At 42.7% G+C, this 123580-nt stretch overlaps 5 protein-coding genes across 14 annotated transcripts in view; 4 read left to right on the plus strand and 1 right to left on the minus strand.

The window, feature by feature from the left end:
* tasora (transcription activation suppressor a) overlaps positions 1–8136 on the plus strand; it is a 20239-nt gene extending 12103 nt beyond the window's left edge. The window contains 8 exon segments of the mRNA XM_031568591.2: positions 36–159; positions 473–1728; positions 2658–2780; positions 4417–4576; positions 4848–4956; positions 5137–5315; positions 6206–6367; positions 6458–8136. Of these exon segments, the coding sequence (XP_031424451.2) occupies positions 36–159; positions 473–1728; positions 2658–2780; positions 4417–4576; positions 4848–4956; positions 5137–5315; positions 6206–6367; positions 6458–7848 (3504 nt within the window). The 3' untranslated portion in view covers positions 7849–8136.
* Positions 8137–9717: 1581 nt separating this feature from the next.
* ccdc66 (coiled-coil domain containing 66) lies at positions 9718–37972 on the minus strand. 3 transcript variants are annotated; one of them, XM_031568520.2, is made up of 19 exons: positions 37613–37972; positions 36988–37046; positions 30003–30037; positions 29533–29902; positions 29272–29389; positions 29058–29164; positions 28805–28914; positions 27650–27757; positions 25667–25798; positions 25177–25412; positions 23441–23525; positions 22564–22725; positions 20632–20800; positions 19698–19802; positions 18952–19421; positions 12786–12838; positions 12107–12297; positions 11805–11926; positions 9718–10132 (listed from the first exon to the last, which is right to left on the minus strand). In XM_031568520.2, exons 1-19 carry the CDS (start codon positions 37621–37623, stop codon positions 10046–10048), a joined length of 2730 nt encoding a protein of 909 aa, XP_031424380.1. In that variant the 5' UTR covers positions 37624–37972; the 3' UTR covers positions 9718–10045. The 3 variants fall into 3 exon arrangements, 2 of the variants coding, with proteins under 2 accessions (XP_031424380.1, XP_031424379.1); XM_031568519.2 differs by having other exon boundaries at positions 12107–12300; positions 37613–37971; XR_004163774.2 differs by lacking the exons at positions 9718–10132; positions 11805–11926; positions 12107–12297; positions 12786–12838 and adding exons at positions 14484–14870; positions 15128–15251.
* An 8503-nt stretch (positions 37973–46475) lies between these two features.
* Positions 46476–86526, plus strand: ip6k1 (inositol hexakisphosphate kinase 1). 8 transcript variants are annotated; one of them, XM_031568524.2, is made up of 7 exons: positions 46476–47923; positions 49462–49606; positions 65885–66398; positions 75623–75848; positions 78187–78368; positions 80982–81157; positions 83461–86526. In XM_031568524.2, exons 3-7 carry the CDS (start codon positions 66086–66088, stop codon positions 84091–84093), a joined length of 1530 nt encoding a protein of 509 aa, XP_031424384.1. In that variant the 5' UTR covers positions 46476–47923; positions 49462–49606; positions 65885–66085; the 3' UTR covers positions 84094–86526. The 8 variants fall into 8 exon arrangements, with proteins under 8 accessions (XP_031424384.1, XP_031424385.1, XP_031424382.1 ...); XM_031568525.2 differs by having other exon boundaries at positions 65888–66398; XM_031568522.2 differs by lacking the exon at positions 49462–49606.
* A 2806-nt stretch (positions 86527–89332) lies between these two features.
* gmppb (GDP-mannose pyrophosphorylase B) lies at positions 89333–95915 on the plus strand. The gene is made up of 10 exons (XM_031568531.2): positions 89333–89544; positions 90201–90407; positions 90955–91035; positions 91300–91348; positions 91872–92014; positions 92594–92752; positions 92932–93010; positions 93427–93554; positions 93796–93978; positions 94855–95915. The coding sequence occupies exons 2-10, from the start codon at positions 90279–90281 to the stop codon at positions 94984–94986; spliced, it is 1083 nt and encodes a 360-aa protein (XP_031424391.1). The 5' UTR covers positions 89333–89544; positions 90201–90278; the 3' UTR covers positions 94987–95915.
* A 17-nt stretch (positions 95916–95932) lies between these two features.
* Positions 95933–119198, plus strand: lmcd1 (LIM and cysteine-rich domains 1). The gene is made up of 6 exons (XM_012830720.3): positions 95933–97277; positions 104829–104917; positions 108498–108753; positions 115469–115792; positions 117451–117666; positions 118169–119198. The coding sequence occupies exons 1-6, from the start codon at positions 97251–97253 to the stop codon at positions 118301–118303; spliced, it is 1047 nt and encodes a 348-aa protein (XP_012686174.2). The 5' UTR covers positions 95933–97250; the 3' UTR covers positions 118304–119198.
* The last annotated feature ends 4382 nt before the right edge of the window (positions 119199–123580 follow it).

Genomic DNA, 123580 nt, shown 5'->3' on the forward strand with positions numbered 1-123580 from the left:
AGAAGCTAACTCTTCTGTGTATCTGATGTGTATAGGAGGAGTCTGTTGGAAGCATGAGCAGCCTGGAGGCCTTCAGCCCTTGTTCAGACCACGGCCATCAGCGAGGGACCAACATCCTTGGGGAGAAGTCAATCCCGTGGGTTCTCATACCCATCACAGGTATTCAGATTATTAAGAGCACCGCTCAGTACCATCCAAAAGAACTATATAAGATAGTGAATTTAAATGTAATTTGCTCTCATCTAATAACTGAAAGTGGATTCTTGGGAACGTAGTCACAATTTGTCCAACTGTTGGTGAAATAAGTGAGACTGGTACTTGTGTCATACCAAGGGTGTAACCTATAGGTCAGTCTAATATTAATTAATTCTTTCATTAATCCTAAACTGCAACTGAAAATCTTTGCATTCATATTAAGCTTTGCTATTGCCATTTTAATATTTTTTTATAACCCCCCTCCACCCATATTCAGGTATTAAATCTGGAGGATACAGCCAGAGACACTGGGACAATCCACAGGACCCACGCTTACTACACTCTACGGCCGATTCACAGGAACCCTCTCGTGACACAGAACCCGTCACCACATCTGAACCAGTTGCCAGTTACCAAGAGCCTCCTCAGTCAGAGTTGGAGGAAACTCTGAACGAACCTGTTAAAGAACCTGTGAAGGAGGACAGGAATGGGAAGAGCGACCCTCAGCCTCCAGTGGAAGAGGGGGTCTCGGAGGAGAAGAACTTGACGGATGAATTGAAGTCATCGCACTGTCAGGAACAACGTATTCAACAGCAGCAGAGTGTTGTCGACAGCATTGTGAGCGAGCAGCTCAGTGACTTCTCCGCGGGGGTGACGAGCCTCCTGAAGCGGAAGCAGGTGTCCTACAGGGCTCCTCCTCCTGGCCCGCTCTCTCCTCCTCCTCCTCCCGCGGCACAGCTCAGCACACCCATGAGGCCCTTCTCTGATTACGTGGCCCTCCACCATGCTCCGGTGCCCCTGTATGGCTTCGTCAGAACCCTGCGCAATAGCCTGACTTCTTACATAGACTCCCATCTCAGCCCGTCAGTGCCTGAGATGCCGGCTCAGGCCTCCTCTGCTCTGGATACCTCGTCGCCTCCCTCTCCTCCTGCCTCCACTCCTGCTGCAGGTGTTCCAGCGCCGCCCGTCTCCTCCGCCTCACTCTGTAACTCCTCCGCCTCTGTTGTGACGACCACACCCGGCGTGAGCTCTCTCCCCATCTCACACGTCTCACCGTCCTCTCCCAGTCCCTCGCACACTAACTACCCCTCTTCCAGCCAGCCCTGTCAGCAGTCACACAAAAGTCTACCTCGCCTCGGTACCTGCAAAGAGGCCCATCTGCTACCCCAGGATCACAACCTTTGGTTGCCACGGAAATCCGAACCCAAGCCAGAGGAGCAAGGTGCTGCTGAGCTGCTGCACGCTGGCTCTGGCTCCTCTGGCTCAAGAGCTGCACGCAGTCCTCTCCCTGATAACAGTGCTCAACGTGTCCATGCAGAAGCGCCCCCTGCTGGAGGCGGGGCCACGGGGGCCACAGGGGGGGCCACAGAAGGAGAGCCCTCACCCTCTTCACTGACCAACCTGATCAACCAGCTGAATCCTGAGATGTTCAGCAACCTGGTGGAGATCATCAAGGGCGTGCGGAGGAACTCTGTTCAGTTCTACATCCACTCCAAGGAGGGCGAGGACTGTGACGTCTGCACTGACATCAAAGTAAGTATTTGGTTTTGGGTACCGCCGCCATCATACTTGTGTTTCTTATCACCCCCCCTTCCTTTTGTAATTTGGAATAATTTTTTGTTAAACCTGTTTTCTAGGACTATGCTTTGTCCTGTCTGAGATGGAATTTATATATTCATAGAGCATAAAAGAGTACTCTGTGTGTTTCTCTCCGTCATCAATAGGGGTGCAACGTGTCTGAACATTTCAGATAAAATTTTCCGGAAGGTTTTTCCATGGGATTTTGGGAATTGGAGTTTTCTTTATCCGTCGCTCTCTTTCATTCCTTTTTACTTTTTTGGGGAATGTTCAATTCTGACATGAACTTGGTATCAAGAAGTCTTGAGTCACAAGATACTGCTGCGTCTTGCGAATCCATTACGGTGGAGGAGTCTGATTTTAAGGCTCCTCTTGTCTGTCCTCTGCCATCTGATAAATATTACATTTCCCCATCACATTCCTCTCCAAACATGGACCAGATAATCTCACATAAACACATGCAACAGACTCGCCAAGATTGGTTAAATGTGGAGTGCTTAAGCAGTGGAAAATGACTGTAAACGGACCATGCGCGCACACTGAGGAAGCCGGGTGGTTTGAAATCAGAAACACATTTCTTGGACACACTACTCTACACATTTTTAAGTGTATATATACAGATTTAATTGTTGACCAATCATCATTGCTGGCCTGGTGTTTGTTTATTGCACAATATGTTTTGTACTGGTATTAAAAAAAAAACCTTAATAATGTGTATGTGTAAATGTGGCATTTTTCGTGGGATTTTTTCAATGAACAGTATAAGAATTGAACAGAAATTGGAATTTTTGCCACATGAAGAAGAATAATAATAATAATAATAATAAGACAACTTTATTTATATAGCATGAAGGCAACTGTAACTCCAATCTGTGCCGCCACAGGAGTATCTGCTGCGTCTGGGAAATGCAGAGTGTAACCCACAGCTGTTTTTGGAGGAAAATAACGATGCAGACAAACTTCTGATCATCATTCGAAATGAAGACATCGCTTCTGAAGTTCATAAGGTATGATTTCATCTAGGACCAACATTAAGGTATGCACTTCATAAGAGCATGGACTTGAGTGTGAGGTTCATTTTATACATATGCAGTTATGCTGCGTTACTGCCTCACTCTTGTTAGAAACCTCATTTCTAGGCAAAGCTAGCACTTTGGTTTGTGCTGTAAGAAACGGCATTCTTAATTTACTACTGCATATGTTGATGTGATTCTCTAAATGGTCTTAATTACTTTACTCTCTACAAATCTAATGTTAAAATGATAAACGGTGACACTTTAGTTTAGGGAACATATGTTCGCCATTAACACATAACTAATATGTGTCTGTATAAGTGCCCAACAAGGTCTGCATTGAGCATCTTTAATCATGTATTAGGCCTGTATTCACCAGTTTCTTATTCTCATTGAATAGGTAATTTATTCTTGGTAAATCCTTAATCGACTAGATGGTCACACCCGAATCTGACTGATATACAATAGGGATCAAAATAGCAAGTACTAATCCACTCTCTGAATGTTTACTCATAGTGACAGAGGATTTGGAGAACAGGTATTCCTACTGACAAACACTGTTTCATTGCTCAATGCAATGGCACAACAGGTCCAAGTAATGGTAATGGTATTCACCCAGGCTGCTAGTGGTGATTGGGAGGCAGTAGTGGTATTCACCCAGGCTGCTAGTGGTGACTGGGGGGGGGGGGGGCGCAGTAATGGTACTCACACAGGCTGCTAGTGGTGACTGAGGCAGTAATGGTACTCACACAGGCTGCTAGTGGTGACTGAGGCAGTAATGGTACTCACACAGGCTGCTAGTGGTGACTGAGGCAGTAATGGTACTCACACAGGCTGCTAGTGGTGATTGTGAGGCAGTAGTGGTATTCACCCAGGATGCTAGTGGTGAGTGGAAGGCAGGTTTCTCAAGACATACATGCATCCAAAGTACCATACCACACCCCTCCAAAGTACCATACCACACCCCTCCAAAGTACGATGCCACACCCCTCCAAAGTATCCATCCTATGTTTCCATAAGACGGAGACCGTTTCCAAAGCCTTGTTGGTTAAGTTTGTTTGTTGGTAAAGTGAGGTTTGCAGGTAGGAATACCTATTCTTTCTACAACTATTCTGCCATGATAAGTGACACATTCAGACAGTATATTAGAAGGCTATAAACTCTCTATTTTGATCCATATGTCAGTGACTTTAGGTTAATACCAACTTGTTGGTTATTAAGGATGTACTAGGAATAAATGACCTATTCAATGATAATAAGAAATTGGTGAATACAGGCCTAATAAATGATTAAAGATGCTCAATGCAGACCTTATTGGGCACTTATACAGACACATATTAGTTATGTGTTAATGGCTAGCATATGTTCCCTAAACTAAAGTTTGACCTAATGAAGCTTTACCTACTTTTTGAGAACTGTCAGAAAAGATATGGCTTAGGAGCATCTCCCTAGTACTTCAGCCCACTCTCAATTTGATTTGAAAACAATCACACACAGCTTCATTTTCGCTCCAGATGTTTTTATGAAGCTAGGGTTAGTTTAACATAGCCGTCCAGAAGAATATAAATATTACCTCCACTTTTGCTGAGGAGCTCATCACGGCCTTGGGTACTGTGTTTTAATGTATCAGATTCCTGCGCTGGTGAACATGAAGAAGTTGCCATTTGTGAGTTTTGCTGGCGTGGACAGCCTAGATGACATCAAGAATCACACTTACAACGAGCTGTTTGTGTCCGGTGGCTTTGTGGTCGCGGATGAGTTTGTGCTCGACCCAGACTTCATCACAAAAGGTGAGTGTGCATTATGTGCCTAATCATGCATCACTGACCTTTAAAAGACTGCTGACAAAAGGATGTCTCGTCCAGGTGGACTTCCTCATATCCACATCTCCCATAACTACATTCCCAGTGGGGTTAAATGATACACCACATCTCCCATATTATAACTAAGTTCCCAGTGAGGTTTGCTGTAGACCCGTTAGAATATGTTCTCATTCAAATAAAGACTGGTATTATACAAAGCAGTGTTTTGGTGACTCTGATTGATTGTGCCCCTATATAGAGAAACTGCAGAAGCTTCTGGAACACCTCCAGCAGGTGAACACCCCAGAGAGCCCATGGAGGTTGAAAGTGCACTGCAAAACTCAGAAGAGACTTCGGGAACAAAGCAGGCAGGATTTCTTACTTTTGTACTTGTGTTTCTTGATCGTTGTCTTGATTCCTAACTAAAGTTTACTGAAGGCAAACCGCTCTAGTCCTCTGAATTGTACACTACAAAGTATACTAGCTGTCCTTACAGTGATTTTAATATTTTCAAAGATGATGAGGGTTTGTGGTCTGTTTGTGGTCAGGGTGAAAGGCGAGGCTTTAGGCTTGTTAAACCTGCTGACGGCCTACCAGAAGAGGCATGTGGTGGAGTTTCTGCCCTACCACGAGTGCGACGCCCCGACTAACGCTTCAACTGACCTGGCCTGCCTGGTGAAGCTGCAAGCACAACACACCCAGCATCGACATGTCATTTTCCTCACCGGTAAGATTCCAGACGAGAAGGGTGTTGAGTACACTCATTTGATCATGAGGGGCGACAGTGGTACAGGAGGTAGAGAAGTCGTTTAGTAATCAGAAGGTTGCTAGTTCGATTCCCTGTCGAAGCGTCCTTGAACAAGACACTGAACCCCTAATTGCTCCTGATGTGCAGTGTGCCATCAGTGTAAATGTAAAATGTGTATACATTGTAAGTCGCACATATGTAAGTCGCTTTGGATAAAAGCGTCTGCTAAATGACTAAGTGTAAATGTAAATCATGTTCATCATGGGGTAAAGTATGCCACCAATAGTTGGGTCACAGTACTGCCGACTACAGAAGAAGGCACACAAAAGAAGACCCTTTTCATATAGCACACGTTACACTCCCTTTAAACACCCAATTAACATGTTTTCCTTTTTTTAGTGGTATATGATCAACTAAGAAAATGTCCCAATGTATGCACCCTCTGTGGTTTACCAGAGCGTCACTTTGGAACGCTCCAGCACTATAATGCAGGGGTTTTCAACCAGGGGTCCGTGGCCCCCTAGTGGTCCGCGACGGCATTGCAGGGGGTCCGCGACATGAGCCTATGTTGATCAGTTCACCATTGACTTTATAAAAAAAAAATATATATACCTGGGCCCGTCGACATATTTATGTCTGAATAGCCAAGTCGCATTGCCCAAAATACTGATGTAGACCCATATTCAGCAAAGAAATTACACTGACAAGTATCATAGGCAGAATATGTGTGCGGGGGGAGGGGGCGTGGCGGCGGTGGCGGTTACAAACATGAAAAAGAAGGGTACGGGACTGTAAAATGTTTTGGGAATCACTGGCACATCAGTGGGCCGCGGATTACTATAATGTATGCACTCTCATTGGTTTACCAGAGCGTCACTTTGAAACACTGCAGCACTATGCCAGTAGTGGGATCGTGATTGCCGCTATCGATGATCTCATGAACAACTTCAACAAGCTCATCGGGTTCCATGATGGCCAGCCAAAAGTACAAGTTCTGGAAAATCAGTCGCCTTGTGGAACACCATCATCAGGTAAGACCATGGCATGTTTACATAATGTCAATTTTAAAGAAGTATGTAAGGACATTATTCACTATTTATTACTTTTTGTGTGTCTGCCAGTAACGTTACCACAGCACAAGGAGAGAAGTTTGGCTCTGGCCTCTGAGGAAGAAGAGCCCGAGGTCTGGACCAACGCCGCTCCCTATGAAACCGTCCATCATTTTGCACCTCCAGACTCCAGTCAACCAACTCCAGATCAGCTCGTTCCAGAGGGTGGCAACTCCTCATCTATCAGAGCAGGATCTCAAGAACTGGACTTTGATGCCCTTCGGGCGGCCATTTCCCAGTTCAAAGCTGCCAAAGCAAGTAAAGACTGGACCACTCAAGGTCCTTTTAATCTTAATACCCACCAAAGCTTCCTCGGTGTGGGTTTGCCACCTGCACCTTGCATCAATGCTTTGGAGGGTGCCGATTCTCCAACTTCATCCTCCTTGGCTTTACATGCTAGACAGCCTTCAGAGAGTCAAGTTGGTTCCCCGCTCAAGCTCCATCATCCTACACATCGCAGAGGATCCCAGGAGGATCTCAGACTTTCTCAGCAGGTACAGGAGACTACAGTAACGACCTCCTCTTTGGATTCTAGCAGCCCTACCTCACTCGGTGGCCACACGGACACGAACTGCAGGGATTCTTCATCTGGAGTGGAGAGTGCCATGTTCTCACATTTGTTGTCTTGTGATGATAATGTGGAGCGCTTTGGCACCAGAGGCCAGAAGGACAGAACAAAAATGCCCATTTTCTCCCAAAGTGAAACGGTGTCTGGTGTGCCGCCACAGGAACACGAATCTGCGCTCCCCTCAGGGACCAGTGCCACGACCTTTGAGGGCTTAATTCAAACATCAGAAGCAAACTCCAGTAGGGCTAACCATCTGAATAGTAGCAGTGGAACAGTCTCTCACACCACAGGTGTAGAGGATGCTGAGACGGCCCCTACCCCTCTCCCTACTCCTGTGTCCAAGACCGCTTCTAATCACCAGTTGGTAAAGCCTCCTGTTCCTTCGCTCCACAGCAAGCAGCCCGAGACGCCCACATTCCTCCCTGGCCTTCTGCAACTTCCGACCGCAGCAAGCTTCAACAGAGAGAGCGCGGGGATGTGGTCGTGTCCTCAGGGACCATTAGCCATGAGCAACCGTGGGCATGACCTCAACGCTACCGCCACTGACCCCAGGGCTGCCATGATGCTCCGGCATGTGATGGGCAACACCTTTGGCAATCGTCTGGGAGGTGTGGGCCCTCACGGGGGTCTCCTGCCCATGCCCGGCGTGCCCATGGCCTGGAATGGGTATCCAAGAGGGGGTGGCTCTGTAGGCATGTGGGGAATGCAGCAAGGCCTGCAGCTGAGACAGATGCAGCAGCAAACACAGTACCTCCAGGGCCTCACCTGGAGGGGGGATTTCCCAGGGCAGGGCCGTGGCTACCGGCCATTCGGGGGGGACTATAACAGCTTTTGAGCTGTGCCACAGTGTGTGTGTGTATATAGTTATTTGTAAGTGCTTTGCAAACAAGACTTTTTTTTAATTCAGTGAAGGAAATAATAAGTAATTGCCCACTACATTTATAAGCTTCGTAAAACAATTTTTGTACAGCTTTTTGAATTGTTTGTTTCTGTGTTTTGTGTTAGGTTATCTTTGTTTGGTTATTCTGTCTAGTTTGACATATTTGTTTCAGGAACAACCATGACCCCAGTTTTTAAGACTAGGCTGTAAAAGTAATGTCATTAAAAAAAAGAAACAAAGGTTCTCCGTTTTGGATTTGTTTTGGATTTTGGATCCCTCAAACGTGCCTTCCAAGCATCACTGAGCGCGTGCCGGGAGGGGACCATACACCAACTTGGCCTGGATTCAATAAGCCTGTAATGAGCCACAGGCTCTAGCGACACATTTTAGGTAAAGAGACTTGTCTAAAACTGCTTCGTTTTGCTAATATGTTTACTTGTCTATAAAAATGATAATATGAAATATCTAAAGTTATCCAAAGCGGTTACAAACATGAAAAAGAAGGGTAGGGGACTGTAAAATGTTTTGGGAATCAGTGGGCCGCGGATTACTTTCTGGTCAGAATGGTGGTCCCTGGGACAAACCCAGTTGAAAACCCCTGCTGTAGATGGATCTCTGCACTTGTGTACTGTACATACTGCTGTAGTCGACTACGGTCTGACGATTCACGTTTTCTTGTAAGTCACGTGTGGTGGAGCACCCGTGCACTATTAACCTGGGGGGGTGGGGGAGGTGATGGCATTTAGATGCACTGGAAGAGGAAAAGCCCATGAAGGGAGCGTGATGCTAACATTTGGGAGTGTCATTCTGTGGACAATTGGGGATTCTTTTTGGATATCGAAAGTCAGCCACCATAGTGGTTATTCATGAGCATGTCAATGTGCCACTGAACGGAACGTTGCTACAGGTATTCCTCATTGGCACCGGCCTCTTTCAGCAGAATACTGCATGCATTGTTTGGGAATGGTTTGTGGAACATGAGTAAAAGGTGTTTCCAGGATGGCCTCAACATTTCCTAGAAATCAATCTGTAAGCCTCGGGTTCCATTGCAGTGCAGGAACTATGGACCTTCAACTGACTCAATATTTAGACAAAATGAGAGATTTTTCCTGGCATCACCAATATTGGACTGTAAAGCCAGAGATTTTCTAGACAATATTAGGATTACCTCAAGGTCGAGTCGATAGTTGAATTTTGCTAATAAGTTGTTATCACTTGATTATCGGTAACTTTGGAAACAAATCTTCGTTTCCTCACCAACACGCCATACTAAGGTGACCAGATTTCTGAGACAAAATCCGGGGACAATTTCAGTTCAGATGCGTTAACACCTCCAAAACATGTAATGTTTTTGTCTTTGTAAACTAAAAACGGGGACACTGACTGGGCCCTTATTCATAAAGCAGTTTATCTTACCCTTGTTCTTGTAAATCGCAAGGGAAGTGTCAAACAAAGAGTTTTATCTAATCCCCTATTATAATTAAGGTAACCAGGTTTCTCGTTTATCACTACATTATTAAATCTGATGTCTTAAATGCATGTAAACGCACTCATTTAGAACATGTGACAAGAGCGAGCTTCACCAAACGGTCACAAATGCCCTACGTGCCTATATACATGCAAATCATTCTGATCAAAATATTATGTTCACTGTATACATGGGTTCTAACCTGATCCAGTGGGCCATTTAGAGGTTTCAAAGGTATGGACAGAATAGTTACTTGACACCCCCCAAAACTGGCTAATTGACATGCACAAGTGGGGAAAGCTTATTTAAAAAAAAAAAAAATACCATATCCCATTCAAGTAACCAAGCAAAACAAGTACTGTTAAAATACTTTATTTCACATCAAAACTTCAAGTTCAAGTCTAATCAGACAACACATTTCTGGTTGGAAGTCCAAATATTCTGTTCAACAGAAAAATCGTAGACAATGCGAGATGATCCCAGATGAGTACCACAAGAACATTTCATCCAAATATATAGAAAAGACACATTCAGTAGCAATTACAGCAGCCTTATGACCACAGGTTGAGAGCAAAAGTGCAAATGCATTTTTGTTAGTACTGATCAATATAGTAAATTCTTCAATTTGTTGGTTTGTCCTGTTTAAAGTGCTTGTTGATCCCCTGAAGAGCAGAGGAGTCTGTGCTAAAAGGGGGCGGCCATGTTTGGGCCTTGACCCGGCAGCAAAGGATTCAGACCCGTCTCCAATTCCCTCTGCTTCTGCAGGAGACCCTGTGGAAGGACAGACCAGGGAACATGCATGTCATATGTGAGGCAGCTTCCAGGCAGCTTACCCCTTCAGTATCCATCCAACCTTTAGATACAGTTTAAAGCCAACACGGGCCATTTACATTTAGTCATTTAGCAGACGCTTTTATCCAAAGCGACTTACATATGTGCGACTTACAATGTATACACATTTTACATTTACACTGATGGCACATCAGGAGCAATTAGAGATTCAGTGTCTTGCTCAAGGACACTTCGACAGGGAATCGAACTAGCAACCTTCTGATTACTAACCGACTTCTCTACCTCCTGTACCACTGTGGGCCACAATGGGAAGGATTTAATAGTATCCCAGTATGTCCTCATTATGCCTGCCTGAAATGTTGGCACATGAATGTCTGGGCCAGAGAGACATGAGGCTAACTCAGGGGGTCTTCATAAGGAACCACTGGTTGGACTAATAAAGATGATGCTTTTGCAGGCGAGGACCCATTTCCTGTCTATCTTAACAAGGCGCTAGCTCAGTGTACACTCAGTCAACATAGTTGCAGCCTGACATATTCAGTTCATCTACTATCTGTGCCATTAATACATCCCGTCTGAGGCACCCACATTAATACATCACGTCTGAGACACCCACATTAATACATCACGTCTGAGACACCCACATTAATACATCCCGTCTGAGACACCCACATTAATACATCACGTCTGAGACACCCACATTAATACATCACGTCTGAGACACCCACATTAATACATCACGTCTGAGACACCCACATTAATACATCACGTCTGAGACACCCACATTAATACATCACGTCTGAGACACCCACATTAATACATCCCGTCTGAGACGCCCACATTAATACATCACGTCTGAGACACCCACATTAATACATCACGTCTGAGACACCCACATTAATACATCACGTCTGAGGCACCTAATGACTCTACACTAAGTTAGCCTCAGCGATATTGATGGTCACATTCGTATGGCAACATTTCGGGGAGGTGTAATGACAATGCACTAAGATCATTAAAGGCGAAACCCACATTAATACATTACGAGCACACTGTATACCCACTAAGCTGTAATAGTAACCTTACGAGCACACTGTATACCCACTAAGCTGTAATAGTAACCTAATGAGCACACTGTATACCCACTAAGCTGTAATAGTAACCTTATGAGCACACTGTATACCCACTAAGCTGTAATAGTAACCTTATGAGCACACTGTATACCCACTAAGCTGTAATAGTAACCTTACGAGCACACTGTATACCCACTAGGCTGTAATAGTAACCTTACAAGCACACTGTATACCCACTAAGCTGTAATAGTAACCTTACAAGCACACTGTATACCCACTTAGCTGTACTATCTCTTCCTCTTTAGGCTCATTTGAAGAATGGCCTGCTGCCTGCCTACCTGTCTGAGCTCCGAGAGGCCCTTGAGGATGGCCTGCTGCCTGCCTACCTGTCTGAGCTCCGAGAGGCCCTTGAGGATGGCCTGCTGCCTGCCTACCTGTCTGAGCTCCGAGAGGCCCTTGAGGATGGCCTGCTGCCTGCCTACCTGTCTGAGCTCCGAGAGGCCCTTGAGGATGGCCTGCTGCCTGCCTACCTGTCTGAGCTCTGAGAGGCCCTTGAGGATGGCCTGCTGCCTGCCTACCTGTCTGAGCTCCGAGAGGCCCTTGAGGATGGCCTGCTGCCGGTCCCGGTTCTTCAGCAGCTCTGGGTGCAGCAGGGGGTCTCGCCCGGCCGCAGGGGCGCTCTGTCTGCTGCCACCCACACCTGTCCACAAACAAAAAACACCACGAAATACTCAGAGCTTTGTTTCAAAGCAGAGGATAGTGGCTTTACAGTGTCCTGATGCATAGTTGTAGGTGACTTTTGAATAAATAAACTGTATGTTTATATGCGTGTTAACTTGAATGTGCCGAGCTGCGTGCGTCTGCTTCCGTGTACACGAACCTGTTTGCGGCTTCTTCTGAGGCTCCTGTGTCTGTGGCATAGCCAGGGGGTCCAGGTGGTAGACCTCGTCTGTGCGCACATAGGGCACATAGTCTGAAGGGAGGCCATCAGAAGAGCCTTCTGATCGCTCTTTGGGCTGCTGCTGCTGCTGTTGGTTGAGTTCAAGGCTTGGAATGGGGGGAGAGCACACCCTACTGGAGATAATGAGAAATGTCTCCTTTTCAAATCTGCATGACATATTCCATCTGTCTGAATGTACACCTCTACAGAATAAGTCTACAACATAAGTCACTAGGTGACATTCATATGCAAAAAAAAGTGATCCCACTCACATTGACCACCTCCTATTACTGTAACACAGAAGACTAAACAGAGGATGAACTTAGAACAGATATAACTGGTGCATGTCAACTGTGAAGTTTTGAAACAGGAAGGTAATCTCTTGCCAAAGACTTGCATAACTATTTTTAATTTTATAAATGCATTCGTTTTGTTCTTTCTTTTAATACTTTTATTCTCTCTGAATTATTTGTGTTTGTTGCGTGATTACCAATAAGATTGATCGGTTATAAAAGCGCCAAAAACAACACAGAATCTTGGAAAAAAATTGAAATGGAACTTGGGGGGGAAATAAAAAAGTGATTTCATAGGGCCCTATCTTAGGAGCTGGATCACTCACCTATCAGCGTGTGCCCCCGTGGAGTAGAATTTGGGCTGATCAGAGGTTTCATCCTGCAGGGAGAAGAAATCATTATTTGGATTGTTCTGGTGAGCAAACACTGGACTTGAAGAAAACTATATTCCATTTCTGCTAACAGGTCCCCCTAGATCCTACAGACTGTACCTGTATCAAACACACTCAACATACATAGTGGGCCTTATCTAATTACTTCCATGTTATTTGACACGTAAAGAAACCTTTTTGATATGCATTTTATATGTAGAATGCTACAGCATGTGGGACTATTTATTTTGGTCGTAGGGTGTAACACTAGCAAATCCCAACAGTACAGCTGCTGGGCCTCACTGGTAGTTCCTGTGGATGGGTTTCACATTGGCGGGGTTTGTGATTAGAAGCACTTGCATTCTGATAGTTTCACTGAAAGGCAATGCTGCATTTACCCCCAAAAAAAGAAGAGTTGAAACTCCTGACTGATCAAAATAATGCCTGTTCCACAATCTACAGGCCAATATCCCAACTACCACCCAGATTTGTCTCAACCAACCATGGTGTGTGCCGTAGGTTAGGCGGCCATAAGTTGGCCATTTATGTAAGACTACCATAGAGATAGGCAGGCACAATGAGTAAAGATGCAGACACTGCAGCAGTAAATACGTCACACAAACATTCAAACTCAAATTCAGAGTCAAATTCAAAATATTTACACCAGCTAATCCAGGCCTGACCCTGATGTGCGATGCTGCAGGTGTCTCAAACGCATACGACCTATTTATCCTCCAGTTTTAGATCCAAAGCTGTGTCTAGGCTGAAATAGAAGGCATCTTCCACAGCTCATGGTCAAACTGAGCAGCATCCAGCATCTGTAGTGAAATCCACTGCAGGACACAGAGGGCCGTTTCAGGGCGGCCCACGTCTTTGTGTTCCCACTGCAGGAGCCACCACTGCAGGACCCCATGAGGCCCTTTAAGCCAGTGTTAGCAACTTTATAGCTACATTCAACTGCCAACTCAACCTTGGGGTAATTCTAGAATTTCTCTGGTTTAATGTTTGTGCTGCCGCTGGAGAAATATGTCATTATTTTGTCGTGCTCGGAATTAAAAATCGGAAAATCTGTTAGCTCCTCAGCCGCGGTAGAAATACAAAAGGCGAAACAGGACAGGACAAAGCTTTGGGTTGTCCCTGTAAACATTCGGGCCACTTGAAAGTTGCAAAATGGAAAGATGCCATAAATAATTAGTAAAAAGATTTGCTCGGGTAATTAAAAACAAAACAAAAAACTTTTCATCAATGAAAAGGGGGGGGGGGGGAGGGGGTATTGCATATAGTCCATATTGTTTACAGACAAGTGAATGCCATCTATTTGGTGTTGTTTACAAACCAGTTGCATTATTTGTGTGTGATTGTAAATATATAGTTCTAATTTGAGTTTATTTCATTTTTGTATTTAGACCAAAAACATCATTGTGTATCAGTCATATACTGTATGTACACACATACATTGTAAAATGAGACATTGCCTACACTGTTTTGCCTCTATTTTACTCATGGAAACCCCCTGTCCTGCTCCAGCACACTTGATTCAAATGAATACACAGGGCAGGGGTCACCAGGGGGTCACCGGGGGGTCACCAGGACCAGGATTGTCAAACACTGAGCCAGGACACCATTCAATAGAAAAGGGTCAGCAACAGCAAATAGTGGACTTTATAAGGAACTTTATTTCAAAATCAGACTGTGCTTTTTTGCCTTTTATCCATCGTGTGCTATCATCTGTCTGGGGAGCAGGAAAGACCTCAGATGCTGCTGCCGACCTCCCACAGGGCGGACACAATTGTCGAAAAAGTTCTCTTTGTTGATCTCGAAGACATTGTGCAGTCTGCAACAAGGAACAAAAAGGTCCAACGATTCTTCAAATGTCCAAATGCATTGTTGACCACCATCTGAGGAGAGCTTAAATGGTAGTGGAAGGTGCTGGGTTTGGTAGTCAGGTGATGGTGATGGTGATGGCCACTTCTTCAGAGGGGAAGCTGCATTTCCCATGAGATGGATGGGTACCTCCACACCGTCTACACTCGTGGATTTCTGTGCAGAACAGATAGATTGGTTCTAGGTTAGGTTGTACCAACTATATTGAGGTACAGGTGGAAAAACAGACACACGTGTGGTTATTCCGCACGCACGCACACACACACACTTATGTGTTTGAACAGGTTATCCCACGTATATATCTGTGAGGCTGAACACAATAAACCACCATGAGCAAAACTTGCTAATATTTACCCACAATTATAACATCGTTAATATTTAATACATATTAAACCGATAATAATTATTCTTACCAGAAAATGTAGTCTACAACGCCTTGCAGTACAATGGAATCCCATCCGGTCCAATTGTAATAAGAATCTGGATCATCCCTTGGAGCAAATGACGGGATAACTGAAGTTATCTGAAGTTATTCCCCTTTGGGCAGGAAAATGAAATGCTTGAGTAGGTTGTCCTTTAGAGCAGACATAACTTCTTAAGCTTCTTGTTTTATACTTGCTTGGTGTGGTATACCACCAAAGAACAATGGCCAGTTACAGACGCGAAGTCATGGTGCTGGTTTCACAAGACGCATCACATAAACTAAAACACACACAGAGACATGCGAAAATGACATCTCCACTGCACATCGTCAAAGTCCTGCGAAACATCTGCCCAGAATATTTCCCCAAGTCTGCCTCTTGCGCTTCCATATGGAGTTCCCACGCTGCTGCTGGGCACAGATCCAAAACACCGCAGCTGTCTTTCTCTGGTGGGATTGTCGTGCACGAAGTGTAGCCGCTTTGTAGTTTTTTCTGCTTGCACGTATATTGCGTTCCACTCTGTTGTTGATATTGCGGATACATCCAAATACATGTAGTGTTGATGAAACGCAAAATAGTCATTTCGTTGGTAACCTCATCCACCATCTTCGATGATTTCGCTGAAAACGAAACACTGTGATTTCTGCAGCGTACTTTTTGTGCTGCCTCCCACACACTATACCCAGGTGCCACCCATTGCCTTAACCAGAGTATTTCCAGTAGGTGAGAATATGTGTGAAGGGACGCTTGCTTCGCCCAATTCGCTCGTCTACGTCACAATCGCTTGCCTCAAACAGAAATGAATAGGATATAGAATTTGGCTTCCGTTGCGTTACTGGCATGTACACGGGGTGTAAGGGGTAGAAATCCAAACATGACATCGGGTATACTGAAGATTGTTATAACGGGCGCAGTGTTTCCCCTAGGTTTACAGCTTTGGGGGGGGGGGCTGCGGCACGGTGCACGCGGCGCGGCGTGGCCACCGACACAAACGCTTAAAGGAATCATGGTGTTCATGTGTTTCTTTTAATGACAGCAGTCAATATAACAACTAAACATCGGAACATGTCTTTTTATGACAATTATCCACAAAGTGTGCAGCTTTTGTCGCTGCAGTGGTGTATCTTTCTGGGCTTCTGGAAGAACATTTTTTTAAGATATTTGCGGCCTAAAATTCCTGATTTCGCAGGAGCTTTTCCAAAAAGTTGCGATGAAAGTTTTTATTTTTAGGTTTTTGTTGCAATGAAATTGGCGAAACAAGTGAAAGTTGCGATAAAAAGTTATGAATTGTCCTCTTTGTAATTATAATTGAGTTATTTGTTGAAAAATAATTGATTATTAAACAAACATTAATTCATCAAGAACAAAACGATTGAGAAATGGTCCTCTTAATAACCTCACCAATATGCCAAACAAAAGATTACCAGGACTACAAAAATGTAGCAAAATAGGCTTTACTTATCCACAACGAAGTGCACATGTTGGCAATACAAAAGGACCAGTACGACTGAATAAGATGTTATGAATGTCTCAGCCTTCATATGACGAAAAAAATTAAAAAAAAACAGCCTGTCACTATGATCTGTCTCGTCATCTGACGTCCTGCCTGTGTTTCTGCCGTTCTCATTGCTTATCAATCTGTTTTGCTATCCTTGTTTATTTATTTTATCCGTATAGGTGTTGATGTTCAATTTCATATATTAATTTAAAGTCGTCCAATTTCAAGTCATCCATTCTTCAACACTAGCTGCTACCTTGTCTTCAAACAGAAAGTAACGTTAAATCTCCATGGCAACAGGTCTTGAGGGTTTGGCAAATAATCGGATTTATTGCTTCCTTCATTATTCACAGCAAAATAAATAATTTTCGTTACATTTCATAGATTTATTAGCAGACTCTATGTAAAAAGGGCCACGCACAACTCACGGAAAAAGATAAAAAATGGAAGCCAGATCTATTTCTGAATTTTCGGTGCGGACATTCTGTACGTACGTTCTGTTTCCACGTCTGTTGTAGCCATTCTCATTGGGCCTCATTGTCGACCCTACCGAGGAAAAGATCTCTGCCGGATTCATGAACGCCTGGATATTAGTTTTTTAAAGCTTAAAAGTGTCCGTAGCTGTGCACTGGTTCTTAAGCCCAATTCTGTCCGCTGGTGGGAGCGTGCTCACCTGTGTGTACGCGCACGTGTCTGTGTGTTTGTGCGCATCGCGGCGGAACTCTGCCATGCGCGATACAGAGAGCAGAGAATTGTAAACGCGCGACCATGTAGAGACAGAAATTACATGCCGTCGTGTAAATAAGATAAATAACATAAGGCTATTTATTTTGTTTAATAAAAGAACAAGCTATAGACCTGTTCTATAGGAAAAGTAACCTTAAATTACTTCCGTTGTGATTTGGCGCTTTATAGAAAATAAAATTGAACAAAATTAACTTGACCTTCCAGGGGGGGCGGGGGGTGCCGTTGGGGGGGCGGGGCGCCCCCCTAATATAACGGTAGGGGAAACACTGGGGCGTGTTTTAACGCAAAACGACTCAGGCTCAGCAAAACAGTGCGTGAAATACAGTGAGTGAAATACAGATTATTATTATACGGCTCCTCAGAATGTTCCAAAAGGTTCCGTTGATTTTAATGGTTCGCAGGTCTGATATTTCTTTATATTGACTGCTGCGAAAAATGCTGTCCATGGCAACGGGTTTTGTGCTTCTAATTCACATCTTTCATATCGCTCTGCAAGTAGTCTGGTCATTTAACGTAATGGAAAGTCATTGTAACTTGAAGTCAGCCAGAAATGGGTTGCTAGGCAATACCTGAAACTTTAAAGTTATATTTGCGTGAAGAACAATTTTTTCTCAGCGGAAACCACGAAACGGCAACCAAATCGCTAAAAAGAGGTATTTTGGAGGAATGTCTTCTAACGTTTTGGCAAGTAACTGTATAATAAGCGGGATAATGTATAGTCCAGCTGTCATCATCGTAAAATAAATCCCTTCAGGACGAAACAAGACCTAGGGTTCTGTTAGTCCTGTCGAGATTTATTTTTCGATAACGACCACCGTACACCTTGGTCTTAATAGTTAACTAGACAGATTTGTAAATGAGGGTGAAATGACGGTTATAGAATGGCTTGTTTTAAAGCACACTAAAATCTTTGGTCTAACTGGCTCTGATCTACAGCTGGCAGAATGAGTAAGGTCACATTAGGCGAGCGCTCGATCATGCATTTCAATGGGAAAAATAGGAATGAAACAACTATTAAAAAAACAAGGTGCAGTACAGCCATTTGCACACCAGTTCGACATGGGATCAGGACCGACATGTCAGAGTTGGAGCGGTGTCGATATCTCAAAAGTTATGTATTTTGCATTTTCCTGAGCTTTATACCTTTTAAGATATTACATTTCAAAATGTGACATCATAATAGGGTAATTACACTGGCTTGCACCTGTGTTTCACTGACACTTGCGCCAACATGAAGGCTCCCTTTCTCTCGCAAATATAGGCCTAACTGTATAACTAGGAGATAAGAGGCACCATCTAATCATCTCCTCCCTCCCCCCATCCTCTCTCTCTCTCTCTCCTACTTTTGCTCATTCTCTCTCTCCCCAGAATCTCCCGCCACCTACCAACTCCTCTTTTTCACCCTCTCCATCTGTCAACATCACTCCATGTTCTCTCCTCCTTGCCAACTTTGCTCTCTTCACTCTTGTATCCCTCTACGCTGGCTGCATCATCCCCCTCTACACGGTCTTCAACTGCAGTGGCTCACAAATAGAGATGCAGCTCATATTAACTGGTCTAATCTCCATACCTTCATGTGTAGAGAGGTGCCGGGTGCAGGTTCCTGTGGACATGGAGCTGGGGTTCTGGAGCACGCGTTCCTCTCCACTAAGGTCAGCAGCTCCATCTGCCTGCGCAGGCGGCTCTCCTGCCGGTGCAGACGCAGGCCCGCTGGGTACCGCTCCGAGGCGGGCACAAATGGCCTGTTGGGCTGGCGCATGTTCCAGTCCGGGCGCTTCCCACTGACGGCGGGCACAGCCCTGTGGTTGGTGCGTCTGAACTGCTCGTACAGGTGGCTCTCTCTAGCTTCCTCTGGAGGCTCCACCGCTGCTGCGGCATTCCACATGTTCTCCTTCCCTGAGCTCTGCTGCTGCAGCTGGGTCTCCTGTCGAGACCTTCTGGGCTGGGATGGAAGAGTAGGATAGTGCTCCACGGCCACGCCCAGCATAGGGACAGGGTAGTCACAGTGGGGTATTGCATCGGATATTCCACCATCCATGTCTACAGGGGTCATGAAAATACAAAAATATGGTAGGCCAAGATGTTAAGCTGTTTGCTGAACACGCATTGGTCATTAATAGTGACATTTCCCACACTCTTACCTCTCATTTCGCATTCTCTTATTGCCTCACCATCTCACAATTCATTTTCAGATTGAAAAATTCACTACAACTAAATACATTTTCATTTTATTTCTATTTCTCTATGCAGACTTCCTTGATATGGTTGAAATAAGGAAACCATGGGAAACACGGGGAGCTCGAGCTAAGGGCTTACCTGTCTGCACACCTGTTTCTCGTCTGGGAGAGGCTGGGCTGAGTTCCTCAACTCTCAGAGCAAGAGACAGGCTACCAGTTGGACTTCGAGACTCTAAGCCGAGAGCTATAGGTCAGAAAGAACCACAGAGCAACAACCTCAGTTTACTTTTTATCAGACACTACAAAACCAGAATAAAGAGCCTTTTTTTGGAAGATAGAATATAAGATAAGACACTTCCTTCTAGCCTCTTACAGTAAGGTCAGTAAATACATTCTAGCAACATATGCACTCCATGCAGGCGTTAGAGTACCGTAATTTCCGGACTATAAGCCGCTACTTTTTTCCCTCGCTTTGAACCTCGCGGCTTAAACAATGACACGGCTAATTTATGGATTATGATACCTGTGACTGTATACGGTGGCTTTGTGTTTACGGTGGCTTTGTGGAGCTAGGATGCTAGCATGGATGCTTAGCGCCACGCGATTTCTCAGAATCTCTTAATAACTTAACTAATGTCAAAATAACCACAGTCTACCGGCGTAGACAGAACACAACTCAAAACATTTACAACAAAAAATGTCTTTTCAAGTTCTTTAGCTCACTGGTTTCAAACTAGCGTCTTTCTTCTATCTCGCTGTCTTCAATCTAACGTTCTAGCTTCTGATTGACTCTTGCATATGCATCACTATTGTATTACTTTTGATATTCATTTTAGCCTGTGTAAAGTTCATTTGTTTCAATGTACCGGTAGGCACCTGCGGCTTATACACATGTGCGGCTTATTTATGTTACAAATAATTATTTTTAAAAAATTCAGTGGGTGAGGCTTATATTTCAGGTGCGCTCAATAGTCCGGAAATGACGGTACTACCCAGGGACGAGTGCAAACAGTGGTGGGCTTGCAGGCGTTAGAGTACTACCCAGGGACGAGTGCAAACAGTGGTGGGCTTGCCTCGCACAGAGTCAGTGGACCTTCTCTCCAGACTCCCCAGCAGCTTGGACACATCGTGGCCTTTCCTTGCCAAATCGCGGATACGTTGGAGCTGCTTGTCCTTCTGGGCTTCCTCCTGTGCACGCTGCACACTTAGTAACATCTCCTCTGCCCTACGGCTGAGCAGCTCCTGTACACATAAGACAACCAGAATCAGAATCAGCGTTTTTGGCCAAGTATGTTGATACACACAAAGGGATTTTGCAGAAAATGTCAGTCTGAAGTTGCTTTCGCATTGCCTGTGGAGTGTGCACACATTGCAATTACATGGCCTTATAAGGAGCTGGCGGGGCGTTTCTGTATGCAAGTTCAGGTGCATGAGAAAGCGCGTTCAATTAAAGAATCAGTGCACGGCTAAGAAAACATTGGCGGTTTAAGAACACATTTCCAGGCGTTCATGAATCCGGTGGAGATCTTTTCTTAGGTTGGTCTTTCAAAGTTGGTAAGAAGATATTTAAGAAGACACTTTGGAAAATGTTCGAGAATGAGGTCCATTGTTTCCTCACAACGCGGTGTTTTCAATTATTGAACTGCATCGAATCGCATTGAATCAAATCGCATCGAACTGAATCGTTTTTTTTATCAAAATGCATCTTTTCTTGTATCGTATCGTGCCCATGTATCGAGATACGAATCGGATCGTCTTTTTCATGAGAGATTCACACCCCTAATAGATATATAGAGATATATAGATAGATAGAGATAAAGACAGACAGATAGATATATTAATACAGACCAGAATTATCTCCTCTCGTATATGCTAGTTGGTCGTTGGCTGTAGTCTTTGCAGTGCCACAGTCAGCCTTTGTTGCTGCTAGTTCTTTGATGTTGGTTTGAATCATCTTTTAATAATAAATGTTTTTGATTATATATGCTAGTCTATTCAAATGTTGCACAAGAATGAATGCTGCCAATATCTACTATTCAGAATTCCAAGGAGTTTCAGCGTTTATTGCTTTGGTCATTTTAGTAGTAGTTATTCATTTCGTCAGAGTTCCAGAATAATAGTTTAGTATAGTTTATGACTGATAAGACTCATTTGGGACTGATCCGTTATCTTGACCACTATGGTAGACAATACACTTTGTGTGGTGCCTCCCTCTCTCCCTTGTTGTGTTTGAAAAAGGTTGACGCCGATCAAATCGGGTGGGATCAGCGTTCTACTGGTGCTGATGTCAAGACAGTACAAACACCATTGTTGGTGGCCCTCGTGGAGTAAGTATTAGCATTTATGCACAACTTCACCCACATTATGTGGCGCCCGTCCATAGTGCTATTGCGCTTGCTTTTGCGTTCAATCCGTGTGAGGATTGTCCCTATACTGCTACTACTAGATTGTAATAGAAAGTGTTGTGAAACACATTTTGTTGTACTATGCATGATGACTGTTGGGGTAATATTATATGTTTTATGTTTTTCAGTTACTTTGGAGAAAAGCCACTGTAAGGACAATAAGTGAATACGCTTGAAAAGATGATTACAGTGATTACAGTGAGCACTGTTACGGTGCAAACCCATGACAGCGACGCGATACGCTTCCATCGCTTTGAGTGGGCGTGTTGCAGCGTGTGGAAATATCATTTTCAAACCGTCAGAGACGACACCAAACAATCTGATTGGCCGCTGCGGGAAGAATCGCTCCTCATTTGCATAGGATTCAACATTTTCCAACTTTTATCGGTCGCGTCGCCCAAAACGGTGGTCTACGTCACAATGGATTGGCTCCCGTTGAAATGCATGGGATATAGAATATCGCGTCGCTCGTAACGGTGTCATGGGTTTGTACCGTAAGGCAAAAAGGTCCAAATATTTCAACAAAAGCATAACACCATGGTCACATTGAATGATTGAAAAGTGTGATTGTCATGAAATCAACGCCCGACTACCTCTTACCTCTTTGTCTTTCCCTCTCTGGGTATCACGTAGGTACTGCTGTTGAAGATGTTCTCTCTCTTTCGCCACTCTCTTCTCTTCCTCCTGTTCCTGTCGTTTTAGTTCTAATTGCTCCTTCTCCCTCTGCCTCCTCCTCTCCTCCACCTGAGTGTTGATGGCTCGCTGCATCAAAAACCACACACACACACACACATATGAGGCACTACATTCAAACCACACACACACACACACGAGGCACTACATTCAAACCACACACACATGAGGCACTACATTCAAACCACACACACACACACACTTGAGGCACTACATTCAAACCACACACACACACACATATGAGGCACTACATTCAAACCACACACACACACACACACACACACACACACACGAGGCACTACATTCAAACCACACATACACACACACACGAGGCCACACACACACGAGGCACTACATTCAAACCACACACACACACACACACAGCCACGAGGCACTACATTCAAACCACACACACACACACACACACACACACACACACACACACACACACACACACACACACGAGGCACTACATTCAAACCACACACACACACACACACACACACGAGGCACTACATTCAAACCACACACACACACACACACACACACACACACACACACACACACACACACACGAGGCACTACATTCAAACCACACACACACACACGAGGCACTACATTCTTTGGACTTCTGCTTCTTTACATTTTTTTTCTGTGTAGAGCTTTGAGATTTTTCTTTGCTTTATTAATAACATTCATTGTTATTAATACATCAAACTAATATAGGTATGTTGCTTGAACAGACTTAATAATGTAAGGGTTGGCGTTGGGTTGGCGTGTCTACCTGGTGCTCTAACTGTTTGAGGCGCGTCCGTTCTCTGTCGTCTATCTGCGCAGGGTCCAAAAGAGCAGTCATAGTGCGCAGGTGGCTGAAACGTACAGGACATCTAATCAGTATCATTCAAACACATACATCACATATGCATATAATAATAATTATTTTTATTATCATTCAAACACATACATCACATATGCATTATATCAGGGCCCCGTCCTAGTATGGACGTCTCCTTTGTAAATCTTCAATGAAAGCATGAGCTTGGCTACAATGGTTGCATTGGGATGTCTGGGACATCCCTAAAAGACACTCGCGAACAGACATTCCTTACAGACGTCTTGGCTATACTTTCGAGGAAAATTAACTTACTAACAATCTCTAACCTTAGATAAAACATAAAGCTTAACATTTGGAATGCCGCTTCTAGTATTAGTGTTACACTTGACAGCACAACTCTCTGCTATAACCGTTACTGGAGATCCACTGATATGTGGCTAAACTGCCACCCAGCTGCTAACGGTAGGTAATGTCACTAGGCTACTGTTTCCCGGAATCGGACACATTACCTGTATAATTTCTCCTTAATTGGTAGGGGCACAGAATCATTACTGTAAACAGTTATTATTTAATATACATATGACAAATACCTGGTGTTTTTGACTGAGAAAATGGCAGTGTAAACTTTGTCCTTTTGGAAACAGTGACGTAGGTCGACATCCTCAATAACAACCATTTATAACATGAAAAGCTCTCTTTGCTAATGGGTGAGTCATGCCAAGCTCACATCGTTATGTTGGAATGCGTTGATCCGTTATCTTTGACGAGCTGTTTACCTTGTGGGTAGTAGCATGCTAACATTAGATAGCTGGCTCAGACACCTCCCAAATCCCCTCAGACGTATTTTTCAGTTACAATAACTGGGCTTTTATATGGTACAGTGTCTATTTCTCTGTAACTTTAAAAAAAAATCTAAGCAAAAAAAGAGTCAAACAAACAACTTTTAGGTACAAACTTTTAGGCATAAACGCAATCTGATTGGCTAGCGCCTGTGCTGTCGTATTTGCATGAAAGGCGATTTGATTGGCTGACACACCTCTCGAAAAGCTGAACATTTTTCAACTTTCGCCGCATGCAACGCCAGCAACGCAACGCCAGCAACGCAACGGAATCCAACGCATCCCAACGCAACAATGTGAGTGAGCTGTTATTGAGAGCTGATTTTTGACTCAGAGACTGATATGTGCATGCTGTTTATTTTATTCTCCACTCAAAGTTCTAAAAATATATTTAGTTTATATCTACATATATTTGAACTAGACATGCAAGGTTTTTGGAGAAAAAAAATTTTGCTACAAAATTCTGATAATACGTATGATCCTCCATTTGCCAGAATTTGGGCTCTCAAACTTCACAACACAAAATGGTTATTCAGCACCAGCAAATTGGGCTTTGTGGAAGAGGTTCCGGTCCCTATGTAGATAGCTAAGCTAACGAAAATATGATTCGTAGCTACAGGTGATTATCCACTAATGAAACATAATTATGACTACTATATTCCATTTTTTGGTAATATATCCTCCTAAATCTTACACACTAGTTCTTAAAAGTAAAAAAAAACAGTCTTCACATAAACATTTTATCTGTCTGTTGCCAGTTTCACACCACACAGCCAGACATGCTATTTGCTTCACTTGCAAATATATTCAGCATGATGATAGTTGGCTAAAGAGGCAGACAAAAACCTGGCTTTCGGGGGGTTGCTTCCAGTGGTTGTGTCCGCACTGGCCCTGCTTTGGCTGTCTCTTCCAGACACGCTTATGGCCTCCCAGCCACTGGACATGGTTCCCGACGGAGAATGGTGGCGTGAGCGGGAGCTGCAAAGATCTGCCTCTCCCTTGTTACAAGGCAGAACTGGGGGCTGGGGCAGGAGACTCTTATGTGAGTCAAAGTGCATCGCCCAGCGATCATGGTCCTCTGCCTAAAAAATGGCAAAAGTTAGTGAGAATGCTTACAAGCATTCTGGAACTACAATGTTTGGTGGATTAACAGCCACAAACCAGCCAGAGCAGAGGCATCACTTAAAATGGTAAACTTTCCTGGAAAAATGTACAGCAAAGAAGCTTAAAAAGCTTTAAAATATTTAGCCTAAAATGTACTAATGTTCACCATGGTAAGTTTAGTTGACCTTAGTGTAAGCTTTTGAGTTGTAGTTTAAGAGGTCCTATGCAGTACCTGGTTATGGTGTAGTTTCTCCTGCTTGCGTCTCCGCTGGTCGTCCTGCCTCTGCTGATCCAGCTCCTGCAGCCAGAGCCTCTGCTGTTCCTTATTGTCTGCTCTGAAGGCCTCGTCTGAAGGAGCCGCCTCCTGGCCAGCCAAATCAGAGGTACACACTTGTCTTTACAGATTACAGACACAAGCATGTCTACCATTATAGTAGGGGTGGGAATCTCTTGGCACCTCACGATTCGATTCGATTCCGATTCAGAGGTCAACGATTCGATTCTAAACCGATTCTCAATTCTAAACCGATTATCGATTATCAATTCTAAACCGATAAAACGATTATCGATGCATCTCGATTTTTAAAACATTTGAGTTTGCTACTCAGAGTCTCAAATCACTTCCTACTTTGTGTTTGATAATTAAAGAAAATCAACAGATCAATTTTTTTATTAGAGAAAAAGTGTGTCCTTGTCACAATTATGACTTTCTATGAACAATGCAATAATCGATGCAGCTTGCATTTCAACACAAAATGAATGTGTAAAAAAAAAAAAAAAAAAAAAAAAAAAAAAAAAAATTTATTTTATTTTTTCTATTAAAAAATCGATTATGAACTTTTCTGAATCGAGACAGAATCGTTCTAGAGAGAATCGAGAGAAATCGAAAAATCGATTTTTTCCCCCACCCCTACATTATAGCCATCTGTTCTTCAGTAACAAACAACATTCTACAGGAGTGCTACTGTACTGTCTTCATGTGCTCGAAGATATAGTACCCCTTGACTTAGTTTGTACTTTATCTGTGAGCAGTGCAAAGTATTTCTGCAAAATGACAAACTTCACCCTACTCTGATAATCTCACAGTCTCACCAGATTCTTGCGACAGTTTGTTATGATACTTGCAGCCAAAAATTACTTTGCTACAGGAAATGTCAAAAATTGCAGTTAAAATTATGGTCATTTTAACTTTTTTAATTTGTGATTTTCAGTGGAAAATCTTTAAAAAAATGGACTCAATTTGCAATGATTAGTTGAAATTTCTGATCATTGGTGACAGTAACCTGTAAAACGTTTTCCGGCTATTAAGAAAGGCAATAGATTACTTATGTACTTTAATATCACATTAAAAATACAATACGTCTAGGTTAGTCTGACAACAATTTAGAAAAAAGCATCTTCTCTAATACACCACAAAGCAGCATGGGTAATGAAGTCAACAAGATCATCATAATGAAATACATTAACTGAAAATGATCCAAGGGTTGAGTAGGCTATACTGGGATTCCCCTCTGCTATCAGATTCTTGAACTCCCAAAGCTGACCTGGACTTTTTCTATTTTTATTTTTCTCTCTCTATCTCCCCCCTCCTTACTGGATTGAGCTACCTATGTCAAAAGAATACCACCAACCAATAGCCAGGGATCTTTTTAAATAGGCTTACACTTCCAGAAAGAAAACAGGCACACACACACACACCGGAAAAGACAAAAACACACACGAAAACACAAATTGCCTTCACTATTGTAGAATTTGATGGTTCTGTTTTGCCTTTTTGTCTTACTAAATGAGCTGCAGTACACGTAGTGTGGAGTGTTGATGATGACTGGTATGGCTGGACCTTGATGCTGTTGCAGATTTGATTCTGGGTTTAAGTGTTCAGAAGCACTGAAACAGTGCTAAAGCCATCACAAACAGCGCCTCAAAGACTTCAATACTCTTCGGCCCATATTGCATTTTTGACAAATGTTGTTGGAAATTCTTAAATTTGCATGAATTATCAAAATCCCATGATCACAACTTCCTGGAGGGACTGACAATAGGCCCTATACTGAGCATAATTAAACACCTTTAGACAGGGCTTCCTACCGCACAAAATGATCAAGACAAAAGTCAGTACCATAAATGCATACAGTTCAATGCTCATGCTACTGGCATTTGACAAACTAGGGCTGTCTGACGATGAACTCAATGTCATGATAAAGTCAAATCCTACCCCCAGGACAAATGCGGAACGAATGGCAGACGGTAGGTCCCTTTGGCTGCTGAAGGCTGATCCCCGGCTGAGTGGATCTCCCATACCCGAGGGTACACGCAACTTCTCCTGCAACACACAAGCCCCATTTATTTTCAACTAGAGGGTTCACTTCAGTTAACCTTAAAAGGTACAGTGTGTAGTATTTTGTGGCATCATGGTGGCACGGTGGCTCAGTTGCTTGCACTGCCGCCTCACAGCAAGAAGGTCATGGCTTCGATTCCCACATGGGGCGCTGTTGGCTCTGGGGGGCAGGTCCTCCGCAGAGTGCACAGTGCTCAAGTGGGCTATCTCCCGGGCCTTTCTGTGTGGAGTTTGCATGTTCTCCCCGTGTTCACAAGGGGTTTCCTCCACTAAGGACCCCAACAGAAAAAACATGCAAAATAACAGAACACATGTCCATCCCTGACCAAAGATGGACAGTTCACTTCACTTGGTCCCCGGGCGCTACAAGCCGCCCACTGCTCCTGGGGGGTCCTTGAGGAAGGACAGTCCAGGATGGGAAAAAGCAGAAAATAAATTCACCGCGACCTCGGGCTTACCTGCGTGTGTGTGTGTGTGTGTCCTGTGTCGCCTCCATATATGCACGTGTGTGTTCCAGTGTGTCGTGTGTGCCATTAAAAACCTGACAAAGGTCTTAATTTTTAGTAGAAATGGAATACAGTATTCATTATTATGTTTTCATTAGTGTAACTACGAATTGTTGTGTTTCCGTTAAGCTTAGAATGAGCCCTTCGTATATCTACATAGGGAGCCTCTTCCACGGAGACCGCCATGTTGTGCCGCCCTGTTTCTGCAGTAGCCCAGAACAGGCAAACCACAACACTGGCTTAAGATAGTGCTTTTCTCATTTTCATGGCATGTGACGGCCACCGTAGGCACTCGCACACGCTTGTAATGGGAAGGGTTTGTCAGCTGGTTGAAATCTCACCACAAGATGCCACTAAAAACTACACTCTCTTTAAATATTGGACAGTCTTCTACGGATCTTTAACACAAGAAATGGCAACAGAAAACAGAAGACGACTTGAATTTGAGGCCTAAAAATGAAAAATTGGTGAAAGTGGTGCATTTAGGAGCTGCATCATTGTGCACTAGGAGCTGAGATGAACCTACCCTGAGCTGTGCATCCCTGGAGCTGGATTTAGCGGCCATTTGCCATGGTCCTCCAGGTAGTGTAGCCTCGGCACTCGCTTGCTCCTGCTGTTTTTCAACACACTGCTCATCTGGAAATGAATGAGTTGTTTTTTTTTGTTCACTTATCTACAATAATTACTTGTATTTAATCTTACTGCATAACATCAAGACTTCTCTATTTATTGGTCACATTCACAACGATAAAGAAATAAACCCATCACAATGAACACACCTAACGCTCTGCGCCACTGTGCTCTCCTGGCCTCCAGAGCTTCTCTCTCCCGCTCCCTCTCTCCCAGGCCACTGAAGAGGCCAGCACCTCCACCATTGAAGAGGGCTCTGGCACAAATGAGAGGGAGAAAAAAAATCAGGAAGTCGATTGAACATTGAAATTCTCTCATGACCTTCTTGTTAACCCTGGGCTCAAGGGGGTAGGGGACTCTTACCTATTGTCCTTCTGTTTTTGCTGTCCACTCCCGTTCTTACGAATGTTTCCGTCTGAAATGAGTGCCTCATGAGTTTCTCTTGAAATAGCTACTCCATCCTCTCTGGGGTCTTCTGTTACTGTAAGAAACACATGTACATTACATACCTATAATACACTTATGATATATAACTTTAGGTTTGTGAATCAATATCAATTGCAATTGCAATTATTAGTTTGATTTATGTAGTGATTTGATATTTTGTCATCATATTGATCTTACCTCTCTGTGTTTTTGAGTGAGCCTCATCTTGTTCTCCTGGACAGGGGGTTTTGGTTATGCTGCTAATGATCTGCTCTAGCTGATCTTGGGTCAGACACACCAGGCTCTCCTGGGGATTCTTCTTTGGGGCTCTGATGATTTCATGTGCAGTTTTGGTCTTGTGAGAAACAGACCTCTTAGCTGATAGCACTCTCTCCACCCTTTTGGCTTTAGTTTTCCCGGGGCCATTAAGCACTGCAAGGGTGTCCAGACTAGCAGTGGTGGTATCAGAGGTGGTCTTCCATGTGCCCGGGCCCTTTGCTTGAGTCTTCTGGGGCCGCTCATGTGGAGGCTCTTTAGGGACTTTCGGAGGTCTGTTTCTTGGGGGATTCTGTTGATACGAGTTATTTTGTTATTGTTTACATTTTTGTTTGCATGAAATATTTCAAAGGAAATGGATTTAGCCAAAAATGTAATTCAGTAGAACTTGCCTTGCTTATTCTATTTGATGTCTTTGATTCAAACCCTGCAAAAAAATCATATAAAGTTTATAAACCATACATCCCAGTGACTATCAGGGATAGGCAAAAATAAATCAACATGTATTATACCGCAACCACATCGTGAATCAAAACCGGACACATAGGAGTGCATAATATATGGTCACTTTATTTGGATAGTCCTCTGTAAACAAACTATTTGTTGAAACCCTGTTACCTAAAACCTATTTTATTGATAACAATTGTAAAATGTAATTGAATATGACTGCAGCATAAAGTTAGAGAATGATCAAGGATTGAGTGAAATAACAAGATTTTCTGTTCCAAGAAAAGTGTATTAGGCCTACATTGACTACGTCAACAATGGATTAAAAAAGTTTGTTGTACATCTTATTCTGAGTGAAAATGTAAGGAACTATAGGATGTAGATGTGGCGGCTGTACACTGATAGGGTGTGAGGCAGTACTTGAGGCTGTACACTGATAGGGTGTGAGGCAGTACTTGGGAGTTATGTTCTGTGGTGTTGCAGGCTCATGAATATGAGGATGAGTGTGACTTTATAAAACATACATTCCAGTGCTAAATTTGAGCATTTTGTGAAATGTACTTGGCATTTATTACAAAGTTTTTGAAAAATATGCAAGTAAATATGAAATGTAGGATTATTAGTTTGCAATGTTTTAAATGTTTGAAAACGATATTAAATGTAGAGTAAGGCCAACAAGTACTGACATGTATAACAGGACAGGGGTATACACTATCATAATAATACATTTAAATATAGCCGTGAGCAGCGAAATCATCTGGGTCCATGCCGAATATGCAAACTGCCCCGAGTAGTGAAAGGTTGAATGATTTAATAATAATAATTTATTTTATTTGTAATGCACTCTTCATTCAAAAGAATCTCAGAGTGCCAACATATTAAAAACTAACTATAATAATAAAATAAAAATGAATTAACATAATTTGATTTGACCGCTTCAACATTTTTTTAATGTTACCATAAGGATTTAAAGACAAAATTTATTTTGAAGATAAACCAAACCATGTCAGAAGAACAGAGGAAAACATCTTGTAGCTGTAGTGACATCTTATGGCTTATTTGTTTGAAATTGGGTAAATAGCTATATGCCATTATGAGCCTGATTGACAGAGGCATGTATTGGCTGCTGAACTTTGATTGGCCGTTGGGGACTATACTCTTGAGCGAGCCAAATGGAATTTTAGGAGATGCCGTGCTGGCATTTGGGTGCACCATCATGACAACACGCACAGTCAGCGAGTGGATAACACATGAGAGCTTTCATCACGATTGTCACTAGCCACCACCGCTACTTGCCAGATTTGGCTTCTACCTTCAAGTTCAAGCTGAAGGGTCGCCGTTGTGACACAGCGGAGATCTAGCGTGCATCTCAGATGGTGCTGGATACGCTTAAAGAACTGGACTTCCAGGGAGCGTTTCCAAGTGTGTCGGAGCACTGTTGAACACTGCTGTACTACTGCACATAGTGACCAGCAGACACATTTTGCTTCCACAGGCGCAGTCTCTGAACATTTTGTTCGCACCTCGTACATTCTAGTCCAAAATAAATTCTCCAGAATGTGAGCCGACACAAGATAGGCTATAACAATCTCAATAAAAATAACGTTATATTGTCATGGAATCTAAGTGAGCAAAACGCTTTCTTTTTCTACAGGCTCAATTGACTGTAACAGACAGATGGTTTCGAAAATCTTAAATGTATCTAATAACTTTTATGATGCTTGGTCTGAAGATCACTAGCAAATTTGGTGGATAATGGACTAAATTAGTGGCCTGTGAATAATTGTTTTTTAAACCTGATGGCTGCATCAATTAGGTAGCCATGACAAGATGCCATGTCTCAGCCTTGTGCTTGGCCCCCCAACTACATGTAAAGCACAGACCTGGATGCTCAAGCTGTCGTCCCATCTTGTTTTTTAGCAGTCCATAATTGTCCCGGTGCCCAAGAAAAGTACCAAACCATCGTGTTTGAGCGATCACCGTCCAGTGGCCCTTACATCAGAAGTGATGAAGTGCTTTGAAAGGCTGGTGACAAATGATATCTGCACCTCCTGGCCCAGCTCGTTCGACCCCCTCCAGTTTGCATATAAAGCAAACAGAAGCAGAGACGATGCCATCTCCAACCTTCTACACACCACTCTAACCCACCTGGATGGGGGGGGGGGGGGGGGGGGGCTATGTGAGGATGCTGTTCATTGATTACAGTTCAGCATTCAATACCATAGTCCCCCTCCGCCTGGTCGTCAAGATGAGGTCGCTGAGGATCAACACCCAAATGTGCAACTGGGTGCTCAGCTTCCTCACTGACCGCCCCCAGGTGGAAGAGAGTAGAGGGTGGTGTAACCTCTGGGCCGCTGACCTTCAACATAGGTTCCCCCCAGGGGTGCGTTCTGATCCCTCTGCTCTACAATATTTATACGTATGACTTAGGGCCAATGATTTTCCGCGATAACGGAAAACGGACGGAATTCGTGGAATGAACACTTTGAAACGGAATTGCAACTTTGAAACGGAAATATCATTTTGTGCATACAAATCGCCCAAATTCCCCTGTATTTTGGGCTGCAAGGCTTTATTTCTTTCAAATAAACACAACAACGATTGCAACGATGAACAAACATTAATTAAAGAACAAAACCACTGAGAAAATGTCACGTCTGCGCTGAACTCTGCTCGGGCCACGCCCCCCTTTTCAACAGTTGACCCACAGATCTCCGCTAAAGCCACATTCATTCACATTCACGCGCTCGTCTTCCCAATCGCATTTAAAACAAAAAATGTTTAGTCTTCTGTTCTGTTGATGGCTGGCAAACAACAATCTAAGAAGGGCACATATTATTCACTCATTTTAAGCCATCAATCTACCTCAGGGTGAACAAAATGAGCTGAAACGGAAAAAAAACGGAGTTCACCAAATGTGAAACGGAAAATGCATTTTTTTTAAACGGAAAATCATTGGCCCTAATGACTGCACAGCCTTCGGAAGCTCTACCTCCATCATCAAATTTGCAACGACACCGTGGTGCTGGGTCTAATCTCTGAAAACAACGAGCAGCCCTACCAGAACCAAGTGGCAGACCTGGCACTGTTGTGTCAGTCCAACAATCTGGCCCTAAATGTCAACAAGACAAAGGAAATGGTGGTGGACTTCCGAGGCGGAAGCAGGACATTGTGTACACCCTCCTCACCATCAGAGGGGAGCCTGTGGAGAGGGTCCCCAGTTTTAAGTATCTGGGGGTGCACCTCACTGAGGACCTTACCTGGACCCTCCACACACACACAACACCTGACAGTCATCTAGGCAGGCAGTTGTACTTCCTCCGGAGGCTGAGGAAGTTCAAGGTCTCCCCTCCCCTCCTGAGGACCTTCTACTCCTCAGCTGTGGAGAGCGTCCTCACAGGAGGCATCTCCGTCTGGTATGGAAGCTGTACCGCCCAAGACCAGGCCAACCTACAGAGGGTGGTGCACTCAGCCGAGCGGACTATCAGAGCGCCCCTACCCATAATGCATTATATTTACAACAAGAGGGTGGAGTCGGGGGCAAGAAATATCATGAGGGATGACTCACACCCCAAAGCCAGTCTCTTCACCCTGTTGCCGTCGGGTAGACGCCTCTGCAGTCTCAATTCAAGGACTGAGAGACTTAGGAGGAGTTTTTACCAACAAGCAGTGAGACTATTGACCTCAAATTTAGTTACTCACTAAGTACTCACTCACTAGTCACTACTCACTTTCCTTTCACTGGGTGCTCAGCTTCCTCACTGACCGCCCCCAGGTGGAAGAGAGTAGAGGGTGGTGTAACCTCTGGGCCGCTGACCTTCAACATAGGTTCCCCCCAGGGGTGCGTTCTGATCCCTCTGCTCTACAATATTTATACGTATGACTTAGGGCCAATGATTTTCCGCGATAACGGAAAACGGACGGAATTCGTGGAATGAACACTTTGAAACGGAATTGCAACTTTGAAACGGAAATATCATTTTGTGCATACAAATCGCCCAAATTCCCCTGTATTTTGGGCTGCAAGGCTTTATTTCTTTCAAATAAACACAACAACGATTGCAACGATGAACAAACATTAATTAAAGAACAAAACCACTGAGAAAATGTCACGTCTGCGCTGAACTCTGCTCGGGCCACGCCCCCCTTTTCAACAGTTGACCCACAGATCTCCGCTAAAGCCACATTCATTCACATTCACGCGCTCGTCTTCCCAATCGCATTTAAAACAAAAAATGTTTAGTCTTCTGTTCTGTTGATGGCTGGCAAACAACAATCTAAGAAGGGCACATATTATTCACTCATTTTAAGCCATCAATCTACCTCAGGGTGAACAAAATGAGCTGAAACGGAAAAAAAACGGAGTTCACCAAATGTGAAACGGAAATGCATTTTTTTTAAACGGAAAATCATTGGCCCTAATGACTGCACAGCCTTCGGAAGCTCTACCTCCATCATCAAATTTGCAACGACACCGTGGTGCTGGGTCTAATCTCTGAAAACAACGAGCAGCCCTACCAGAACCAAGTGGCAGACCTGGCACTGTTGTGTCAGTCCAACAATCTGGCCCTAAATGTCAACAAGACAAAGGAAATGGTGGTGGACTTCCGAGGCGGAAGCAGGACATTGTGTACACCCTCCTCACCATCAGAGGGGAGCCTGTGGAGAGGGTCCCCAGTTTTAAGTATCTGGGGGTGCACCTCACTGAGGACCTTACCTGGACCCTCCACACACACACAACACCTGACAGTCATCTAGGCAGGCAGTTGTACTTCCTCCGGAGGCTGAGGAAGTTCAAGGTCTCCCCTCCCCTCCTGAGGACCTTCTACTCCTCAGCTGTGGAGAGCGTCCTCACAGGAGGCATCTCCGTCTGGTATGGAAGCTGTACCGCCCAAGACCAGGCCAACCTACAGAGGGTGGTGCACTCAGCCGAGCGGACTATCAGAGCGCCCCTACCCATAATGCATTATATTTACAACAAGAGGGTGGAGTCGGGGGCAAGAAATATCATGAGGGATGACTCACACCCCAAAGCCAGTCTCTTCACCCTGTTGCCGTCGGGTAGACGCCTCTGCAGTCTCAATTCAAGGACTGAGAGACTTAGGAGGAGTTTTTACCAACAAGCAGTGAGACTATTGACCTCAAATTTAGTTACTCACTAAGTACTCACTCACTAGTCACTACTCACTTTCCTTTCACTGGGTGCTCAGCTTCCTCACTGACCGCCCCCAGGTGGAAGAGAGTAGAGGGTGGTGTAACCTCTGGGCCGCTGACCTTCAACATAGGTTCCCCCCAGGGGTGCGTTCTGATCCCTCTGCTCTACAATATTTATACGTATGACTTAGGGCCAATGATTTTCCGCGATAACGGAAAACGGACGGAATTCGTGGAATGAACACTTTGAAACGGAATTGCAACTTTGAAACGGAAATATCATTTTGTGCATACAAATCGCCCAAATTCCCCTGTATTTTGGGCTGCAAGGCTTTATTTCTTTCAAATAAACACAACAACGATTGCAACGATGAACAAACATTAATTAAAGAACAAAACCACTGAGAAAATGTCACGTCTGCGCTGAACTCTGCTCGGGCCACGCCCCCCTTTTCAACAGTTGACCCACAGATCTCCGCTAAAGCCACATTCATTCACATTCACGCGCTCGTCTTCCCAATCGCATTTAAAACAAAAAATGTTTAGTCTTCTGTTCTGTTGATGGCTGGCAAACAACAATCTAAGAAGGGCACATATTATTCACTCATTTTAAGCCATCAATCTACCTCAGGGTGAACAAAATGAGCTGAAACGGAAAAAAAAACGGAGTTCACCAAATGTGAAACGGAAAATGCATTTTTTTTAAACGGAAAATCATTGGCCCTAATGACTGCACAGCCTTCGGAAGCTCTACCTCCATCATCAAATTTGCAACGACACCGTGGTGCTGGGTCTAATCTCTGAAAACAACGAGCAGCCCTACCAGAACCAAGTGGCAGACCTGGCACTGTTGTGTCAGTCCAACAATCTGGCCCTAAATGTCAACAAGACAAAGGAAATGGTGGTGGACTTCCGAGGCGGAAGCAGGACATTGTGTACACCCTCCTCACCATCAGAGGGGAGCCTGTGGAGAGGGTCCCCAGTTTTAAGTATCTGGGGGTGCACCTCACTGAGGACCTTACCTGGACCCTCCACACACACACAACACCTGACAGTCATCTAGGCAGGCAGTTGTACTTCCTCCGGAGGCTGAGGAAGTTCAAGGTCTCCCCTCCCCTCCTGAGGACCTTCTACTCCTCAGCTGTGGAGAGCGTCCTCACAGGAGGCATCTCCGTCTGGTATGGAAGCTGTACCGCCCAAGACCAGGCCAACCTACAGAGGGTGGTGCACTCAGCCGAGCGGACTATCAGAGCGCCCCTACCCATAATGCATTATATTTACAACAAGAGGGTGGAGTCGGGGGCAAGAAATATCATGAGGGATGACTCACACCCCAAAGCCAGTCTCTTCACCCTGTTGCCGTCGGGTAGACGCCTCTGCAGTCTCAATTCAAGGACTGAGAGACTTAGGAGGAGTTTTTACCAACAAGCAGTGAGACTATTGACCTCAAATTTAGTTACTCACTAAGTTTTTAAATTCAGCACTTTTTCCTTATTTCATTTTTGCACAGTGTGGAGCGTAGACCCTTTTTTACATTTCACTACATGTTCGTGTATGTGACAAATAAAGCACTTGAACTTGAACTGCAACTTGCTGAAAATGTCAGCATTTTGCTTTTAGTTGTGGCATAATGATTGCGTGATTACGAGGCGCAACAAATCCATGCCAGCATTGTAAGTACATCCATTGGTTGAGTTTGATTGGATTTCTTTTAAGCATTCCTGCCGTTCTAAATGACAAATAGGCAAACCAAATCATTGTCGGTACTATTCTTACCGTGGCTGGTAAAAATCAGCTTGGGCTTTCCATTTTCGAACTCAAACAGCAGGCCATCTCTGTGGATTGCACGTAACAATACATACAGTTATCCATCCATATACACTCACTTCACCATCACGGTTCAAGCATTTCCACACCTAGCTAACGAGGCATTTGTTAGCCAACGTACTTTATTTTTTTAGCTCATTGCGTATCAATGTTTTACAGCAGGTAACGTTAGCTAGTTAGGCTAATAGTTAGACAACTTTAACGAACTCTTCGATGGCGTTACTAGTCCTTGGCTGGAAGTAAAGCCGACAGTATTAAGAGGTTAAATAAGCAAATGGTAACGTGAACGTTAGCAAGACAATGTCATTAGCCTGGTCAAACGTAAACCTCATAGTGCCATAATGCTAAATGTTAGCCTACGTATTTCTTTTAGGACAGTAACAAAACTGTCGACCTAACGTTAACGCAAATCAGTTTGCAAAAGCCTTGCTTTGTAACATTAGTTAACAGGCGCACATCAGAGCTTGCTAAAATGAAAGGAGTAACGTTAGCAACAGAGCAAGGTAGCAAACAATATCACAAGACAGGTGGTAACAGACCTCAACCTCAAAATTACAGAAAACTAAGCACTTACCCCAGATTCATAATTAACGTGTCTGATCATCTATATTTGTGTTTTGTCGTAGTAAATGGTGCATATATCTCTTGAAACAGCGTGTGGCACTTTTCAAAGCCATAAACACAACAACGGATCATACAGCAGAAGATCTATCATTGCCTGGACAGTCGGTTGTGTAGCTAGTTACCATAGAGTATGAAAAGCGACCGGAAGCTTGTCGTTTTTAATGCTAATTTTACGAGACAGCGTAACCGTCTAAAAGTCTGTCTGATAACTACATTTGTGTTTCGTAAAAATGTTGCTACCAATATGCCACAGCAGGAAAAACTGATGCTTGTCTCAAGCAGCACGTGATAGTGGTATCCATGGTTACAAAAAACTCTAGGCCCGTTGGCCTGTAGCACACTGCTTACGTTGCGTGTGCCAGGCGGCCGCGTTGCGGTACTGCAGCGTCTAGGTTGCGTGTGTTCATTCACACCGCCGACGTTTCTGCTGCGGTGCAGCAGTTCTATCTTTCTGCACAGAGTTTGCCATCGGTCGTTCAGAGCGAGAGCGAGTGAGAGCAACGGGAAACAACTAACTTATCGATATATTGTACTTATAGCCTACTTTGGATTTCTGTATAGTAGGCGACACACGTAGCCTCCACTTTCCACGTTCATAACATGCAATTGCTCAAATGGTTAAAAAATATATTTTTATTTTGTTAAGTGTCTGTGGCATATGCCGTCCCACTAATGAACAGTTGACTACAAATTATTATATTATATTTATTTATTGTATTCTTAACTGTTGTCTGTGTAAGTACTTTGAGAGCCACTAAACCAGAATCAGAAATATGGTAAATAAATTCATGTTACAAAGTATACCATGCATACAAATATAAAAATGGTATAATACACACATATGATGCGCACACAATTAATAATGGATAGAATTAGAATTACGGGTAAATAGGCTAGAACAGAGTGTCTAGATGTATCATGAGTGGGGGAGAATGAATGCATGACAGTGTGGTGGGGATGGGTAGGTGTAGGCAGAGGGTTTCTGCAAGTAGATAAGGTGTAGAGGCTACAGCAGCATTCCACAGTGGAGACAGTCTAGATTAGGAGGGAAAGAAAAGAAACAAAGTGAATGGGCAGAGCTTGGTTGCTTGGTTGCTTAAAACTATGCCTTCTCCCATACTCCCCGGCCAACTGGTCGTGGAGGTGGGACGGGGCTGCTGATTTCAGACAACTGGAAATTCACTCCACTGCTGCCTTCAAACAGGTATGCCTCCTTTGAATATCATGCAATTATGGTAACTGCTCCTGTTAAAACTTATGTGATTGTTATCTACCGTCCACCAGGACAACAGGGTGATTTCGTCCATGAGCTGGACACCCTGCTGTCATCCATCCCTGACCAGGAGTGTCCAACACTCATCCTTGGCGACATGAACATCCACCTAGACAATCCCAACTCAGCTGACTTTCGGACCCTGGTTCACTCGTTCGACCTACAACAGGTCCCCACTCCTCCAACTCACAAAGCAGGAAAAGAGCTTGACCTCATCCTTGCTCGGAACTGCACCACGGACAACCTAACGGTAACCCCTCTGCATCGCTCGGACCACTTCTTCATTCGCTTCGATGTTCGGCTCATTGAGCAACCCTCTGTCCCCCCTCCGATGGTCTCGTTCCGGCGCAACCTCCGCAACCTCTCTCCCACCCACTTTTCCTCTCTGGTTTCTTCTGCTCTTCCACCTTTATCCACTTTCTCCTCACTAGGTGTCGATGATGCCACAGAATCACTCTGCTCCACTCTGAGCTCATGCTTGGATACTTTGTGTCCACTTTCCACCAGACCTGCTCGTTCTACCCAGTCTCATTCGTGGCTGAGTGATACCCTCCGAACGCAGCGCTCCAATCTCAGAGCGGCTGAGAGAAAGTGGCACAAATCTGCAGCACTGGACGATCTTGCAAGCTACCAGACACTGCTGGCCTCCTTCTCATCCAGCATCACTGCTGCTAAGAAGACTTTTTTCAACGACAAGATCAACGGTGCAACTGACGCTCGGAAACTATTCTCCACCTTCAAAACTCTGCTCTACCCTCCTCCTCCTCCCCCAGCTACTAACCTCACTGCTGATAACTTTGCTTCCTTTTTCACAGAGAAAGTGGCAGCCATCGGGAAACAGTTCGACCAACTGTCTCCCCCCCCTAAGGGCGCAACCGTCAATGGCTCATCATTTCCTTCTTTCACCCCTCTCAGCGAGAGTGAGGTCTCCAAAATCCTAACAGGTAGCCGTCCAACTACATGCCCGCTGGACCCCATCCCATCCAATATCCTTCAAGCCATATCGCCTGCCGTCTTACCGGCAATAACACAGGTGATTAATGCTTCATTTAATTCTGGAACATTCCCCTCTTCATTTAAAGTGGCTCGGGTAACACCGCTGCTCAAGAAGCCGTCTCTCGATCCCACTCAGGTGGGAAACTATCGACCGGTCTCACTTCTCACGCTCCTATCAAAAACCATTGAGAGGGCAGCTTCCAAACAGGTCACAGAGTTCCTAGCAAGGAACAATCTCCTCGATCCAAACCAGTCTGGATTCAAAAGTGGTCACTCCACCGAAACAGCCCTTTTGTCTGTGACAGAGGCCTTGAAAACAGCTAGAGCAGCAGCTCAATCCTCAGCTCTCGTCCTGCTTGATTTATCAGCTGCGTTTGATACAGTCAACCACCGCATCCTTCTGTCCATACTGTCAAGTATGGGCATTTCTGGCAAGGCTCACTCCTGGTTTGAATCGTACCTCACTGGGCGCTCGTTCAATGTGTCATGGCAAGGTCAGCTGTCTGTACCTCACCACCTTACCACAGGGGTGCCCCAAGGCTCGGTGATGGGACCACTTCTCTTTGCCATTTACACCACTTCGCTGGGCCCTATCATCCGCTCGCATGGTTTTTCCTATCATTGCTATGCCGATGATACTCAACTGTTTCTGTCTTTCCCTCCTGAGGACACCACTGTCTCGGCGCGGATCTCGGACTGTCTTGCTGATATATCCACATGGATGAAAAACCACCACCTTCAGCTGAACCTGGCCAAAACGGAACTGATGGTCTTTCCAGCCAAACAGGCCATCCACCACAACATCAGCATCAATATTGACTCCTTGTCTCTTGTTCCATCCAAAACAGCAAGAAACCTCGGGGTCATTATTGATGACCAACTGACTTTCACGGACCACATTGCCTCTGTCTCTAGGTCCTGCCGCTTTGCGCTATTCAACATCCGCAAAATCAGGCCGTACCTAACCCAGTATGCCACCCAGCTGCTGGTGCAAACCTTGGTGAATTCACGCCTTGATTACTGCAACGCCCTCCTAACGGGCCTGCCGGCTTGCGTGGTGAAACCACTACAAATGATCCAGAACGCGGCGGCGCGTCTGGTGTTCAACCAACCGAAGAGGGCACACGTCACCCCGCTACTCATTGACCTCCACTGGCTGCCTGTAGCTGCTCGCATTAAGTTCAAGTCACTTATGCTTGCCTACAGAGTGCTTGATGGTTCTGCTCCTATCTACCTAAATGCTCTTGTAAGGGCAAATGTTACACCCAGGATGCTGCGCTCTTCTAGTGAGCGTCGTTTGGCACTGCCGTCTGTGCAAGCACGGCAGTCCAGACTATTCTCATTTGTAGTTCCACGTTGGTGGAATGAGCTGCCCAGCACTACCAGAGCAGGGGCGTCCCTCTCTACCTTTAAGAAGCTTTTGAAGACCCAACTCTTCAGAGAGCACTTCCCGTCCTAACTGGCACTTCGACTAGTGCGTAACTTGCAATTACAGCAGTTACACTTCTGCACTCTTTCTTTCTTTTTATTTCATTTTGTTATATTTCTAATGTAAAGTAGTATTTATTTATTGTTACACCAGGTTCTATTGCTCGTAGCTTGAATATTCTCTCCCTTGTACGTCGCTTTGGACAAAAGCGTCTGCTAAATGACTAAATGTAATGTAAATGTAAATATGCTTATATGTACTTAATGGTTATGGTGACGAGGAACAATGTTTTCACAGCCATCGGCATTAGCGGGCAAAGGTCACGAAATAAGAGAGAAAAATCTGGTTAGTAAACATCAATTTGATAGACGGATAGAGAGATCACCCCTCTGGCACAAGCCAACTTAACACAACAACAGCTAGCTGACCAAAATAATTGATTGACCATTCATTCTCAGACTCTCCAGTCTTCTGTAGTCCAGACAGCAAGCGTTTGAAATCGGTACGGCATTCCAAATTCAAAATATTGGAGAGCGTTGTCTCTCCCCTTCCCTTCCTCCCCAGACTCAACGCTCAGGCGGGTTGCCAGGTTCTTTCAACAGAGGTCCCGCCAATTGGTGCTAGTAGTCTCAGAATGAGTGAAATGGGGATCACCTGGGTGCAGTGAATGTGTCTCAAGTGATTGTAATATAACGACAACATGTGTCTGGAAGGTCCATTCACTGGTTAATCAGTATTCCTGGCTACCATTACACCATGAAGACAAAAGAACACTCCAAGCAACTCAGAGAAAAGGTTATTGAATAGTACAAGTCAGGGGATGGATACCAAGACATTTCACTAAAGGCACTAAAGCTCCCCTAGAGTTCTGTTAAATCCATCGTCAAGAAATGGAAGGAATATGGCACATGTGTAAATCTGCCTAGAGCAGGCCGTCCTCACAAATTGAGTGACCGTGCAAGAAGGAGACTAGTGAGAGAGGCCACCAAGACACCTATGACTACTCTGAAGGAGTTACAAGCTTCAGCAGCTGAGATGGAAGAGACTCTGCATACAACAACTGTTGCCCGGGTACTTCACCAGTCAAAGCTTTATGGGAGAGTGGCAAAGAGAAAGCCACTGTTGAAGAAAACTCATATTAAATCTCGACTACAGTTCACCAAAAGGCATGGTCAAGTGGAAGAAAGTTCTGTGGTCTGATGAGACCAAAGTGGAGCTTTTCGGCCATCAGACAAGACGTGGTTGGGAAACATGGTTAAAACCTTCTTTAGATTTTGTAATTCATGGATATGAGTATGTAAGGTTAGATCAGCAAGACAAGCCTGGTGGGGGATGTGCCATAATTTATTAAAGTAGATTTAAAATGTAGACGAATTGAGGTGAAGACATAGGCAGCAGTCCGTCCTCTCCTAACCTCTTTTCCTTCTTGACCTTGATGGAAAACGTCCAAAGGTCAAGGAAAGGCGTGAAGTAGAATTCATAAGGGAAAGACAACCTCTGAGAATCCGACTCCACTTTACTAGGGCCCCACTGGCATAATCTTGATAAGAGCTGGTTGAATACTCTAAATGCTTAGGAAATGTGCTTCAGTGCTTCCTTTTGTATCTCCTTTCGCATCAGGAGCATCCTTTACGAAAGGAAAGGAAATATACCACCCCACAATTCCTTGTGGCAGCCTTCGCACAGTTACAGTAGCATAACGGATCAATTGCTAATCACTAACGATATGCTAGCGGCTAAAACTAACGAAATCTCTTGAAATGTGCTGACTTATTATCTTAGATTTTCCATTGATAGGCTGCTAATTATCAAAAGTATTCAGCGTAACGTTTTCAGTGCTCATACCACCTCACCGGTTTTTCGATGTGTCTCTCAGCCAAACATTACACGTCTATTAGTCGTTCGGCATGGCTTATTCTGGTAGCATATCCACCGTGGGTAAAAGCGGCTGGAAAATGACTTGTATACTTTTCATATTTCAGTTCATGAATAGACACTCAGTATTCTCAATCTGTATGAAAAACAACTAGAATTTCAGTCCCTGAATACGTTATTTAGGGCTACAACAGCTAAAATGAACCTTGAAATGAATTGTCCAAACATGATTCATTTGATATGATTATTTTATATGCTATTCATGTGGTAGTTTTTTGTGCAAAGTTTCATAACAATTGAATGGCATGAAGTAGGCCTGTGGGTTGCTATGCATTCATTTGACCTCTGACATGACCTCTGTGGTAATGAAGACCCAAGGTCTGTAGATGACGCAGTCAACATGGGACTCCTCTTCATCCTCCAGCACCTTGACTCCCCCGGCACCTACGCCAGGATCCTGTTTGTGGACTTCAGCTCCGCATTCAACACTATCGCCTCAGCTCTCCTCCAAGACAAGCTAACACAGCTGAGCGTGTCTGAGCCCACCTGTAGGTGGATCACTGACTTCCTATCAGACAGGAAGCAGCGCGTGAGGCTGGGCAAGCTTGTCTCGGAGCCCCGGACCATCAGCACTGGAGCCCCACAAGGTTGTGTGCTCTCCCCTCTACTCTTCTCCCTCTACACAAACAACTGCACCTCCAGCCACCTCTCTGTCGAACTCTGAAATTTGCGGATGACACTACCCTCATTGGACTAATTAAATGAAATCTCCAATGGGAACGAGGCCACCTACAGAAAGGAAGTTGACAGCCTGGCTTTCTGGTGCAGCCAGAACTACCTGGAGCTGAATGCCCTGAAAACAGTAGAGATGGTAGCAGACTTCAGGAGGAACCCAGCCCCAACTGTCCCCCTCATCATGTGTGACTCCCCAGTTAACACTGTGGAGTCTTTCAGATTCCTGGGGATAATAATTGCACAGGACCTAAGGTGGGCGGAGAACATCACCTCCACAATCAAGAAGGCCCAGCAGAGGATGTTCTTCCTGCGGCAGCTGAAGAAATTCAATATGCCACAGAAAGTGATGGTTGAGTTCTACACAGCGATTATTGAGTCCATCCTCACCTCATTAATCACCATTTGGTTCGCTGCCTCCACTGCCAAGGACAAAGGCAGACTGCAGCGGATCATTCGGTCACCTGAGAAGGTCATCGGCTGCGACCTGCCGTCTCTCCTAGACCTGATCCACTCCAGGACCAGCAAGAGAGCAGGCAAGATCATCGCTGCTCCTTCCCATCCCGGTCATCATCTTTTCCAGAGACTCCCGTCCGGCAAAAGGTTCTGGGCTATTAAGACCAAAACCTCGCGCCACCTGAAGATTTTTTCCCCCATGGCAGTGAGGCTCACAAACAACCCCCCTGCATCACACTGACCCTGGGTCAGCATCAAGACTGATGACATATAGTCCTATAGCATTAACAACTGTCATATACAAGATTATGGAGAGAATGGTTACACACTGTTTGGTGTATTTTTTAGAAAATAAAGGGTTATTGTTCCTTATCAGAGTGGGTTTAGATTGGGTCGACCGAGTATGGACTCTATGTTAATGTTGGATTTAAAAGGCTTGGTCAATAAAGAGGCAGTGGCTCCAGTATAACTAGATATTGAAAAAGCCTATGACACATTGTGGAGAAAAGGGTTATTGTTTAAATTATATAATTCTGGGGTAAGAGGTAGAATGTTAAGTTGGATTTCAGATTTTCGTGGGGGCCGTACTTTTCAGGTAAGGGTTGGTCAAGTCTTGTCTGAGGTAAAAAGTATTGAAAATGGAACCCCACAGGGGAGCGTTATTAGTCCAGTGCTATTTAAAATTATGAACAATGACATATTTGAATGTGTGGGGAAAAGCTATGGTTTGTCATTGTTTGTGGACGATGGAGACATTTGGAAGAGAGGGTATAATGTAACTAATAAAGCAGATTCAGGTAGCCTTAAAGTGGGGTTGTGGGCTAATACAGCTGAAAAAGCTAAATATATGGTATTTGGGCAAAAGAGGAAAAAGGAGAGAAAATCAGGCGTTGCAATTATACTCAAGTTATAGTCAAGAAAGTGCCCTTTTTCAAATATTTTAGTGTGGTTTGATGAAAGACACATTGAAACCCCAGATTGAGAAGATTATAGTAAAGTGTGATAAAGGTATTCATGTGTGTAGTGTGTCCTGGTCGCCTCCATATATATATAACACGTGTGTGTTGCTGTGAGTTGTTCGTGCAATAAAAAACTGACTGCAGTCAGCCTTGTTTGTTTGTTTGTTTGTTTGATTTGATGCAATGTATCTCAGGATGCTCTTGGGGTGCCGATAGGGAGACCTTGTATCGCCATTCTTAGATCTGTTTTTGATTATGGAGGAGGAGCTCCAACCAAGATGTGGTAGAGGCAAAGGCGATCAGGTTGTGTTGTGGGGCATTTTGTATGGCACTAATTCCAGCTAGTTGAAATGGGGGGAGACACCACAGAAACAATGAATAATAGATCTAAATTGAGAGAACATAGCCCATACCTTCCTACCAAATACATACTAAAAGGAGCATTGGGAATTTGATGGGGTTCCGGATAGAAAGGGGGAGTCCACATTTGTTGATACCATACCAAAATATGAGAGGGAGATAGGAATGAATTATGTGTCTGTGGGAGCTCCTGTGTGCTGGATGGTGGTGCCTCCCTGGCTTTTGCCAGGGGATGAGGAAGATTTGAGGGCTATTGGGAAATGAACAGACTGTGTGAGTCCTAAAAGAGTCATGGAAAGGCATTTGCAGCAATATTGGAGCTCCCACGTACAAATGGGATGGGGGGTAAAGGGAGACCTCTTTTTAGTATTCAACCAGATAGATGTTAGGTAGGCATGAAAGAAGGGCTAGCTGACTAGGTTGAGGCTGGGGCATTTGTGGGCTAGGGAGAAGTTGAATGTTATTTGGGGAAGCATGATGGGAAGAGTGTATAGATTATGAGGACACCGAAACGATCAAACATGTACAACCTCAGTGCAGGCAATTGTTTGCAAATCTGTCTGAGCTCGGTGTAACCACGTACTCAATGGAAACAATTCAAGAAGAAGAACCTGCAGGACAAAGGCAAGTCATGTAAGATCTATGGGATTTTGTATTTATATCTGAGTAATTATAATTAGGCTACTAGTTCCATCAACCGACAGTGAGAGGCAGCAATGCGCTGCAAAAGTGCCCAGTCTGCCGTAAACGGAAAAAGAAGAAGACGACAAAGAGATGTCCTTGAATATACTCTGATAACGGCCACTACATCATTGAGCGTATATGTTCTACACGGGTTGGATCTGTCTTTCCCCCATCTCAACCATTCTCCATTGGGGTTATGCAGAGGCTTCACTTTGTCAATAATTGTTACGACTTAGCCTAAGCAAACCGACGAGAACCTGGTGGAAACCGGGACCCTGGGATCCCTCTTGCAGTTGCTCTCATTCTCAAGCGAAAGCCTAGAGGGAGGGAGAGGGACCGGACAGATAGTGCTGTTTTTTTTACGGTGTGGCGCCACAACCAAGTGGCTACAGTCAGTGCTGTTTAGACGGGCGTTACAGTAACGACGTCAGTAGGTAACGCTAACAAGCAAGCAAGGCTATCTCATCAAAAGTTATCGTTAGTTGGTCACCATCTGTTTTGCTGCAATTAACCTACGTTACATTGAAGGTATTATCAACAGTTCATATTAGCTAGCTAGTTAGTTAACTTAACTAACTTAACGTTATCCATCACCATGTTCTGAAAATGCCTTATCTCGCAGGCAGACATCGCTGTGGCCGTCAAAACTTTGTGCATTCACAATGTAATGTTAAATCGATAACCCATTCATAAATTAACGTTATATTTGAAGTTGGGAAACTGTCAATGTTTTGCTGGTGTAATTGCGTGCTATCCAAACATCAGACTGTGGATAACTACCTATGATCGCTAACGTCATTGAGCCAGAGCGTTAGCTAGTTAGCCGAGGTTACGCGTTTATGGTTGTGTGGGCTAGCTAAGGTTACTTTGAATTATGGTCGTAAAGCTTCAGAAAGAACTGTGGTGCTTAAATGAAGACACCATATAATGTTATGTTCGGCACTTGTCTTTGACGTTGGCACGGCTTTGACGTGTACGCAAGCCAACCCTAGATAGTGTAACGTTAACGTCCCAAGGACTTGAGACTTGAGTTCGCTAGCTGGCTGAGTTAGTTAGCCTTGTCCAGGCTATCGAGTGGCTCACCGAAGCATAGCAAGCTGCCTAGCCGTGGTTGACATTTGATAATGTCTGAAATACTTTTAACGTTACAAGTCAGTAATATTGTCTCTATTCAACAGTTTAAACATTGTTTAGCGCTTTAACTGTAGCCGCCAATCATCAAGCAAGTATCACCTAGTGAATGTTATATATTTATATATAGCTAACGTTATACATTTTTCGTAGCCTTTCTGGCTTCCGGCTAGCCTGTGTACTCATATTAGCGACCGTCATTAGCCAGACAACTACATCTGGCTCCGTCGCAGCAAGGTTGTTTTTCCTTATTCGATTTTTGTGAGACAGTGGGAAGATTTCATCAGCCACACGTTCGGTGTCTAGCTGGAAAACCTTGCAAATTAATCATCAGAACAAAGTCCGAGTTGAAGGATTACAAACGCGGTAAGTATACAATCACAATGTTAGCTAATTAACATTAGCTGCTTGGATTGTGGTGGCTAGCTATTGCCACTTGTTTTTGTAAGGTTACTTTAAGAGCTGTGCTCTTAATTTAACGAGTCTAATTTTTAACTTAATTCTTAAGTGAAATCCTTACTCGATGTCACATGTTTGTCCTCAAAATTAGGAAATATTGTACGTTCCATCAGGCACGTTTACTTCGCCACCTTGACGTTAGCGGGCTAAAATGTAGCTAGAATTAGCTAGAGTGAAGACTGCTAGCGTACAGGGTAGCTAGGTCATGACGAGCGTTGTATGTAACTGTCAAGTTACTATCTCAATAGTGTTATTGACTGGTTAATGGTACCCTGTTTTTTATAGTGCTGTTCATATTTGCCCCTTAAGTATGAAAGTCGTGTGGATGTCACTGATTTGTGTGGGTTTTCAAGTTTGTCAGAACAGAGGGATAGCCGTAGCGTTACCCTATTTGACATCGAAACACCTGGTCATCATCATCGTTTGTGATGGAGCCTTCGTTAAATCATAGTTAGTCTGTATAGCTAGTTATTTACAAACTGACGTGACGAATGTTACCCCGTACTGCACCTTCGTGTGTGATCTGTTCAAATATTAACGTTAGTGTTGACCTGGCGTGTGTGTGGTTTACTGCATGTGTGTTTAATGTTGCATCCCATCTAAGGCGTTCTCATAGACCGTGATCAACACTGTATTTATAGGTCCTAGCATTACATTCTTTCATTGTTACTAATTAGCTACAGTGTATATTTGGTTTTGCCATTTACAAACGTAAGTCAATTGACGTTGTGCATGTTTTTGCATAAACTCAACTGTACGCAAACCTCACACTCCTCGTCCAAGTACAAGCATCCGACCATAGAGGTCATTACGTAAGCATGTTGTAGTGATGTTAAGTTGGCAAACGATCCGACTCTTTTCAACGGCTCTTAGGTACGAACGAAAGGAACCGAGTCATACTTGAGAGCCGTTCTTTTTATCGTTGTGCTCAAATGTCACTGCATGCCCTTAGGTGAACAGTGGAAACTAGCCTGTCACACGATGTAGAAGTTGTAGCGTTAGGTTTCTTAAAGGCAGAATGAGCGGGATTTGTAATGGTGTTTGTAAACACAGCATTCACAGTTGGCCCCTCCTTCCTAGCTCCAGCGAAAGAGAGGGCAGCAGTGGTGGAGGGAATTCGAGAATGAATCAAAAGTGGGAGGGGAGGTAGCAAGAACAAAGCAGTGAATCAGAGTAATTCAACTTTTTTTCTGATCGTTTCTTGAGGGTTACGTTCTAAAGCACAACATATACATGGCCACACCTCGGCACCACCCTGCTGGAAGGATTTGGTGTGAAGGCAGATAAAGCGCACACTTCATTTACTGTCTGCTACACCTAGTCCACACGTGCAAAATGTCATTATATTGGTGGGATGTCTACGTTTGAATCAATAGCTGACACCCACTGAGCACTGTTTGATTGTAAAGCTTTGACACATTTGGATTATTGTGTGCATGTTGCAGGGTTGGAAATTAGAATCCGCTACCCGACAAATGCGTGTGAATTTGTGAAGTGGTGGGTGAATTTGATCAACCTACCTGCTACAGCTGATGTCACTAGGCCTATGCAAGAGGAGACAACTCGAGTTAAAGAACCAAAAGTTAAAAGGTGATTATTTTTTTTTGTGTTCTTTTCTTTTTTTTTTATGTATAATTTTTTAAGCAAGGCAAACATTATTGAAAATTTAGTTACACACAAAAGTGCGATTACAAAATGGTGGCTGCTGAAAATGGCCAGTAGATAAAGAAAAAGAAAATGTTTATTTCCACTCCTGTTATGTTGTGTGCATTTAATTGTTAGTATTATGGCCAGTCACTGTGAGCAAGTATATTCAGCTGAAATACACCGTTAAATATTTCATGCTGTGTTTTAGGAGCAGTGTACTGTTTGGAAAGAAAAAAAAAGATTTTCGTCCATTTGACGCAAATGAACAAGCAAATTGTTCAGCTTAATATTTTCCAGCTTAATCCTGTGACGCTGTATGGTATAGCATGCCCTAAATAAATCTTTGGCTAAGCTCTCGGCCTCTCACGCCTGTCTCTCCTCAAAAGGCTCTCTCTCATGAACATGAGGCACCCTTTACGTAGGGTAGCCCATTGGGCTTAATTAGTCCACTTAGGTCTCTTGGAGCCAACCACAGTCGTGGGGGAAGCCCGGACCCAACCATTGTGGTGGGGGAGTCAGTCTTAAAGGGCAACAGCCCTTTTCTTGCCACAGTGAGAAGGGAGGAAATTCACCTTCTCACACATGGCTATACTCTTCCGTTAAAGCAGCACAATGGAGGAATTGCTAATCGCTAACAAGATGCTAGCGGCTAAACCTAGCGAAACCTGTTGAAATTTGCACAGTACAATTGCTACATACTGTTATTTTAACATCTTTACTTTCGTAGCCTACTTTCACACACACAAGCTTTTTGTCCGCATAGCGCGACCAGTTTGTTGTAGTAAAATACTGTTGAGTGGTATCGGTTCTTGGTATCGGCAATTCAAATACGAGTATGAGTATTTTAACGAAGTATCGGCCCGATACTGGTATCGGTATCGGTGCATCCCTAACTGGTTTGTTGAGTTTCACGGTCTTAGTCGAAACTATTACACTCCTACACAAAATGCACACAACTGTGCTCTGATCTTGTCAAACTTTATAAACTGCCATACTGGAGAGCTAACGTGTAGATTTTTTTTTTTGTGTGGAACTGACTAGTCCCCCTGAAGTTGTTCACTGTCCTGTATTCCTGCTGGTCAGTGCACAGATTATGTATGAGCAGTGCAGTATAATGTGCTCTCTGTTGTGTTCTTTCCAGGAAGTAGCTCTGAGTAGGAGTGTTTTCTACAGTATGGCCCCCTGCTCCTAAAGTGGAAACTAAAGACATGTGCACTGTTGCCCATAAATGTGATGCTTCAGTGAGGTGGTCAAAGGCACCAAGTGGGCAGAGCCAAGCTGAAGTGAAGTAATAATAATAACTGTATTTATATAGCACCTTTCATGCAAAAGAATGCAGCTCAAAGTGCTTTAGTAGACAAAGGTTTGGTTAGATCCGACCGGTAGCATTAGCAAGCAACTCCTTTAAACTAAATATGTCAGACTACATGACATTCTAAAACGATGGCAACATCGCTGCGTGTTATGGACAGTATTTGCCATGTGCGCTCTCTAAGGAATAAACTATAGTGCTTTTTCTGTTCAAAACAGTTGAATTAGTTGATGTGGGACTGGATTTTGTCAGACATTTTAAAATGCCCCCTAAACATCCATTTGTACAGGCTGTTAGCTTTACTCTTAGATTTCATGACTTCTGGGTAATCTTTTTATCATCCTTTTATGTGATGGGGCTTATTTTATTAATTGTCTGGGATCATTTTCTTTTTCACCTTAAATGAGACCCAAGCCTTTTACTTTATGGGTCAAATTTCCCAGTAAATAAAGGTCCTATGCAAGTAACATATCTGCTAATGGACATCTACAGAGGTGCTAGAACGTTTGTGAACCTCTTAATGTTCTGAAAATGTATTTGAGGTGTAAATCATCGACACCATTCAATTCTAATTTAACTAGGATCGATTTCAACTAGGTTCTCCCCATTTTATTAAAGGTCTGTTCTGCTCTAAAAAATCGGACTGAGTCACATAAAAAGCCAATAAAAAGATTACCCGGAAGTAATGTGATTATTTAATATCTAGCAACTATTTCTGTGTTTGTTAAATTAGTATCGATTTACACACAGGTACATTCATTTTCAATCATTTTTCTGTTGAAAACAGTTGAATTAGTTGATGTGGGACTGGATTTTGTCATGGAGTAAGGTATTCTTCAAGGAATATAGGGAGCTATACCACCCAGCTCTAACATGAAAACTGTACATTTCTTCAACATTTGTTGGCCTGGTGTGTCCTGCCTGCATCTGTCCCCTATACTCTTAGCAGTGTCATGAGAATGTATAGTTCACTTGAGGCGTTCTCAGTTTATACATTTTCCATCCACGGGGCGGGGCACGCTTAGATGGGTCTTTGAGTAATGGAAAAATGGCATCACAAAAAGAGGTCTAATACATGGGTGGAATTTGCAGATTGTGCATTCATAATTATTTCAGCAAATTGATGTTTGTAATTATTTGCAAAATGGCGATGGAGTGAATAAAGAATAACTCCCTCAGATCTTGAAACGTTCTCATTGCCATTCAAGTGGGCACAGGTCGAGAGCCAGTCTTGATTCCTAATCTGAATCTAGTCTTCACTAGCCAACTGACTAAATGTACCCATGAAATACTTCATGACACTGAGGTTGCTGAGCTGCAGTCAGTGCAAGGCAGAAAGCTAATCTACTTCCCTCTCTCTGTTTGCTTGTAAACAATACTCAGTTTATAATAGTCATTCTTGGAAAGAGGCTTAACAGGGTCAACCCTCTCACCTTGTCTATGACCTAGCCATTAAATCATGCACGCACTGGTGATGCCATCCCCTTTCTACATTCTCTTCCTGTCCGGTGCTCTCTGGTTGACCCCTCTCTCATGTTGTACTGGCTGGCTTACGCATCATGTTACTCCTCCTACTATATGTACATGTTCTCTCTCTCTCCGTGAGTCGTGCAGTGCCACCAGCTCTTCCAACAAACACTGTGTCTGACGCTGGAGGTATTAGGCTAAATGTAGTGATTGGGCCAGCACTCAAGCAGACCTCCTCACACTCCTACTCTTAATCCCCTGATCCGCTGGGCTTGAAGCAACGGCCTCTGTTAGCCTGACTGTGTGTGTGTGTGTGTGTGTGTGTGTGTGTGTGTGTGTGTGTGTGGGATGCATCAGTGTGGTCAGCCTCTGACCAAACCCCCACTTTGAAGTGGGATCGGAGCGCTGAAAAACACTGGCTGTGCTGGATACCTTTTCTTACCTTTTGTAAGTATTGAACAACCATTGCAATTGGTTCTGAAATGAAGCAGATTTCTCCAAGCTAGCAACTGTCGTGGCCCTCACTGTCTGCTTGTATTTTCCGTGCCTCCTTGGATGCATGGTGCATAGTCTATCAAGTTCTCTTGACTTTATATCTCCACTTGGCCCTTGGTGATCTTTTACCGTTTTAGTTGAGTTCATTTTTGAGTTTGAGAAATCCAGTGCTTAGCAAAATCAGGTTTGCGATGTATTTCTGCAGCCATCTGAAAGGCAGAAGCTGTTTATAGCTTCCTCAAGACAATCATCATCCTCCTCTGCCTAGTTTGAATTCCAGAGCTTGTTTTCTCTGAACATGTTCTCATATGTGACTTCATGGTTTGTAAAATCTAGCAGGTCATGTCCTTGACTAAGCACTGATTTCAAGATCTAAGGATGCCCATTTTGCAGTTGCTTCCTCAGTGTTTGGTTGTTGTTATTCCTAAGCATGGTCATACAGGTCCGATAGCTAACTAGAGCTTTTGCATTGTAGTCCGTGTCATTCAGCTGTCATTGTCTGTTTGTGTCATTCAAGACAGCTTGATGATGTTGGATTCTCCATTAGTTCTGTTCAGCCAGGTTACTAGAACTATGTCCACCAGCTGCTTTTTTTAACAACTTTAAACCTTCTACACGTGCCTAGTGTCGTCTGTGGTATGAATGCCACATACTTTCCTAGACCTGTCTCTGACAAGTCTATGGCAACCTGACAAGTTTTCTGTATGGGCCGTAACTCAAGCGATCAGCTGTCTGAATAGTTCATCAGCTGTCAATGGCTTTTCTTACTAGAGCAGTTGGCATTCATGCTGCTTCTTAAACACTGTACTCTCTTTCTGTCGGCCCCCTAATATGAAAGTGCAAGGTGCACACACACACGCAACAGTAGATGTGCGCTGGCTGCACGGAGGCAGAAAGAGGGATTGAGTGGAGCTGCTGTTTGCATGAATGTACTCAGAGAATGGTAGAGTAGTGCAAAGGCTGTTTGGGATGAGGAAGTCAGCACACGAATTTGAGCGATTTGTTGTTGTTGAACTTGTGCCATCTGAGCCGATGGATGTGTGCGTGCTATGGAAATGTTTTGATTGGATTGCCAAAAGCACAACAGCGGTAACGCATACGATGGAGTTCAACTGTGTTGTTGTGGAAGCAGTAAGGATACAGCAGCATTTAGGGAACTTGTGAATGGTCAATTTCACAACAGTCAACAAATATGTGTTGGCACTGATCCTTTTAACAGTCAAATTACCTCTCCTTCTCAGTGAATTATTTCTTAATTTCTTTTATTGCCACTATATTTTAAAGCAGAGAAATGTAGTGTTCAACAGTAAAATACGAAACAATATCTTACCTTTTGTGTCTAATTTTTTGTTGTGCATTGTGCCTCCATGAGTTTTTGTTTGTTTGTTGATACACTGTGTGTCGATATAGTGGCTTAAATCCGATCTTATATATGAAGTTTTCTTCTGTAAAATATTGAACAGTGAAATATTGAATAAGATGTCAATTCGATCTGCTTCCACTGTTATTAACTTTTATTTATTATATTATAATGAACTTAAAGCTTCTGCACATCTAGGACACTGCCATTAGCCAGTAAGATTAATAGTAGGAAGGGAACCTACAATGAAACTATTAAGAGAGTATTTGTTTGTTTTCATTTTTTGGTCAGGCCTGTGTTTGTTTTCAAAGCCATTCTCTGAAGGATCTTTCACTACTGTAAACACAGCAGTGTTGTTGGTGGTTGCCCCAGATAGAAATAAGCACTAATCTTATCTGATGGCGGTGCACTGCCACTAGGAGAGATGGCTGTGATGTAAGGGTCAGAGCTTCTCAAATCCTATTTGCCTCCAGTGCGCAACACACACACACATTTGAGCACACTGGAAAATCTAGAAAGATGACGGTGGTGATTAGTGTTGTACAAGACACAGCATTCCACCTGCCTGACATTTTGGAATAGACTGACGGCGTCTGTGAGACTGCTGGGGCTGGAGAAGGGCATGGGGCAAGGGTCGACAGTGGTACAGTGGTAGATTATTAAAGGACTGGATGACTGGATGGCCATACCATTCTGATTATTCAGGGCGACAGTGGTACAGTAGGTAGAGAAGTCGTTTAGTAATCAGAAGGTTGCTACTTCGATTCCCTGTCGACGCGTCCTTGAGCAAGACACTGAACCTCTAATTGCTCCTGATGTGCAGTGTGCCATCAGTGTAAATGTAAAATGTGTATACATTGTAAGTCGCACATATGTAAGTCGCTTTGGATAAAAGCGTCTGCTAAATGACTAAATGTAAATGTAAATGTTTTCTGAGAAGGGTACTGGGAGTGTTGGGCAGGGGAGCTGGCACAGGGGAGAGAGTGAAAGTGAAGGGTAGATATTGTGAGGAAGTTAAGAGTCATGTTATTAAAGGATTAACAGAACTGAGTGTAGGTAAACAATCTGTTGTCTGCAGCAGAGGTAGGTGTTGCTGCATAGTCATAGGGGAATGATAAAAGTTGGCCATGCTGGCTATTGGCACATGTGCCCTGTTTTGATTTGATTTATGATTCACAAGGTTTCGATTCAATCCAATTTGGTTCAATACTGATTAGATATCGATAGGAATAGGATATGGAATATTATTTCCATATTTGGAGAGATATTTAAAATGCAAAACAGATTTACAATGTCACTGTAAACCCTGCGGACAGCACTAAAGAAAAAGACCAAAGGATTGCCTTCGATGTGATAGTCAGACGGTGTTTAACCATTGTTGAAATGAACCTAGAGAGGTAGAAAAAATGCATGTTAGCCTTAAAGTTTGATCCATAAATCGTCATCGAGTCGGCATTTAAAAAAAAACAATTCATTGAAAAAGCCATAATTTTGCATACCCCTATTCGTGGCTACCATGGTAACATAACTAATCTAAGATTGCAAATGTCTTCAATGATGATTTATTTTAGGCCTTTTGACTCTGTGGAAATGTGTGAGAGCCTATGATGTCTGCATGGAACTTGTCTGTCTTTGTTTGTGTGTGCGTGCCCGTGTTGACGACTCTTACAAAGGATTTATTACAAAGATTATTCTTCATAAAGCATGTGGGCTCAGAGTTTTAGGTCCCGCTACATAAGAACAAATACCAGAGATACTGTTTCTAACGCTTCCAATTTCCAAACGGATAGAGTGAAGGTTGTTGAAGGATTTGACATTGTCAGAGCAAGCTTAGTGCAGGTAGGTGAGGCCTATATTTAGCGATTCTTATTAGGATAAGACTCATGTCTGAGACATGTTGTGGTTGCCTTGTTCCGCCCTGCTGGCGTGTGAGGCTAGTGTAAGCTGGATGTCCTTCTGAAGTGTTTCCCACGCACATAGTACAGTTTGTACTGTAAGGCAGTGGGACTGATGGGGACACAAGCTGGGGTAGACCCGTGTGTGTGTGTGTGTGTGTGTGTGTGTGTGTGAATGCAGATGTTCCTGTGTGAATGCAGATGTTCCTGCCTGACCAAACCCTGATGGGCCAATGCTTCCCCACATGATTTGCTGCCTCTTGTTGATAAAGTAGCTTATAGTCCTTGATAGCTTTCCACATGTTTGAGTTGTTTGAGGGTTTTGTGACCAGTATTTTTCGTGTATCTGCCATGGTATGTATTACCACGTATCACCACGTATCAAGTTTTACTTGAAAACTATACTTGGACCTTGACCTGGAGTTTTGTTTGCCATAGATGTTACTCATAACCTCTTGTCAGATAATTGTGAAGGGCCCATGATGGAAGGCTGTTTGTGTGAATGACGTTACATGTGGACCGGACTGGGACTGGTTCTTGACAGTCACAGTTATGGTAAACTAATCAGTTACAGTAATCTCAGATTGTTTTCATACTGAAAGCCAGTATGTTGCCATGGAGCATTTCAAATTTAGGGAAATTCCATTTTTTGATAACTTTGAAGTGGCATTTGTGTGCGGGAGCCACATGAAAATATGAGGCCTCAAAGGAGGTTAACATATTTCATTTACAGTAACTCTCTGTACAGTACACCAAGTGCTTTTTTGGTCCATATACACCTATTGATGGTTTTGCCCTTGTATAATTTGTTAAGTATTAGTGAAGCATTTGTGATTTTATCTAGCAGCTCATCTCAGACCTGCAAGATGAAGCTTTACTTGACTGGTCAAGCACGGTCTGGTTTCTGTTGAAAAATATCTGTTCAAATCTTTGTGTCTCTTTCTTTTCATTACCATATAACAAAATATCAAATGTGCTGAATTGCAAGACATTTAGTGTGTGTGTGTGTGTGTGTGTGTGTGTGTGTGTGTACACATGTGTATAGTGACATCCGGTTCTCCTAATGCAGGGCACATTAACATGTGTGCCTGTTTCCTGCTCAGCGCTCTTGGCAGGGTTCTGTCTAGCAGCATTAGGGATGACTCACTCCTTGCAGAACACTTGGCACAGGAACATTTGAACATTTGTCTTACTGTCAAACACATCCTCTGTCTTTCATGTGGCTGTTCACTCGGTGTCTCGAGTGCTTCCTGTGGACTGCCACAAGCTCACTTTTTTGCTTATTTCTAAGCATAAGTTGTAATTGGTAGAACCGCTTTTATGCCACTGTATGTTCGACGTCATCAACAACTCACTGATCAAGAGAAAATAGACATTTAAAACATTTAAGACGAGGTTATTCATGACATGGCTGGAACAGCATTGCCTGGACTAACATATAATCGTTTCTTGCAATAAATTAGCATTTATGATCACCCAATCTGAATTTGATGGTAATTAAGCATCCATGCACATTGTGTTTAGTTGAGCGAGCAGTGTTTTGTATTGTATACATTGTATAAATATATTGAGATTCGATCCACCATTGATGTTGATCATGGCATGCACAATGTCTGTAGCCTGCCTGCATCATGTAGCCCGGCCAGGGGAAGGCCAGTGATAGTCATGCCGATCAACCGAGTCATAACAACACCAACAAAAGTATTACTCATTGGTTGTTCAGTTGGTTGTACTTGATCAAACTACCATTGCACATTTTTATTAGGCCAAATATTAAGCAGATACCTGATTTCACCAGCTCCAACGATTCTCAATTCTTTATTATGTGTTACGGTTATCTGCACTGAACTTCTCTTACCAGACTCTGCTAACCCCTTTTTTTACCTTGACACTGCCTCAGGCACCGGTTAGTTCTGCTTGACCCAAGAGTAAACGGCAGGCCAAAAGCCCCTGGTTCTGCTTGGCCCAAGGGTAAACGGCAGGCCAAAAGCCCCTGGTTCTGCTTGGCCCAAGGGTAAACGGCAGGCCAAAAGCCCCTGGCCGTAAGCCCAGAGAAGACATGATGAAGCCCCAGAAGTGACAATGGAGACGTAACTAGCCTTGGCACTATGCTAGTGCTATGCACTATGCTATCGGCTCATAAAAAAAGCTGTAGAACTCTCTGGGGACCAGGCTGTGGGTTGGTCTCGTCAAACGGGACCCTCCCATCAGATGGATCCCTCTTCCACTCGCGCGGAGCGTCTCCCACACCTCCACAGCAGTCGCAGTCCGCTTCACCCTTCTCCGCTAGCTCACTCACTAACTCCTCCAAGTCCTCTTCAAACCCCAAAAACTCATTCACTCTGACTGTTCCAGTTGAAAGTAAAGCTCTCCTCCGTGATGACTATATGTTCACAAATGCTCTGTTTGTTAGCTAGCTAGCTCTGATACTGTTAAATGATTCAACTGTTGAATGACTTAATTTGTAAATTTAAACCATTCATGATCTGTTGAGAATATCATGTCGACATGGTAACAGCACAGTATGGCTGTTTTAATTGGCTTAATGTTAGCGCTCCAATGGTTCTGCTCTTTGGGGCGCACATACTCGCCCTTGGCATTCTAGAATATTCTGGGTCGATATATGCGCCTCTGACAGTAAACGGGTTCAAAAAAAAAAATGAAGTGACTGTGCACCCACATATTTTGGGTGAATAAAGCCAGCAGAGATCCTGGTCAAATGAGTCAGCAGTTGAGGGGTTGGACTGTGCTGAGGCAGTGATCCACATGGCTGAGAACGCCTCTGACACATTAATGCAGGCAGGGCGGTCAGTATGGGAAATGGCCCCCGTCCTCACGTGTGACTGTGTGTTCGGATAGGCTGTCTAGCTTGTAGCTCTCAGTACTGTTGCTGTGGGTTTTGTTTAAATAGATTTGACTTATGTAAGTTGAGACTGATAATATGGCCGTGTGTGTGTGTGTGTGTGTGTGTGTGTGTGTGTGTGTGTGTGTGTGTGTGTGTGTGTGAGGGAGTGTGTGTGAGATCAAGAGCTCATAATAGCAGCTCCTGGAGTGGGGGGGTGTGTGTGAGGCATCCAGCCAGCCGGTGACCTGCCTCCAGTGTGTGTGTGTGTACAGGAGCCTGTCTCTCACCTCTGTTTGGACTCTGATAAACCTTGCTGCACAGAAGCAAACTATTGTTCCATGAGCGCATTCATGTGTGGTTGTTTCAGCAGTGTGACACGAGAGAGAGAGTGGGGGTTTGGTAACGGATGACCCAATGGCTGTGATTTGGCCGTTTGGCCACAGCTCGCTCTGCTACCAAAAGTTTCCAAGCAGAGTTCTCAGCAGTAAGCGTTGCCAAGGGTCACTCTGCAGCCAAGTTGAATCAGGCAATTTGCATGTTCAAAGTACATTCACATGTCTTTACGTTTCATGGGAATTTGTACATGCCTTGTATGCCTACTCATTTGCTTCCTTTCCTCACTCGAAAACAGTCAAATGTAACGTTAAAAGAACAGTCAAAGGTAACGTTAAAAGAACAGTCAAAGGTAACGTTAGAAGAACAGTCAAATGTAACGTTAAAAGAACAGTCAAAGGTAACGTTAAAAGAACAGTCAAAGGTAACGTTAAAAGAACAGTCAAAGGTATCGTTAAAAGAACAGTTAAATGTAACGTTAAAAGAACAGTCAAAGGTAACGTTGAAAGAACAGTCAAAGATAACGTTAAAAGAACAGTGAAATGTAACGTTAAAAGCTATGTGCTATGCGTTACTAGCGGTGAAGAGTCGTTGGGGTTGTTCCAAGATATCCACACTTATGGAATGCCTCTTGTCCAATCAGGAATCAATACATTGTTCAACTTGATCTTCTTCTGTTGTATTGATTGTTTTGATGATCTCTGTGAGATGGTGGGCAATCATTCAGAGACCAATGTGAGTCCAAATTGTGTTCTATATAATGTACTAGTCATAACAATCAGATCCAGTTTTTAGAGCATTCAAAACTTGTAAATAAGTTGCAAGTAGGAAAAAAAAACTGGGCTTAAGTTTAAGTGGGCTGGGCTTGCCATTAAGGCAGATCTGTTGATGTTACACTTTGCATTCTCAAGGTATAAATCAGATCCATTTTTGGAATTGTCTTGCCACTACCGTCTAGGTACATCAGTGGCCGAGCCCTGGCTGTGTTCTGCTCAAAGTTACCAGAGGGGTCTTTACTGTACAACCACGATTGTGCTGACCACCTAGTCCGTTATCAGTCATTGATCCTGGGCAGAATTTCGGGCCAACCCTGACAAATGAACTCTATTTTGAAAGGACAAGTGAACACTCCGCTCTATTAGCCAGGCCCTAAGCAGCCAGTGCTCCCTAGTGACGTTGGGGGGGGGGCCTGTAAGAAGAGCAGGTCATTGATCAGAGACCACGCCGCTAGAACACCAGTTGAAAGCCTATAAAGGTGGATAAATGGCATACCATTTAGCTGAACTAGCATGAATCTGCGTCGAAGAGGCTACGTGGCATTCCCACACATGGAAGTTTGTAATTGGCTAGCCTACACACCCAGTACTTAGTAATAAATGATGGAATTCCTAGATTTTTTTTGACTGGTTCCAGGTTGATATTGTTTTATCTGCAATAGGAATACAGTAGGTGTAGGGGCCGTTAAGACCTAAACTGATGTGTGGTGAGCGACACTGGAGCGCCGAGACCTTTATCTCAAGATGATCTTTAGCTCCAGGAGCAGAAGTAGAGAAGTTAACAGGAAAACCGTGAGAACATGGCTGCTGCCTGCAGGGGGCGCCACAATCCGTTCACCCGGTTGGAAACTCATGAGCATCACCACCAGTGTCTGCTGCACTAGGAGCTTAGAGTGGCTGATATCTGTGCCATCTCCACATCCATTTCTTTCTTTGCCTTCTCCTTGTCCAGTGTGACTATTTTACACACATCTTCATTTGGTTGGTTTGTTGGGTGATCACCATGTTAACACAATAAATATGAATTAAAAAAATCCTGAAGATAAATATTAAATAGAAAAAAGCGCATCTGGCAGAAATTGTGGATCTGTATCTTAAGTCCTGCTACGTATGGCAAATGATATGTTGTGTTGGTGACACAAGCCTTGTGCAGTGGGAGACCGGGAGCAGGGTTGGTGTGCTGTGCTGTCCTGTCAGATGAGTGTTTCTGCCTTAAAGTAGCATTAAGGATTTGTTTTGCTCTAAATCTAGCAAGTTAACTAGGTAACAACCAAGACAATTGGTTTGGAGTGACCAAAAACAGCACATTCAATTTCAAAAAGCTTTTATATGTTTTTAAAATATATTTAACAAAGGCTTTGTATTTTTGCGGAGATTCCAACCGAAAGCGCTACATAGTTTGAGTCTGGACCACAGGTGAGAATAGGTGTTCATTAGTTCCTTGCATGAACATTCACCACCAAAATCAATTTGAGGATGTTAAATTGGAAAACAGAAATCCTAAGGAAATGGTTAAAACCTGCAGAATACGGTTTTGAGGTTATGTTAGGTCATTCTGTAAGTAAATGCGCTGAGCTAAGTGCAGTTTTGTGTCCAAATCGTCTTGGTATTCAGTTAGAATTTCTGAAAAAGTTTTGTTACTGTGAAATCTGACCAATAATCTGAACTCTGAACTCTACTCCATCCGTGGAGCACTAGATGGAACATATGAACCAAATGTTGTTGGGGATGTTTCATTTCATGCGTTGGCCAAACCCTGAATATCGCTGAACTTTAGCGGTGGTGTTAATTCTCAGGATCCTTGTCCGTGTGAAATTGAATGCTCTGTCATTTCTCTCCATTTTGTGATCTACGTCCAAAAAAGCAGATAAAACAATTGAGAAATAGCTACACAATCATACATGAATTTGTGATTCCAACTACAGTTACTGCAATGTTGTTTAGATCACACTTCCAAAGAGGGCAGGTAGAGAGAGAGCTGTGTAATTTGATAGGCTGTTGAGCTGAAATACCAACAACCTTTCGCCAGAATCACAGCCAGTCTTCCACCCGTTATTTTATGAGGTGAGTGTAGCTACGCTTCATTTTTGTTTTATTTTTCGTTCAGATGATATAAATCCTGTCATGGGTCTGAATGAAATGGATCTGATGCAGGGGTATGGCAGCTTTGCTTTAGTTTGTTAGGTCTTATTAGGTGGGTGTCTATATTTAAAGCTGGTTCCTTCAAACTCGAACTTATGTGAAGATGTTACATCAAGAAGTAGGCCTATATTTGAATCTTAGCATATTTATTCTGCACTTGATTTGCAGGCTTGACGCTTGGCTTTAAAAGGTGTATTCATTTTTTGGGGTTGATTTATGGAAATTTTGGTGTGTGTGTGTAGTTTACAGTACTGATGGTGAGATTGAGCTTCATAAAGCTTTGAAGCTTTCCAGCCAAATGTGTTGTAAAAGTGGTTGATTTCTTGAGGCTTCGAATGCACTCTAGGGACATCTGCTGGTCAATAGAAATACGATACGAGAAGAATTTTCCACACGGAGAATGATGCAGAAACATACATACACAAGTCATGTCAATTAAAGAAATACATTTTTATGGTCAGTATTATTTTGTAATGGAATTTAAACTGTTGACGTATGATCTTAGGTATTCACAGTAATGAAAGGACTTTGGCAGTGTGTGCGTGGCCTATAATACGACGTAATGTCTTGTAATATAATATAAATCATTTGAGCAGTGAGTGTTTATCTGGGTAGTGTAAGCCATTTTGACATGGAATGTTCTTGAAAATGGAGAGAGTGGAAAACATGTTGCAAAATGATCTGTGATTCTAGCCTGCAAGCTGGAGGGAAATCCGTGTTCTCTCCACATTGCTGGCTCGATCTCAATCAATATACTATCGACACAAAAACATGACTTAAATATTCGGTTACCTCCAACACGGACAACAACCCGTGCATTAGAGACAAACGGTTGGACCTCTTCTTAAATTGGCAGTTAGACAAGGCTTTGAATGTCACAGGTGACATTTTGCCAAAACAATACGAGCCTCAATACGGAGCTCCGACAAAAAGCTGAAGAACCTCCAGACACAAGCTTCAGAATTTAGGTATTCAAAGATGGCATCACTTGTACTGTGTGATGTCTGATTTGGGTCACTTTTGAATGTTAAAAGAAGTGATAGGTTATGACCTCCTGAGAGGCCTTGTTTTGAGTAGCAAACTATCAATAATTTGAGCAAAACATTATTGATCAACATATGCATGTGTTCCATGTTGGGCAATGTTGCTGAACGCACAAAGACCCACAAGGGATTAAGCTTCACATTTCAGAGTCTGCAGCGACACAAACAAATGTGCGGACACCGATTTAAAGCAGGGATCAGCACACAGGTGGCGCCAGGTTATTTTTGGGCCTGAGTTTCTAGAGGTCACCTACTGTCCCACAGTTGTTTGTCACGCACCGTCTGTACACACTGTCTGTGCGTTATGGTTCACCTAGATGCCACCGAAACCAAACATTTGAAACCGCTTCAAACTCATTTGAAATTCCTTTGGAATAATGAATCTGCCTTGGGCAATTAAGAAAGTCAAAAAAGTCTGGCTCTGGCATAATAATGTGCAAATGTATTATTTAAGCCCACAGGTGTTCCAAGTTAGTCCCCATGATCATTATTTAGTGAATATAAACCTTTAAGGAGGCAATAGCATCATGAGGACCCATGTCATTTCTCAGTCCCATTCCTCATCTTTCTCCTAACTCATAATTATAATAATTGTCAGACTTTAATGTCCTGTCTCCTTCTAAATGTCCCTGTCAGTAAAGGCTAGAAAAGTCCCACATTTACATTTCTGTATCTTAAATTCTGACCAGTTAACCTTCCAGCATATCTACCATTTCTACTACTGATGGTGCTGATGTTATGCCTCTGGTCAGCTGTGGGGTATGTTGACCAACCTTGACAGTAACATCTAGCAGTAGAGGTCAGCCCAGCTGTTACACACACTCACTAATACACACAAACAGTGTGGGATTCTAACCTTGGACTGTTCTGTTACACACACACTCACTAATACACACAAACAGTGTGGGATTCTAACCTTGGACTGTTCTGTTGTAGTGCTGGAAGAGCAGCAACCATATTATCCAGGAGAGTACAGAACTAATCAGATTTCCTGTCGAAAAACAGAACTTTATTTTTTTTTACATTCTTCAAACCTCTTAGACCAATCTGAACAAGGTGAATTGCCGGCAGAAGATTACTGTTTGTAATGCATGTACATGGTGTTCTGAATGCTTTGGTATACGTCCTGCTTATTTGCTTTGGGTCCTTTGCCAGTTCCCCTTTCGTTAGCCACAGTCACCCTTACATTTCTGGGTGAGGTAGTCCTTATAGATCTGAAGAGAGGAAGAATAGTGTCTCTCTTTAGATGCATATGCCAATAAGTGTTCCTGGCATACCTGCTCAACATGATGGGAAGGCAGTTGCTGTGGTTAAATCACACACAATTAGTACATGACCATTTTAGAGGGCGTCATCATCAGAGGGAAACCCCCCTAACCTGAAGTCAACCTGAGGCCCACATGGATCACCTGTGTTCAGTGTTTAGCTTCACACCCATAGGGATAAAACCTCCACGTTGGTTAACGGAGGTGGCAGTAGGCTGTATGGCGGCGTGCGGTTAGTAAGCAGAAGGTTGCTAGTTCGATTCCCTGTCGAAGCGTCCTTGAGCAAGACACTGAACCCCTAATTGCTCCTGATGTGCAGTGTGCCATCAGTGTAAATGTAAAATGTGTATACATCCTTGTAAGTCGCTTTGGATAAAAGCGTCTGCTAAATGTACAAATGTACAAATCCTTGAGGTTGCCTTCACACAGCACAGACACACAGGTGTGCTTGGGCGTCTTAACGGGATTTTCCAACCTTTTTCTTTTTGGGTCCAAATGTTTGCAATGATTGAAATCGGTCCAGTATTGAGTTAGAACGCTAAAACCGGCAACAATAAAACCGCTATACAATGGAATCCTATGAGGTCAAGCCAGTGAATTTAGGTAAACTTCGTGTTTTTGCCACTGACAAGCTCGTAAATGCTGTTAGAAGGATCTGAAAACATGGAATGGATCCCTACAGAGATACACCTGTGTCTGTTTACCTCAATAACTTTAAAGGAACTGTCGAAACAATAACCGTTGGTGCAGTCAGTGTTTTAGCGGTCTCAATCTTGCGGTCTCTGATGCAGCGCCCCAGGTGCTCTCCTTTGAGTGGCCACTCCAGCACCACACCGTAGGCCAATCGACTACAGGCCCTGAATGGCGTGCTATACCAGAGACCGGAAGATCGAGACCGCTAAAACACCTGAATGTTTCACGGACGCAGATACTCTGCTTTATAGACACTGCTATTGCTTAAACCTCTGAGGTGAACGCATGAGGTTTGATGTCCGCGATCCGCGTGTCGCCTGAGCCTAAGAGTTTTTTTTCATGGCTTTTTTTTATGCATGCGTGTATGTGCCAGACTTGAGTCAGCTAACGAAAGATATTGACAGATATTGGTACATTTTGAATTGACTGCGTTACCTGTTCTGCTCGTAATTCTGATCATTAAGTATGTCTGAAGTATACCTTTAGTAGTCATTCTGACTTTTGCCGTTTAATGTGAAATAGTTTTACTTGTGATTTGTCTGAAATCGATCTGTCTTTGATCATGAATCTCTCTTTTTCTCTCTCTTTCTCTCAGCAGTTGGCCGGCAGTGCCGCTCGTGGGGGCGGAATCGACTGGCTGCTGGTGGGTGTGGCCGGCGGGCTGGCTCCACCCCCTCCGGGCGGCAGCCTGCGCTCTCAGCCGCCCCCTCCTCCTCCTCCTCCTCCTCCTCCTCCTCGCTCGCCTGCCCTGCGTGCCCGCGCCCATGCCCCCACTGCCTCACGGGCCTCGAACGCCATGTGCGTCCCGCACAGCATGGAGGCGGGAAAGCACAGTGGTGGCCACGGCCAAGGTCAGACACCGCAGCAGCAGCAGCAGCAGCAGCAGCAGCAGCAGCAGCAGCAGCAGACCCAGACACAGCAGCAGGTTGTGGCCGCGAGGCTGCGCCCTGGAGGTGTGCCTCTGGAGCCCTTTGTGCACCAGGTGGGCGGACACACCAGCATGATGCGCTATGACGACCACACCGTCTGCAAGCCCCTCATCTCCCGTGAGCAGCGCTTCTATGAGTCTCTGCCCCCTGAGATGAAGGAGTTCACTCCTGAGTACAAAGGTAGGGAGCATGGGAGTGATGTGATGGCCTGCTTTACTTCTGTTGGTCATACTAGTTGCTGTTCTTGCACACCCTTGATATTCTCAGATGGGTATTTGGTTGAAAGGGATCTCCAGGGCATGTCCCAGTCATTTCCCAATACTTGGAAGAAGTCTCTACTCTGGGGTCTCTACTCTGACCCTCATCTGCCACCAAAGAACGAGTTGTTCATTGTGATGGTTTGTCGCATGGTACACGTTAATCAGAAAGGTACAAGTCGGGTTTTGTTTGATGCCACACCGGCATTCCACACCAGAACAGCTGAGATACTGCTTTGGGCACCTAAAGGACTAGGGGTGGGAATCTCTTGGCAGCTCACGATTCGATTCCGATTCAAAGGTCAACGATTCGATTCTAAACCGATAAAACGATTATCGATGCATCTCGATTTTTAAAACATTTGAGTTTGCTACTCAGAGGTTGCTAATCACTTCCTACTTTGTGTTTAATCAACAGATGAATTACCTTCTCTATTTTTTTTATTAGAGAAAAAGCTTTTCCTTGTCACAATTATGACTTTCTATGAACAATGCAATAATCGATGCAGCTTGCATTTCAACACAAAATGGATGTAAAAAAAAAATTAAAAATTGATTATGAACTTTTCTGAATCGAGACAGAATCGTTCTAGAGAGAATCGAGAGAAATCAAAGAATCGATTTTTCCCCCCACCCCTATAAAGGACAAACGTGTACATCTCATAACATATTTACACCACAACACTATGTGAAGGCTATATGCAACAGTTTATGAAAGACTTGGTGAAAGGCAACCAGAGTCGGGAGCAGAAGAGAAAAAAAAAGAAAGAAAAATTGTAGGATGACTTGCATCTCGTATGTTTGAACATGTTAATTCTTAAAATACTGGAACATTAGCCTGCACAATATGCAAATTTGATGGCTACTGTTTAAAAAAAAATCTTGGTATTGTCCAGACCACTGGTGTTTGAAGATTGGGGTTTACCCACATGTCGGATTGAAGTTGTTAGCATGGAATTGAATAAGCTGAAGATAAAAGTCCACTGTTGTGTTTTTAAGTAGGAAAGTCGTCATTTATACCCACATCCTTGATATTGCTAGCTATGGCTATTTTTGCAAAGCCTGAATTGGAAATAAAGAACCCAAAAATAGTTTGTGTCCTGTGTGGTACGAATTCCACAGGATACAACAACAACAATCATCTCATTAGGTAGAATAGAATAGAATATATTTATTTGTCATTGCACAAATACAACGAAATTAAGGTAGCAGCTCTCAGACACAAAAACAATAAAAATATAGATTGAACATATATATATATATATATATATATATATATATATATATATATATATACATTACACTATAAAAACACAAGACATATAACACAACAGAGAGACAAATACAGGTCAGTTTTGTGCATTGTTAAGATGCTATGATGGCTCTGGGATAGAAGCTGTTTCCAGGCTGTCTGTTTTTTGCTATGATGGTCCTAAAGCGTCTCCCTGAGGGCAACAGTTCAAATAGGTGGTTACCAGGGTGTGTTGAGTCTCTGAGGATGCTGTGGGCTTTTCTGAGGCAGCGTGTTTGATAAATGTCCTCAAGAGCAGCCAATTTCTTTTTGCGCTGTGTTAATGACCCTCTGTAGTACCTTTCTTTCTGCTGCCGTGCAGCTAGCAAACCACAGCGAGATGCAATAGCTTAACACTGACTCCACAGAGTTGCACTGTGTGTTATCTAGTCACCTGTCAAGTGGTATAGTGGCACTCTGAGATTCTTTTGAATGAAGGGTGCATTACAAATAAAATAAATTATTATTATTATTATTTATAGCCCTGATGGTGCCTAAAGTAAACATCAATATGGGGAAGATTTTGATATACGTGACTTTGACAGTGGTATTGTTGTTGTTGCCAGACAGGGGTAGTTTGACCATCATAAATGCCTGTTCTAGGATTTTGACACAAAAAAATGCCACAAATCCTTTGAGGTTTCACAGACGTTACAGTAATGTTGGTGTATGCGAATAGCACAATCACTACACTGCCACCTAGGGGTTTGGGGTGGAACTAGCATGAAGACTACAGAGAGTTTTAGTGTGTAGTCCTATTTAACAATAAATAATGCATACTGAGACTGAGACTCCAAATATCAATAATAGAGCAATTAGGAGAAAAGTGCTGCGCTTGGATGGGATGTATGTAGCCAACCCGGGGTAAACCAGCTAACATCAGAGCAACACTGCTAGTAATGTAGTGAGTTACATGTCTGCAATTACTAGCTATTTGTGCAATAGACCTTAACTTAATGTGGAAGATTTTAGCCATAGCCAAACATACTACCATCCTCCACCCACACGTACTGTGTTTTCCATGACACTAGGAGCCCCCTCTTTCTTTCAGTATTCTCAGACACTTACTTTGATGACCAACTTTTGGCTGAGGTGAAAATAGGTCTACTACATGCAATAAAAAAAGTGTCAGGAAATGGAGGGCTAGCTTCAGTCAGTTAGTCTCACAGGTGAACTGAGGACTAGCTTCAGTCAGTCAGTCATTAGTATCACAGGAGAACTGAGGACTAGCTTCAGTCAGTTAGTCTCACAGGAGAACTGAGGACTAGCTTCAGTCAGTCAGTTAGTATCACAGGAGAACTGAGGACTAGCTTCAGTCAGTCAGTTAGTATCACAGGTGAACTGAGGACTAGCTTCAGTCAGTCAGTTACTATCACAGGTGAACTGACTTGAGACTGTGATAAACTCCGTCACCAGCCCGAACCGGCCGGCGATTGGCCACTTAACTTGTCTGAGATACTTTTTTTACTGGCCCAAGGCCATCAGGCCATTACTTACGGTTTGTATGCACTAAAATCGTGTTGAGCACTCGTAAAGCTTTATTTATGGAAAGATACTTGACAGAAACACATGGGTACTGTCATGGCAAAAAGTGACCGGGTGCCAAAAAGAGCCCGGGTGATGTAATATTGGCTTTCCAACGACTCTTGAGTGACAGTTGCTATACCAACGGTAGCATTACGTAACCTGGACACTACGTAACCCGGCCACTTTTTGGTCAGTCTCAAGAGTCGTTCGAAAGCCATCAGCTACTTGTTTGTCACTTAATATTGTGCCTAAAACTATTAAGTATTCCGTTTTAGCTACACCTGCCGGTATCCTGTACATCAACATTTGCAGTCAATACTACTTTTTGAATCGCTATATATTGTGGCTAAACTAATTTTTACCCGGTAAATAAAGTGTTCCAGTTTAGCCGTTTACATCATCATTTGCATTTCAATTGAAATTGTTTAGAGTAGAAATTCGTTTTTATAAAAAGGAGAAAATATACTGATATACGGTGCTTGTTTATCTACCGTTTTAGCAAGCCAGCCAGTTAAATTGCTAACATCTTAAATAATATACGGTGCTTGTTCATCTACCTTTTTAGCAGGCCAGCTAGTTAATTTGCTCACATCTTAAATAATATACGGTACGGTGCTTGTTCATATACCTTTTAAGCAAGCTAGCCAATTAATTTAATAACATCTTAAATAATATACGGTGCTTGTTCATCTACCTTTTTAGCAAGCCAGCCAGTTTATTTGCTAACATATTAAATAATATACTGTGCTTGTTCATCTACCTTCTTAGCAAGCCAGCCAGTTCATTTGCTAACATATTAAATCATTTAAGATCTACCATTATTTGTTGATATAGGCCTATTTAGAAAGACTTGGGAGAGTTTATACTAGCTTGCTAGCTATACACTAAGCAAAATAATGTGCCCCAGCTAACGGAGGGATTGCTAATCGCTAACGAGATGCTAGCGGCCAAACCGGTTGAAATGTACTTACTTTGACACTATAACAAACTTGTGAGTCAACAACTTTGCTAACACAGTCAAACATCAAGCACACGGTTGTTTTGCTTGGTTTATTGCAGGTAAAATACAGGCAAGCTGGTCTCAGGTAGCGAAGTATAATGCGAGATGCTCTGGGGTAAATCGCATTATTGAGGTAGTCTGACTTCCAAAAAGAGCCCGGGTGACGTGATGCTAACGTTGGTATAGCAACTGTCACTCAAGAGTCGTTGGAAAGCCAATATTACATCACCCGGGCTCTTTTTGGCACCCGGTCACTTTTTGCCATGACAGTACCACTGTGCGTGGTCTTGAGGTGTTGTATGCATTCTATTTGTAATGTGCAGACTGGTGATGCCAAGAAGAACAGTGATGCAAGTAGTCTACACGGTTTGTGTACAAATCATTGCGGACAGCATTTCTCTCAAGTATTGTTCCTTTTGTAGGCCCAATACTGTAGTAACTGAACTGCCAATGTAGTTATCATGCCTATTGTATGGGAAGGGAGCAGTCGGTTGACAAGTTTTATTAATTCATAAATCAAGTAAGACTTCCACTAAATTAAAGGTGTCGTCTGCATTCTAATCCAATGCAATACAGGGAAGAGTGTCATTTTGATTGGCTGTTTAGCTCAAATGTCAACAACCTTTCGCCAGCATTGTGGACTTAATACCCCAGATATTTGAGACTCCACCGTTACACAAATATTGTAATGCAATGGTCTGGATGCTTCATTCATTCATTCTTTGTTAAAGCAGTGTACAGCACACAAATTACAAGATGGAGAAGTGATCTAATTTATCCTTTTCCACTTTATTCAGCAAATTAGGCCTAATTTAACTTTGAACACAGAGAGGTGACCACATAGCAGCTGTCTTCCCCCTCAAAAAACCACCAGGAAGTTCAACAAGAGCATTTCAAGTTCATTCACAGATCCTCCCCTTCCGTGGGCAGGTTTTCTTAGAAGATTTACACGTTAATCCGATTTAAGGTGTGTCGACCCATTCCAAGGATACATGTTGGAGTGGATGTTAAATGTGTTCATGTGCACATGATGTTGTTGCGCTAACTAGACTCACACTCAGATTTCTGAAGAGAATTGGGTGCATGTGTTTGATAACACTGACCAGAAACCTCATGGGAATGAGTCGACACATGGTCCTCCAACAAACTCTATGCAATTGATTAATTTAGCCCTATGCACACTACTATTGGTAGGTCTCAGCTATGCATGGTGAAGGAATTGAAATGAGCCAAGGTGACTACAGTACAGACTGTCTCCACCATGTTCCCCTTTGCAGAGGTGTGTGTGTGTGGTTGATCCGATCATATCTCCACCATGTTCCCCTTTGCAGAGGTGTATGTGTGGTTGATCTGATCCTGTTTCTCGTGTTGTTGAGGAAGGCTTTTGGATCGTATTTGAACCGACTCCTTCACCCCCTAATTTGCCCTGACCTCACATCACCAGTCCACTGTAGAGTACTGGAGTCCAATGTAGAGTACTGGAGTGTGCTAAAAATAAGGCTGGCCCCTTGTGTCTGCAGGCTTGCCATTGTTGGTTGGTGACAATGAGGCTTAAAACAAGAGGTATGTGTGAAATGGATAACGGGTTATAAATAACTTGGGCCATGGCTCCAGGGCTGTGGAAGTGTTGTCTACCGGTAGTAAGTTTAGCTGGAAGCTGTCCCTTTTAAAAATACTGTAATGTGCATTGAGTGGCTTGACATGTCAGGACCTGTGTGTTGGTTTATATTCCTTTTCATTTTTAAACAGCTTTGTCAGAAACTGTTGATAACGTTTTGGCCCACTCTGACTGACTGGCTCACTCACTCAGACACAAACACACACAAACGTCCATACTTCTACTCTTACCTGCTGCTCTTATACTTTATTTCAAGGTGTTTTTATACAGTCTGTTCAAGTATTGTAGAACACCTTTGTGGGTATACTGTGTGCTCGTAAGGTTACTATTCTAAGGTTAAGTAGAGTAATGGAACAGAAAACGATGTCGATGGTGGCAATTATTTACATTGCAGGTAAATGCTTGCACAGAGTATGGGGTAGAATAAGTGTATGACCGTGTGGTGGTGGTGGGGGTGGGTGTAGGCAGAGGGTTTCTGCAGGTAGATCAGGTGGAGAGACTACAGCAGCATCCCACGACGAAGACAGCGAAGCATCCCTTTAGACTAGGAGGGAAAGAAAGAGACAAAGTGAGTGGGTAGAGTTCGGCTGCCTAAATACTTAATGGATATGGTGATGAGGAACAATGTTTCCACAGCCATCAGTATTTGCGAGCAAAGGTCGCGGTATAAGAGAGAGTTTTAGTTATACAAGCATAGTAAGGGTGGCAGGATCCAATACACGCAATTAAAGAGTGGATACACTGTTCTGCATCTTGGAGGGATAGGACTTTACTGATTTTGGCATTGTTGCGTAGCTGAAAAATGATGTCTAGTATTGGATGTTAATGAGATGCCATCGAGTGTGGGTAGATGACTGGATAATATCGTCCTCAATTGTTTAGGGCCTACAAGCAATAACCTCAGTTTTATCTGAGTTAAGGAGCAGGAAGCAAGCTTTTATCTTGGGTAACTGTACAATTTCATCAGGTTTCATGGATAGGTAAAGTTGGGTGTGATCAGCATAGCAATGGAAGTGAATGCCACACTGCCTTATGACAGCACCTAAGGGTAGCATGCACAGGACGAAGAGCAAGTCTCCAAGCACAGAGCATTGGGGAACACCATAACTTAGATAATATAAATAAGATGATAATATTTTAAATTAATTTTACTATAATTGTGCAGCCATCACATAAATGAATGAACACATAGCTTTAGCATAGCTCTTCTACTTAGCTTAATGCTAGTAGCCTGCTTGCTACCACTTCCTGCGGTGTCATATTAGCTCTAAGATCGTGGAACTGGGTGGAAACGACGACTGGAGGATAGGCATGTTCCGAAGGATTTCATGTGAAAACACCACTGTTAAACTATAATATAACAGAACTTTTATTTTAGCTCTGAAGTTAGTTGCAGTTGCATGAATTAGCAAATAACTTGATGGAATGCTGGTCTGATGGGTAGGCTGTCTGTGTTTATTCTGTGTGGTCTGTGCAACAGACCAGAAGCACGCACAACACACTACGATGGAGAGAGAGAGAGAAGGAGGGATGGTTAGGAGATATTGTCCATAGTGTAGTGTCTGTTCTGTGTTGGCCTTGTCTTCAAAGGCGGCAATGTTTCCTCAATGTCCCAGCATCACGCCTTACTCCGCTCTCTCACTGTTCTCTGGCTGACCATTTGATGAACGAACGTGGCGTGAATGTCATCCATTCTTGTTGGGGAGGAATTCACACACAGCTACTCAGAAACTATAAGGAAAAACCCATATTCTTCATAGCCAAATAACATCCTCGGTTCTTTCACAAGGTTTTACATGTATTTAGCACAGATAGGCCTTATGGTATGAATAATCCCATTTGATCTAATAATAGCCAGTTGTTTTATGATAGATTGTTGTTGTTATATATATAGGACAGCATCTGAATTATCCTGTAGATCTAATAGAAGGGCAAACTTTTAAGTTTTAATGGGAAAACAATTCGATTTGTATAGAAGTTGTATTTACAATGCAGTAGGCTTCAAAAAAATGTAGTGTTCCGACATTAGACTTACCGGGTAATCTTCTTTGAAAAAGGAGACCGCTTAATATTTAATGTGAGTTTTTCTAAGTATTTTAAACAGTTGAAAGGGTAAATGGCGTTCAAATCTGAGTGGTTGTACTTATGAATAAAAAAAACATAAAGGACAAGATGCATGGGTACCCTTTAAATCGTTATTGAAAAGCGAGGCCAGTGAAGATTCACACCTCTAGTAATATGTCCCCCCTGACTTGGATGTAATTGGATGAACAGAGACCTGTAATTCCTCATGCAATGGGCATAATGATATTCAGACATTCCAGACTTCTTGCTTGAAATGGCTGAAAAACATCTTTTTCATGGTTGTTTTGCCTTCTGCAACTGTTTCTATGGAAACGACATTAACAAACAGATCATGGAAGAAGGTGCAGATGAGGAGAAACATTAATTGACATTAAACCTCATTAATATGTTGACCCAATAAAGTGATCTTTTTTAAACAGCACAGCACCTCTGAATGATCCATAGAGCCCCATGCCCCCATCATGAGGATTTCCAGTCAATTTGATCTCGTATCTCGTCTCCTACTATCATTTCTTTGATAATTTATATATTTTGAGGACCACCCCTGAGTCTACACTGTGGTTACACAAGTAACCTTGAAGACCTTGGCTCATGTCACTCTCTTTTAAAGCTAGATTTGAACCACATGCTTGTGCTTTGAAACATCCACCTATTATCTAAGTTATTTGAGTCCGCCTTCTGTCAGCTGTGCAGTCTACACAAACATATCTAAGCCTCTCCTGCGGGCTCTGAAAAGCCATGACGTTAAAATCCTGCCATTGTTTGGACAGTGAGAAGGAATAGCCAGGGATCAGCCCAGATTTAGGGCGCTGTGTGTCTTAGAGGACTCTTACAGCTAGCCAAACATCAAATCTAATCCCTAACGCTAATGAAAGTGAGCCCTTCCTGTTTTAGTTGGGCTATTGGAAGAGCCTCGCGTGCTGCTTCACAGAGACACAATCTCATTCTCTCCGTCTCACACTCACTCCTAAATCTCTATTGGTCTGTGCCTGTATGGCTGTCTGGCTGTCTCTCTCTCTTGCTCACACTATCTCATTGCCCCCTCATGACTGGATGGAATCCCCTCACAGACAGACAGACAGACAGACAGACAGACAGACAGACAGACAGACAGACAGACAGACAGACAGACAGACAGACAGACAGACAGACAGACAGACAGACAGACAGACAGACAGACAGACAGACAGACAGACAGACAGACAGACAGACAGACAGACAGACCCGTTTGTGGAGTGAGTGTAGGTATAAGCATATTTTTTTATTCAGTCTTGTTTGTTCGTTGTTGTTTGAGTAAAACGTCAAGCAATGGAGTTTAGTTGAGTTTCTTCTGTAACTAAATATTCTGTATCTATGTCTTTTTTTCCCCCTGTATCTCCATTCTAACAGCTAATCCAAGCTCTCTCTTATCCCACTGTCTGTGTGTGTTCTCCACGGGTTCTCTTCAGAATGTGACATTCAGTTACTAAACAGATACACAGAGAACACATGGCTGCACTCATGAAGGGCCCCTTAAACTATTCTGGGGGCCACAGCAGTCATGGATGTGACTTGATCTGTGGTGTGTGTGTGTGTGTGTGTGTGGCCTGCTGCTCACTGGGTGTGTGTGTTCCTGTGTGCTTGTAGGTGTGGTGTTGGTGTGTTTCGAGGGAGACCGAGATGGCTACATTAACCTGGTGGCGTACCCATACGTGGAGAGCGAGGGGCTGGAGCAGCAGCAGGAGGAGCAGGTGGACCGGGAGCGCGAGCGAGACCAACCCCGCCGTAAGCACTCCCGCCGCAGCCTGCACCGCTCCAGCAGCGACAGCCACAAGGAGGACAGGCCGGCCCACGAGAGCGACAGCAGCGACAAGTAAGTTGGGCGGCTTTGTCTGGGAGGAGGAGGAGGAGTCACATGGTGAGCCAAACTGGGTTCTGGGAGGGAATCTGCTTTTGTTTCTGTTGTTTTATAAACTATAACTATAAACCACACCCCGTATATAAACCAAATCAGAGTATTTTATGTCATTTTTACAAAACAACACCCATGTATTGACCACAGTTTTATTCAATGTTCCATCATCCTGTATAGTAAATCTAAATGCCATGTAGTTATGGTGCGAGCGCTACTGGCCATTTCAAAGTTGGATGGGATGGGCATTTCAAAGCAAAAATGCTACACCCCTCTCCTTGCACACACACACACACACACACACACACACACACGTCATTCCCACTCACGGTGAAAACCATGCATTTATAAAGCGTTTATTTAGTGTTATGTTGTTGTGTGGGAATGGACACTAAATGTTTGAGTTGAATCATTAATAGATCCCGTGGCAACCACTGAGTTAACGTGTTCAAGAAGGAGGGGGGGGGGGGGCACTTCACTTCACCCCCGTCATTCACTCCATTGGTATCAGAGTAAGCTTGTGCTCCAGTAATATCCCATTATTTCTCTCATGATTGTCTAATGTCTATGTGAAGCCATTTAACATCATCCACAAGTAGTTGGGATCACTCTGAGGATACACTTCAATTACTGATACTGGGCCAATTACAACATGTCCAACCCGACCACAGGAGGCAACAAGTTCACCAATAAAAGTGTTGTCTCTCTAGAAGTGGGGAAGACATGAGCAGATGTGATGCTAGCATTGATTACCGTTTGAAATAGCCCAACAGTCTCAGAGAATCAGATGAGGGGTTTTGAGGGTCTGATCAATTGGATTAGTAAGCTTTGGTTGATCATTTACTAGTCTTAATTGATACATCCATTATGCCTGTGTCAGCGTCACCAGAATGTCCTACAGGTTTGGGGGGGGGCGGGGGGGGGTGTGGTGTGTGGAAGATCTTGATACATTAACAAAAATGATTAACAGTGATGCCCAATGAAGATGGATGAAAAGCCTTGAAGAATGTTGGTGGATTTTATACTTTTAACGAAATTGGAATCCTATGAATCATCCGTATAGCTGAATACTCCACCACACTCCTTCTCTGCCACAAATGATACAACCCCAAATCAGAAAAGGTTGGGACGGTGTGGAAAATGAAAATAAAAAAAAAGATATTTCATGTTTTGTCTGGTCAACTTAATTTGATGTGTAAGTATACATCCATTCCTGCCATTCAGGCCTGCAACACATTCCCAAAAGTTTGGACGGGGGCAAGTTAGGGGAAGTAATGAGGTAGAATAATTGAATAATGATGTGATTTGAATGTCAACGAGTCATTGTAATCATGATTTGGTACAATAGCAGCGTCCAGGAAAGGCCTAGTCCTTCAGGAGCAAAGATGGGCAAGGGATCGCCAGCTTGCCAACAAATGCCTGAACAAATAATTGAAATGTTTAAAAACAATGTTTCTCAAAGAAAGATGGGAAGGGATTTGGATACGTCACCCTCCACAGTGCATAACATAATTAAAAGATTCAAGGAATCTGGAGGAATTTCAGTGCGTAAAGGGCAAGGGCGCAAGCCTAAGCTGAATAACCGTGATCTCCGATCCCCCAGACGGCACTGCATCAAGAACCGTCATTCATCTAATCACATGAGCTCAGGAAGCTCTTGCCAATGAATATTCCAGTAGCAAAACTGGAGGAATTCCACAAACAAAACCTTATCAGGACTGTACTGAAAAACTTCAAAATCTTTTAGATCCAAATGGTCCATAAACTGCTCCCGTTTTAAGAGCCATAATTTGTGTCCTGTAGACATGATCCAAAATGAAAGACCTGTAAGTCCAGACGTGGGTTGGGACGGATACAGATGTGGTCTGCTAATATATCAACAGTTCTACTTACTGCAGGCCTTAAATGATCTTTTATTGTCTGTTAAAGTTATGCACATATTTGAGTGATTTTAAAAATGTTCTAAACTTTGTGCACATCAGACCTTTTGTATTCTGTAAATTCTTCTTTTGGCCCTCTTGATGGGAGGTGGCTTTTCACAGTTATATTAACTTTAAATATTTACTTTTATAAATGTTTTAAATTATCTGTTATACTGCGTCACTTGCACCAAAAAGGCTTTAATGCCACCAAGAAACACTGAATGAATGACTGTGTTCTTCTGTGTTCCTCTGCCTTAAAGATGAGTACCATGCTCATACGGTCATGTAAAGGCTAATTGTAAGTCTCTCTCTCTCTCTCTCTCTCTTTTTTTTTTCTTTTTCTTTTTCTTTCTTTCTTTCTTTCTTTCTCTCACCAGTTTGCAGGAGTTGAAGAGCCCCCGACTAGAACTGCACATGCACTCCGAGGTGCCATTCCAGATGCTGGATGGGAACAGCGGCCTTAGTTCAGAGAAGATTAGCCACAACCCGTGGAGCCTGCGCTGCCACAAGCAACAGCTGAGCCGCATGCGCTCCGAATCCAAAGATAGCAAGCTCTACAGTATCCTGCTTTCCACTTTCTTTCCCTCATATCATGCATGGGACCTGGGGATTGTGGGGCTTGTGTTTCACAGTGGAAATCATTCTAGGGGTGTTAGGGCTGGATATATAGCTTTGATAAATCTCTTAAATGATCTAAAAGGTACATTTCAAACAAAATACTGCAGTGTTCTAAGTTCAAACGTTTTTTTTTTGTGTGTGTTTTTTTTTTTTTTTTTTTTGCCAGTGTTCTTTGTTTTGTTTGTTTGTTTTTTTGTTTGTTTTTTTTGCCAGTGTTCCTTGGCTGCAATTGATCCAGATGATATCACATGTTTTATGTCTTCACGGGACTGTACTTAGCAGTTTATTATCTTGCTGTTAGTGGTTTCATGCTGGACAGTGTCAAAGGACAACATCCTGAGCCTCTACTGGGATGTCTTTACGTCTGTCCCCTTTCTCTTCACCCTTATTGGTCTTGAACCCTGAAGCCTCCTGAAGCCTTCTGCTCTGTCATGTAGCTGCTGAGACGAGAGATGGCTTACTCTTGCACACACTCCTGCTCTCGGTCATGTAACTGCTGAGACAAGAGATGGGTTACTCTTGCACACACACTCCTGCTCTGTCATGTAACTGCTGAGACGAGAGATGGGTTACTCTTGCACACACACTCCTGCTCTGTCATGTAACTGCTGAGACGAGAGATGGGTTACTCTTGCACACACTCCTGCTCTTGGTCATGTAGCTGCTGAGACGAGAGATGGGTTACTCTGGCACACACTCCTGCTCTGTCATGTAGCTGCTGAGACGAGAGATGGCTTACTCTGGCACACACACTCCTGATCGGCAGGGTTCTTTTATTTTATGATGGCAAAGGAAAGAGGAAACACACTAAAATCATTGACCACCTTGTACTTGTTAACCTTGATCCATCATCGTTTTGACAGGATAAATAGCCAGATCATTTAAAGAATGGCACAGAATCCAGCCTTTCATCCACGTGTTCTCTGTGCTAATGCCTGTGCTGGTCCTTTGCACTGGCCTTTCATGGCGGTTGGCTAGTGGAAACCGGTTCACCTCAGTCAGACATAATGAACTTGAACTTCTAGTCCCAAATTGGGACAGCAGTGCTGGGGGGGGAAACAGACCACCCTTCAGAAGCCACTGCTATTATTGTGTCTATTCTGTAGAGTAAGGAAGCCAAGCATTACAATACAAGAACACTTAAGCCTTCTTGAATGCAGTGAACACACACATCTTATCAATATGGAGCATGAGTTTGCCATATCTGAGTTTTCACATTATTCACATCATTATATATGACTACATCATATGACTCCACATTTAAGGACTTCTGCCTAACTCTTGAAAGAGCTGCCTCACAGAGCTTGACATTAGCTGTTGCCATGGGTAACCAAATTGAGATGATTGGCAACTATTTCATGGCCCCTCAGTGGCATCCACATATTCAATGTATTCTCATGATGTTCATATTAGTAATATAAAACCAATTCAGTGATTACGTCTGAATACCATCGCGGATGCACTGTGCTGTTCTGTGGTGTTACATGGCTCCCCCCCCCAGCTGAGCCAGATGAGGCAAACCAGTCAAAGCCATTTGTATGGGCATGGGGCCGGCACCATGAGTGCATCTGTTTTTAAAGGTACGGGATTACCCATTGTACAATGACTAAAGATAGTCAAGACCTTCAACTCCCCACTCAAGCCAACTGCAAACCATTTAGGCCATTCAGTGTCCTAATGGGGATAGACTTATACAACACATTTCTTACCTTTCAGAACTTGTATCTGAGCCCTACCTGATAATGCTAGCAGCATGGCTTTTAGTGTAGCTGAAGTGATGCATCCAACAGATTTTGAATTCTTCTTTAGAAGTTCTTATTCTGTCTTTTCTTTTAAAGAAGACTATGGAGACTCTACACATCAAGGCCCCTTTTTAAGGCATGAATCCTGACCCTGCTCTTGTCTAGACATTCCCCAGTGGCACCCGGTCATGCATCTAGCGTAGGACTGGACATTGGCCACGCGGGTCATGCTTCCACCGATTTGAAAAGGATCCAGGCCAAGTGTGTTCAAAAGGGGATGGGAATCTATGGCGCTTATGACACACAATCATGAAGCTCAGCAAACTTGTGTTCACATTGTAATTGGTTTAATTATTATTATAGTACACTCACGTATACAGTACCAAACTACACATACAGTCCCATCTCATTCATGTTTTATCATTTTTACAAATTATTAAACTGTAGGTTAATAAAAGAAAAACAAACTGAAATAACAACATATTGACATAAGGCAAAAATAATCAAACAGGAAACGGTTTCATATTTTAGATTTCATAAAGTAGTCGCTGTTTGTCTTGATAACAGCTTTGCATACTATGGGCAATATCTTAACCAGCTTCATTAGACACATAACTGAATATAAAAGCAGCTAATGAATAGCATTTGGTAAGCTTTAGCAACCAAACGCTTGAGCGAAGTGTTTTTCTGAAGCCATCTCAGGATGTGTCGGGGGCCTGAACTCAAAGGTGCCCACAGGGGCTGCCTGAATGAAATTTGTGCTGATTCAAATTAAAAAAAGACAAAATTCCTTGACCGTTGACTCCTCGCAGAATTCCTGTTGTTGGAGAATGTGGTGCATCACTTCAGCTATCCTTGCATCCTGGACCTGAAGATGGGCACGCGTCAGCACGGGGACGACGCGTCCGAGGAGAAGGCCGCACGCCAGATGAAGAAGTGTGAGCAGAGCACCTCTGCAACGCTCGGGGTGCGCGTCTGTGGCATGCAGGTCAGTCACCTTTGACCTCTAGGACCTCCAATGACATTCATTAAGACATGTTTATTACTTGTGATACAATTATGAGATGGAGCCACAGCCCCAGAAGATAAAGAGTTGGCATTGAAACTATGGGATTGGGAGACTCAGGAAGGCCCAAGCTGAGGACTTTTTGACCCATAGTCAGAGTTTTCCTTTCGCCGTCTGGGTGTTAAGGAAGTTTAGATTGAACTCAAGATTAGGGAAGTTTGTAGATGATCTTGGCCAGCTTTTGTAATGATTGGTCCCACACGGTTGAAAAGAGTTTAAAAAAAAAGTGAACAATGAATTGTGTGTGAAGACTCCTGACATCAATGACATATTGTACAATGTCTCTGCATAGTTTCATTTTGGCTTTGCCTGATCTTGCATTTTTTGCAAGGGCTGATACTTGCCAAGTGTCTCGACTGATCAGCTCTAAGATTGATTGAATATGGATGAGTGTTGATCTAAAATATAATATAGGTTGGTTGAAACTTATTAGAATTTGAATGTATATTAGAATTTGAATGTATGTTAGTATGTTTATTCCTGTAGATGTCATTCTGATTATGGATGTGTGTGCACAGAATGTGTAATTATGATGTTGATGTATGAATGATGTCATTATGACAGTCTTACCTTGGCTTAACAGTGCAGTTCGCTAAGTTGATGCGCAGAAGGTTTGTGTCCACCAGTCGTGTTGTGACAAGAAGCGGTCCCACCGCAGTGATTTCTAGCAGGAATTCCCTGAAAGATGCGATTCAATTGTAATAATTGTAAATAACTGTAGGCCCAACATTAAAATAAAAAAAAAGTGAGGTCAACTGGATGCACTTTGACCTCGGGCCTAATTAACTTAAACCAGACTCAAAAATGTCTACTGTTCATTTGAATTGGAATGTAACATTAGGACAGAGAGAATTATCCAATGTAATTATAATGACATACTACATTGAATGGACTGAGGCTTGAGGAACCTAGAGTGGGATGTGTTTGTGCAGCGAAGTAAGCTTATGGATCATACTCATTTTATTGTAGCCTAACTCTTAATAGCTGGGCGTTCCTTTTCAAAATAATAGGCCTACTCTTACAGAGAGAGGACAGACAGACAGACAGACACACACACACACACGTACACACATGCAATGTGTCCCCACCCTGGTGTAGAATTTGAGTCTTTTGTTTCGCCCTAACCTTTAGGGTAATATTACTAACATGGTTAAAATAGATGGGTCCATATTGGCATTCCGTCCCCACACAAAACAGCACAGCACAATATTGACATGTGGAAGCTAATTTTTGCATTATAGAACATTCTAATGACCCAAGTCGGTAGTAATTTAAACAGCATGTGAAATGCAATAGTGTATGGATATAAATGCATTGCAATTAAGAGAAAATGCACTTGGTGCTCTTTTTGAGGGAATTTGACTGTAGTAGTGTGCAAACTCTGTCCATCGGCCTGGGCCTAGAATGTTGGCCAGTGTGTCGTCGTCAGCAGTGGGGGTCTGTGGAAAGGGGATATAATGCACAGAGCGTCAAATCAGTCATGTCAGTCAATCATTTACAGTCAGCAGCCAAATCAGTCATGTTCTTGCTGCACAGAGGTTCATCTCAGAGTGGATATAATGTGCTGCTAAATGTGTACGTTCAGCATTTAGTGTTTTTGGATTTAATGTTGCCTTTTGCACTTTGGGAAAGTGAGTAGATAGGGCAGTGATGTACTCTTCCTGCAGAGGAAGCAGCTCTCTCTCACTAATGGTCCTGACAAAGATCTATTTTCTGCCTGCCTGCCTGCCTGCCTCTGTTTAGCTTGATGCAGTCCTCCCAGCCCTCACCACCTCTTCTCTCTTCCCACAGACAGCATGTAGCCACACCTGTCATCATAGCAGTGAGCCAGGCTCGCATGTGGGCTCAGCAAATCTGCATTTATTAGGACCTCAATGATTGATGAATTTGGGCGCCTATTTATGTATATATACATACGTGTGTGTGTGTGTGTGTGTGTGTGTGTGTGTGTGTGTTTGTGTGTGTGTGTGTGTTTGTGTGTGTGGATGGGGTTGCATTTCAGGAACATTGAATTAAAAACAATCCACACTCAAAGACAAAAGCAGCTCCATCCGTAACAGACTACAAAGGGGCCTGAACATGTGGCAGGCGCTGCGCCTGTTTGAAATGAAATGCGGTTGTGTGTTTCTGTGTCTCTCTTTTGTGCCCCTGCTGTGTGGTCCATTCTCTTCATCCGATGTGCCCCCCCCCCCCCCCCCCCCCCCCCCCCCTCTGTCTCTCCGCAGGTGTACCAGATGGACACGGGCCATTATCTGTGCCTAAACAAGTACTATGGCCGCGGCCTGTCCATCGAGGGCTTCACGGATGCTCTCCGCCAGTTCATGCACAACGGCGCCCAGTTGAGGCGGGACCTGTTCGATCCCATCCTCAGCAAGCTGCGCAGTCTGAAAGCCGTGCTGGAGCGGCAGGCGTCGTACCGCTTCTACTCCAGCTCACTGCTCATCATCTACGAGGGCAAGGGGCCGGAGGCGGAGGTCTGGACCAAAGCAGAACTCATGGCCAATGACAAGGATATAGGTCAAGGCCTGTTGCTTCCCCACAACCCACAGGGACCCCCTCAACAACCCTTGGCGGCGGCGGCTCCCGGTGCCCACCCAGCTGTAGACCTCCTCCTCCCACCTCCACAGGAGCCCCCCGTCCCCCTCCCCGTCCCCCCCCTCCTTCACCCCCTCTCAGGGGAGAGCCAAGCCCATCCGCAGCCTCCCAGTGTGGACGTCCGCATGATAGATTTTGCCCACAGCACCTTTAAAGGCTTCCGAGATGATCAGACAGTGCATGACGGGCCTGATCGGGGCTATGTGTTTGGACTAGAAAGCCTCATCAAGGTCCTGGAGGCCATCAGGGAAGAGAACAAGTAACTGACATAACCAGCCCTCTACACTTGATTAACTGTTTTTTGTTTTTGGTTTTTAACTTTCCCTCTTGCATTCTGTCCTCACTCCCCCCTCCGTCTGTCCGACCTCAACTTCATTTGACTCTTCAACAAAGCCTATCCCTGATATTACCTTAAAGAGAACTGGACAGAGCTAAGAGACATCTGTGAGAAGTAAAAGCACATAGAAAATAGGGAGAAGCCGCTTTGCATGGATGCAAACAAACAGACAGACAGACAGACAGACAGACTGACAGACTGTAGAGGGCTCTCCATCACAAGTGAGGAGGACCCTGCTGCTCGTCTCCGATGCAGTCCCCACTCCCCCCATGGACACGAGCCGCTTTGGCCCACTGTGTGAAGAGGGCATGTCGCCACCATGTGGCCAAGCCGTAGTATTGTAAAGCAGGCGTGTATTTGCCAGACAGCCACAGCTCAGGGGCTAGTCCAGGGTCAGGCCCTGCCGCTACACTGTGGGGTTGCTTATGCAGGGACAAAGTCTGTGTGTGTTCACACTTACAGGCAGTTCGATTGGATGGCTGTGGGTGTCCTACTAAAAAAAAATCATCCTCTATAGCAGTATTACCAAGCAGGGCAAGGCAGTGGAACAGTGTCCCTGTGATGTGTGTGTGTGTGTGTGTGGGGGGGGGGGGGGGGGGTTGTATTGTAAAGGGAGTTTTGAGGTAACCAGGTTCCTTTATATGAAACCAAAAGAAGGTGAACCCACCCTACCACTTCATGGACTGAGTGCAAATGACCCCACAGCCTGTCTGTTTGGGAATTGCATATAAACAGGTCATTTATTTATTTTAATGTTGCTTTATAGTAGCCATCTTATCCAGCTCCATTTTAATGCTGTCATTTGCATTTGTTGTCGTTTACTTTTCCAGTCTAGCCTGTTCTTCTGGAGACAGCCATCTTTTTCTTTTCATTGTTTTTGGTTTGAAACGCCCTTGTGTAATTGTAGTGGATGTTCCATTAGGTATGTGTAGGGGGCCGTGTGTGGACACACCTGAAGCTGTTTCTTCTGATCGCTCTCCCTTGTGTTACAAAAGCCTTTTTTTTTTTTTGTCAAATCCAAAGAGAAAGTACTCCTCATACCATTTGCACTGTAAAACATTGGAAGGCATGATTTAATTTATTTTATTTTTTTCATCAATTTTGTTATTTTTGTGGTTGGGGGTTATTGCTTAGGGACTGTCTATAAATGAATCACACTAATTTCACAGTGTCCTTGTCCTCCATCAGCACATGTAGCAAGATGTACAGAAAAGAAACGTAGAGAACCTAACTCCACCTCCTCGTCCCGAACAACTGTTTTGCCTGCGTTTCCTGTCCTCACTAATTTTGGGATGTTTCCCCTGTTGTGACACTCATGTAGGATGTCTTCTGTGTAAAAGAAACCCATTATACACTGTATTCATTGATACTGTTGGTGTAGAAAGAAGTGGACTCATTAATGTCCTACCCCTACCCCTAGCACGGAACAGTCCAGAAGTGGTTTACAGTGGCCATACGGATTCCCTCAGAGCACTCTGTGAGAGGACGTCTGTCTGTCTGTCTGTCTGTCTGTCTGTCTGTACTCGGGTTAGCTGGGTGTGCACCTATAGTCAACATACAGGGGCTAGTCCACAGGGTTCTTGCAGTTGACTTGCTCTATATATGACAGTACTGCACTGCAACTGTTCAAGAAGTGCTGTTCATTTGCACTGATCATAGTGGATCAATAAATGGATCTGGACAGCAGCTGCTGTTGTATCCGAGTCCACAGAAAGCAAACGTTTCCTTTCTGTGGCTAGTTCTGACCCTATTTATTGAAGATATGCTCACCTTTTAACTTGTATGAAGACACAAACATATTATGGCGCAGTGACAGATTATTTATCAGTTAGCAAGCTGGTTATTCAAATGCAATTTGGCACTACTAGATGATGTTGTTATAAAGTACGTTTCATCAGGTGGAAGTTGATGGTTAAGCCAACTGCAAAGCTCCTTTTGGTGCCCCCCAGAGTCTGATTTTGATTAGGTACTTGTTTGGTTCAGGATGAGTTTTTTTGTTTTCTTTTGTTCTTTTGTTTTAGCAGTCAGTTTGTATGAAAAGAGAGAAAGACAAAAAAAAAAGATGTTGAAGTGAACAGATGTGCCAGAGACATAGATAGTCCAGCGATGGGGTTGAAGGGAAATGAGTCCACATGTTCAAGGATTAAGATGAAGAGAAAAAAGGCCTCGTCTGTGGTAGATGTTTATCTTTCCAGAGAAGTGAGATATATTTACCTGTAGAGAAATACTATTACCCATCCCCCAAAAGAGTTTCCTTTTGTTGTTGCATGGATGGATATTTTTTTAAGAAAAACCTATATATAATATGACATCTTTATGACAACTTTGAATGTGAGCTATAAAACATTTATTTAAGAAATGATACTGTTGATTGTCATTATTTCTATAATAAGGGGCCATGCTTTTGGTTTATTTCAAGTTCTCATGTATAAGCTGTGAGAGAACTATGCCACTGCCAACTTCCTATCACTTATAGCTCAGACATGAGCATGTCTTCAGGTGTGGCTAAGCAGGTCACACAACAGCTCTGTCCACGTCACACAACAGCTCTGTCCACGTCACACAACAGACCAATAGATGAAGAATGTTGAGTCATGGCATGCTCAGTTTCACGCTCAGTGTTAAGGGCAATGATCTGGTGTTAGGCTGAAACTGAACCTGGCCTTTTAAAATTCCCTGCATTTCAAATATTAAGTGATAAAAGGTTGTCCATCTGGCATCTGTCTGTTTATTTCCCCGCAGTTACCACCAACATGATTGTATGGTTTCATGAGTAATGAACGGTGGAGAAACTTTAGTTGAGGGCATGTTACAGAGGAAAAAAGGCCTTTCTTTGCATCTTCAGTTAGTGACCTGGATCAAGCGGGTTATTCACACGTGCCATTCCTAGGTTTCATTATCATAGTTAGGAAACCTTTTCCATCCCACTGAAAAGAAACGCTGCCAGCATCTATCCCCATCTCTCAAGAGGCTGGCGTGTCTGGTGTGAGACTATCCTCCTGCAGTCGTGCAGCCAGGCCTCCTTGATCTTCCTTTCCTGGTTAAAGCCTGTGCACGTTTTCTTGAATGGTGTGGTACAAACCTTTGGGAGAAATCTTCAGATTTTTGGCAGTTTATTTTATGGAATAGCTTTAATTTCTGAAAACAACAATAGACTCATGAGTTTCTGAAGAAAGGTCTTTCTGTCAGGCCATTTTAGATCGTAATTGATCAAATACTGATGCCCCAAATACTCAGGTAGTCCAAAGAATGCTTTATTCACCAAAATAATGGTTGAAGATTATTTAGGATGAACTAAGGTAATGCACCATTGGAACACAGGAACAATGGTTGATGAAAATGGGCATTTTATAGTAATACATGTTGTTTTTTTTGCCGTTTTCAACCCTTAAAATGCTGATTTTTTTTTTCAGTTTGGTAATTATAAATATTAACACCAGCATTTATATGTTTCATCACAGTGTAGTCATCATTTAGTTTACAACTCAAAAACGCGTTGATGTGTGCAGTACCTATGAAAAAGCAGTTTGGCTTTATGTAACCAATTATACCAGGTCATTTCTTGTTTCATTTTTCAGGAGAAAATCATATGTAGTTGCCTACTCTTTTTAAAAGATGACTTAAAACAACTGCAATTTCAGTTCAATTGACAATTTACATGGTCTTAAGGTGCTTAATTTAAATGTTATTCTAATAAAACACATTTTATGACTATAATTTAAAAACAATTTCTATTTATACTTCAGCCTTCAATCCACTGTTTTGCTTGTAATTACTAAGTAATTTGATAGACTAAATCTTTACTCTACAATGGTACAGATGTGAAACTGTTTCAGATAAGTTCTTGCCATAGTAATAAATAGTTGTATTTACATCAAGCCTTTCAGACTGATAAAATCCAGATAACAGACTGATAAAATCCAGAAAAACTCCTAAAGAAAAAAATATGTGTTTAAATAAAAAATCAACTAAACAAATATACACCTTAAATACAAAGAACAATTCAATATTCCATTAGGAAACTGGAAAGGCAAGTCTAAATGTGTTTCGTAACGGCAGTTGAAGGCACTCAGAAACAATGCAGATCTAACACAATGGGGAGGAGGGTGCTCCAGGCTTTAGGGGCCAAAACTACAGTAGCAGTATAGTAGAAGTATACTTCAGTCTGGGGTCTGGAACAGCAGTTCTTTGAAAGCTATGTTGTGCTTTGTAAGGCAATCCAAAAAATTATTGAAAATAAACTTAAAGCATTTAAAGAATTATAATCTGGAGCCAAACTGCAAGCCAGTTTAGAAAGGCTAAAATAGGAGAGATCAAATCAGATTTCTGAGCCGGTCGAAAAGCCTGTCTTTTCTGCACCATCTGAAAATTACCAATGCAATCTTGATGATTTAAGGTAGTTAACAGGTCATAACGATAGTCAAGTCGTTCATGATAAAAGCATGAATGTGTCATTTTTCCCTGCCATTATGATCTTTGAAATGTTCCTAGCAAAAGCAGGATTGGCTCAGTGAGACATGTGTCTTGTGTGTTCAAATGTTTATGTTATACAGCCCTAAAGGGTCGAAAGTATGTCAACTTTGTTCATACAGTAGTATGCCAACCATATAGACTACTTCGCCAACCTGACGTCATGATTTGGTCAGGTGCTGTCGCGTGGATAGTAAACAGCGGTGAATCCACTTCCTAGCCACGTTGTTTTCACCTGATTGGTCGAGATGGCAGGCCAAAGGGGCGCGACCGATGAGATTTGAGACATACCATTTTGAAGTGAAGACAGAGGGATGAAACATTAGCGTCATCTATGACGAGAGGGTGTCGTGGAGCATATAACGATCCAATGTCCTCATTAATATAAATGTTATAGAGGCCTATTTTAATGAAATGAAACACTTAGACCGCTGGGCCTACGGAAACTTGACCCAACTATCTACCTCTTTATCCAGAGCTCGCAACACATAGCCTATTTTAACACAACCACCACAACATATATAATTATAATATAGTATGAATATTTGATCTTATTTGTGGTAGCAAAAGCAAATTATACTGTCACTTTTAATCTATAGCGATTTTGCATGCATAGTTTGAAAAAGCTGCCAGGCATACACCTGCCTCAAAATTGGTACATGTACTTTTCTTGTGACCTCATACGTAGGCGTTGTTGTTGAACGGCATTGTGGTCTTGATCCGCCCCCACTTGAATTTCAAGAAGTGTCATTCATTAGAGATGTAAAACTTGTTTCCCATGTATTTGTGGTTACGTGTAAGTTGGTGAATTGCAGACCCATCGATAAGACTTACCAAACTACTTCAGGCAGCTTCAGTGTGACTGAACTGGCGTTGGTTACAAGGGTGTTAGCCTCTTTCAACTGTGGTGAGTTATACTGACATGTCTGAACATAACCTAGCAAACTTGTCCATCTGTCTAACTAGCGAATCTAGATAATATTGACAGTGATTCGCCTTATTTCGCTCTAAAGCAATGTTGAACACATAAAACTGGAAGGAATTCTATGGTTGAACCCGTTGCATTGTCACAGCTAGTTAGCTAAATGAAGAGACCGTATAGAGCTGGCAAGCCTCCTAGCTAAAGTTAGGCGACCTTAGTTCATTAGCTACTGTTTGTTTGGTACGCATTTCAGTGCAAAGTTGTAACTTGTAACTGAATGGTGCTAATATTTGTGAAACATTTGTTCCGTAGCAAGGTAACGTTGCCGCGGTTAGCTTACGTTAGCCTTAGCTGTTGTATAGCTGTTATACTGTAAGATGCATGTATTTACTTACCATCATCTCATTTGTCCACTAGCTTCTAGGGATATACGACAACATTTGTGTGTTTGGGGGTATCTGCTTTATGAAATGAAATTAACCTCTGTTCAGCTGAATTTGTCATCACATCACATGGACGTAGCTAACGTTGTATGTTAACTAAATGTTTCTTGTTTTTGTTAGCTAGCTAACTTACCTACGGTGTACATTCTCTCCGATAATGAGATATATCGCTAAACTCTGGTATTTCATTGTATCCAGGTTCTCACACCAGACCCCTTGCTCAGCGGCGTCTTTCTTGTTTAATGCACCACTGACCTCCCCTACTGTGGACCCACAATGAAGGCTCTGATTCTGGTCGGTGGTTATGGTACACGATTACGACCTCTAACCTTAAGTGCGCCCAAACCTTTGGTGGAATTTTGCAACAAGCCTATTCTCCTGCATCAGGTGGAAGCACTTGTGAAGGTCAGGATTCATTTATATTTCCTTGCCATGATATTTTAGCAGTATGACACGAGTGGGAGTGGGGTTGGTAAAGGGTATCCCCAGCGCTGTGATTAGGCCAACCCCACAAATACGAGTGTCATAATGCTGGTGTTAAACTCTGTTGAACTGGAGGAATCTGGAGAGCATATCTGAAGAAATCTAAAAACAGAAATGTTGTGTCACTGTAAATTGAATTAGTTTTTTATTGTATTTTTTTTCTCCTCTTTTTTTTTTTTTAAATATCTCTGTGTGCTTGCCAAACCCAAGGTGATTCGGCACTGAATGACCAATTATCTTATAGGTTATAGAATAAGATTACAGTTTTTTGCATTTACAGAAAGTAGGAACTTCCACAGAATGTTGTGCCATGGCTTCCTGACTTCCAACTTTTCTGATTGATTTCAGCCAAATGGGCAGTATAGACACGGCCTGTTATATCCCCTGAATGTACATATACTCTCTACACACAACATTGAAGTTGTGGTATTTTCTATTCTTTTGCTGACATTTGACTCTCTTCATTCAGGCTGGAGTTAGCCATGTCATTCTTGCTGTCAGCTACATGTCTGAGTTGCTGGAGAGAGAGATGAGAGCGCAAGAAGAGAGGGTAAGCTCTGTCCACCTCATTTTAAACTGCAAACCAAAAACACTCTGGGCCTGATTGGCTTTCGAATTATGAAGGGATTCTTGTTTACTCCCATATTTTCAGTACAACTTGAAATGTTTGTCTTTTGTTTTGTGTTTATGGGAACTTAATGTGAACATTTATAATGACTGATACACTGTGTGACATTGTGTCTCTCTCTGTCTCTCTCTCTCTCTCTCTGTCTCTGTCTCTGTCTCTCTCTCTCTCTCTCTCTTTCTCACTTAGCTTGGTATTCAGATTTCTCTATCACATGAGAAGGAGCCTCTGGGAACAGGTCAGTAGATGCATGACCACGGTCGTAGTTCTCATTGACACTCACTCAGGTTCATGCATCCTTCTGTGCCCGCATGTGCTTTTGACAAATCTCTAAACAGCACTCAAATATATTTGTATGAGTTATTGCACTCTGCAGCAGACGAGAGAGAAGCCATATTAAAAATATCACACAAGTCTGTCATATAATGACGTGGCTAAACTGAAAATGAATGTTGAAATGTTAAAATAGATACAAACAATGACGTTTCAATTTTTTATCGTTTTGGCTTTCAGAGAGAAAAAAAACACCTGCTATGTGTAAACCCAAAAAGAGCACTTAAATCAAATAGTTAATAGGCTAATATGTTCATGAAATGTGTAGTTGTGTACGGAGTACTGTGCACCAAGTGTTTTATCACAAAAATTAGGAATCGAGTTTGTGGCTGTATTAATGAAATGAAATGCATTAATTCACTTAAAAAAAATAGACATTAAAGGTTAGCTGTTAAATGTTGTTTTGGTATCTATGTCCACTCTGACAGCTGGGCCTCTGGCCTTGGCAAGAGAGCTGCTTTCAGACAGCGAGGAGCCTTTCTTCGTACTCAATAGTGACGTTATTTGTGACTTCCCGTTTGAGGACATGTTGAAGTTCCACAAGCATCACGGCAAAGAGGGCACCATTGTGGTAAGTCAGCCATTTTGCCCTGCGCTGCTCTTTTTTTAATTTATTTTTCACAGATTTTTGGTTGATGATATCATATACTTAGACTTCACCAATCCACATGTAACGTGGCAAGATTGTAGCCTCAATTAGCTGATCCAGAATATAAGGTTTGTCCCTAGGCTGGCATGCTCTTCGTGTCAGCGCCCCTTGAAGTGGGGGAGGCTCAAAGCACTTTTTGGGTAATAGCTCAACAAGCGTTTCACCCAAAATGAAGATTTTTGTTTTAAGGCAAGTTGACCCTTTAGGAGACGCATGACCCTAGCTCATTACCATTCATTTGTGGGGTAGTGCCACTTTGTAAATAATGTTCAACTCAAAAAAATCTACCGCTTCACTAGCCAATATCTTGTGATGAAAAAGTTCACGAAATTTCACAAGCTGCATTGCTACCACATTTTTGGGATGCATGTCAAATTTTATGAATTTCATCCATAGGACGAATTGCGATTGACAATTTTCAATATCTCAAGAATAGCTTAAGCTAAAGTTTTCAAATTCGGTATGCTTATACTTGTGTGTGTGTGTGTGTGTGTGTGACAGGTGACTAAGGTGGAAGAACCATCAAAATATGGAGTTGTAATATATGAAGCAGAGACGGGAAGCATTCACCGGTTTGTGGAGAAGCCACAGGTTTTTGTTTCAAACAAGATCAATGCTGGGATGTACATTTTCACCCCCTCTATGCTTCAGAGGATCCAGGTAAATGGCCGATAACAACCTGAAAAGAACTAAACATCCTCCATGAGTATTTAAAGACATTGGCTCGACCTTAAAAGCATTAAACCTGCTATGTTCAAAATACTCCCCTTGCAAAATGTATGTTGGACCCACTAAACAAAGTGTGTGTGTGTGTGTTTTTATATTGCGTTGTCTAACAGTTAAGGCCGACTTCAATAGAGAAGGAAATCTTTCCTGTGATGGCAGAGCAGGGACATCTATACGCCATGGAACTCCAGGGTATGATGACAAGTGTTTTCAGTGATCAAATGAACCTCAGCTTCGTGCGTTGATTTTACTGTGAGGAGGCATAGTCCACTCGCAGGAGGAAACACACCAATGTAAATATTGAGTCCGATTTATGTTAGTTTAATGTGATATTCACCACAGTTCATGGTGTTTAAATGTAAATATTGAGTCCGATTTATGTTAGTTTAATGTGATATTCACCACAGTTCATGGTGTTTAAATGTAAATATTGAGTCCGATTTATGTTAGTTTAATGTGATATTCACCACAGTTCATGGTGTTTAAATGTAAATATTGAGTCCGATTTATGTTAGTTTAATGTGATATTCACCACAGTTCATGGTGTTTAAGTAAGGGGCGTTGCTGTGGTGTTGATATCCTGCTTATGCTGTTTGTGTGTGTGTCAGGCTTCTGGATGGACATCGGCCAGCCCAAGGACTTCTTGACGGGCATGTGTATGTATCTGCAGTCCGTTAGGCAGCAGGCCCCAGAGAGACTGCGCACTGGACCTGGATTCCATGGCAACGTTCTTGTGGTGAGACCCCTGATGTTCTCCATACTGTCTTCAAACCTCTGAAACTACATGTGCTTTGCAATAGTTTGCTACGTGACAAAGGATAGGCACTCGGATTTAAGTTTGGAGCATTTTTTACAGCGTTAGAGTGAGCCACTTGATCCAAAGCAAGATGGATCATCATGGTGTCTTTTTCTGTGACATCAGCAAGTGTACCATGGCTCTGTTGATGTTGAGGCCTTCAGTGTGTGTGTTCATACAGGATCCAACGGCAGTGATTGGGGAGAACTGCAGTATCGGACCCAATGTGACTCTGGGGGCCGGTGTGGTGGTTGAGGACGGCGTGCGCATTAAGCGCTGCACGGTGCTGAAGGGGGCCCGCGTGCGCTCCCACTCCTGGCTGGAGTCCTGCATCGTGGGCTGGTGCTCCTCTGTGGGCCAGTGGGTGAGGAAGGAAATGCAAACTGTTGAAACTGTTGTTACTTGTTATATGTCATATGTTATATGTTATTTCTGGTATATGTTATTTTGGTATATGTTATTTGTGTTACCTGTTGTATGCCGTCTACTGCGTAGATGTTGGCTGCCAAGTCATAAGAATTTCGCTGCGCTGAAGAAATTTGGTGTATGCGATAATAAACACTTTGACTTTATCTATGTTACGACCCGGCTCGTGAGTCGCAACATAAATTGGAGACAAACCACAGAGTTGTACAAAAATAGCATTTATTTCTATAACACTAAAACACAGAGTAAAATAGTAAGTGCCAAGCACCAAAAGGTGTGGACAATCAGGCTAATTATGCCCATTCACCACCTAAAAGCTGTTGCACTGCCACTGCAAAGCCAGTAGGGGTGTAGAGGGGCGTAACAATCTACATGTCCTAATACCTTTCACACACACTTCTGTCTGTTTTCTTAAATCAGCCCCTCTAACATAACCACTGTGTATTAATCTCACAAAGAGAAAAACCTGCTCTTCCACTCTTCAACTCTCACCATAGTGGTGGTTCACTTCAGTCATGCTGGTCATACTGCATTAAAGGGATCTGACCTAACACAGCTCTTGTTATGGATGTCCTATTGTTAATAGATTTCATTCAGTGATTGCTAAAAAATAGTCTGCATAATAGGTAGGCAAGTTGATTTAAGAAACTCAACATACCTGAAAGCTCTGTAAAAAATTTGCAACTAAGGCCAGTGCATAACAGATGCTTTGCTATAAAAATGTCCTGCCTCTAAAAATGTCATGAATGAAAAATGAAACTTGAAAATGAAACTTTAGTAGAAAGAACTCTAAAGCAGCCATCTCTTCCCCTAGGTACGGATGGAGAACGTGACTGTGCTGGGTGAGGATGTGATCGTGAATGACGAGCTGTACCTCAACGGGGCCAACGTACTGCCTCACAAATCCATCACGGAGTCTGTTCCAGAACCACGGATCATTATGTAGCATGGAGGACAACACCCAGAAACATCACCCTACAAAGTGCCCAAATGTGTGACTCACTAGTCAGAGAGGGTGAGGTGGCTGCTGGTGGTTATTGGTTGATTGATAAAGGTTACTGGTTATTGGTTGATTGATGGAAGGAAACTGACTGAGCTGTGGACTGTAGAAGAGATGAAATTGTCAAGAGATATGCATCATAGTGGAGACTAAGTAGCACTAATCCAATGGAAAGGATTCAATTCTATTCATAATATAGGAGTTGGATTGCTTTTTTTTTGGAGCTCCACACACTCATGAAGGAGTTTTAGGCATAAGGTCAGATATCACATTGCCTTAAGACAGGTTGGGCGAAGGGTTACTTTTATTATGCATATATTTTCTGTCTTACTCTGTCTCTTTCTTTTGTAAGCTCTAAAATCAGCTGATGCATCTCTATGTCTTCTGTGTGATGGGTTTTATGTTAGAAATACAGGCTGGGTTAGAGTTGTTGCTTTGATTTTTTTCCCCCCATTATTTTCAAACCCAGCATTATAACAGTTTTTCCATTCATTTAGGTGAGGAGCTGCTCAGCTACAAGTGCCATTAATTACAAAGGTTGTGTTATTTTACCAGTTTAAAAGATCAAGCAAAAAAAGACCATTCCCAAACAGTAAGAAAAATGATGATGCATCTTTATCATTTCTAATAGCACAAGATTCAGGTCTCAACCCATGTTGAGTCCCCATAAGGAGGCTCAGTGGTGCATCTATCTGTATGGTGCTCAGAATATCCTTCTTGCTCCAAATGTGCACTTGTCTGATAAGTTGTAATGTCTGGGCATTTTATGTTATGGTTGCTTTCTATGTTTGAATTGTATTTAATCTCCATGTTGTTGTTTTGATACATTCAAAGCAAGGGAAACACATTTAGTCAATGGTAGTTACCCCCCCCCCCCCCCCCCCAAAAAAAAAAGAAAACTAGGTACCGTTCTGAGGACGAATCTAACTGTATGCTCAATTGAAATGTGGACTATGGTATATTGTCTCTGAATTGAGTCTACCAAATGAAGTAATCCCTTTTAATTAAAGATGTAGCAAGTTTGACAAACATGAGAATCCTTCCGGACTAAAGATGATGTGACTCTGGAGGCATGGCAAATGGAGTACCTCAGTATTGCTATGCACTTTGTTTTCTGTTCAACAAATGCATCAGAAACACCTCAGAGCATCATCACTCACGGAAGACACTGGAACAATTGTCAACTATTATGCTTCAGATATGTCATTCTTCTAGGTCTAGAAGCATTTACTTTTTTTTTAAACAAAAACTATTGATTGCCCTGAAATGTTTTCTATTTCATTCATATAAAGAAACAGAAATCACTCTTCTTTTTCCAACTGTGTACTGCATTGTAGTAGGTAATCCATTATGTGTCCATTATTTATATGTGCAAAGGGTAGCTGACAGTAATGGTCACAAGGTGGCAGAAAATGCACAGTAGCTGAACAGAGCAAAGAATTCTAGTTGTAAACATGCCTTGGCAATGGTGTAAAGTGGCTTACATCCTTGTAGAATTAGTCTTCTCTTCCTTTGCGTTCAGTCCTGTAAATGTGACGTGTGAACGCTGAAGGAGATGACTGTACAGTCTACCACCAAACAAGTATTAGCAAACTACTTTATTCATCACTAGATTCCTCTCTGCCTCTGTCTGTGTGTGCGTCTGTGTGTCTGTGTGGGTGTGTGTCTCCTCTGAAAACAGTGCTGTATCATACATTCTGACACATCCTGATGAATCAGGTAGACAGGCATTTCAGCCTGAAATATAATTTTGCCTTGGTTAACTCTGCTCTTCCATAAAAAGGCAAAACAAAGGCGTTGAGTCAAATTACAGGAAACATCCTCCCATGATTCTGTAAGAGTAGCTGATGTCAAAGAATGCGACCAGTACATTCTTTTAAGCTTGTATCGCATACTCACTCACGGCCACGGGTGATGTCATGGCTTTTTTTTTTCCGGGAGGATGGGTGTTCCCAATTTGTAGCATTAAAACATAAAACGCTCTCGGGGCGGAGAAACCCAGTCGTGTATTGGTTTGGCAACTTTACGTTTTATTGCAATTGGTGGACTGAGCTGGAGAGAAATTCCTACCCGCCTTGTTTCTTGGGCTATATAAGCTTTGTACAACGCATGTGTGGCAGAAAACAATTATAGCCTAACTTACCTATCGCTGCTGGTTGATCTTTACTTGTGTGCAAGCTCAAAACTTAAGACAACAGCCTAGGTAGCCAATGGATCTGTCCGCGGGAATACATCAAGTGAGTAAACATCTCGACGTTCTCTGCATTAACTTGACCCTAAAACTGGCTGAGGTGAATGAAGTTTTGTTTCACGGGTATTTGAAAAGTGTCTAACCTAGGCTATATAACGAGGCTGCCGTAAGACCTGGTAGCCTATAGTAAAGAATGCCATACGTGAATTCATATATTTTATATAGGCTTCTTTCCAGATTGATGACCAAGTCTAGCAAATATTTTAGGTCATATGCCAGTCTAAAGAAATGAATAAACGTAGGATTTAGACTTAGACTATTTGATGCCGTATAAACGCCGTCATGAATGTTTCATTTGTATGTTTCATAAATTTGTCTTGCCCCAGAGAACAAAATTCAAGTACAAAACTGCTTCATTTAGCCCCCCTAAAGTTTATTTTGCACTAACTTTCTAGTCAAAATAGCCTACTCTGCAAATTCACAGAAATGGCTTCCATTCGACATGCAACAAAATAAAATGATGTGGCTGGCATGTAGGCTATGCTATAGCTTACCGTCATCTTTTTTGTTCGAGTTAGGTGCACTGTGGTGTAGCTTAGTTTGGGAGGATTGGGGGAGAATATTGTTGAGTATTCTGGACCATTTCCCATCTCAAAGATGTAGCCTAACTCTTATGATGGGGAGAGAGGGAAGGACAGAGTAAAGGAGAACGAAACGGTGAAGGAGAACGAGGGAATAGGCAAGTCAACTTTATCAATAGCACATTTCATCCACAGAAACAATCCAATGTGCTTTAGATATATAAAAGCAAAAGGAATATCCAAATGAAAGATAAAGACAAAGCGCTGAAGACTTCACATCATTAAAGGATACAAATAATTAAATATGTGTGTGTACACAATACATAGAGTAGTATTTAAAAGAATAGGCATATATTAATAATTAACAGAAAGTACACAGTACATAATTAAAAGGTAAGTAATATAATTGTATTGAGAGTAAATACCAATAAGAGTAGAGTGCAAGTGTTAGAGCTCAATCAGACACACACGAAAAGAGAAATGTTTTTAACCTGGTTTTAACACATTGCTGCAATCGGAGCAGATCTCAGATCCTGTCTGTTTGTTTTAGGTGCATGCAGTATAGCGGCTAAATGCTGCTTCACCATGTTTGGGTTGGACTCTGGGCTTTACAAGCTGAACTGAGTCCAATGATCTAAGAACTCTACTCGGTTTAAATGTTTGAAACCTATCAGCGATATGTTCTGGGCCCAAACCATTCAGTGATTGATTTATAGAGTAGTAGCAGCACTTTACATCTATTCTGTAAGTAACTGGAAGCCAGTGTAAAGATTTTAGAACTGGAATAATGTTCTCTGTTCTCTCGGTCCTGGTTACGATTCTGGCAGCAGCATTTTGAATGAGCTGCCGCTCTTTTAATGGTCTACTAGAAGACCAGTTAAGAGGCCATTACAGTAGTCCACTGGAAATTAGTTTCCCCTGGTCTTTTTGGGACACCAAACCCTTGATTCTGACTGTATAATAAGATGATAGAACTAGTAGGCTGTTTTGGTGAATTTGGTGGATTTCAGACTTGGTCTTTGGTTTTAAGAGCCCCGGAGTCGCGGGGACTCCACATGCCATAGCCACTTTATCAGATTCATAACGGCCAATGGTGAGAAAGGAACTCCAATAAGACTAAATAAGACCTGAACCAATTAAGGACTGCTTGAGAAAAAGTCCTACCCACTTTGCCAACCTGTTCAGCAGTATTCTATGATCTATCTACAGTGTCAAATGCAGCACTGACATCTAGTGTAACCAGAACTGACATTTTACCTGAATTAGTGTTCAGCCATAGGTCATAGGTCATTTAACAATGTGATGAGCTGTTTCAGTGCTGTTGGTGAGGTTGGAAGCCTGGCTGAAATATTTCAAAATGACCACTTGAGTTCAAAATAAATTGCTGAGTTGATTGAAAACAACTCTTGGCTATAAAAGAGTTCTCTTTTGTAAGAGTGCCTTAATGGCAGCTGTTTTAATGACTTTGGGAAAATTCCTGATGACAGTGAACCATTAACTATTTGCTGCAAATAATAACTAATAAACTAAAAACAGGCCGATCGCTGACTTCATACTCGTTACCGCTCGGTCACACTGTTTGCAACATTTGGGGCCAGTATCATCCGAAAGAATCAGAAAGCAACTCTGGACACAGCCTACCTCCATTCTCCATTCATTTTCTGTGAAATCATCTGGATGGGGTTTCTTGCTTTGTCTAGACCTCCCTTAATGATAACAGTTGAAAGGAGCAATGAAAAGATAATATTTCACATTATTCCTGTGTATTTGAATTCTGTTTCATTCACTGAGACAAGGTTTAGTCCACATGCATGTGTTAAGGTAAGAGGGAAAGTGTAATAACAGCGTAATAGGCCTACAAATGATGGTGTATTGTGCATTTAGATGTGTTTCCTGTGCCTATTAAGTGGCAGGGTTTCACTTGACTGAATGAATGTGTGAATCTAGTAGGGAGAGCTGTTGTCCTGTCCTATAGGCTGCATTCTAGAATAGAATAGACTTTATTTGTCATTGTGCATTAGATACACAACGAAATTTGTTAAAAAAATAATTCTAGTATGTGAAGTCACGAGATCTTTGAGACACCTCTGATGTCCTCTTGGACTCTACCTTGTGTCCTGTCCTAAAGTATGTGAAGTCACGAGATCTTTGAGACACCTCTGGTGTCCATGCCTCCTGGACTCTACCTCACGTCCTGTCCCTTAGTGTCCCAGCCAGTGAACTGTTAAAGCATGTACGTCACGAAATTAGTGAGGCACTTAATGCAAAAGTCTGAGGGCTTATCCTTGTTCTAAAATTAACCTGGTCAGAACCCCCCCCCCCCCCCCCCCCCTCCTTCTCTCAAAACCAACATTCTTTTGTTTGCTGTTTTTTTTAACTCTTATCGCTTTGTTGCCACGGAAATTAGCGGTGCTATTTATAGGATATTTGCAGTGTGAATTGGAAGTTGTGTTAACAGGAAACGTGTCGGCTTTTAAATCATAAAAGATACTGTTGATTTTTTTTTTTTACAATCTGAAGGTAACTGCCAGGATTAAACAGTCTTTCCATGTAATGGATCACTTCAATTTGCACTTGGATGGCCAGTTCAACCTGAGTTGCCTCAATTAAACCAAATGGCCACGTTTCCTCAGCGTGCCCTGGGTGCACAGACTGTGGAACTCAGACAGTGTTTGTGGTGGTAACATGAAGTGCTGACATACCATGCAGCTCAGCAAGAGCGCTCCTACCTACACGTATAAAGTCACTTAAGTGCACACTTCCACACAGAGAGACAGGCATGAAGATGGATCTGGAATATGGAATCCCTGAGGATCTCTGTACATATCTGTTTTGGAATGGGGATTATAAAGAGCTTTATTGTCATGGACACTTCACTGTAGGTCGGTTTTGTTTGTTGTCTGTTTATGATATTGTTTTTCCTGTCATCTATTCAACAGGCCTCTATTGGCACTATGTGGAATGGCTCTGTCTATTTTTGGGAGGATTTTGAGTTGAGAGTTGATGTATGTATGAGACCAGCTTTAGAGGGGTTGCACTTGACATGCTGCTCATCTGTCAATTCATCACTGTGTGGTTGCCTAGCACACCTGCTTCCTCATTGTGCCTCCATGGAGACCTGCTGTCAGACTTCCCTACGTCAGGACCAGGAATGGAACTTGCCTTCGTTTAAAAGTAACAGGAAGACGGTCACGCAGTTCTTCAGGGGCAGGATCTCATGTGCGTGCAAGGAACAACTAGGAATGAGCAACTGGATGGAATCCTGCAAACCAAACTCTTTTCGCCTGATTATTGAAACTCAAGGCAAAGGCAAAGGCTTTACTGGTCATATCATATTCAAGGCACTGTTATGTGAATATGTGAACCTCTGTGCTCCTCCGCTCCCTTTAGTCCCGTCTGACTGCTTCACTCCCTCTGAGGTGTGCCAGGACAGAGAAGTGTTTGATCTTTTCTGTTGGGCTCTCGCCTACCACCACAGAACCTCTCTTTCACCCCCCCAAACACCTCCCCTGCAACTGGAGGAAAGGGCTTTTGTTTTTTTTTGTCCCATTTCAACTATAAACAGCTTCAAGACAGCTCAGTTTGTAAGATAGTTAAAGACGTGTCCAGTTTTGTGTCAGCATCAAATTAAATTTACAAAAATTATATAATAAATATTATAATTATTATAAAAAATAATTTTGTATACATCAGCCCTTTTCACATATGAACTCCAGACACTTGTAGCACACAGGAGATTGTCTGTGACTTACTGGACATTTGTTTAGTTTACAGTACGGTCACTCTGGGTCCATTCAAATCAGGATAAAATGCTATCTTAGCAGAGTGTCTGACAGCGAGTCATCAAGGGCCATTCGTAACTGATGTAACTCTCTTTCCTGTCTGCTAAGATGCCTTAAACTGCCCCCATAACGGTTGTTTTGAAGGCAGTATCAGTGCTGTACAGATTAGCTAGCTAGCTAGTTATAGCTAAATAGCTAGGTGGTTTCAAGAGAAACCATTGAGGAAATTCTCCACCCAAAATACCAATCCTGATAGCATGTTGACAAACAAAGTATTCATAATTAATAACAGAGTTTATATTCTTGTCAATCATTTTATGTTTGCATCAAAGCAGCATTTTAGCTATCAGAGAAGAAAGCAGGGTGCCTTGGGTGTTAATCCTGATCACTTAGCAATAAGGGATCTGTCAGATGGTTCTGCTGACATTTACTCCGTAATGTTATTAAACTAAAACTAATTTAATGATACAGTCTAATACTAAAAAACATTACAATAATGGGAACAATGACAACACCAATACACTCGATCCGTTTTTTTTTACAAAACTTAACTAACCATGGTCATTTGGTCACAAAAGTCTGAATTCTTCGGCAGCATACTGTGTGCCATGTCTGGTAAACCTTTCAGTGTTTCTATGACGGTATGACTACACTGGTCTTTAAGATCGACTACTTCAATGAGCTTTCAGTAATAATCTACTGGTTCCATTGATCACTCTAGACTACTCTAGAGTAGATCGATCTATTGATTCATCTGTGGTTCCACTGATCATCACTCTAGAGTAGATCGATCTATTGCAGCAACAAGTTGAAGTTTTAAAGGAGTTGTCTGAGGCTCCTGAAAGAGCGAGCCAGTGGTTATGTCTGTGGCGCTCACAGAGTAGTTGGGGACATGTGACTTCACCTGTGTTATGTGAAGAAGACTGTTGTCGCAAGAAGACCGTTGTCGCATCCGTGCTTATATGGATGACATGACGATGCTTACAACAATTGTTCCATGTACCTATCGGCTGTTAGCCAACTTGAATGACAATCTGAAATGGGCTAGCATGAAAGTGAAACCTAGCAAATGTAGAAGTGTATCTATTAGTGAACAAAAACCTGTGGAAGAGTTTTTACATTGATGATAATTCCTTCAATGGTAGAGTGTGACGGACCGAGCCTCGGTTGCCGTCAACATGTGTGGGTTTGGCCCGAAAAGCTCAGAGACAGAGCGAGGGTTCAAATATAAAGGTTTATTCCATATCCAATATTCTGGAGAACTGCTAAGCCTCTCAATAGGCAGAGGACAAAAAGCAACAGTCTCCAGGAATATCACCTGCTTAGCCTCTAAATGGGGTAGAGGACAACATGCAGCAGTACAATCTCTATTAAAAATACATGCTAAAGCCTCTAAATGGGGTAGAGGTCACAAATCAGCAGTAAAATGGTCTACAGCAAAACACATACCTGACAAGACTAGACTACCTGAACTAGACAGAACAATGAACCTATATACCTGGCGGCCAGCACCATTTCTACACACCGGGGTTGACACGAAAACAAAACAATACAACAATCACAAAACAGACCCTGAAACACAAACATAGTATTTTGTCACAATCATCAATCAAAGAAATAACTATGTCATCAATAAATTATGTCTCAAAAGTTTGTTAAAAACCACCTTATCCAAGTGGTGTGGCCCAGACCATTTTGGGTGTCCCCCCCTGCCAATCTGGGCAATTAGCAGTTTCACTGGGGTAGGATCCAATTGTAATCAGTGGTATGAGTGTTTGTGTGTGCATGTGTGTGCAAACCATGTCTGTTGGGTGCGCTAGTGGTCGCAAACATGGGGCAGAAGTGTGCAGTTCATGTGCGGTCGCACCACGACCGTCACATAGAGAAACCGGTGAAGAGCTTAAGCAGGTGGTACAATTCCATGACCAAGGACAGGTTGCAGAGCGTAGAGAATGAATTGAATTAAAGCTACCAATACCATTGATAAGACCTTCTTGCCTGGTACATTGAAATTGTGGTGCTTGCAGTTTGGGCTTTAAGGTGGGCTTTGCCTCGTGTATGAAGTTGCTATTTCAGTGGTGGAGAAATTTGAGAGAATAAGGCAGTTAGGAGATGTCTTGGGTTGCCACGTTGACTAAGTACTGTTGCATTTAAATAGAAAAGGGAATTCCCATTGAGTGGCTTAGTGGAGGAGTTCAAATGTGCTAAGGCAAGCCTGGAGATAACGTTGTCATAGTGTAAGGATCCAGCAGTCAAGAACACTGCTCCAACAGTGAACACAGGGAAGAAGTAGAATCCACCAGAAGCGGTTCAACATGCACTAGGCGCATTACAGCAAAGGGATATCATTGGGCAGGTACAGAGTGGAAGAGCAGGGTGACAGTTGGAAGGCATGGGTAATGCTACATTGCTGGAGAGGAGGGAGATGGTATCCAGCTTTGTCCGCAAGCAAGAGGAGGAAGCTAGACAAGCAGCAGTGGCTTCTCAAGCAAAGCAAGGGCAATGGATGAACTGGCATAATGTTGAGAACAGGAAGATTAGCTGGGGAGAATTGTGGGCTATGGGTGCTAACATGGTGGTTGGAGCCACTTAAGATGTCCCCCCAACTCCACAGAGTATGGGTGTTAGCTCATTAAGACATATTCTGTCTGGTTGTAAAACTAGCTTGACCCAGGGAGGACACTTGGAGACGTAATCAGGTTTTAAAATCTTTGCCGTGTTTGTTTGAGAATAAATGAGAGCTTTCTTATGCAGTATGCGGAATTGGTAGTGGAAGCGTCACATGAGCACCTGTACTGTATGTGACAGTGAGGGGTTTGCCCACTGTGGGAAGTCCCCAACCAATAGCATAATGAATTTAACATCTATTTAGTGTAGAACTCAAATAAAAATAAATACTGTGTGTGAGGCATTCCTTTCTGTGGCAGGGAGAGGTGTGTGATCAATTCATCAAGAAGAGGATATGAGCCCACCGTAGTCGGATGACCGTCATATTCAACTCTGTGTTTGTGTGCTGGATGCAATACTGAGTCAGTCTGCCCCCCTCTGTATTTTTCTTAACCTGGGTGGTAACCATATGCATATTTATTAGTACAACAGTGACCCCTGCCCTATAAAACCATCAGCAGTATGTCCAGCAAGCTGCTGTATGGTAAGAGAGAAATAATACAAATAATAGCTGTGGAGTTTATAGACGGTTAAATTTACCCTTTTTTTCCCCTTTTTTCTCTCTAGATGTCAGTGGGGCAGCCTACAGTTGTTGGGGCCATGATGTGTCTGACATGTAAAGGGGTCTGCACTGGATTTCAGCCACATTCCTGGAGGTAATTTATAGTCTAAAAATGTACAGAAAACCCATTTTCCTTTCACGTTTGTGGAATGTGTTGCTCCATTTGTCACCGACACACACTGCCAACTAGTGTGGCTGTGTCTGTGTGAATTTCCAAGTGCCTTCAGAAATGACACGTATATTTAGCACGTCTGATGTGAAAACCAGCCTTCCACTCTGAGAATGAATCAAAATGGTATTCAGGCCAAGTGTGTTGTTTTGCCGCAGTGGTGGCTGGTGGGGGAGTCTGAAGCACAAACATGTGAAACGGAGAAAAGTAGGTTGGTCTGGGGGTTTCTCCGTGTGTGTTCTTGTAAAGTGTGTTCAACACAGTTTGGTCACTATTTCCTGTGCACTGCTTTCATTCCCATGTCTGAGTCCTGCAGCTGCCCTTAGTAATCCTCTACTACTGCTGAACATTCACACTTGGCATTTTCTTGTCTGGAGGTAAAATTATAACTGTCAAGAGAGCAAAGGTAGGGGGGCACTGTGGCGCAAACAGTAGCCCCGACCATATTCGGGCTTGACGCCCATGGAGGACACGGGGTCGAATCCGGCCCGATGTCATTTCTCCTGTCCACTCCCCACCTCTTCTCCCTCTCATTTACTGTCCCACTCTTCACTAATCTATCAATTAAAGGCATAAAAGCCCCAAAACAAATCTTAAAAAAAAAAAAAGAGAGCAAAGGTAGATAGCTTTAAGCCCAAATCAGTTTTGAATTTGCAATACTGTTCATTACTGGACTGTACAGCTCAAATGCCAACTCGGTTCAACTAGCACACTGTGGTCCTGTCATAATATTGCTGTCATTTTTATCTATCTACAGAATACGAACACGCACATGCATAGCTTGTGTTAAGGAACATCTACAAGAATACACCAACAAGTAAAATGCATGTGTTACATAGATAATACCAGCTGTGCTGTTGACACAGAAAGAATGAAAGCATTCGTAAATGGTATGGTCTTTAGACAGTTTTGTCCAAAGTGACCTCCAAAACAAATTGGGAAAAAACAATAATTGAACAACAACCAAAGCATTGTACACATTACAACAAAATGCTGATAACAGGATTGTACGTCAGATCATAGTACAATTAACAATAATAATAACTACAATAATGTAAAACAAATGAAGGGCTTGTAACGCATACATTAGAATGACAGATGAGTTCTGAAGAGCTTGTAACGCACACATTAGAATGACAGATGAGTTCTGAAGAGCTTGTAACGCACACATCAGAATGACAGATGAGTTCTGAAGAGCTTGTAACGCACACATTAGAATGACAGATGAGTTCTGAAGAGCTTGTAACGCACACATCAGAATGACAGATGAGTTCTGAAGAGCTTGTAACGCACACATTAGAATGACAGATGAGTTCTGAAGAGCTTGTAACGCACACATTAGAATGACAGATGAGTTCTGAAGAGCTTGTAACGCACACATTAGAATGACAGATGAGTTCTGAAGAGCTTGTAACGCACACATTAGAATGACAGATGAGTTCTGAAGAGCTTGTAACGCACACATCAGAATGACAGATGAGTTCTGAAGAGCTTGTAACGCACACATTAGAATGACAGATGAGTTCTGAAGAGCTTGGTCGCGTGATACTCTTTGAATGTATCATGACCATCACTTGATGGAATAGCACTAGGTAGGTAGGTCGTTACACCACTGAGATCATTACACCACTGAGGTCATTACACCACTGAGGTCATTACACCACTGAGGTCCTTACACCACTGAGATCATTACACCACTGAGATCATTACACCACTGAGATCATTACACCACTGAGGTCCTTACACCACTGAGATCATTACACCACTGAGGTCCTTACACCACTGAGATCATTACACCACTGAGATCATTACACCACTGAGATCATTACACCACTGAGGTCCTTACACCACTGAGATCATTACACCACTGAGGTCATTACACCACTGAGATCATTACACCACTGAGGTCATTACACCACTGAGGTCCTTACACCACTGAGATCATTACACCACTGAGATCCTCCTTACACCACTGAGGTCCTTACACCACTGAGATCATTACACCACTGAGATCATTACACCACTGAGATCATTACACCACTGAGGTCCTTACACCACTGAGGTCCTTACACCACTGAGATCATTACATTACACCACTGAGATCATTACACCACTGAGATCATTACACCACTGAGATCCTCCTTACACCACTGAGATCATTACACCACTGAGATCATTACACCACTGAGATCATTACACCACTGAGATCATTACACCACTGAGGTCCTTACACCACTGAGATCATTACACCACTGAGGTCCTTACACCACTGAGGTCCTTACACCACTGAGATCATTACACCACTGAGATCATTACACCACTGAGATCATTACACCACTGAGGTCATTACACCACTGAGGTCATTACACCACTGAGGTCCTTACACCACCTCTTGCTATGGAGAGCAGGCAGACACGAGATGTTCTTCAGAGGAACAAAGTGATCGAGTTCTTCCTAGAACTCAGTAAGGTGCATTGCACACACCATCAATGGAGACCTTCAACTCATTTGGAATGTTGACTGATTCATATTAATCTAAAAATCACTGGATATTACGGATAATACATTCTAGAAATGTGGGTGATTTCACATGAAATGACCCAAGCTCTCATGCTGTTCATGTGCTGTTGCCCAATTAGGTATATAAACAAGGGGTGTCATTCATATAATGTAGATGAGTCATGAGTCCTGAGTGAAGGGAGAAGACACCCATCTTGCCCTGCCTAACCTCAAACCCAGAGCACATGGCTGTATGCTCCGACCTCCTCACATCACCAGCCAGGCTCATGCCTGTTGAAGGCTTGGCTCCCTTTCAGAAAGGCCTGTCGTCCATAGGATGCTTCCAGTCATTGAGCTCTCAAACACAGGGCCTGTCGTTAGGATGGTACCAGTCATTGAGCTCTCAAACACAGGGCCTGTTGTCCATAGGATGCATCCAGTCATTGGGTTCTCATACACAGGGCCTCACCTGTCCTCACATCATGCAGCACGCACTGGGAATGCTCTGAATAGCCTCATGCCATCAACCCACTTGTGACTCCTCATGTACCAAGCTCGTCCTTACTCCACCCGCCCAGGTCTCAAAGGTAGTGCCTACTATAGCTGCATTACCACACTGCTGCTATCTGTTCAGGATTTAGCACTTCACTGACACCTGGTAATAACTCCTGCCATTTGGCATGCCTACAAATGGCCAGCTGATCTGAGACCTGGTTGGTTTATGCCACATTTGTACCTCTTGGCAGTGCCTTCGTACACTGGCATTGGTAGTAGATCAGTCTACAATTAGTCCCTTGAACCAACCGCTTTTGTGAATAACACTTCATCAGTCACCAGCAGATTGTAAGCTGGGCATCGGCAAGATGTTCTTACTGTTTTTCTGTCTCCTTTAACGATGTGTAGACACAGGGGGTGAGTAAAGTGGATGACTCTGTGTCCTTTCTGTCTCCTTTAACGATGTGTAGACACATGGGTGAGTAAAGTGGATGACTCTGTGTCCTTTCAGGAAAGCCTGCACTGTATGCCACTGCAGCCAAGAAGAACACGCGCCCAACTCTGACTTGGAGGACGACCGTAAGATGGGGCGCTTGCTGGCCGACTCTCGTTACAGTCACCTCACGACCAAGGTCAAGGGCGGAGATGGCTTCCGTGTGTACAAGCGCAACCGGATGATCATCACTAACCCGGTGGTCTCACGCAAAGACCCCACCTTCCACACCATCACGTATGACTGGGCACCACCGGGCCTCACACAGAAACTGGTAAGAGTTCACAGGAAACCCAGTTACATTTATGCACTTCTTTTTTTCCTTTTTATTTCATTTTGTTATATTTCTTATGTAAAGTAGTATTTATTTATTGTTACACCAGGTTCTATTGCTTGTAGCTTGACTATTCTCTCCCTTGTACGTCGCTTTGGACAAAAGCGTCTGCTAAATGACTAAATGTAAATGTAATGTAAAATGGAAACCCATTGGGTAAAACAATCACATTTGGACATACTCAGTACTCTGTAACATTGTTAGGGGGGGGGGTATGAGTGGGAATGTATTAGGCAGAGGTGACATTGCTCAGTCAGGAACAATAAACATGAACACTAAGTGCCTGTGATGGCTTTTTCTCCAATGTGTGAAGCATGAAAAGCCTATGGCTCCTTGTGTCTCTATCTAGAAGGCTGGACGCCCCCATTTGGCCCTGAAGTTAATCAGGACTGAAGCTGGGATGTTAAGATGAATTATGACACAACAGTAAAATGGGAGAAAGAAAAAGAGACATGTAGTGTTATCTGGCCACAGAAATAACTAGCATTTGAAAATATAGTGTTTACCTGTCCTTACTTGGCCAATAAACACGATTCGGATAAAAAGTTTGCCAAAGAACCACAGACAGTTCCTAATAATTTAATTACATTTATAAACATTGTTTTTCAAGGTAGCCTTATTAATTGATGTTTACTTGACTTTTACAAAGCACTGTTGCCAAGTCTCCAGTATTAATGTTCTAAAGATGTTTGATGTTAGTCAAATAAATAGAAGACTGAGGTTGGTCACTAGTGCTTCAGTCTTAACCACTTAAGGTGCTACCACTTGCATGTACATTGAAGAAACATCAAACTTGAATGATGTGATAATACTTAATAAAACCCCTTAAAGAGATTTTGCACTGTTGTATTTGACATCAGGAAGCCCACAGTGACAGACTTGGTCTGTGGGAGCTAGAGATGGTTGGCTTGATAGATATAGGTTTAGAGTTTGGGGAAAGAGGAATGTGTTGAGGTAGTTTGGAGCTGTCTGTTTTATGTGTGAGTCGAATGAAATGTGTTGATCAATAATTACACCAAGATCTTTGACACATGTTGGGTGTTAGTGATATGCCATTGAGTGTGGGTGGATAGTGTCAATCTCAGATGTTTAGGGTTTATAGTCATAGCCTCAGTTTTATCTGTGTTAAGAAGCAGAAAATTGTTAGTCATCCATGCTTTGACATGTTTCAGGCCAGCTTCCATCTTAGGTAGTATAATGTATAATTGCATCAGGTTTCATGGATAGGTAAAGGTGGGTGTCATCAGCATAGTAATGGTAGTTAATGCCATGTGTCCTTATGGGAGCATGTACAGGGGGAGGCGCAGGGGTCCGAGCACTGAGCCTTGGGGAACTCCATAACTTACTTTTGTATGACTGGATGATCATTGTGGACATGACATGTACAAACTGAAGACGGTCAGAAAGGTAAGAACTAAGCCAGGATAAAGGCACAGCTTTGAATGCCAACATGGTGTTCAAGTCTATCTATATGATGATCTATAGTGCCAAAAGCAGCACTAAGGTCTAGAAGAACCAATATTGAAATGCATCCATGGTCAGATGCAATAAGTAGATCATTCAGAACTTCGACTAAGGCACTTTCAGTGCTGTGATGGGCTCTAAAGCCAGATCTTCTTGAATGTTGTTTTTGTCTACAAAGGAAGTGAGTAGGTCTGTAATTAGCCAGGTTACAGGGATCAAGGTTGTGAGATTGTTTGATCACTGCTATTTTAAAATGAATGTGGTACATAACCTGAAATGAGGGAATTGTTTATTACTTTAAGTAGTGTCTCATTTAATAAGGTCAGTGTGTGCTTAAGTCGTTTTGTAGGAATGGGGTCTAGTAAGCACACTGATGGTTTAGATGAGCAGATCAGGGAAGTGTCAGGAAGTCAGTAGGTGTGAAGGATTCTAGGAGTGCCCCAGCTAGTGGGAGTGATACAGAGGTTGTCATAGTTACAGAGGTTGTCATAGTTACAGAGGTATTCATAGTGCTTCCTGAGAGGACTACAGGGTTGTGGAGGGGGAGGAGACTGTGATTTTTTTTACTGAAATTTTGTTATTGAAAAAGGTCATTAAATCATTACTGCTACAGGTTATGAGAACATAGTATTTTACTGCATTGTGTTTTTTTTGTTAGTCTAGAAATAGTGTTGAAGAGAAAGCTTGGCTTGTTTTTATTTTCTTCAAGTGTCGTAGAATATTAGGCTTATTTGGCACCAGAAAGTGCTTTTTTTATAACTTACAAGGTTGTCCGTCCAGGCCAGACGAAATATCTCAAGTTTGGTGGAGTACCGTTTCTCTATCTAGTTTTCAAGTAGTTTGTTTAAGTGCACGGGTCTGGCCAGTGTACCATGTGCCCAGTCTTTTCTGTTTTCTTGTTCTATTGTTTTCAAAGGCATTGACTGTCACTGGTCCCATCTTGGCACAGTATTATCATTTATCCAAATGATAAGAAGCCTTTTGACATGGTTTTGATAAACGTCTGTTTAGAAAAAAAAAAGAAGAAAAAAAAACATTTTGATTAGATTTTATAAATACTTCTATCCATACCCAACTTTTCTGCTCAAATTAGTTTATCAGTCAAAAAATCTAGCAGGATCACCAGAATTTAGGTGAGTTTAGGTGAGTTCATATGAAATGATCCAAAGCTGTAATAGTATTCACATGCTGTTGCCTCATTAGGAATATAACAGAAGAATGTAATTGTTATAAAATGTGGATATTGTCACGAGCCGAAGGTAGAAGGCACCAATCCTGCCTCATTCAACCTCAACCTCAACCTCAACTGTTGCTGACGATGTAACCAGAGTATATGAGCTCTTACCGTATCACCAAAGATTCCTGTTCAAGCATGTTGATGCTTGAATGGTGGACGTGGGGCCAGAGTTTGGGCAAAGAGGAATGTGTCCACTGTCCTCATTGTCTGCTGGGACGTATGCCTCTGACCTTTTCCATTTCAAAGACATGGCTGTCACTGGTCTTATTTTGGCACAGCGTTGTCATGTTCCCCCAGGCCCGAGCTGTAAGCACGAGGTGTTAGTGGGGCTGTTTCTGGTGCCCCCGTGGGATCCAGAGGGCGTTGTGCATCAGGACAGAAATCTGGACCAACCCCCTTGGCATTCTATCTTGCCTGTGGCAGCAAGGACATACTGCTTTAGAGGATTAGAGCAGAACTTTGATCCTGTGATTACTGAGCTGTGAAAGCAGACAGTCAGGACACAAACTTGTGAGGTTGACATAATTAACAGTGAGCTCATTAATGTTGCTTGTATGTTGCCGTGTGGCCTACACGCCATTAGGTGATGATGCCATGACAACCGTTCCATCATACATCTGCCCTGTGAGTTTTTGCTTATAATCATGATTGGTAATTTCCATGTCCTGAAATTGACATGGATTCCGCATCTCTGCCTCCCGACTTGTCATTCTTATAGCACTTCTTGAAAAACAATTGTCTTTGCATAAAAATGTCAAGTATTGTCTGATGTATTCACCCAGCAAAATAATGAACTTGAATAATGCATAATGAGCCCTCATCTGCAGCAACACTCTTAACAGACATTATCACCTGTCTGTAGGCTCCCTGTTAACTCATCAACTTTATCTAAAGAGGTAAGCATTTGAAGTGTCTGCTTACCATCACACGCGCATTGTGGCAATTTGTCATATAAAATACTTCTTCAGTTATCATAAAAGGAACAATATGTCACACTGACAGCAAGCGTTTAAAATGAGTACTGCAGTCCAAATTCAAAATATTCGAGAGTGTTGTCTTCCCCCGCCCTCTTCTCCCCAGACTCAAAGCTCATGCAGGTTGCCAGGTTGAGGACACTGAACCTACATGAATAAATGCCCTTTAACTTTGACTCGTAGCTCATGCAGGTTGCCAGGTTGAGGACACTGAACCTACATGAATAAATGCCCTTTAACTTTGACTCGTAGCTCATGCAGGTTGCCAGGTTGAGGACACTGAACCTACATGAATGAGTGCCCTTTAACTTTGACTCGTAGCTCATGCAGGTTGCCAGGTTGAGGACACTGAACCTACATGAATGAGTGCCCTTTAACTTTGACTCGTAGCTCAGGCAGGTTGCCAGGTTGAGGACACACTGAACCTACATGAATGAGTGCCCTTTAACTTTGACAATGGCAAGGGACAATGAGTCATACACTGCAAGTTGATCAGCTAATGTATTTGTTAGCAATGATTTTATTTTTTGCAAATTCTAAACCAGATCATGCAGATTTTTTTATAACTCTGTCAAGGTTAGCTAGATGCATGGCTGGCTATGTATAGGAGCCAACGGTAAGCCCGTTATCCCGAACAAAAGCCCACTGCTCCAGATATACACTCTGGAGTTGGAGGCACTACTTTCCAGTCCCTGATAACAACATATTGCTCAGATAACGTATACATCACTTCACATCTACTTAGGAGCAGTAGCCTACTGTTCTTCCTTGTTGCAGCCCGAGGCAGACCCCTCATAGCTGAAAAGAATATGCCATAATTAAAAGTAAATTTGACTAATTTCACTAAAATCTCTAACTGGCAATCTCACATTAGCGACATTTATATAAACTCTTCTAAAACTGTTTGGTTTCTATAAGATAAGATAGATACATAGCCGGTAGCTAGGGTATGAGTAACGTTACTCGATTTGGATATCAGTATTCGTTCAATATATAGAGTAATCACATTCGTAAACTGAGTCAATGTAGTGAAACTTGTGGTTTCTGGCATATGTGTCTGACACGCTCAGCCCGTCCACTCCTCTGGTGGGACTGATGGCCGGTAGCATTAGCATGTGCTAGCCTGACCGCTAGTTGGGATCACTTCACTGGCTGTGTGTCAAATGCTTTCTTCCTTGATAACCCAGCTGCACACAGACCACAAAGTATGAATATGAGTACTTGAATGCTGAAATTACTTGAAATGCTCGTTTACTAGTAGCTGTGATAGATTAGTTAAGGTTAGCTAAACATTATTTTTATTTTTTTTTTTTATATGCGCATAAATACATTTGACTTTGACTTTGAGCTGACCTTAGCTGAAGCTCAATGTTATGGAGAAAATGAGTCAACTCGGCATCCGTCTTAAAACTCTTCTGGGCTCTAAGTTGTCTCCATCTTCCAAATGCATCTCCAATATTTACCCGTGTTTTACTGCTTACTCTGGTCATGCAGCTTTTCAGAAGGATGCCGAGGCCTTTTAGGTTGGGTAGACTCTAACTATCTGTGTTGATCCAGTTTGTTTGCTTGCTTCCATGGCTGCAGCACACTGTTTGCCTGCCAGACTGTTTCATATCTGGCAACCCGGGGTGTCGAAATGGCACTGGGAAATGGTCGGGGGGGGGGGGGCACACAGGCCAAAACACAAACAGATGTTCGGCTGCAGGACGGACATTTAAAAGGAGATCATACTGGCTGTAGCATTGTATTGTTGTCAAAGAAGTCAATATTTCAATGTATTGACATATCGTCGTAATCTCTGATGACATATCAGGGTCATTTAATGCTTTAGTACAGTAAATGTATTACATATTGTTCCTTTAATATAGGTTGAATCCATGTCGTTAAAAGCTTTAACTCAGTGGTGGGACAGCCAACTATCTGTTTTTGCCTGAAAGGGCAAACCAAATGAAAAGTTGGACTATGAGGATAAACAGCGATCCCAGGCTAGCTTCCCCGACGCTTTTATAAAATGTACACAAATTAAAGTAAGACAGTTTTGCTGTCTAATTTTGTCCAGTGTGTCATCATCAAACTGGTTCCTAAAGATGTAATATGCAACTCAGTATTGATATTTCAGGTTGTTTTTAAGATACTATGAACTGAACCTTGTAGGGCATTCGTGTAGAAAGCACATCTATCTTTTTTTTGGGTCAGGAAGGATGATTTATCCTGTATATTACAGAAAGAAATGCCTACAGTGTGATAGAAATGACTCACTATATATTCTTACTATATATATGTGCCACTCAGTCTAAGACAAACCCCAATATAAATCACCTGAGAAAATTACAGAAATGTCTCCAGGACATACCGCCTGCCCCCTGACTGTCCCCAGATCTACAAAGGAGAAGGACAAATGCAGACGACATACATCAGTGGGGAAATACAGAGAAATTCTTTATCCTGTAACATACATATAAACAGGTTAATTAAGAATCACCTTATATCACTCTTTATCCTGTAACATACATATAAACAGGTTCATTAAGAATCACCTTATATCACTCTTTATCCTGTTACAAACATATGCAGCCTTATATCACTCTTTATCCTGTAACATACATATAAACAGATTAATGAAGAAGCACCTTATATCACTCTTTATCCTGTAACATACATATAAACAGGTTCATTAAGAATCACCTTATATCACTCTTCATCCTCTTACAAACATATGCAGCCGTATATCACTCTTTATCCTGTTACAAACATATAAACAGGTTAATTAAGAAGCACCTTATATCACTCTTTATCATGTTACAAACATATAAACAGGTTAATTAAGAATCACCTTATATCACTCTTCATCCTGTTACAAACATATAAACAGGTTAATTAAGAATCACCTTATATCACTCTTTATCCTGTTACAAACATATAAACAGGTTCATGAAGAAGCACCTTATATGACTTGTGTCTCTCTGGCTCTCTCCACCAGGCCATGCAGTATATGGAGATGTTGCCCGAGGACAGGCGTCCAGTGGCAGGGACCGAGGGAGCATCACACCGGCGCAGGCAGTTGGTGAGGCAACTCCCCCTTCATGACCACGACCCCCAGCAGTGCCACGCCCAGTCTGAGGCCGAGCTGCAGGCCATGGCCACGTATGTGAAGAGCTTTAAGGAGCAGGCGCTGGGTGTAGGGGAGGTAGCTCTGCCTGGGGACGGGGAGAAGGCACAAGAGAAGAACGGGAAAGCTCCTGGGGAACCAGCCCAGCCCATTACCAACGGCACTGCGGAGAAGAAGAAGAAGAAAAGTGAATATGTAAGTCTGCCTTGCTACTTCTCTCTCATACACACACACCCGTACTTGAGTGTGCACACACAATCAGAATCAGAATCAGGTTTTATTGGCCAAGTAAGTTTGCACAAACAAGGAACTTGACTTGGTAAAGTGACTCTCAGTGTGCTTACACAAAATATACAACACAATACAATACAATACAATACAAACAAACAAACAGTGCAACAGTGCAATGGACTAAGGAGTTTAAGAAAGTATGTACAAGGCGGAATGGCTATATACAGTAGCTGTGAAATGTTGCACAACAGTAGTGCAAAGTGGAGAGTGCGAGAAGTGCAGGGATAAATATATAAATATAAATATATATGCTACAGTGACCACATAACAACACAAACTCCATCTCCAACTCCACCATCTCATTAAAGCACTTTGAGCTGCATTCTTTTGCATGAAAGGTGCTATATAAATAAAGTTTTATTATTATTATTATTATTATTATTATCATGAGCTTTTCTCAAGTCATCTATTACTCACTCTCTATCACACATTCTTGGATTTTCATTCGAACTGACAAACACACATTGATGCATGCACTCACTATACAGCTTGAACTGAAAAGGCAATACCCTTTGACCTCTGCATGAGTAGTGTTTGGGGAGGAGCTTATAACTCATAATCAGAGCAGGATTTTGAGAGAATCTATCTTTTTCTCTTTCTGTCTGTCTTTTTTCTCTTCAATTATCATGGTCATGCACATCTAATTCACATCATTTCTTGACTTGTTGTTCTTTCATGTTTTGATTTACCACTTTCACCACATTTATACCTCCTGCCATGATAACTGGAAGAATGTATTGTTTATTGTTTATTGTGTCTGTACACATTTGGTAGAATATGATTATTAGAAAAAAATGACAGCATTTTGAAAAGTAATTTGGCAAAGGCTAAGGCAAAGGATATTTGACATCTTATTGTTTTATTGTTATCACATGCCATTGCATTTGCTTATAATTGCATCACCAGATGATCAATGAGTGTGAGAAAAAATCAACAAACAGAATGTACCCACCCCCTCCGCGTACATGTACAAACATTTACACACATTTACACACTCTTCCATGTCTCTTTCATTCATTCTTCCAAGTGTGTGTACACAATATCAAAATAATGAGCTTTGGGGGAACATCTGAACTTCGTTGGTTTTGATCAGCACAGGAATGCACTGTTTGGGGCCTGTGCACTTTTGCAATAGTGACATGGGTTTGATTATGTCTCTTGAGAGGCCAAGAATGAACAGCAGGGGCTGGGTGTGTACTTTGCTTTGTGTGTGCACGTGTAAGGGTATTTGAAAGTGTGTACAAGACAAGACACAAGTGTATAATACACACTCTCACTAGTGTGTATCATGTATGCCTAGGTCTGTGTGTGTGTGTGTGTTCAAGTGTATAATAGACACTCTCACTAGTGTGTATCGTGTATGCCTAGGTCTGTGTCTGTGTGTGTGTGTGTTCAAGTGTATAATAGACACTCTCACTAGTTTGTATCGTGTATGTCTAGGTCTGTGTGTGTGTGTGTGTGTGTTCAAGTGTATAATAGACACTCTCACTAGTGTGTATCGTGTATGCCTAGGTCTGTGTCTGTGTGTGTGTGTTGAAGTGTGTTTCTGTGGATCTTGCCAGCGGTGCAGTGGCTGTGGGGAGCTGGCAGCAGAGGACAGCCCAGTAGTGTACGCTGAGAGGGCCGGGTACCAGGAGCTGTGGCACCCCACCTGCTTCGTGTGTGCGGAGTGTGGGGAGGCGCTGGTGGATCTGGTGTACTTCTGGAAGAATGGGAGCCTGCTGTGTGGACGCCACTACGCCCAGAGTGTGAGGCCTCGCTGTCCTGGCTGTGACGAGGTAGGGAGAGAAATGGTACTACTGTGTTGTGGATATGTGAATGTCTGAGCCACCCTGGGGCGACAGTGGTACAGGAGGTAGAGAGGTAGAGAAGTCGAATAGTAATCAGAAGGTTGCTAATTCAATTCCCTGTCGAAGCGTCCTTGAGCAAGACACTGAACCCCTAATTGCTCCTGATGTGCAGTGTGCCATCAGTGTAAAATGTAAAATGTGTATACCTTGTAAGTCGCTTTGGATAAAAGCGTCTGCTAAATGACTAAATGTAAAATGTAATGGAAATGGAAATAGAAAAGAAAGTAGGTCTATGATCTGTGTGAGAATGAGCATTCTCATGCATACATTCTTCAGAGTCCTGAAGTTTAGAAACTTTTAAGAATCTGATGTAGTTTCCGGTCTCTGATAATGTGGCTTAATGTTGTGATGTAATGAACTGAGAGTATGTTTGGAGGTAACTGTGGCTTCCTCCTCCTCCCCTTCCTGTCTCTCTCTCCCCACCCCACAGCTGATCTTCTCTGAGCTGTATGAGAATGGGGCTGATGGCCAGCCGTGGCATAAGGAGCATCACTGCTGCTGGGAATGTGGTCAGAATCTCAACACTCCGTGTCCCTGTGCCATCAGGAAACTTAGACCTGTTTGAACATGTCAGTCTGCCACTCAAACCAACTCAGCCATGTCCATCTGAATAAGCCTGTCATCGAACCCACACCTGTTAAACAACAATTCCCCCCCGCTGTCTGATTGGAATCCATTCTAAAACTCACTACTCTGCTTGATACATCTGATGCAATTCAGGTGGTGCAGTGGTTAGTGGCAACGCTTTTACGAGGTTGACCCAGGTTCAATTCCCGATTGAGGCAGTTTGTCTGTAAGTCACTTTGGATAAAAGCATCTGCTAAAATACCGGTCCTTTACTTTTTACTGTTACTTCATTTATCAATTTGGGTGGAATAAGCTACTGTGATTTTCATCAGAAGGCCTATCATGCAGGTGGATTGGGTATCTCTGACTTTGTGCATCACGGTTGGTCAGCCTACTGCCAATACAACAGCTCATCTGAGCAGGCTGTGGAATTCTATCAATTTAATCGATCTATTAATTTAATTCAATTTCAATTTTACATTTGCCTGATTGGCTAAGCAATACGCTGATAAAATAACAGCTTTCGTGTTGATTTGATGTGTTCAAAATGGAAAATGTTTGTCCACCAATGCCTTCTGCGATAGATTACATGTAGAAATTCTATCCAAAGATAAAACTAGTCCCATCTGATATAGGGATGCAGATGCAAGCTTCTATCAAAGTAATGAAATTGCTTTCTATACATTTGTTGAACTGTCTAAATGTTGAACTGTTTATTTGTATTGCCTTATGGCAGTAGGGTTTTTTAAACATGATCAACTAACCTAGCCTATTTATTATACTACATGTTTAGGAACAGTTACTTATGAAATGTAACAATAATTCCTCCAGAATAATGATACAGAAATGACGTATCCATTCCATGTCAGCTCAATTTCCAAGGATGTTTTTCCGCAGCAGATTTAGTATTCTGATGAAACTTTGTTCAGAGAAAGATTTAGTAAGCAATGATGCAATATTTCATTTGAATTAGATTAGCATCTGTTTACATGCAGAGAACGCTGGGCAATGGGATCCTGTTGGTTTCTTCTCAATAGCCTCAATAATATGCCATAGTCACAAATTAAAAAAACAAATTGTGATGTTTTCCCTAATTAGTTTTACAAAGGAAACCTATTTTGAAAACTAGAAACCACTTATTTTTAAGCACACTGTCAGTAAACATATAAACCCAGACGAGATGACCTGTGCTAATGAAACCAATATTCTTGAATGTATTCAACCCCAGAGTAGAAACCCAGAAATAATCTCTCACATGCTTGAAGATGTAGATGTTAGTGTAAATATATACAATTCAGAGATGTCAATATTCTTTAAAAAAAAATTTCCTGTGAGCTATTGTTATGTTACCTGAAATCTTATACGATGGGGTTTTAAGACATAGCAACAAACTATATTCTAGAAACTATGGAACTGCCACAGGGATTATGCAAAAATGGAATTATGCCTTAAATGCCTGTAGCAGTGGTATATTTATCACATTGCTTTAAAGACACAATTGCCAACAGTTATTAATGATTTAACTACAATTTCAACCGATGTCTATGGTTGCTAGGAAGAAACATGGATCGTTTGTTATATTTCAGCCCATGCCAGTCCATTGTCTGACATTTGGCTAGTGGGTTAAGTTTATAATGGACAAATTCCAATCCAAAATTCAACCAGAAGGGAATAAAGGGAGAATAATGGCGACAACAAGACAACGGGGACTATAGCAATGAACCACAGGGCATTGGAAATGATACCATTGTAGAACTTGATGTCTTTCAATGTCGAACATGTTCTAGTGTTTGTTAATGTATTCAATTCAACACTCAGTTGTATAGCTTTGTGAAGTCACTATATACATCCTGGCCTGCTTCATTAAGGTAACCAGCAGACGCAGACCCCTCTTGACCCAATCTAGAAAGCTAATACTTTTCTCACCACCATTGCATATTTCAAGAGTATTATTTCAACAGTACTAGGATACTCCTGTGCAATACTAGGATAGAAGAGTGCAGAAGAAAGGCATATTTGGATGGAAGACAACTGAGTTGGTTTTTCTATCACTCTTAGTTTACTGTGAATGAGGGGGCTTTTGAAAAATCTCTTAAAATGGGATTAAGGTTAAATCAGGCTAATTTATTAAAGAAGAAATAAAAAAGCTATCACAGGAACTTCTTGTTGAATTGACATGGAATGATCCCCTTACTAGATTCAGAATGAACCAAATTATAATTCAGATTGAACCCCTGTACTAAGAATATTATAACTGTTTGTAGTGGGATGACGGTAAGTTTTAATTATATCAGTTGTATTGTTTTGTAAAATATTTATGTAAGTATTTGCTTCATATGTCAGGAAATGAAAGCGACAAACTCATGCATATTCTAGACCCTACATCTCTTCACAAACGATCTCTTAGAGTAAATACTAACTTAACTGGAGGACATTCATCTACATATACTACCTACCATTTGTATTTGTATTGCTGTAGCTAATATGCAAAAACACATTTTTCCTATTCATTTCTGATGGCCTTGAGTGGCTGTTATGTCTGGTGATATCTTCGAAGATGCCAAGGACAGGACATGACAACCTATCATGTCAACTATAATCATGTGGCTACCATATTAGGTTTCATCAAAAACCTTGAAAAAATGTCAGCGGTAACAAACCGTGTTCAATCGTCACCATATTTGGCACAGATCATCTTCAGGCAAACCCAGACGGACTTTTTACTTTCAAAACTGTTTGTCCGTTACAGCCTACTGAATGTGCCGGCGAATTTGCCAAACATTAAGTGATCTCATATCTCGGCCAATCTTTGGTCAATTGACATAAAACTTTCTGTGAGTGCTTCTGACCATTATGTCCTTGACATAGTCACATCAAGTGTCCGTAGCAACTATGCCCTGCTGGGTTGCTTTGCGCTTGCAGCTATATTTACTTCTTTGTTTTTATTGTTTTTTTTTGCCTTATCGTGATATTTGGAGAGTCTTGTTGTTGTGCCATTTTCAGAATCCTCTCTTTTGTTATAAATTGTTCTTATTAAATATATTGTATGACCTTTTGTGCCGTATGAAAAGATGCTATTTATACCATTCATGTGTATATGTGACCCTTACAACTATACTTTCTTCCCCAAATAAACATGCTCTAAAGCTCTACTGACCTCTGACAGGAAATTATTGTTATTGTTTTTCATTTTGCAAGTATTTTTAGAAGTAAATATGTATTCATTAGTAAGTTTGCAAGTATTTATTTCTAGTTCTTGGTGTTCTGATGAACCCTCCACATGCTTGTGTTTCCATGTGCTGTCATTAGTCAGGCACAGGTAAAGAGCTGTTCCACCGCTGAGTGTCAGTAGTCAGGCACAGGTAAAGAGCTGTTCCACCGCTGAGTGTCAGTAGTCAGGCACAGGTAAAGAGCTGTTCCACCGCTGAGTGTCAGTAGTCAGGCACAGGTAAAGAGCTGTTCCACCGCTGAGTGTCTCTGAGTCATTAGTCAGGCACAGGTAAAGAGCTGTTCTATCCCTGAGTGTCTCTGAGTCAGTAGTCAGGCACAGGTAAAGAGCTGTTCTATCCCTGAGTGTCAGTCATTAGTCAGGCACAGGTAAAGAGCTGTTCTACCCCTGAGTGTCTCTGAGTAGCTCTGCCAGGTCCTATCCTGATTGTTCATTGTTTTTTCACAAGATAAAAAGCAGTTGGTCTGATCTTATTCATACATTCATACATGTCTCAACTGAACACTCTCCAGATGTCTCAGAGCAGACACACCCAGAGTACTGGGTGTCTCACTTCTGGAACTTTCCAAAAGCTTTCTTGATGGTTGCCGCCAGGACTGCACAGCAACACGTGAAAGACCATAGGCCTACTCCATGTCAAACTACCCTGCGCTAAATGAATCTGATCTTCTGGCAGTTGTAAAAAACTGAGAGTGATATCGCTTACACTGTAAGCGTGTCCATGATCTTGGTGAAAACTGATTATCCTGTAAGACAGGAAAATCAGTTTTCACCGACATCATGGACAAATATCGATGTGTTTTGCCAGGTAATCTGCAATAAATAATTTCCTTTAGGAGTGCAGAAACTAAGTTAATAATCAGAATCAGAGTTTATAGTTCCAGAAATGTGAAATGCCATCAATTGAATCTCTGCATGTATGTGTTCCAGCGTGGGTGCTATTTAAGGGGAAGTCTTGCACACAGAAGATTCTCTTGTGTCCACATCAGATAGATGGCAGAGGTGTGATCAAGTGGCCACACAGTGAAAGTTAAAGGGACCTGTGAAAGGATGGCTGTGTGGTGAGAAAGAGAGAGAATGGACAGAATCCTGGAGTGAGAAGAAACTTGAAAAAGAACAGGCTTGAGAGTGGTGCTTGGACTGGGTCTTGTTCAGGGGTGCCAAGCAACACCATCTGATCAAGGGGTACGTACACAGCAGCTGTAGATGAGGTCAGCCTGGTATAGTGTTTTATGGTCCATTTGAAGGAAAGAGAACATAATAGTGGATAATTAGAGTGTGTGCTATTCTCAAAGCAATTATTACTGAAGAATGCGATAAGTATGAGGGGACATTATGTCCACAGCTTGGTATTTATGTTGTGTGCCTTAAGCCTATGCTAAAGGTACAAATGTTGTCAATGTGGTTAAGAAATGAGTTAGGAGAGATGTTACATAGATAGAGTATCCAGGAAAATTAGTTTTTGGGGCATTTTGCAATTAGGGAGAGAGGGTATGTGCATTATATAAGTCATCTGCCGGTCAGGCTCTCTCTCTGAGTTTGCCTTGGAGTTTCACCATTACTCAGATGGGTGGAGGAGGCCGTCGGTTGGTTCTGATGAACTGCAGTGATAGACCCTCAACACTGACATTGCCAGACGCACTTGAGCAGGGGAGAGACCCTCAACACTGACATTGCCAGACGCACTTGAGCGAGGGAGAGACCCTCAACACTGACATTGCCAGATGCACTTGAGAAGGGGAGAGACCCTCAACACTGACATTGCCAGACGCAGTTGAGCTGGGGAGAGACGTGGTGTGGTGTGGTGTGATGTGAGTTGAGGATACCCACCCCTAAATATTGACTGATTGTCCACTTTAATGCAACACTAATATCATGTTCTCAGTCTGTTGTAGTCACCTAAATGTTACACACAGCATGTACTGCTGATGTCAAGCTTAATATGAACACTAAGTCCACACACCTGGTTCAAGTTATAGATCACCAAAGGATATCCTTCCTATAGAAACCACTGACACACATGCATATTTGGACTTTAATCAACTC

This window comes from Clupea harengus, chromosome 5 (genome assembly GCF_900700415.2).
Source record: "Clupea harengus chromosome 5, Ch_v2.0.2, whole genome shotgun sequence".
NCBI classification, from domain to species: Eukaryota; Metazoa; Chordata; class Actinopteri; order Clupeiformes; family Clupeidae; genus Clupea; species Clupea harengus.

Excerpts from the sequence above, each read along its gene's own strand:
- lmcd1 (XM_012830720.3), top strand. The coding sequence starts at position 97,251 with ATGGATCTGTCCGCGGGAATACATCAA. Across the intron at positions 97,278-104,828 it reads TGTCCGCGGGAATACATCAA|ATGTCAGTGGGGCAGCCTAC; the intron begins GTGAGTAAACAT and ends TTTTCTCTCTAG. Across the intron at positions 108,754-115,468 it reads CGGGCCTCACACAGAAACTG|GCCATGCAGTATATGGAGAT; the intron begins GTAAGAGTTCAC and ends TCTCTCCACCAG.
- gmppb (XM_031568531.2), top strand. The coding sequence starts at position 90,279 with ATGAAGGCTCTGATTCTGGTCGGTGGTTATGGTACACGATTACGACCT. Across the intron at positions 90,408-90,954 it reads AGGTGGAAGCACTTGTGAAG|GCTGGAGTTAGCCATGTCAT; the intron begins GTCAGGATTCAT and ends CTCTTCATTCAG. Across the intron at positions 93,555-93,795 it reads TCCATGGCAACGTTCTTGTG|GATCCAACGGCAGTGATTGG; the intron begins GTGAGACCCCTG and ends GTGTTCATACAG.
- ip6k1 (XM_031568524.2), top strand. The coding sequence starts at position 66,086 with ATGTGCGTCCCGCACAGCATGGAGGCGGGAAAGCACAGTGGTGGCCAC. Across the intron at positions 75,849-78,186 it reads GAGAGCGACAGCAGCGACAA|TTTGCAGGAGTTGAAGAGCC; the intron begins GTAAGTTGGGCG and ends TTCTCTCACCAG. Across the intron at positions 81,158-83,460 it reads TGCGCGTCTGTGGCATGCAG|GTGTACCAGATGGACACGGG; the intron begins GTCAGTCACCTT and ends GTCTCTCCGCAG.
- ccdc66 (XM_031568519.2), bottom strand. Across the intron at positions 29,390-29,532 it reads TCACTCAAAAACACAGAGAG|TAACAGAAGACCCCAGAGAG; the intron begins GTAAGATCAATA and ends TGTTTCTTACAG. Across the intron at positions 12,301-12,785 it reads ACGGGGGCACACGCTGATAG|TAGGGTGTGCTCTCCCCCCA; the intron begins GTGAGTGATCCA and ends CATTATCTCCAG.